At 51.6% G+C, this 121,896-nt stretch overlaps 5 protein-coding genes, 1 long non-coding RNA gene and 1 pseudogene across 11 annotated transcripts in view; 4 read left to right on the forward strand and 3 right to left on the reverse strand.

The window, feature by feature from the left end:
* Positions 1 to 5,735, reverse strand: part of PTGES (prostaglandin E synthase) — an 11,004-nt gene extending 5,269 nt beyond the window's left edge. Inside the window, exons 1-2 of the mRNA XM_012772207.3 lie at positions 5,379 to 5,735; positions 2,037 to 2,119 (exon numbers count right to left, since the gene is read on the reverse strand). Of these exons, the coding sequence (XP_012627661.3) occupies positions 2,037 to 2,119; positions 5,379 to 5,504 (209 nt within the window). The 5' untranslated portion in view covers positions 5,505 to 5,735. The remainder of the gene's footprint in view (positions 1 to 2,036; positions 2,120 to 5,378) is intronic.
* An 18,890-nt stretch (positions 5,736 to 24,625) lies between these two features.
* On the forward strand, positions 24,626 to 26,314 carry LOC142874387 (uncharacterized). Its single transcript, XR_012922205.1, has 2 exons — positions 24,626 to 25,296; positions 25,796 to 26,314. It is a non-coding gene; the product is annotated as an uncharacterized LOC142874387 (long non-coding RNA).
* Positions 26,315 to 31,060: 4,746 nt separating this feature from the next.
* LOC105875322 (prohibitin 1 pseudogene) lies at positions 31,061 to 31,986 on the forward strand (annotated as a pseudogene).
* A 21,784-nt stretch (positions 31,987 to 53,770) lies between these two features.
* On the forward strand, positions 53,771 to 61,412 carry TOR1B (torsin family 1 member B). Of its 3 annotated transcripts, none has more exons than XM_012772223.3 (5): positions 53,771 to 54,056; positions 54,516 to 54,781; positions 56,212 to 56,387; positions 57,870 to 57,997; positions 59,893 to 61,412. In XM_012772223.3, the coding sequence occupies exons 1-5, from the start codon at positions 53,858 to 53,860 to the stop codon at positions 60,618 to 60,620; spliced, it is 1,497 nt and encodes a 498-aa protein (XP_012627677.1). In that variant the 5' UTR covers positions 53,771 to 53,857; the 3' UTR covers positions 60,621 to 61,412. The 3 variants fall into 3 exon arrangements, with proteins under 3 accessions (XP_012627677.1, XP_012627678.1, XP_012627680.1); XM_012772224.3 differs by having other exon boundaries at positions 58,632 to 60,029; XM_012772226.2 differs by lacking the exons at positions 53,771 to 54,056; positions 54,516 to 54,781 and adding an exon at positions 54,796 to 55,156.
* A 1,322-nt stretch (positions 61,413 to 62,734) lies between these two features.
* On the reverse strand, positions 62,735 to 70,597 carry TOR1A (torsin family 1 member A). Its single transcript, XM_012772228.3, has 5 exons — positions 70,356 to 70,597; positions 69,422 to 69,687; positions 67,340 to 67,515; positions 67,123 to 67,250; positions 62,735 to 63,932 (listed from the first exon to the last, which is right to left on the reverse strand). The coding sequence occupies exons 1-5, from the start codon at positions 70,537 to 70,539 to the stop codon at positions 63,682 to 63,684; spliced, it is 1,005 nt and encodes a 334-aa protein (XP_012627682.2). The 5' UTR covers positions 70,540 to 70,597; the 3' UTR covers positions 62,735 to 63,681.
* A 2,855-nt stretch (positions 70,598 to 73,452) lies between these two features.
* On the reverse strand, positions 73,453 to 80,888 carry C12H9orf78 (chromosome 12 C9orf78 homolog). Its single transcript, XM_012772229.2, has 9 exons — positions 80,726 to 80,888; positions 80,302 to 80,361; positions 78,551 to 78,602; positions 78,347 to 78,417; positions 77,471 to 77,548; positions 75,619 to 75,816; positions 74,464 to 74,600; positions 74,259 to 74,357; positions 73,453 to 73,788 (listed from the first exon to the last, which is right to left on the reverse strand). The coding sequence occupies exons 1-9, from the start codon at positions 80,806 to 80,808 to the stop codon at positions 73,697 to 73,699; spliced, it is 870 nt and encodes a 289-aa protein (XP_012627683.1). The 5' UTR covers positions 80,809 to 80,888; the 3' UTR covers positions 73,453 to 73,696.
* Positions 80,889 to 81,014: 126 nt separating this feature from the next.
* USP20 (ubiquitin specific peptidase 20) lies at positions 81,015 to 121,377 on the forward strand. Of its 4 annotated transcripts, XR_012922149.1 has the most exons (26): positions 81,028 to 81,109; positions 93,809 to 93,891; positions 96,463 to 96,559; positions 101,123 to 101,176; positions 102,090 to 102,152; positions 102,519 to 102,650; positions 103,727 to 103,823; positions 104,328 to 104,397; positions 105,894 to 106,007; positions 107,312 to 107,390; positions 109,647 to 110,091; positions 110,499 to 110,636; positions 110,873 to 110,988; positions 111,229 to 111,401; positions 111,939 to 112,033; positions 114,679 to 114,712; positions 114,860 to 114,905; positions 115,388 to 115,568; positions 115,640 to 115,766; positions 116,094 to 116,263; positions 116,346 to 116,427; positions 117,389 to 117,497; positions 118,586 to 118,688; positions 119,608 to 119,679; positions 120,042 to 121,094; positions 121,206 to 121,377. XR_012922149.1 is itself a non-coding variant. In XM_076009118.1 (25 exons), exons 3-25 carry the CDS (start codon positions 96,479 to 96,481, stop codon positions 120,200 to 120,202), a joined length of 2,742 nt encoding a protein of 913 aa, XP_075865233.1. In that variant the 5' UTR covers positions 81,028 to 81,109; positions 93,809 to 93,891; positions 96,463 to 96,478; the 3' UTR covers positions 120,203 to 121,377. The 4 variants fall into 4 exon arrangements, 3 of the variants coding, with proteins under 3 accessions (XP_075865235.1, XP_075865233.1, XP_075865234.1); XM_076009118.1 differs by having other exon boundaries at positions 120,042 to 121,377; XM_076009119.1 differs by lacking the exon at positions 81,028 to 81,109 and adding an exon at positions 82,716 to 87,236 and having other exon boundaries at positions 120,042 to 121,377.
* The last annotated feature ends 519 nt before the right edge of the window (positions 121,378 to 121,896 follow it).

A 121,896-nucleotide genomic window follows, 5' to 3' on the forward strand; every position in this document is an offset into this window, starting at 1 on the left:
CCCCTTAAGCACCCGTACTGTGGAGGACGGGTCATCTGCTGAGAAGAAACAACTTGGGCGGGTGGGCGGCAAGGTCTCTCCCTGGCCTGGTCACAGCGAGTAAAGGTAAACCCAGAGTTCGAGAGCCGCGTGGCCACCCTGTGCCTCCGGAAAGCCGCTACATCAAACCCGGCAGCCTGGGAGGAGCCGAAACACGTTCTCCCGCCGGCTGCCGAGAGCTGGCGGTCCCGCGGCCCGGGCAGCTCATCGCGCCCTTCTCTGCTGTCCAGAGGAGCCGAGACCACCAGGGACACGGGGCACGGACGCGGGGCACGAACACGGGGCACGAGTGGGGAAGGCCTTTGTTCAGGAAAGCACAGCCGGTGCTCAGCACAGGGTCCTGCACAGAATAGACGCTCATCAAAGGACACGCGGACGGATGGAGGACTCCATAGGAAGGGCGCGAAAGGGCAGGATGGCAGGAAATGTCATTACACACAATTACATTACACATCTCTGTAACTGTTCACAACCACAAGTGTGTATATTATTGTCAATGGCCAAGAAAAACATAAGAAAAAAACCCCACAGGCTTTCTTTCAATAAAAGGATTTCTATTATTTAAATGACAGCGCCCCACCCATTACCGGCTGTGACGCATGGGAGTGTGCTGACGGTTTGTCTCCCGTCTCACCCTGTCTGGCTCCCCTGTCCCCACTTCCCCATCACTGTCCTGGGACGACCCCCACCCCCTGGGTGTCACCTCCTCGCCCTCCAGCCTGCCGGTGAAAAACGGCAGAGCATAAACCGCCGAAATTCCAACATCGGCACCCGTGATGGGAAATTAACATCTAGTCTCTGATGGAATTTTATGCAGCCGTTTTCAAAGAAGTATTTACCGACATGAAAAGCACTCATGAAATAATGTTGACAAAAAAAAAAAAAAATCGGAACTCCGAGTTGGGTATACCTAATGCATGCCTTAATTTCATGAAAAAATATTTAGGCATAGAAGAAAAAGGAGAGAGGTGAAAATGGGGAGAGTGATGAGAATGCTGAGTGCCTTTCCTTTTCGTCTGTGTGTTTTCAGTATCATCCAAATGGTCTGCAATGAGTAGTTCTGATTCTTATAGTAAGAAAAATTGACTTTAATTGCCCGGGGGATGCTAAGCCTATGAAAAGATGTTTAACTTCACTCGGAAGGAAAGAAGTGCAAAGTAAAACCCAAACGTGGTGTGAATGTTCACGTATCCTGCTGGCAGGGACCCACCCAGAAGGATGACAGTGGACTGAGCTGTCCGGGGCGGGGAGGAGCAGCCCGCGGGCCAGCTGGGGGCGAGACGTGCACATGTGGCCGGACGTCTTTCCACATGGCTGCGTCCCGCTCACGCACGCGCACGCGCAAAGGCAAAAACGAGATGTGCCGATGCGCGCTGTTCGTAACAGAGAAAGACCCAGAACAGTCCCCGTGCCCATGGGCGGGGAACCGGTTGCACAAGGTGCGGGCCGTCCACCCAGCGAGGTCGTGGCGTGATGGCATGAGCGCTGCGCACAGACCCGCGAGCAGGGCTCCTCCGTGCTGAGACGACCTCTGCCGCCACGTGGAAACGGCACAGCGCAGGCCAGCACAGGGTAAAGGGTGACTCCTAAGGGGCCAAAAACGAAAGCATGGCCTGCGCGTTTGCAAGTGCAGAAGATCTCTCTGGAGAGATGCACAGGGCACTGCGCACAGCATCTGCCCCTGGAGAGTGGCCCCAGGTAACACCCGGAGGTCAGAGGTAGGAGGGAGATTGAATTTTTACAGAATGTCCTTTTCTAACTTTGTCATTCTGAGTCGTGGCCTTGTATTAATTTTCCAACGTCAATTAGAGATTAAATCAATGAATAAAACAGTCTAAGGGGATGAGGAACGCAGGAAACCTCGGCTCCTGGGAATCCTCCACGCGCTCAGCCAGCAGAAGGTCGGACAGAACGGGCCGCGGCCAGGTGTGTGGCCAGGTGTGTGGCCAGGTGTGCGGCCAGGTGTGCGGCCAGGTGTGCGGCCCGGTGGCACCCACCTGAGGCAGCGCTCCACGTCCGGGTCGGTGCGGCAGTACTGCGGGCCCCCGTGTCTCACGGCGTCCTCTGGGTTGGCAAAAGCCTGCAATACATCGGCTGAGAATTACTGCTCAGGAGACGGGTGGCCAGCTGCCTGGGTCTGTGTTTCGCCCACGGACAGAGTTCACAGGGCAGTGGTGCTATCACGGCGGTGGCCATTCCCCTAGCAGCCACCAGCTCCTCCTCTGTGCCATGGGGCCTCACTGCAAGAAAAGCTCCTTGTCCCTGCCCTTGTGAAGCTCACAGTCTGATGAGGGAATCACCTGTGGACCAGGGAAAACCAGGTGGTCTCACCTGGTAAGAAAGAAGACAGGGTTGGCCTTGAGAATGTTCATGGAGACCTGACTGAGTCTGGGGTCACAGGAGGCTTCTCTGAGGCAGTGACATTAAAACTGAGGTTTGAAGGATGCGTCGACCCTAACCAGAGGAAGGGAGGGCTGGGACATCAACATTCCAGGCAGAGGGAGCACGTGCAAAGGCCCTGGGGCCTGAAGCTGGATATGTTTGAAGAACAGAAAACCAGCATGACTGGAGCATGGAGAGCAAGGGAGGGAGCCCAAGATGAAGTTATGGGGGTCACGGAGGTCCTGGAGGTGCCTTAAGAATTTGAACTGGGCATGGTGGCACACGCCTATAGTCCTAGCTACTTAGGAGGGTGAGAGAGGGGGATCACTTGAGCCCAGGAGTTTGAGACCAGTTTGGGCAACACAGTGAGACCCCATTTCTAAAAAGTATTTTAAACTAAAAATGAACAAAATTTTTAAGTAAAAAAAGAACAAAACATATTATCCAGGAGTGGTGGGGTGCACCTGTGATCCCAGCTACTTGGGGAGGCTGAGGTGGGAGGATCGCTTGAGCCCAGGAGTTTGAGGCTGCAGTGAGCTATGACAGCACCACTGCATGCCAGCCTGGACAACAGAGAGATGCCCTGTCTTTTAAAAAAATTTTTGTGTTAGAAGCAAAGAAAGGCTCTTGAGAGCCCCAGGCTGGAAACCCAGCTCTGCTCTGACTGCAAGTTCCTGGACTTCCTGTGCCTCAACTTCCTCATCTGTAAACTTGGGATAAAACGCAGCTCACGGACCACACAAAGAGCGAGGGAGAGCCCTGGAGGAGCCTCTGACACAACACCCGTGAGGACGGCACTCGGTGAATTGTCACTTTCTCTCGTTGGAAAGCGGAGACGTAAGGTCGCACACCAGTCGCCGAAGGCCCACACCCTCGGCTCCTGCCCCTCCGTCTCCCGCGGGGATCCAGGCAAAGGCAACCAGCCCACGGCGGAATCCGAGGGTCAGCAGCAGGTTTCCAAACGGCCTGTCCAGTGCAAGCCCTGTGCGTCTGACTCACGACTGTCCCCCACGCTGGTTTGTCCTGCCTGGTGGGCCTGCCCTGCCCTGCCCGGCCCTGCCCAGAGGTGAAGGCAGCCTGTGCCTGGCGCCAGTCACCGGTGGGATTGGAATCAGGATTCCTCTCGACTGGCCCTTAAGTCAGCAAATCTCCGACTCTGATGGCCCTGCACCCTGTCCCCGGATCCCTGACACCTTTCAGAGCACCTCAGCATCCAGCCGGCGCCCGCTTTGAGGTCCACGGTCCACGCATCGCTCACGCCTGCAGACAGAACTCGGAGGCACATGTCAGCTGCAGGAGCCCGCTGCAGCCAAGCCCAGAAGAGCCCCTGGTGGCAGAGGCTGAGGGGCCACCCCCAGCTGGGGTGCGGGGCCAGGCCTAACGCCCTCCCGGGAAGCGAGCTATGGCTGCTGCTGTTCGTGTTCGTTTCAGCTACTGTAAGTCAAGGATCGATGTTGGCAGAGCGTTTGCTGTGTGCCGGGTGTTGGATTCTCCTGGCCCTGCTCTCACCATCCCCCGTGCAGAGAGGACACTGAGCGCCCAGGCCTGCCAGGTCCCAAGGCTGGCGGGTGGAGGAGCCATGGCCTATGCCTGTCACCTCCACGCTGCGTGCTCCCCTAGGTCCTTCCTGGGTGGCACCATGTGCCCAGAACAGAGACGAAAGGGAGCCAGGTGGTCGCAAGGAGCACCTCGGAGCAGCCCGGCCACAGAAGGTCTCCTGCCAATTCCAGGCTGATGGGGCAGATGGCCACTCAGGGAGCCTGCTCCCTTCCCTGGACTCATGTTAAAAGGGAGTCACATTCCCTGCTAAGCACCCCAGGCCCCTAGGCAGCACGTGGGCTCTGGAGCCGGACACCTGAGCTCAAACCGGGCTGGCAACCTGCACAGGTGATGCCGCCTCTCTGATCCCAGGCTGCAAACCTAGAAAACCAGGTGCATGTGGCTCCCCCTCCCGCTCCCCCCGGGGGCTGCGGTGGGGACTGAGTGCTCAGCTCTGGGCCACACAGGGGAAGGAGTCAAGAGTGGATGCAGCTGCCTGGTTAGCCTCGGTTCCCACATCCCAGGGCCGGCTAGGTGGGGAGAAGTCAGAAGCAATCAGTATGCTGTAGCCTCTGGGCACAGTCCTGTCACCTGAGCAGTTGCCCTGCCTTTAATCCTGCCTGTACCTGCACCAGGGCCTGGGCCTCACTCCTGGGCAAGGTCCTCGCTGCCCGGGATCCACCCGCACGCAATGCCAGAGCCAGCCTTGCCGGGCCTTCCAACTGTTCAGATACCTGGGAAGATGATCAGCAGGTGACCCTGGCCCTTTCTGCGCTCTGGCAGGGCGGCTGTGAGCTTGGCCCGCAAGCTTGCGGACTCACAGGGCCGACCGTGCAGCCGAGCCCCCTGGAACGGGTCATCCCGCCCGCTGGCTCGCCCTGGCCCAGATCTCCGTCTCTTTATTGTTGTTTGGTTCAGGGACTTGCGGTGGGGGACATTCCTCCCTGAACTGCCCGCTGGGGCCTGGCTGAGTCCTGGCCTCTGGGGGCTGCAGTGGCTTTGTAGGTGACACTGGCCGGGGAATGGGAATTTCCACTCAAACGTTTCTCGAGCTCCTATTTCACTGGTTCCCACTCCACCCAAGCCTCGGCTCTCCCGTGCCAGGAAGCCACCAGGTCAGACAGTGGCGTTGTGCTGTCACACTCCCATGCTCCACCCTCCAGGACCTGCTTCCCCGGGACACCTGGCGCCAAGAGCCCAGCCTGGTGGCCCAGCGCACGAGTAAATGCTCTTAAACCAGAAGACAAGAAAGTGCGGCCCGAGCCCCGGGCCCAGCGGGGAGCCCCTCGGAAGGGCTGGGGGGGACGCCCGGCTCGGAGCCCTGCACACACCTTGGCCACGCTTTCCGGACTTTCCGGGCAGGGCAGTGAGAAAAGCGAGCACGCCTGGGCTGGGGGACGGGAGGGTGGAGCACGTACCTTCTTCCGCAGCCTCACTTGGCCCGTGATCACGGCCAGCACGTACATCTTGATGACCAGCAGCGTGCTGCAGAGCAGGAAGGCCGGGAGCACCTGGCTGTCCATGGCCAGGCGGTGCGGAGGCATCTCTGGCTCAGCCGGCCGACTGCGACTGCGGGTGTGATCAGCGGAGCGGGAGGAGGCGGGAGAGCCCGCAGTCAGCGCCCGCCCACTCCCCGCCCCTTCGCCAGGCCGGCCCCTTCTCCTAGGAAGAGGAAGAGGAGCAACTGCTGCCCCGATGCTGTGAGAAACAGACAGCTGGGAGCTGTCCCTGCCCTGGCCCTGGCCCTGGACCAGCCCTCCCTGGCAAATCCTCAGTACTCTCAAATCTGTTTCAGATTTGTTTCCTCCGCTGTGGTATGAACTGTGCTGTGGGACCCGCCTTCTGGGGGTGTGGCAAGGCTGGGCACCTCTACACGCAATGGATGTCACTGATTTCGTGTCCCTTCCGGGGGGGCTGAGCACAGGAGGGGCTGAGAACCAGGCCATCTGCCCCCCACTCAGCCCGGGCGCCGGAGCCACACCACGCCTGCACCAGCGTGGCTTTGCTGTCCGCGTGGGCTGGACGACGCCCCACCCGCAAGGGCGTCCACGCTCCAATCCCTAGAACCTGCACATATGTGACTTAGAGTGGCAAAAGGGACGTTGCAGAAGGGACCTAGGATGGACCTCAAGATGGGAGAGATTGTCCTGGGTCAGCTGGCCGAGCCCAGGCAGGAGACTGGGGGAAACACATGAAAACAGAGACAGCATAGGGGCGATGCCAGGACTGGGCAGAGGGCAGAGAGGAGAGACATGCGTGGCTGACTTTGAAGATGAGGGAGGTTCACGGGCGAAGGAACGCGGCGAAGGTTCTAGAAGGGGGAGAAAGTGAGGAAACAAGTCTCCCCGAGAGCCCCAGGAGGGCCGCAGCCCTGCCGGCACTCTGACGTTAGCCGGGGAGACCCGCCTCGCCTCCCAGCCTCCAGAACTGCAAGATAATAAATTGTGTCACTGTAAGCCACTACTTTGCGGTAAATTGCCACCTCAGTGATAGGAAACCAACACGCCGTCTTCCTTAGCACCACTCTGCTTTTCTCAGAGACCTGCCGGGCCGGTGGTTGGATGGCCCCCCGCAAGACCTCCCCGCAAGACCCTTCAACTCTTCGACAGAGAGCGCCTTTGAATCCCGCACCTGAAAGTCCTCCCCTGCCTCGTCCTGCCCCTTCCCGGGATTCCGGGCAGGACTTGGCCAAGGCAGGTTCTGGCTTGTTTCATTTTGCCGGCACTTTGGCTTTTCGGGAGGGGCTCCAGGGCGGTGGGGAAGAGGGAAAACTCAGCCTCCCGTGCCTGCCTGCTCCGCGCTCTCGCTCTGGGCCTGACCCGGTCCTTAGGGACAGCACCTGGCCGGGGGCAGCAGTGTCAGAGATCAAAGGGAGGGCTGGCCCGGGATCCCAAAGCCGGACCTCGGCAGCAGCCGTGTGGCCTTGGGCAAGCAGCTGTCCTCTCTGAACCGCCTCAGCCGCAAAACGCAGCTGTGGGTCACTCCCCGAGGCAGTCGTGGTGACCAAAAGGAGTCTTGGCTACCGGTCGCAATGACCAAGCACCTGGCCTGCAGCAGGTCCCCTGAGCCTCAGCTTCCTCCTCCTCCAAATGGGCGTAATGACCTTGCCTTGTCGGGAGGGACACGCTCAGAAAACCCTGCCCTGCTGCTAGGGGCAGCGGGCGGGTGGCTTCTGGCCCATCTGCCACGTGCCGAGCATTCCTTCGTCCGGACAAAACACTGATAAACTGCCTCCATGTTTCTAGGGCATGGGGCACCGGCAGGCCGAGCCGTCCCAGCCCCACAAGGTGAGTGGCAGGTCACCATACACACCGCCAGGGACGGCACGCGGCAAGTATGAGACGTCGCGAAACATGTTTACCTCTGGCCGTGTGTTGGGGGGCTGTGAGAGCCTGCCCCGGGCAGGGCTTTCTGTCCGAGAACAGGACGCCCCAGCTCAGGGGAACCCCAGGAGGCAGCCCCTTTCCGCCTTCCACGTCGGAAAGCTCGGTTGTGAGGACGGGGTCTGGTGGCCGTACCACGCCCAGAACCGGGGACCACGCACGGCCCGGGAGGGCCCGCTCGTCCTTCTGGGCGAGGGGCGTGCTCTGCCCTGCTTGGTCCCCTGCAGCCGCAGGAGGGAAGCCTGCCCGCGGTGGGGCTGGGCGAGGCGCGTGCTATCGCCTGCTGTTACCCTGAGCTGAAAATGAAAGAGACTTTGTAGGGAAACTCTGATGACTGATGTACGTGACTTCGAGGTAGGAATCTTTTCCTCATCGTCTACAGAAATGAACCAGTTAAGCCAGAGCCTGACAAGCAGGACAAAACCTTCTCTGATCTTCGGCCAGGAATTTCCCCAAAGCTGCCCTCGGTCCACGGGAGCCGCTGCTGCTGCTGCTGCTGCGGTTTGGGGGGTGGTGTTACTTCTCTCTGGGCTTCGGTTTCATTTTTTTATTTTGTTTCATTCATTTTGGTTTTTCCTATGTTTGTCTTTTTTGGTTGTTGAGACACCCTCTGTCACCCAGGCTGGAGTGAAGTGGCCCGATCACAGCTCACTGCAGCCTTGACCTCCCGGGCTGAAGCGATCCTCCCACCTCAGCCTTCCGAGTAGCTGGGACTACAGGAGTTCACTACCATGCCTGGCTAATTTTTGTGGGGTTTTTTTTGTAGAGATGGGGGTCTTGCTATGTTGCCCAGGCTGGTGTCAGACTCCTGGGCTCAAGCAGTCCTCCTGCCTTAGCCTTCCAAAGTGCTGGGACTATAGACAGGAGCCACCTTGCCCAGCCTAGTTCAATTTCTTTGCCTGTGAGATGGGACTGGTGCTCCCTGCTTTTTTTTGGGGGGGGGGACCCTGGGGATGTTGTGTGCACAGCGCTGGGGAGTGGCAGCCCCTGGGGACGACAGCAGTGTGTGCACAAAAATGAGGGCGAGAGAAGCCCCTAGAAATATTTTCTATCTTGACCTGGGGGGTGGGTACATATGTGAAAGGTCACTGAGATGGCTCTTCAAACCTTGTTACTTTTCCATATTTTTTTTAAACCCACGAAAGTCCTCCCCGTCGCAATCCTACAGCCCTGAGCAGAGGCGCTGCCGTGTCCAAAGCTGCCATGGGCTTATTCCAGCCCCTCCGTGGCATTTCCTGACGGCGGGAACCCAGGTCCTCACGCGGCCGATCGTCTGTAACATCAGAGGAGGCTTGGAGAGGAGGAAGCGGCCCCACCTCGGCGGCTGGTTCCTGACCTCTGGGAATGTGCTTTCTGTAGCCAGCGATGGGGAAATCACGTGAAGGGATTTACAAAAATAAAGAAGGACTAGCAAAAGGGACTTTGAAGCCAGACTTGCCCAGTAGTCACCACTGCGGCATCAGCCTCGTTAGGAAGCAACGTTTGCAAAACGTGCTCTGGGGCCGACAAACACGGTGCCGTGCACACAGCTCAGTGGCGCTTTCTGCGGCTCTGCAGCCCCCGGGGACACAGGTGCACCAGGTGGGAGCAGTCCTTTCTGTCTGCCAGCTCACCTCTCCCTCCCAACTTCTGGGAAGCCAGAGCCTTTTCCCAGGACCTTACTCCTAGTGACTGTAATCCCAGTGGGATTGCCCCTAGGAGCACCCCATCCTGTTGGTGGCGGCAGCCATGTGACCCAGGCCAGCCAATCGGCGTCCCTGGCACCTTCCCTGGGAGGGCAGGACACTAACAGAGAGACCCTCTTGGCTCTGGGCTCCAGCCAGAGGACGGTGCTGGCCTGAGGCCGTGTGCAGCCGGCCCTCCCCACGTGAAGGGAGCCTGCAGCCAGGGGCAGAGGAGGAGGCCCCGCCTCTGACTCACCAGGGCCTAGAAATCTAGGAGTTTTCTTTTTTGCTTAAAAAAAAAATCAGTCAAATCACATCCTTCCGGTGGCTCACGCCTGTAATCCTAGCACTCTGGGAGGCCAAGGAGGGAGGATCGATTGAGGTCAGGAACTTGAAACCATCCTGAGCAAGAGTGAGACCCCGTCTCTACTAAAAATAGAAAGAAATTAATTGGCCAACTAAAAATATATAGAAAAAATGAGCCGGGCATGGTGGCGCATGCCTGTAGTCCCAGCTACTCGGGAGGCTGAGGCAGGAGGATCACTTGAGCCCAGGAGTTTGAGGTTGCTGTGAGCTAGGCTGACGCCACGACACTGTAGCCCAGGCAACAGAGAGAGACTCTGTCTCAAAAATAAATAAATAAATAAAAATCACATCCTTCCTTTTCTCCAAACGCTGCAGTGGCTCCCATCTCACTCACAGTAAAAGCCAAGGACGATGGCCCATGCCCCATTCCCCAGGTTTCCCCCGGGCTGATGTCTCAGCTCCTTCAAACCTTTGCTCTAATCTCACCTTCTCCGGAGGCTCATGCTCGCCACCTTGTCAGTCCCACCGTCTGCCCCACCTCCGGCACCCGAGGCCACCCCCTGCCTCTGCTTCTCTCCCCTCTCCATGGCACCCGGCACCCAACGCCACGCCAAGTGGCGTCTTACTCTCGCCGCCCCGCACCCAGCCTCCCAGGGCAGGGTCTTCGTTCACGGATGAACCGTGGGCACCAGCACCGTGCCTGACATACAGCGGCAACCACCACCTGTTGAACGGAACCAAGCTCATTTGATCTGGATCTCTGTCCCTTATCATTAAGCGGCTAGACCGAGACAAGTGAAAAACTCCACTTCTGTTCCAGGAGTTTGTTCCGGGTCCTGGCGCCGCCTGCCCACTGCCTGCAGTGCCGCGGAGCCCGGCTGCCGGTCCTCTGATGCAGAGAGACCCAGAAAAGAGGCCTGTGTGTCTGGAGAGGGACCGGCCGCCGAGCGCAGGCCCACTGAGGCATTGCCCCAGCGCGACTGCCTTGGGCAGCCATTCAGTTAGTTCTGGAAAAGGCCGTGCATTTTACCTTTAGCTGCACGGAGACGCCACAAACACCCATCTGCCATCTATTGACAAGTCTAAATAAATGGAAGGACTGGAAGCTGCCCGTCAGTGAGCCCAGCTGATTGGGGCTGCGTGCCAGGCTGCTTGTGGGGCGCCCCAGCCCAGCCTGGCCCCTCAGGCCCATTCCTGAGACAGCCAAGATGGCCTGTGAGGATGACGCCACCCCACTTAATGACGGCAGCTAGATTGCGTGATGGCCACAAGGTCACCAGGCATTGTCCTTTCATCTAACACTGGGCTAATCATAGACATTATCAGATTCAAGGGAGGTGTGACTAACAGACCCATTTTAGAGATATGGAGCCTGAGGCCCTGGCCGGTGGTTGTACTTGCCCTGATCCCACAGCTGGCCTTGGTAGAGGTGGACGTTCCTGTCCCAGAGGGAGCCGTGTTCTGGCTGTGGGGCTGCGAGCTTATGCCCAGAGCACCTGGTACGTCGTATGCTCTCAAGAGATGAGCGCCTTGGGTGTGCAGTGTCAGATCCCCTCACTAACTTCACGACGTCCTAGGTCAGGAAACGCCAAGGGAGCTCTCTCGTTCTCGTGGGAATGAGGAAAAGCGGAGATGCTCGGCTGGAAAGTCCAGCAGCAAGAAAAGACTAGATGTCCATGCAACGGACTATGCCTTGGCCACCAAAAGCCATGAAGTCCCGGCCGCTGCGCACAACCAGCGGGAGGAACCCGGGACGCATCACACCGGGGGAGAGAAGCCAGACACGAAAGGCACTTGTCATATGATTCCTCTTCTATGAAATGTCCAGAAAGGGCAAATCCACGGGGAGAGAAAGCAGCCTGCCGGGGGGTGGGCAGAGCGGGGAGCGGGAGTGACGGCTCCATGCATGTAACGTTTCCTCTGGGACGATGACAAAGTTCTGGAGATGGATAGTGGTGACGGTTGCCAATACTGTGGCTGCACTAATGACACCAGATTGCATGCTTTAAAATGGTTAGTTTTATGTTAAAAAGAAAAGCCAGGCCCCTGTCTTGTTCACGGCTGGATTTGCAGCGCCTTGCGCGGTCCCAGCTTAGTGAACGTCTGCTGACAGGCAGCCCCCGACCGTGCGTGCGGAATGCGGGGTGGCCCTGGAGCCAACGTGGTGCGTCCTCCTCTCCGTCTCCGGGGGAGACCCACACGCTGGTGGCCGCCCTGGCGGAGCCCAGCAGCTGCTCCTTGCACTCTGCGCCTCCCGCCCGTTGCTGTGCGCGGGGCTTGGTGACACAGGGAGCATTTCCTGCGTGCAGCTCTGGGACAGGACCCAGCTGACAGGAGAGGCGGATGCGGGAGGGAGGAGAAATGTTTGTCTCAGCGCGAACCACCGCCAAGGCATTTCCAAGGAAGCTGCCGTCACCCTGCGTGTGGTGTGGCTCGTGTGGCTCCAGGCAGAGTTTCCAGGGTGGGGGGAGCCGAGACCCTCCCGTGCCCAGGCTGCCCGCGAGTGGACCAGACACACACGGTCTCCCGCTTGCACGCACACCGCTCCCGGCGTGCGGATGCTGCCCACCCCCACCCCCCCGGGCCACGGCGTAGACAGCGACCCTGGTGTGCAGCTCCCAGTCACATCAGGGACACATTTCCTAGGAGGCCCTGCGGGGGAGGTTTGCATTCCTCGGATGAGGTCAGCCAGAGCTGGCTCCGGGGACAGCTGGCTGGGGTTTCCAAATGCAGCAGCAGCAACAATGGGAACCCCTCCCACTTCAGCAGCCTCCAACCCCAAAACAACCTCGGCTCCACAAGAAGCACCACCCCATTCCCGCCGGGCCTTTGTCACGAGGCGGTATTTTAATAAGACTGTTTTTCACTCATCATCCAAATACACCAGATGCTGAGGTTGTCGAGGGGGCAAAATGTGTGCGTCCCCCTTTACTTTGGTGCCAGGGTCGTCTCTCCCCAGTGGTCCATCTCACCTTCGACTCACTCTGCCAGGCACGGGGAGCTCGCTACTTTACGGTAACAGTAATGACAGTAGCAGCAGCAGCTGTCACTTACGAGGCCCTTCCTGTGAGCCGGGCGCCCCTTGCACGCTGTATGATCTGTCAGCCAGCGTCACGGCGCTGTGTTGTAGGACACTAACGGGCACACTTTGCAGACGGAGAGGTGGGCTCAGGGCTGCGAATGACTTTACCCAAGGTCACAGATCTGGACAGACGTGTAGCTGTCTCCAGCTGGAGCCCGTGCTCTGTACCCCCAGGCAGAGCTGAGGTTTGTCCCCAAGCCAGCCATTCCCTTCTTGCACAACTCTCCTGGTTCAAAATTCCTTCCTTATGCTGAGCTGGATCTTTCCCTGAGGGCCAGAGAGCACACACACACCCTTCCCCTCCCCACCGCCCTTCAGAGATTGGAGGACACCATCGGGTCCACCCTGAATCTCGTCCTCCAGCAAAACAACTGCCGCCCCGCCAGCTCGCCCTTGGATCGCGTGTTTTCCAGCCCCTGTGACCCCCAGATTGTCTGTAAAGTTTGTAAAGGTCCCTCTCAGAGGGGCCATACTCCGGGTGCTACGGAGGGACCCCCATCCTTTGCCGGAGGTCCCCACCGCTATAAGCACGAGAAGAACTGTGACTCTGAGCAGGCCTGGCCACGGAATTTTCGGAGCCCAGCACAAAATGAAAATGCAAAGTCTCTTGTCTGAAAATTATTAAGAATTTCAAGATGGGGCAGTAAAACTTTAATCTGAGCTGCACGAAGCTGGCCCTGACTCCAAGCGCAGGGTGACTCAACACGGTGCAAGCGAGATAGGCACGTCCTAATCAAAACCTGCACAAGGGTAACGCCAGAGAGAGCTAAGGACACAATCAGAGCTTGACAGGGCCTTTCGTTATCTCTGTCTTATATAATGAACGCCAAACACCTCATTATGAATAGCAACATGAGCAATAACAGCAACTAGCGCTTTTCAGTACTTCCCCCGAGCCAAGCAACATGCAATATTTTTTTTAAAGCAACACTTATATAATGCGTACCATGTGCCTGGGAAATCTGAACTTATTTAAGTTTCATGTTAACTGGATGAGTTAGGTACAATTACTGCTCCCGTTTTATAGACGAGAAATCTGAGGTACAGGGCAGCTGAGTAACGTGCCCAGTCACATAGCTGATAGGTGGTCTCACAGCCACCACTTGGGGTCAAGGCTCACGCAGTGTCACCGCCAGCTCTGGGAGAGGACTCCCGAGGTCAGGAGGGAACTTGCGGCAGCAGGGCAGTGACCCAGGGTGGGACTCCAATCCGGAATCACGCACTCGCAGAGCCCGCTCTGAGCTCCTTTGCAGTCAGCCGTCGCCAAAGACCCAGGTAACGTGCTTGTAACAAGCTGTGTGTCCCCACAGAAGATGTGCCCAGGTTACAGCCCCTGGTACCTGTGATTGTGGCCTTATTGCAAATAGGGTCTGTGTTAGGCAGGGCTCTGCAGAGAAACAGAACCAGTATATATCCGACATTACTGCCATGCAACCATCACAGACCACACACACACAACCTCGATGGGACAGCCTCCTACACACCCGGGCTAGGCTAGACGGTGGGCCGGTCGCTCCTAGGCTACAGACCGGTGCAGCACGTTGCTGTACTGAACACTGCAGGCAACGGCAACACGATGGTCAGTACTTGTGTATCTAAACAGAGAAAAAGGGCAATAAAAATCAGTGTAAAAGATAAGAAATGGTGCACCTGTGCAGGGCACCTGCCGTGCATGGAGCTTGCAGGACTGGAAGCTGCTCCGGGCGGGTCAGGGAGCGAGCGGGGAGTGAATGCGCAGGCCCAGGACGTTACTCTAATGAAGACGTTATAACACTGTACGCTCAGGCGACACTACATTTGTTTAAAATCTTTTTATTTCTTTGATAGCAAATGAACCTTAGCTTACTGTAACTTTTTTACTTTATAAACTTCTTAATTTCTTTTTAACTTTGTGACCCTTTTGTAATAACACTCAGCTTAAAACACAAATACATTTTACGGCTGTGCAAAAATATTTTTTCTTTATATCCTTATTATATAAGCTTTATTATTATTATTACTATTATTTTTACTTTTTAAACTTTGTTGTTGAGAACTAAGACACAAACACACACAGTAGCCTTGGCCTGCTCAGGGTCAAGGTCATCAATGTCACCGTCCTCCACCTCCACATCTGTCCCACAGAAGGGCTTTGGGAACAATAACATGCATGGAGCTGTGGTCTCCTATGGTAATCACACAGCCTCCAGAATAGCTCCGGAAGGGCTATGGTATCATGGCTAAGACGTCATTAGGTGATAGGAATTTTTCAGGTCCGTTATAATCTTATGAGACCTCCATCATATATGTGGTCCATTGTTGAGCCAAATGTCATTATGTGGCACATGGCCATATATATATATATATATATATATATATATATATATATATACATATATATATATCCTTTTATATTAGAATACATAAAAGGAGATTTACTATGACTTATAATTGGCTCACATGACTATGGAGGCTGACAAGGGCCATCCTCTGCAAGCTGGAGACCCAGGAGAGCCGGTGGTGTAATTCAGCCGGAGTCCAAGGCTGCAAACCGGGGAGCCCTGGTGTCCATTCCAGTCCGCAGGCAGTAGATGGAATGGGATGAGATGTCGCAGCTCAAGGAAGAACACAGGGGCAAGTTCCTTCCTCCCCTGCCTTTTGCTCTAGGCAGGCCCGGCAGGTGGCACGGTGCCGCCACGCTGGGGGCTCCCGGCTGTGCCTGTGGATTCAGCATGACTCACTTGGAAGCGCTCTCACAGACACACAGAGACAGTGTCTCACCTGGGCACCCATGGCCCAAGGTGACAATCACACCAACCATCCCAAGTCCACCCGCGGCCCCTAAGCCACTTAATCTCCAAGCAGAGACAGCAGCAAAGCCGTAGTTCCGCCTACCACGACACAACGGGCCCGCAGACCACCAAAAGCACACGGACCCTTCCGCAGAAGAGGAGGGGAGTCCTCAAGTGGCTTTTGCGCTGTTCCTTGCTGTCCCACAGCTTAGACACTGTGACGTGGAGTCAGCACGTCTTGCGTTCCGTGACAAGGGAGTGAGACAGGACAGAAAGCAGATACACCCACATCTGTAGCACAATAAGGAGGAGACACGCATGACAGTCACAGTTCTCATGTTGCAATTGGTCACGTGGTCGTAGCTGGGGTTTACAACCACCCTCTGCTGCCCACTCTGCGTCCCCTCTGCCACCAGCAAGACCTCAGCTGCCCGCAGTCCCTTACCAGGCCGGGTGACCCAAACCTTCATTCCCGAAGTGTCTGGGCCATTCATGGTCCTGCCCAGATTGGGTTGCTGTTGTTTTCCAGTGACCTTAATCCCAGGGCCCTGGGGGACCTCCTGCATTCCAGACATACTCCTCCCTTCCTCCCCACGGGCAGCAGCCCGGCTCCCCTCCGTGGCGTGGATCAGTCGCCCCAGCGCACCGGCGCTCCGACCCCAGGCTGCTGACTCAGAGGCGTGAGGAGCCCAAGCGCGGCACTCAATGGAGTCATTGTCGTGTGTCCTGGTGGAAGCGCCCCTCCCTCTGCAGCCAAGACCGCTAGGCCAGCAGAGCAGACAGTCTGGGAACAGGAAGCGGAATTCTGCGCCTGGGTCACTAGAGGGGATGGTGACGGTGCCGCTCCCGTCCCCAGCCTTGCCTCCCGGACCTGCGACTCCTGGCCCTGGGGGACAGCACCCCGTGTGAGACGCCGCGCGCACACACGGCCTTCCGGAGAGGGTTGCCCCAGGCCTGCAAGGTGTCGCTACCGCGCCGGGGCTGCCGCAATGCCTTCAAAAGGCCCTTCCCCCGTTCCGCCACGCCAGCGGGTCTGGGACGGTGGGGAACGTGGGAACCAGCGAGGCCCGTGAGCACCGGCCGTTGCTGTGTGTCCTCTGCCGTGAGGCGGGTTCCCAGCTCAGAGGCGACTGCCGCGACGGTGGCGCCCTGCAAGCCCACGGGTGGGAGTTTGGCAGAGGCGCTGCGTGCGGGGAAGGGAAATCCATACCCAGAGTAAGCATCCGTCCCAGTAAGGACCAAACACCGCCTTCCGCAACGGACGCAGTCCAGTGCAATCGACCTGCCGCCAGGTAGCCGCCGGTCGCCCTGGGGAGTGGTGCCGCACCAGGGGCCAGCGTTGGGCCCCTTACTGTGAGATCGGCATTCGGCAGTGGCCACAATCGGGTTGGCCTTGGTGGGGTAGTCCACGTCGCTAGGCCCAAGCATAGCCTCCACCCCTGCCACCACAGCCACTCTGCTCATGAGTCCAGTGAACAGTGACAGGGTGGCTGGAAAAAAGGCTCACTGGTCCCCACAGGACAAGTTACCTTGTCACTTGATTATTAACACCCTCCTCTGCTGAGGTCGCCTGTGGGTGAGCATTCACACGGGACACAAATACCAGCCCCCCTTTTTCCCATCCGGAGAGATCTGTCCACACACCTCTGCCCGAATGGGGCCTTTTCTTTTCACCAATTTTCCAGCCATGTTCCCTCCAAGCCCCCAGCCATCCAGCCAAACCGCTGGCCGCAGCCAAGAATCAGGACACAGCTGCACCTCGGCCGTTCTCCCTCCAATCACCCAGGTGCCCGGCTCTAGCTCCCGCCCACTGGGAGGATTTCCTGTCAGCACTGTCCTCGGGGGTGTCCGGGACGGGGCCGTGGGGTCGCAGCTGTCCACTCTCAGATGGCGCCTAGCTATTGTGCAGAACCGCCAGTAAGCCAGGCCCGGATCTTCTCTTCCCCTGTCACCCGTGGCAGGGGACTCCCCAGGAGGCCATAGGTGCAGGCTGGAGGAGGGCAGGCAGCACAGAGGAAGCGGGGACCAGGGGCCTTTGGGCCACGGCATGTAACTTATTCGTGCCTTCAGGGCCTGCTTGGGCCCTGTCATGTCTACGCCACTTCTGCAGGATGACGCGGTGCTCGGCGGGCCAGACAACACCCAGTCTTGACGGGCCGCTCAGGCCACATGGTAATTTGGTGGCCCTTGGTTAAGTGCTCAGTCTCACTAAGGCCCTGCTCTGGACCCGACCCCAAACGAGCAGCTGTTTAGATCCCTTGGTGAACAGGCTGGAGGGACGCGCCCGGATGAGGAATATGTCCCCCCACCGTGCAAGAGGCCCACGAAGCACTGGGCCTGGCTGTAGGAGAGGTCAGGAGCAATCACTTGTCCTTCACCTTAGAAGGAGTATCTTGACACGCCCCACACTGCTGGACCCCTAGAAACGCGGCTGAGGCATAGGCCTCTGAATTGTAATCAGATTTATCTCCAACCTTGACACACACAGGTCTCACCAGGGAGTCGAGGGTAGTCGCTACGCCTTGCTCACCAGGTCAGCCAGCGTGGCGCAGCGGCCCAGGGCGGCTCCGTGCAGGCAGCAAGGCAGTCGAGAGCCTGCAGACCACGTCGTGACCAGGGCTGGAGAGCTGAGGCCGGGCAGCGGGGGAGCACCGCTGGCCTTGCCAGCTGAGAGCAAACTGCTTCTGGGTGCCTTATGGACAGGGATGGGGAAAAGGCACTTGCCAGATCAACAGCTGCATCCCAGGTACCGGGGATGTGGCCATTGGCTCCGGCAATGAAGCCACAGCTGGTGCAGCAGCTGCAGCTGGAGTCACCACCTGGTTAAATCTATGATAATCCACTGTCACGCCCAGGATCCATCTGCCTTCTGCACAGGACAAACTGGAAAGGTGACCGGGGATGTGGCGGGACTCTCCAGCACTGCATCTTTCCGGTTCTAGGCGGTGGCACTAATCTCTGCAGTCCCGTCAGAAATACAGGCTTGCTTTTGATTTACTGCTGTCCTAGGGAGAGGCGGTCCCAGGGGCTCCCACGTGGTCTTTCCCGCCATAACGGCCCTCACTCCACAGGTCAGGAGACCAGCGCGGGGACGGTGCCAGATGCCAAGCGTGTCTATCCCAACCGTGCATTCTGGAACCGGGGAAATAACCACAGATGGGCCCACCGCAAGTCAGACCTCAGCTAAACTCCATCAATCACCTGACCTTCATAAGCCCCTGCTCTGACGGGAGGGCCACGGTGATGTTTTTTTGTTTTTTTTTTTGTTTTTTTTTTGTCATTTCCTTTGAGACAGCCTCCCCAGTAGCTGGAACTACAGGCATACACCACCACGCCTGGCTAATTTTTCTATTTTTTTGTAGAGATGGGGTCTCACTCAGGCTGGTCTCAAACTCCTGTCCTCAAGCAATCCTCCCACCTCGACCTCCCAAAGTGCTAGGATTCCAGGTGTGAGCCACCGCGCCCGGCCCACAGTGACGTGAGGTCTCCTGGTGTCGCTGTCAGCTCAGAGCCAGCGTCCAGTCGCCCCCGCAAGGTCTGATTGTTTCCTTTCTCTAATGTGCAGTAGTTACCCAAGTTAAAGGCCTTTGGGGACAGCTGGGAGAGAGATGAGCGGTTTGAATTGTCAGTATCATATGGGGCTCCTTCCTCAAGGGGACCCAGCTTCCTGTTCATTTAAGGAGTTCTGGGTCTGTAAATGTCTCAAGTTCGAGAATCAATTGAGGGGCCATGACTCTGTTTCTATGATTCAGGTTGAACTTCTGTTCATTTGGTTTATGACTTGTCTGCCCGTATGGATAAAGTAAGAATTCGGTAGGCTTCCTGTCTGTTTTCACTTCTAGGAACTAGCGAGCGATTGACCAATGCCCCAGTCTGTGCAAGTCAGACCGTTCTGGTTGCAGCTCGACTCTGCTGTGCAGTGCAGTGGCCACACCCGCCTTGCTTTGGGCAGTGGAGGGCCACCAGCTGGCCTCTGGGGTCCAGCCGCTTCCATTGCATTTAGGTCTCCCAGTCAGTGACTGAGGTCCCCAGCGAGGTCTGGCCTACAGAGGAGCGTGCTCACAGAGTGACCGAGGGTGTCTGGGCTCCCCCCACGAATTTACTCCTCACAGTACCGGTAAAGGTGTGTTTCCTGGACCCTCCCAGTGTGGGTGAGCAGGTCTTTTTATTTTTTTATTTTTGAGACAAGGTCTCACTCTGTGGCCCAGGCTGGAGGGCAGTGGTGTGATCAGTTCGTGGGTCTTATACGACAAGTCCACTCTAACATTCTGATCTCCCTAAGCCTTCGAATTCCTTCCTCTACTTTATTTTGTTTATTTATTTTTGAGTCTCGGTCTGTCACCCTTGGGTAGAGTGCAGTGGTGTCATCATAGCTCACAGCAACCTCAAACTCCTGGGCTCAAGCGATCCTCCTGCCTCAGCCTCCCGAGTAGCTGGGATTACAGGCGCATACCATGACAACCAGCTAATTTTTCTATTTTTATTAGAGACGGGGGTCTCGCTCTTGCTTAGGCTGGTCTTGGACTCCTGGCCTCAAGCAATCCTCCTGCCTCTGCCACCCAGAGTGCTAGGATTACAGGCGTGAGCCACAGCGCCCAGCCTCCTTCCTCTCCATTTAACCAAGTCATGTCTGACATTTCCAGCTTGATCACAATGGGCCACCTCTAGGTCCATGTTTGAGCTACCCAGCCACCAAACTGTTAGAGCCTTTTCTAACTCCCTGAGCTAAATGCAGAATGCAGAATCTGTGCTGGTAAGTCCATATCAATAGATTTGGCTGGATCACTCCTAATGGTCCTTCCACCGTCACCCCACACCCTTGACATCCATCCCCACACACATCCCCCAGATTTCTCTCTGTATAAATCAGAAAACCCAAGTATTGATAGTCCTTCTGGAGCGTAACACACCTCCCCACTCCTAAATCTGAGGAGCGTGCTATAAGAACCTCTGGTTTATAGCCAGTTGGTCACAAGCACAGGTGACAATGTGGACTTGGGCTGACACCTGGCGTGGGGGACAGTCCTGTGGGTCTGCGCCCGTAGCCTGTAGGGTCTGTGCTGACTTCACAGTTAGTGTCAGCACAGGTGACACTGGGTGTGGAAAACCCACACGTTTGCTGTCGGAAGTGTTGTGAGTAGTAGAAGAAAAAAGAACTTCTTTCACCAACATCTGTATATTATCATTTTAACATTTAATCAATATTTTTAAATTATTAATGAGATACTTTACAGTTTTTCTACATCAGCTCTCGAAATCCAGTATGAACATTACACCCACAGAACATGTCAATTTGGACTCAATTCGTGTCGGGTGCTAGTCACTACATCTGGCGGCCGTACTGGACAGCACAGCCCTATACAAGGAGATGGGCTAATGTCACCTGCTTTTCATTGTGCAATAAATAGTGTTCTAGGATTTACTCATATGCCTGTCTGGTTTTCTATTTTAAGAAACATGGTACAAAGATTACAGATGTAACTGGAATCTCAAATGAAGCATGTTCCTGTTGGTTCAGACCCCAAGACCTGTGAACCAAGAAGTTTAAGCGGTGTCCAGGCGTGGTGTTGTTCACGTGTGGTCCCAGCTACTCGGGAGGCTGAGGCAGGAGATCCCGAGGGTGCACTCGCAGCTGCAGTGCACCATGACTGCACCTGTGAACAGCCACTGCACTCCAGCCTGGGCAATGTAGTGAGACCCCATCTCAAAAAAGCAAAACAAAACAAGATGTTGCACTGCCCTTGAGATAGGCAGCCAAATAGTGGGCCGATTTTGAACAAGCTGGTCTCAGAGGTCAACTCTGCAAACCCCAATTTAATGCTGAAGAACAGCTAACGTTCCCCTTCCCATCTGAGATGATGCCAAACTGGGGCTCGAGTTTTACAGTTTGAAAAGTACTTCTTTTCTGTGACCACTCGATGCATTAAACTTCTTATGGCACGTGTGAAGAAACTGAGACCTGGAGAGGCCAAATAACCGCCCTCGACGGCCCACCAGCCAAGGAGCAGACAGGAGACAAGCCCTGAGCCGGGGCCCGGTTACCATTGTCACTGCTGCCTCCTTCCCGAGCACCACCCGGAGCCGCACTTCCTCGGTCTCTGGAACGGGTGTGACAAGGGACCTTCCTGGGGTAATCCAGGCAGCACGGATTGTGCCCGGGATTAAATGCACACGACCACTGCTACTGCGATTGCCGCTGGTATCGTAGCAACTGAGATTCAACCAGGCCGGTGTCATTCCAGAGGCAAAGCTTTTACTGAGACCCCCCAGCTAGGAGGGGTAGGAAGTGAGTGCACCAACAGTGTTTACTAGGGACACTCAACACATACATAGCAGCCACTCAGGACGCGCTGGGAAGTTAACTCATCCACAGAATGACTCTGAGTCTCAAGTCAGGGCGGGCACCCTGGGGTCAGCCACAGCCCCGCCAGCACGGCCCGGCGGGGGAGGGGTTGAGTGGGATTGCACAAGCCCTGCCCTGAGCATGAGCACGCAGTGACTTCAGCGCCCCTTCCCCACAGCTGCTGGGCGGGCACACAGCCAGCAAGCCCTGACCGAGGCCGTGGCTGGGGACCGCTGCCCGCCCTCCACCAACCATCAGTCCAATGGCAGGAGAGCCTGGTAAGGAAGGGATTTCCCCACGACAGATGAGAACCGTCACAAAGACTGGGCGTGCGCCAGGGGAGGAGAGCAGCACAGTGGGGAAGGGGGTTTTGGTGAGTTCTCAGGAGCCTAGTGGCCGGTTGGAAGCCAGAGGGTGTATGGGACAAGGCCCGGCACGCGCCCCTGCCAGGGCCTCTGTGAGGGGTGCCCCACCCCACACGGGTGGACACATCTCCTCCAAAGAAGCAGCCCTCGGCGATTCCCCAGCATGGGCGACGAGTTCCTGGCCGGGGTCCCACCACCATGGCCACAGCTGATTGGGCAGCAGGGGCACCAGACCTCGGCAGCCACTGGCGAGGCTGCCCAACAGCCCATGACATCAGCAGCCCAAACAGGTCCTCCCCAGGTGTGAACTGCAGATGCCTGGGCGAGGGTGACAGGAACCATGCGGGAGCGGAGGAGGCTGAGCTGGGGCCGGGACATGGCCCGAACAACGCGTGCACACAGTGACCACAAAAAGCCCCCCGGGAAATCTGCTTTGGCTCCTGACCGGCCCTGGGGTCCCCACCTGGCTCCCATGGGCCCCGGCGTCCTCACTGCAAACGGCTTCATCCGGGGTCCTGCGTGTGCCTCTGCCCCAGCCACAGCCACTAAACCACCCAACTGCCACAATCCGGACCCAGCTTGCACGGCTCTGCCACCTGCTCTGTCAGACGCTCGGGTCCACTAGACGCCAAGTCCCCAGCCCACCCCTGCCAAGGCCATTTCAGGTCTCGCATGTCCTCTGGGGACCCAGGGAAAGAGGACATTTTCGGTGCAAGCCTCTTGCTGCTCCCCTGTCTCCTGCACACCCAAACTGCACCATGGTGACGGCCCTGCTCTCGCCTGGCCCGAGACCCTGGTCCTCCAGCACAGAGAGCACAGGATCGACCCCGAGTAGTTCCTGGCCGCCAGCGCGCCCTTCCCACTGCCTGTTTCCCGCCAGGTAGTTTCCAGGAACCTTTCTGGCCACGTGGACCCTCAGCGGCCCTGGGGCTGCAGGTGTGTCACTGTTAGGCATGTCGCTGGCAGCAGCTGTGAGAAGAGTCCCCGGCACTCTGGGGAGGGCCAGGCCCGGAGGCTGAGCAGGCACAGAGTGGCTTCAGGCCAAGCGCAAGACCCGGCCAAAGAAAAAAGGCTCTGACCTCCGGGACAGGTGGCCGGGAGACAGAGCTTCAGCCTGGGCTGGGGACATGATCTGGGCCATAAAACTAATGGTGATAATCATTATATAACACCAGCCAACTCCACCTGCAGACACTGCCCTGTGCTGGAGATGGGTTTTCTCATTGTCTGGTAGCCATCCTGGAGGTGGGTCTACTATTATCCCATCTTAGAGACTGAGGACTAAACTCTGATCTTTTTCTTTTGCTAAAAACTCCTTCCTAAGGAGGCCCCCTGGGTCAGGCTGACAAACGCTAAATTCCCACTAAGCGGCTTTTGTTAACCAAATAAAGCGGTGGTTTACTTCCCAACCTGATTCTGGTATGGCATTAACATCACCTAAAAGATAAGAAGCCCTATCAAGTAACTCAAGCATGCTAGCAGATGCCTATCACAAATTTAAAATATCTTAACTCAAGCATCCTAGTAGATGCCTATTCGTAAATTTAAAGCATCTTAAGGCATCCTAGCAGGCACCTATGGTAAATTTAAAATGTCCTCCTGTCTGGACCTCCCAGAGTGTTCACACCCTTATCTTAAAATAAATATATCCTTTCTGGTCTTCTAGATAAAGTCTAACTCTCTCAGCCAATTGCCAGCCAAGAAATCTTTAAACCCACCTATAACCTGTAAGCCCCCCCCCCCACCTCCCTCGCTTGGAGATGTCCCACCCTTTTTGGGCCAAACTAATGCATGCCTCTCATGTATTGATTTGTGACTTTGCCTGTAACCCCTGTCTCTCTGAAAATGTATAAAACCAAACTGTAACCCAGCCATGGCGAGTCCACTTGCCCAAGGCCTCTTGGCAGTGGCTCCGGGTCATGGTCCTCAAATTTGGCTCAGAATAAATCTCTTTAAAATTATTTTGCAGAGTTTGGCTCTTTTTCATTGACAAGATGAAGAATTGAAGTTCAAAGGAGTGACATGACTCAACCAATGTCCGTACTGAACCACAGTGAGATAGAGATACAGGAAGATACATGGATGGACAGACAGTCATGGAGTTACACTAGCTGGCTGATCCCCCAGGCTGGGCCCAGCGTGGGTGCTCCGACCTCCCCCAGGGCCTCAGTTTCCAATCTAAGCTATCTCAGAGCCACGATAGAGGAGCACGTGCCTGTAATTGACTGCTGAGACCAGAGCACAGGGCTGGGGAAAGTTCTCCCTGAAGAGTTCTGAGGTTAGAGCCTGGAATGGACCCGATACGCCTCCCCACCCCAGCCCCAGGCACAAGCTGCAGCCCGGGACCAAGGCAGCCAAGCTTGACAGTCCTGGAGGGCCCTGACGCTCCCATGTCATCATCCTCAACCCACCCAGCCCCCGGGGACACCATGGGTTTTGCCTCTGAATTGCACAACATGATCCTAGCAGGAGAAAATGCTTCCTCCTGGCTGACAGCCACTTCGTGCCCAGTCATCGGTACCTCCCCGGCTGTGCACAGATTGAGCTCCACACCTGGAATAGGTGACAGTAGTGGGGCTGCGACCAGAAAGCCAGGGGACGTCCCCGGAAGAACAGCCATGAGAGTGGGAGGCTGCAGAGCCCCACAGAGGGAGCCCGGGAGGGGCTGGCGTGGACCTCTCTCCCGGACAGTCTCCAATGAGGCCTGGAGTCCTCTGTGCCAGCCTCACCCCACCCCCACCTCTTATCCTGTCCCCGGGCACCTCCGCCTGAGCTCATCGGGCAATGACCTCAGTGACGTCACCCGGGAGGCCTCGGCCAGCCTGAAATCCAAGGGGCTTCGGGCTCTTACCTGCTCCTCCCCCTCCCAGACGTGACTCAGGCAGGGACTGCAGCTAGGCACTCCACTTTTATGCAATTGCTTTCCTCACCCAAACCGCAGGCCTTGGGGGCCCCCTCCTCTGCCTGGGTCACGACTGTCTTCAGGAAATTGCCACAGTGAAGGAGCGCTCTGTCCAGAGACACCCCTGCCCCGCGCTGCTGGCCCGCGGGGCTCCTTTCTCCCCTCTGCTCTTTCCGTCCCGGCCCCTCCCTTTTCCTCTCCTCTGACCAGAAAGCGACCTCATAACCAAATTAATTCAATCGGTTGGTGATGGGATGTATGGTTTTTCCAAAGATGAGCCGTATTTCTGAAAAAGAAAGCCTGGCACTAGATCACGTGTTCCTTCCTTCCTTCATTCATTCATGAAGGGGCGGTGGAGCGGTTAAAAGCTGGGTTCAGATGTCAGACAGCCCGTGGGTGTGTCCCAGCCTCACCGCTCACTGCCTTTGCCACCATGGTCCGGTGGCTCCCGCACTGGCCCGTCCCCTCATCTGCACTGCGTCCGGACCCCGCAGGATGATGCTCACAGGTGCTCAGCGAGGTAAGGACCCGCCAGGGCAAGGGGGTGATTAGCCGAGCACCGGGGGAGGTGGCACTTTCCTGAGGGCACCAGCGGGCAGGGCAGTGACGGGATCAGGCCCCCGGCTGCTGCAGGGAGGGGGACACAGGGGAGCCGGAGAAGGAGAGGGGACGGGTGGAGGTGGGTGCTGTCACCCAGATGAATGGTGACGGGGAGAGAAAGATACGCAACAGGGGACCGACAGGCCGTGGGACAGACTGGCCGGCAGGTGTTAGAGAAGAGAAGGGAGAAAACATAACGTGGGCAGAAGCGTGGTGACCTCCAGGCTGAGGAAGGGCATTGGCTGGGGTAGGACGTGAGGGAACTTCCTGGGTGCACAGAAATGACTGTCTCCCTCTGGGCGGCAGTTTCAAATTTGTCTACATGGGTAAAAAACTCATTGAGCTGTGGACCTAAGACTTGTGCATTTTACTGTAGGTAAACGATACCTCAATAAAAAAAAAATAAAACAAAATCTCAGTGCCTAGGTCTGTGCCTGTTGACCAGCTGAGGTGCCGCAGTGGGAAGCCTGCAAGAAACACTGACTTGGGAGAAAAGATCAAGAATTCCTGGCCACGCGTCGTGGTGGCTGCACCTGTGGTCCCAGCTACCCGGGAGGCTGAGGTAGGAGGACCACTGGAGCCCAGGAGTTGGAGGCTGCAGTGAGCTGTGAGGACACTACTGTACTCTAGCCTGGGTGACAGAGCAAGACCCTGTCTCAAAAAAAGGAAAAAAAATCAGTTTTGTGTTTAACCAATTTTTTGGACATTTAAGTTGCTCCCATGGCATTCCCCAGGATAAACAATGCTGAGATGAACATCTTGTGCATTCCTAAATGGAATTTCTGGATTATAGCCGGTCTCCCTCCGAGACAGTCTGGGGCGGGTCTGCCGTCCCGCCCTGGCTGCTGACCTGGGCTGCGGGGCGGGGTTCCATCTCCAGGTAGCGACATGGGCAGGTGGCCAACAGACGTGGTTAAATTTATTAAAAGAACAATAGCCTTTGTATGGATCCCTTTTTTGTGAAAACAAAAGCACACACCCACACACAGAGAAAGTTGCACACCTGTCCAAGCAGAGAGGAGGTCTGGCGGGAGGCTCTCTTGGTCAGCAAGTGCTCCTCATCTCCGGGGGCGAGGCCGGGAAAGGGGGTCGGACACGACCCTTCCTTACCTGATGCAGGTCGGTATCGCTGGGAATTCTAATCACAGGCACCAGGCAGCCTTGCTTTGTGTAGGGCTTGGGGTTCCCCAGAGAAACAAAACCAGTAGGAAATACACACAGTCGCCTATATATGTTGTATGTACTTATACATAAAATGTAAACAGAGCCAATAGGTTCATACATACCATGTTTCTCCGAAAATAAGACCTACCCATAAAATAAGCCCTAGCAGGATTTCTAAGCATTTGCGCAACATAAGCCCTTCCCGGAAAGTAAGCCCTAGTGACGGGCGTGGCTGCGCAGCGCATCTGCACAGCCCGTGCATTTTGTCTCGGAGCGGTAAAGAAGATGAGCAGCCCTTCTCATCCGCCCCATGAGAGCTCTAGTGCTCGACATGAGAGATCGGGGCCGATGGTTCTAAAGGAGGAAATAGAGTCGCAAGAAATTCAGGATGGAATTCAGGGTCTGGAGAGTTATGATGATGTTCCAGAAGAAGACAATTTAACTATATTTGAATAAATGTAGATTGTTGCACTGTACTTCAAAAAAATAACACATCCCCTGAAAATAAGTCCTAGGGTGTCCTCTTGAGGGAAAATAAACATAAGACCCTGTCTTATTTTCAGGGCAACACGGTACACACACAAACATATGTATCAGAGAGACAGAGAGAGACATTTATTATAAGAAATTGGCTAGACCGGGCGCGGTGGCTCACACCTGTAATCCTAGCACTCTGGGAGGCCGAGGCGGGCAGATTGTTCGAGGTCAGGAGTTCGAAACCAGCCTGAGCAAAAGCAAGACCCCGTCTCTACTATAAATAGAAAGAAATTAATTAGCCAACTAATATATAGAGAAAAAATTAGCCGGGCATGGTGGTACATGCCTGTAGTCCCAGCTACTTGGGAGGCTGAGGCAGCAGGATTGCTTGAGCCCAGGAGATTGAGGTTGCTGTGAGCTAGGCTGACATCATGGCACTCACTCTAGCCTGGGCAACAAAGCAAGACTCTGTCTCAAAAAAAAAAGAAAAGAAAAGAAATTGACTCACACGGTTACAGAGGCTGAGAAGGGCCAAGGTCTCAGTGGGCAAGCGGGAGGCCTGGGGACTGGTGGCATAGTTCCCGTCTGGGTCCGCAGGCCTGAGAACGAGGAGAGCGACGGTCAAGCTCCTGCCCAAGGACGGGAGGAAGGCGTCCGTCCCAGCCCCTGCAGGCAGCGGCCACCTTCCCTTTTGCTCAGCCTTTGTGTCCCTTCCAGTCTTGGATTGGCGGGTGCTCGCCCACGGCAGGACGGCAGCCTGCACACGTGGATCCCACCCAGGCCGCTCTCACGGACCCACCAGAGTGTCCGACCAGATTCCTGGGCACCCCACGGCCCAGGCAGGTGGACACGTGAGGTCCACCCCACACTGCCATTTCCAGTTTGGAGGAAATACAGGGACTGAGGGAATCAGTTGAAGGACATCAAGAGGCTGCAAGAGGCTGGGCGCGGTGGCTCACGCCTGTAATCCTAGCACTCTGGGAGGCCGAGGCGGGAGGATTGCTCGAGGTCAGGAGTTCAAAACCAGCCTAAGCAAGACCTGTCTCTACTAAAAATAGAAATTAATTGGACAACTAAAAACATATATAGAAAAAATTAGCCGGGCATGGTGGTGCATGCCTGTAGTCCCAGCTACTCGGGAGGCTGAGACAGGAGGATCGCCTGAGCCCAGGAGTTTGAGGTTGCTGTGAGCTAGGCTGATGCCACGGCACTCACTCTAACCTGGGTAACAAAGCAAGACTTTGTCTCAAAAAAAAAAAGAGGCCGCAAGAGACAAGTCCAGAGGGCAGGACTTTCCGAGGGACATCCTCCCAGTCTGGCTGTCACAAAGGGACACACCAGAACCTCCAGGCCGTAACGGTCAGACATGATGCACGGCCCCGGATTGAACACCGGCGTGCACAACCAGCCGTGGAGGGTGAGTCCAGGGTCACTGAGAAAATAAAACCTTGCTTTGGGTCAGATGGAGACTTTCTGTAATGGAAATTATAAATCACCAAATGACTCAAAGGGGTTTAAAACAGTACATTTTGTTTTGTTGTCGGAATGAAATCACATTAAGGGCATCTAATGTGCATCTCCTAAGAACAATGACATTCTCCTGTGAAACCTCGGCACCCCGGCACCCGGTGACATGTCCACGTAAGATCTCAGTGGGGAAAACTGGGCCGAACAAGCCCCCGCCTGCTGGGCGAGCCTGGAGAGAGACTCCGAAGGCGAGAGTGGATATTCGAAGGGAAACAAGGTGCTGGCGGCAGGAGGCGAGGTTTCCGCTTAAGTTTTCATGCTTGTGTTTTTTTCTGATTTTCTTCAAGCACAAGTCCTGTCCTGTCATTTTATTTATTTTTTTTTTTTTTGAGACAGAGTCTCGCTTTGTTGTCCAGGCTAGAGTGAGTGCCGTGGCGTCAGCCTAGCTCACAGCAACCTCAGACTCCTGGGCTTGAGTGATCCTTCTGTCTCAGCCTCCCGAGTAGCTGGGACTACAGGCATGCGCCACCATGCCTGGCTAATTTTTTCTATATATATCAGTTGGCCAATTAATTTCTTTCTATTTATAGTAGAGACGGGGTCTCGCTCTTGCTCAGGCTGGTTTTGAACTCCTGACCTTGAGCAATCCGCCCGCCTCGGCCTCCCAAGAGCTAGGATTACAGGCGTGAGCCACAGCGCCTGGCCTGTCATTTTATTTATTTTAATTTATTTTTGAGACAGAGTCTCGCTCTGTCACCCAGGCTAGAGTGCCGTGGCATTAGCCCGGCTCACAGCAACCTCAAACTCCTGGGCTCAAGCAATCCTCCTGCCTCAGCCTCCCGAGTAGCTGGGACTACAGGCATGCGCCGCCACGCCCGGCTCATTTTTATATTTTTAGTAGAAGACGGACGGGGTCTTGCTCTTGCTCAGGCTAGTCTTGAATTCCTGAGCTCAAGCGATTCTCCCGCCTCGGCCTCCCAGAGTGCTGGGATCACAGGCAAGAACCACCATGCCTGTGTAATCTTACAAACATATCTTAAAATCTACACACCCACTGGGGCGCTTCTTTTCAAAGCTGAGGCGCGTGGCAGCCCCAAGGCTCCCTTCCCGCCCCGACAGACGGTTCACTGCACTCAGGGCTGCCCGGCCGTTCACACAGACGTGGGGGCTGCAGCGGAGGGGAGACCGGCCGGGAGAGCAGGAACACCAGGTGCGGCTCGTGTGCCCGCCAGTGTCCCGTGCTGTTCACTCGCGGCTCTGGCGCCCGCGTCCCCCTCGGCACCTCCCGCACTCAGACCGCTTGGCACAGCCCGAGTCCCTCCATGCCAAGGTGCTGGTGCTGACAACCCCGGAGCCTCTGCCCAACGGGCGTGCCGCCCCCCGCCCCCCAGCGGCAGGGCTGGAGCTGCACGGCTAACGCAGCAGCGCGGGTTGGAGCATGTTGAGCGGCAGGACTGGGCCCCAGGTGGGACAGGAGGCTCAGGGTCAGCAGAGCGATCCGATCCCCAAAGCAGGTGCCTCAGCGCCTGGGTGCTCAGAATCAGCCGGGCTTGGGTTCAAATCCCAGCTCTGCCTCTCCCAAAGTGAGTACCCAGGCAAGACGGTGCAGGTCTGCTAACTGGCTTTTCTTACCTACCAAAGCCCGGCGATGGCAGCGCAGCTCTCTGGCGAGGACGCCACCAATCTCTCTCAAATGTGGGCAGTGGCGCCCACGGACTGTTCTGAGGATTGAAGCAGGGGCCGCGTGCGTGGCTGGTGCAAGTTCTAGCCGTGTTCCTTAACCTTGGTTCCATGCAGTTTGACTCCTCAGGACAACAAAATGCAAGACCTGATCTTTGAGTAGATCTTGGATTTAAAAGAAAAGCCGATTGCTGTGAGCTAAGCTGACGCAGGGGCACTCTAGCCCAGGTGCCGTGAGCCCAGCAGCAAGACTCCGTCAACAAACAACAGCAACAAAAAAGCTTTAAAGGACATTGTTGGGATAATTGGAGAGATTTGAATGTGGACTGCATAGTATGTAAAATTATTGTATTTAGGCCGGGCGAGGTGGCTCACGCCTGTAATCCTAGCACTCCGGGAGGCCAGGCGGGTGGATTGCTCAAGGTCAGGAGTTCGAAACCAGCCTGAGCAAGAGCGAGACCCCGTCTCTACTATAAATAGAAAGAAATTAATTGGCCACCTAATATATATATAGAAAAAATTAGCCGGGCATGGTGGCGCATGCCTGTAATCCCCGATACTCAGGAGGCTGAGGCAGGAGGATCGCTTGAGCCCAGGAGTTTGAGGTTGCTGTGAGCTAGGCTGATGTCACGGCACTCACTCTAGCCTGGGCAACAAAGCAAGACTCTGTCTCAAATAAAAAAGTTATTGTATTTAAATTAAAGTGGGTAAGATAGTGGTATTGTGGTTTTGCAGGACTTAATCTTAAGGAGACATGATGGAGGGTTTAGGGATGAAATTTTGAAATGTTTGCAGAGTGCTTTCAAATGGGTCAGTTAAAAAAAAAAGAGGCGGCTGGGGAATGCATGTGGGGGTCAGAGCGGAAGCAGGTGCGAGTGGGTCCAACAGAAGGACACATGGCTGCCGGAGCGTTCGAGTCCATTGGCAAGTTCGGCCTGGCCCTGGCCGTAGCGGGGGGCGTGGTGGACTCTGCCTTGTACGGTGTGGGTGCTGGGCACAGGGCTGTCATCTCTGACCGACTCGGTGGAGTGCAGGACATTGCGGTAGGGGGAGGGACTCACTTTCTCATCCCATGGGTACAGAAACCAATTATCTTTGCCGCTCTCGGCCGCGTAACGTGCCAGTCCTCACTGGCAGCAAAGATTCACAGAATGCCAACATCACGCCGCGCATCATCCTCTTCCGGCCTGTCGCTAGCCAGCCCCGCGCATCTTCACCAGCATGGGAGAGGACCGAGGCGGGCGCGTGCTGCCGTCCGTCTCTACAGAGACCCTCAAGCCAGTGGCGCTGGCTTGGATGCAGGGGAACGAACCACTCAGAGAGAGCGGGTCTCCAGGCCGGCGAGCCACGCCCTTACGGAGCTGGCAGCCACCTCTGGGCTCGTCCTGGACGGCGTGTCCTTGGCGCATCGGCCTTTGGGAAGGAGTTCACGGAAGCGGCGGTGGAAGCCAAGCAGGCGGCTCAGCGGGAAGCAGAGAGGGCCAGATCCGTGGTGGCAAAGGCTGAGTAGCAGCAAGCGGCGGCCACCATCTCTGCGGGGGGCGACTCGAGCTGATCGTCAACTCGCCGGCCACCGCGGGACGGTCTCACGGAGCTGCGCACGCTGGAGGCCGCAGAGGAGGCTGCGTGCCAGCTGCCACGCGCTCGGAACACCGTCTAACTGCCGGCGGGCGGCCCGAGCTCCCGCGGCTGCCCCGAGAGGGAGGACCCGCCCTGCCTGCACCTCCTCAGGCCGGCGGGGCCACCGCCCTCTTCCGCCCCCACCCAGAGACCTCTGTGAAATCCCATGCTTGCCTGACCGTGAAGGAAATAAAAGTAAAATCACTTCAGATCTCTAAAAAAAAAAAAAAAAAAAAAAAAAGAGAGCGACAGAGGGGTCCAGGTGGGAAAGCATTGGCTTCCGTGAATCCAGGGGAAAGACGCGCGGCTGTCCGCCACAGCACTCCTCCTACTTTCAGATAAATTCAATGTTTCCCCCCAAATAAAATGCTATCGATTTTCTAGAAAGGAGCTTCTTTCTTCGTCGCTGCATTGGGAGCAGGGTTGGGGACTTCTCCCCCTGCTGCCTCTTGCCCCCGTGTCACTCGCAGGGTCCCCACGACAGGCGTGCTGCCGCGTGTGACACGGGTGCGTGGGCCAGCCTGGGAGCCCGGCAGCGCTGGCGCCGTCCTGGGGAGAGCCACTCCACGCTGACTTCCAGGGTCTGGCGCAGCCCGGATGCGCGCAGGAGCGAGCACGGTCGCCATGGTCACTGCGCCACCACTCTGGTCGCGGCCTCAACCCGGACACCCTCTGAGCAACGTCCACAGGCAAATGCCCACACTCTCCGACTAGAATGGTAGATGACTCCACCCAATCAGACTGGCTTCGCCCAACCAACTTAGTTTAGAGCAGGCGTCCTCAAACTACGGCCCGCGGGCCACGTGCGGGTGTTTTTGCCCATTTGTTTTTTTTTTTTAACTTCAAAATAAGATATGTGCAGTGTGCATAGGAATTCGCTCATAGTTTTTTTAAACTATAGTCCGGCCCTCCAATGGTCTGAGGGACAGTGAACTGGCCCCCTGTTTAAAAAGGTTGAGGACCCCTGGTTTAGAGTCATGCTCCTCAACATTTGGGGGAGATGGACACAGCACCCTTTGAGACTCTGTTAAAGCTGCAGAACTGGCCGGGGGCGGTGGCTCACGCTTGTAATCCTAGCACTCTGGGAGGCTGAGGCGGGAGGATCGCTCAAGGTCAGGGGTTCGAGACTGGCCTGAGCAAGAGTGAGACCCTGTCTCTACTAAAAATAGAAAGACATTAATTGGCCAACTAAAAATATATGGAAGAGGCCGGGCGCGGTGGCTCACGCCTGTAATCCTAGCACTCTGGGAGGCCGAGGCGGGCGGATCCTTTGAGTTCAGGAGTTCGAAACCAACCTGAGCAAGAGCGAGACCCCGTCTCTACTATAAATAGAAACAAATTAATTGGCCAACTAATATATATACAAAAAAATTAGCCGGGCATGGTGGTGCATGCCTGTAGTCCCAGCTACTCGGGAGGCTGAGGCAGAAGGATCGCTTGAGCCCAGGAGTTTGAGGTTGCTGTGAGCTAGGCTGACGCCACGGCACTCACTCTAGCCTGGGCAACAAAGTGAGACTCTGTCTCAAAAAAAAAAAAAAAAAAAAATATATGGAAGAAATTAGCTGGGCATGGTGGTGCGTGCCTATAGTCCCAGCTACTCTGGAGGCTGAGGCAGGAGGATTGCTTGAGCCAGGAGTTTGAGGTTGCTGTGAGCTAGGCTGATGCCATGGCACTCACTCTAGCCTGGGCAACAGAGTGAGACTCTGTCTCAAAAAAAAAAAAAAAAAAAAAAAAAAGCTGCAGAATTCCTCCCACAAAACATACACAGGCATACACACACGTTTTTGCACATCATGTCAGGGGGCTAGCAAAAGTTGTGAAATCCATCCACAGGCCCTAAAATTTGCTGGGCTAGATAGAAATTGGAAACAATCAAAGGTCCATCACCTGGTGAAGGGCTAGACAAAGTGGGACAGTCTTACAGAGGAATACTACTCAGCATTGAAAAGGAGCTGTCTACAGATCAATGCTGCAACATGGGTGAACCCCAAACACACTATGCTTTGGAAAAGAGCACGAACACAAGACACCACATAGTATGTGTGCATAATATTGGGGTGATCATATTGGGGTGATGAAAATGTTTTAAAACTGATTTATAGGCCAGGCGCAGTGGCTCACGCCTGTAATCCTAGCTCCCTGGGAGGCCGAGGCGGGCGGATTGCTTGAGGTCAGGAGTTCAAAACCAGCCTGAGCAAGAGTGAGACCCCGTCTCTACTATAAATACAAAGAAATTAATTGGCCAACTGATATATATATAAAAAATTAGCCGGGCATGGTGGCGCATGCCTGTAGTCCCAGCTACTCGGGAGGCTGAGGCAGGAGGATCGCTTGAGCCCAGGAGTTTGAGGTTGCTGTGAGCTAGGCTGACGCCACGGCACTCACTCTAGCCTGGACAACAACGCGAGACTCTGTCTCAAAAAAAAAACAAAAAAAAACTGATTTATATTTATGGTGGTTGCACCATGGTAAGTTGATAAATTTATTTAAAATTGCTAAATTACACACTTGAAAAAGGTGAATTGTATGATATGCAAAATATGCCTCAATAATGTTATAAGTTAAAATTGGGATAGAACAGGTTGACTGATGTTTTTTTAGTTTCAAAGAACTTGTGTTTGAAGGGCCCAGCTCGTTCCGGCAGGCACGTTCACGCTCGCGTGATCTCATCCCGCCTCATCGTTGCCTTGTAACCCTCACCACGCATTTGCTCCACCCTGCTGAGCTGTCGGCCCCTCTGGGGAGAGGTGGTGTCTGTCCTGCTCGTATCCCAGGGCCGGGACAGGGTAGCTGCTCTCTAAATATTTGTCTGAGTGACAGAAGTGATGAATGCTGTCACCTCCCCCTGTGGGAAGCGGCGTGGTTTCTAGCTGTTCCTTTTACAGTGTCTCAAACATCTAACCACTGTCCTTTCCCACCACTGGGGACCTGAGGGAAATCCTTACCCCTCCTGAGAGCATTAAACTTTGTTCACTGCGTTGCTGGTTCAAAACCTCGTTCTTGCTCCCTGGAATTCCTTACTTTAGAACAGCGTGGGCTTTAGGATCTACTGTTTCTACCATCTGTCAAAGCCCTACTATGTGCCAAGGGCTCCGTGTATGTAATCTCATTTCATCCTTGCAACATTCCGTGCACTAGGTACTGCTATGATCCCTAGTTTACAGATCAGAAAAGTAAGGCCCAGAGAGGTTAAAACAGTCACCCAGGGCCATATAGCTGGTCAGCAGCAGAGGCAGAACGTGAACTCAGGGCCTTTGTGCCAAAGCCCAGGCACCTGGGACTAACACGGATCATTCCAGCCTCCAGAAGATGCAAACAGTGCTCAGGTGTGGTAAGATGTCAATCAGACGATACGTGGGTAACGTGGCTCACGCCTGTAATCCTAGCACTCTGGGAGGCCAGGGGGAAGGATTGCTTGAGCTCAGGAGTTCGAGACCAGCCTGAGCAAGAGTGAGAGCCGTCTCTACTAAAAATAGAAAAATTAGCTGGTTGTCATGGTATGCGCCTGTAGTCTCAGCTACTTGGGAGGCTGAGGCAGGAGGATCGCTTGAGCCCAGGAGTTGGAGGCTGCAGTGAGCTATGATCACGCCACTGCACTCTAGCCTGGGTGACAGAGCAAGACCCTGTCTCAAAAAAAAAAAAAAAATCAATTGATCACATGATGGTGTTGGAACTGGAATTTCTCTGAACCCCTGTTGGAATCTGCTTTAATGATTAATAACTACGGCTTGTATAATTTTGAAGACCAGAAAATAGGTACATTATCAACACCTGTGAATGGTAGTTCTACTTCTACCTGACGTCCTTTTGCTACCTGCACACTGTTTTTCTACCTCTGCCTCCCTCTCATGTCCTCAAATTCTCTGTCTCTGCTTCTCTCTTGCAAAAACTGATTCCTCCTCCCATGTCCCTCCGTCAGTTTCCCCGCTGCTAACCCTGAGTTCTGGCCCCATCTAGAGGTCACCCTTGGGAAGTACACCAGCGCCCCCCCCCCCCCCCAAATCCCCAGGAAGGCTGGGCTTGGGGGAAATGAATGCTTTCTAGCCCTTTCCTGGCGGACAAAATTAGCAACACTCTTCAGGTTACCAGAGACCAGATTCTCTAGATGTGTCTAAATAACAAACTCTCCATTTACTCTTCACTCAGATTTAACAGATGTTGTATTTGCTGTATTTGCTTTCAGATCTCTGTGTCTTTCACAAAACTAAAGCTTCAAGCCCCATCGCTTCAGCCTTCCTCCTCAAAGGTCATCTCCCGGCCTAAGTTGAAGTATATCAGTTCCTTTTTGTGTTTCCTTCTTACGTTACCTACGCAGGTGTGCGTTCATAAAATGTGTAGCATGCCGTGCAAACAACCGAGGCGCTGTGCACATCCTCTTGCTACTCTAGCGTTTTCCTGATTCCTGAGAGTTACAGATATTGATACAATAGGTCATGTGCATCCATTTTCAGCTGCCATATAATATTCCATTGTAGGACTAAACAGTGGTTTGTTTATCCATTCCCCTAGTGTTGGAAAATTGGGTTTGATCCCAATGTTCAATGTTATAAACAGCACTGCAATGAGGTTCCTTGTACCTGTCTCCTTGTGCACAAGGACGGGCTCCTAGAGGGCAGGGCAGGGTGGGCTCTGCACCCTCATTCCATGAAGGTTACTGGATTGTTGGGGGGATGGGGAGGAGATGGCGAGTGAGCGGTCTCTGTCCAGATTTCATGCTGTTGCTCAGCTTCCTGGCAGAAGCAGCACTGGCTACCGTGCAGAGGGGCTGGAGCAGGTCCGCAGAGAGAGGCATTGAGAGAGGAGGAGGGAGGGGAGGGGAGGGGACGGGAGGGGAGGGGGCCTCTGGTCCTGGCTCAAGTCCTTCCAGGGCCCCCGGCACCCCAGCACTTGGGTACTATGAGACTCCCGTGGGCCTGAGAATCCAGCTCTTCCTCTGGAAACCTAAAGTCCCTATGGCGACAACCCACTAACCTCCTTCTCCAACCTTGGATTTGGACTTTGGTGGTACGCGATCAGTTTGGGCAGCAGATTTCCTTCCCCCATTATGTTCTGCTTGTTAGGTGGGTTGACAGCCCTTGAGTCTGTAACCACTGGGAGGTCAAAGGGGGTGGGCAGGTCCCAAAAGGAGAAGCCAGCTTTGGGCCAACCATGTTCTGCAGAGAATTCACAAGTGAACAACTGAAAACGAACGGTGGCCAAAGTCACCGTAGCCTGTAGTGGTGTGGCCGGGTTTCAGATCAGTCGTCCCCAAGCCCAGCTCTTGGCCGTCCAGTTTGGGGGCTGGAGGTGGCGCTTGGTTAGGGAACAACACTGGGAGACGGGAGAGGCAGAACTCGTTTGGGAGGCTGTTGGACAGCAGCAGTGGCAATCTCCCTGGGCTGCATTTCAACAATATTGGATTCATACAGAATTCCCCGTGGGGCAGGGGGCAGTCTCAGATGGAGTTGGTAGGACTTGGAGGAAGGAAGCTGGGAGAGATTGTAAAGTACCGGTACCCCCTCGCCCCCCTACCACAGCACTGACCTCCCTGGGGACTTGCCCCTCTTCCCCTGCCCCTGACCAGAGGGGCTCCCTGCTGGGTGGCACCAAGTCCTTTTTATTCACCCTGGAATCCCAGTGCTGACGCAGAGGAAGCTCTCTGCCATTCGTAGATGGGTGAGTGCATTTACAACATGAGTACAACAGGCAATAGTGGTCCAGAGCTCAAGGAGAGAACTTTCTGGAAGTCTTGCCTCCCACACCAACCGTCCCCCCCCATTACCTCCAGGAGCCTCCACACTCGTCACCCCAGTGACCCTCAGGCAACCTACAGGGCGGGAACTACTGTTGCAACCATGCTACGGATGGGGAAACTGAGGCGTAGAGAGGTTGGTTCAGGGTATAGACACGTCAAAACTTACCAAATCGCACAGGTTAAATATGTGCAGTTTGTTCTATTATAATTATACCTCAATAAAACTGCCTGAAAGCACATGTGATATTTTATAACCATTATGATTGCATAGGCCAGGCGTGGTGGCTCATGGCTGTAGTCCCAGCACTCTGGGAGGCCAAGGCAGGAAGATCACTTGAGGTCAGGGGCTTGAGACCAGCCTAAGCAATATAGTGAGACCCCATCTCTACTGAAAAATAGAAAAATTAGCCAGGTGTGGTGACCCATGCCTGTAGTCCCAGCTACTTGGGAGGCTGAGGCAGGAGGATCACATGAGCCCAGGAGTTGGAGGTTGCTGTGAGCTATGATGACACTACGGCACTCTAGCTGAGGGGTAACAGAGTGAGACTCTGTCTAAAACAACAACTATAGAAATAAACTGTGTATTACTGATACACAGCACACAAGAGGAGAACACTAAATACCATGTAACCCACAAGAGCCCCTGTGTATAATATGGACACTAAAATGTGGATGAGGACGGGCTTAATGTAACCAGTTGGCATTTTAAATAACCTAGGCTTTTGAGATTTTTCTTAGTCATTATTATTATTATTATTATTATTATTTTTTAAGACAGAGTCTCGCTTTGTTGCCCAGGCTAGAGTGAGTGCCATGGTGTCAGCCTAGCTCACAGCAACCTCAAACTCCTGGGCTCAAGTGATCCTCCGGCTTTAGTCTCTCGAGTAGCTGGGACTACAGGCATGTGCCACCATTCCCGGCTAATTGTTTTCTATATAATTAGTTGGCCAATTAATTTCTTTCTATTCATAGTAGAGACGGGGTCTCGCTCTTGCTCAGGCTGGTTTCGAACTCCTGACCTCGAGCAATCCGCCCACCTCGGACTCCCAGAGTGCTAGGATTACAGGCGTGAGCCGCCGTGCCCGGCCAGTCATTATTTTTTGATAAGCACCCAAAGGTTACAGATAGTGACAGATTTGGGATTTGAACCGCCTGAGTCCTCAAACCAGCAGCTCTCCAGCACCCCCTGGAGTCTCCTTGGTGTAACCACATGAGGTCTCCCGCCCAGGCAGTTTCCCAGCCCATCAGCGCGGTGACACCTGTCCTTGCAATTCCCAAGTCTCCTTGGGATACAGGTGCGACCAGGGGCGCTGTCTCTGGTCCTGAAAGTCTGAGCTGCGAAAGCCAAGAGCAGAGCCCTAACCGCAGCGGATCACCGTTCCACACCTGTCCTGGCTCCTCCTCCAGTTTATCGGCCCGGAGGAGTCCAGCTGGTAGTTGTGAAAGTTCTGGTACCGTCAGTTAAACGATGTAGGCTGAGCTCCAGGACCGCAATGACAGAGACAGTAAAGGAGGGTGGGAAGGGGCAGTGCGAGGGAGGTGCTGGCCTTCCAGCCCCAGTGACAGGACGGCAGCCACCATGGGCTGGGACAATTTATGAAAACCAAATGCACAGTCTTAAAATACAATGTTAGGCCGGGCGCGGTGACTCACGCCTGTAATCCTAGCACTCTGGGAGGCCGAGGCGGGTAGATTGCTTGAGGTCAGGAGTTCGAAACCAGCCTGAGCAAGAGTGAGACCCCGTCTCTACTATAAATAGAAATAAATTAATTGGCCAACTAATTATATATAGAAAAAATTAGTCGGGTGTGGTGACGCATGCCTGTAGTCCCAGCTACTCGGGAGACTGAGGCAGAAGGATCGCTTGAGCCCAGGAGTTTGAGGTTGCTGTGAGCTAGGCTGACGCCACGGCACTCACTCTAGCCTGGGCAACAAAGCGAGACTCTGTCTCAAAAAAAAAAAAAAAATACAATGTGGACCTAAGTACCCAGAATCGCCACCCTCTCTGTTAGATTTGCACCGGAAATCAACATGCATGGAGTTAACTGTTCTCAGGTAGCAGTGAACCCAAGAGCCACGCTGGCACTAGGAGACAGTAGACTCACGTGACTCCAGAGTCGACCTGCGAGAGCTCCAGCACCTGACGATGCCCAGGAAGGTGCGAGACTCCCGCGCCGTCTGAAGGGCGGCGTCACAGCGGGTAACAGCAAGAACCACAGGCCCTTCCCTCCATTCCATCCAAGGGCGATTTATCTTAAGACACTACAAATGATACCAATTTTTGTCAATTTGAAATATATGTTGTTTTATCTTAAAATTATAACTATTTTTAAAGAGGGGGAAGGGGCCACGAGACGGTGTCAGGATCACTGTACAGCGGGGGCAGGGGCAGTTGTGGGGGTTCAGGTGTGTCCAGGGCGCCCAGAGAGCCCTTTGCGAGGGTTTTGGGGGCCTTTGCGCTTGCTGCTGTCTTCTCACCCTCTGTGGATTTCAGCGGCAAATTTGGGATAAATGATCAAATGACAAGTCAGGAAACATTCATGCTTTCAAGGAAACAAAATGTTATACAAGTATGTAGAGTGGCACAAGCTGGGGACAGGGGCTCCCCAGTCACGACTATCCCCCAGCGCATGATCCAAGGTCCCCTGAACCAGGTTGGGCCAGTTGGATCCTCTCTCCACCGAGTTGAAAGTGGACGCAGGCACACAGGCGTGGGAAGCTGCCAAACCTGCTCCACCCATGGGCAGCGCCCCAGCAACAAGGCCCCCGGCCTCTGTCACTGAGTCCTGCACACCCACCCCTGGCACCCTGCCCTCCCAAGGTGGGGTCAGTCAGCATCTCTTCCATTTTCATGAGCCACCTGTATTCCTCTAACAAGTCCTGGAAAAATCCAAGCCAGGGTCAGCTCCTGTTGCTTGGAAACAAAGAACCTGGACTGGTACCGCAACTGGTACGAGACAAGACAGACAGGTGGGGGTGCTTGGGGAAGTGCGGGGATTTGGAATTGATCTCGGAGCTTAGGGGGAGACAAATGCAGGAGGGCCCTCCTCCTCCACTGCCCCTCCTCCAGGACAGGAGAAGCAGCTAAGCAAACACCACCTGGACTCCCCGGGGGACATGTGGCCCCTGAGGAGCTCCAGGGCCCAGGGAAGCTGCCCCGAAGGCCAATCCAAGGGAGCCAGAGAGGCTGAGACCCCCTCCCCCCAACTAGGGTAGGGCAGTGGCTCCCAGCAAGGGAAGCTGAAAGCCATCGGAAGGTACCTGCGAATGTCTACATCTTGCCTAAGAGTCTCCCAGGCCTTTCTGTGAAGAATTGTCTGGAAAAGTCTCCAACGTCATCCCAAAGGCCGAGGTCTCAGGCAAACAAGTTCATGGGCTGATCCTGTGGACGCTGAACCACGTCACGGTTTAATTCCACTTCCCAGGCCCTTGGTTGAGAAGAAGCGGGAGGGACGATTGGAGGAAGGATGCCCTGGGCACCTGGAGGGCGTGGCAGACCCAGGTGTCCAAGTGAGCTCAGAAACGCCCTCATGCTGTGCCTTCACAAAGAGCAAAATTCCAAACTGGCCTCCTACCCTGGCCCCGGCCCCAGCCCCTCGGGATCCCAGCCTGAGCCTGGGCGTCCCTGGCGGCAGGGAGATGTAGGGTCTGGGTGGGACGGAGGCGTCGGCTGCGGCAGGAACTGTGGGAGTCCACTGTTCCGCATACTCAGGCAATGGGGGGGGGTTCGGAAGGTTATTACCTGGCCATGGAGGGCAGGCGGGATGGGGATGGAGGGGAGTGGGGACACGCAGGAGACTGTATGCAGGGGCCAGCTCAGGGGACCAGCAGCCGGGGTTCAGGTAGGTTCCAGGTTGATTGCTGCACACCTGGGCCAAACACTGACCCTAGGGCCCTTGGCACAAGCAGGGCAGGGGCCTGGCACCACAGGATGCCAGGGTCCACACGGACTTCCCAGGTGCACAGCATGAGTATGGAAAGGGGACCCCACGTCCGGGTGCCCAGTCCTCACCAAATTCCTTCCTAGATCTGAACCGCCTCGCCTTTGCCCACGCACGTCTCACTTTGGGAAGCAAGCCAGCTCCCAGCACCCAGCGCTGACCCCGAGAGAGGGGACATCGCAGCTGAGGGCATCAGCGGGGCCTCCTTCTACCGAGGCCCTTACTCCCCCCCAGCCACCCCACCCAGAGACATACTGATCATTTATCAAAGTTTTTTTTTTTTTCTTTTTTTTTGCAGTTTGGGGCACAAGTGAGAAAGTTTAAAAAAAAACATATCAGTACAATTTAGCAAATTGTAATCATTGGAATGATGACTCAATCCAGAATTTTAATCACTCACAGGTTCATGGTCATAGGGATTTAAAAAAAAAGTTTTTTAAAATTTTTATTTGTGGTAAAATATATGTAACATAAATTTTGCCACCGTAACCATTTTTAACTGTTCGTAAGAGCACACAGTTCAGTGACATTAACATTCGCTTTGTTGTGCGACCATCACCACCAGAACTCTTTTCATCTTGCAAAACTGAAGCTCTGTCCCCATTAAACACTCACTCCCTATTTCCCCTCCCCTCAGCGCCTGGAAACCACCTTTCCACTTTCTTTTCTTTTCTTTTCTTTTCTTTTCTTTTCTTTTCTTTTCTTTTCTTTTCTTTTCTTTTCTTTTCTTTTTTTTTTTGAGACAGAGTCTCACTTTGTTGCCCAGGCTAGAGTGAGTGCCGTGGCGTCAGCCTAGCTCACAGCAACCTCAGACTCCTGGGCTCAAGCGATCCTTCTGCCTCAGCCTCCCGAGTAGCTGGGACTACAGGCATGCGCCACCATGCCCGGCTAATTTTTTCTATATATTTTAGTTGGCAAATTAATTTCTTCCTATTTATAGTAGAGATGGGGTCTCCCTCTTGCTCAGGCTGGTTTTGAACTCCTGACCTCGAGTGATCCGCCCGCCTCGGCCTCCCAGAGTGCTAGGATTCACCATTCTACTTTCTGCCTTTCGGTTTGACTGCTCTAGGGACCTCATGTAAGTGGAACCTTATAGGATTTGTTTTTTGTGACTGGCTTATTTCACTTGCATAGTGATCATAGGAACTTTTGATACACTCTCAGATTTCACTATATATTTCTACTTTTGTTGCAGAGACATTATAAAATAATGTTCATAATTATTATTGCCTTAAAATTATTGCTTTAAATATTTATTTTCATGGATATAGAGACATTTATCCATTTCACATGCAGTCATTTAAGCATTTCTGCCCATCAAGTGCAATTTACAAATTTTTTACAATTTTATTTTATTTTTTAATTTATAAATAATAATTATACATATTCATGGAGAACAGAGTGATGTTTCAATACATATAATTTATGGTGATCAGATCAGAGTAATTAGCATATCCATCCTCTCAAACATTTATCATTTCTTTGTGTTAGGAACATTCAATATCCTCCCTCTAGCTATTTGTAACTATATATTATTGTTAACATGGATCATCCCACAGTGATATAGAACACTAGAACTGATTCCTCCTATCTAGCTATAATTTTGTATCCTCTAACAAATCTCTCCCTATCCCTCCCTTCATCCTACCTCTCCCAGCCTCTGGTATCCTCTGTGCTACTCTTTATTAATACTTCTATGAAATCAACTGTTTTTAGCTTCCACAAATGAGTGAGAACATGCAGTGTTTAACTTTCTGTTCCCATCTAATTTCACTTAATGCCCTCCAGTTCCATCCATGTTACTAAGAATGGCAGGATTTCATTCTTTTTTATGGCTGAGTAGTATTATGTGGTGTATATAAACCACATTTTCTTTATCCATGCATCTGTTGTTGAACACCTAGGTTGATTCTATATCTGGGCTATTGCGAATAGTGCTGCAATAAACATGGGGGTGCAGATGTCTCTCCAATATAATGATTTCTTTTCCTTTGGATAAATATCCCAGTAGTGGGATTGCTGGATCATATGGTAGTTCTATTTGTATGAATAGTTTCTTGAGGGACCTTCATACTGTTCTCCATAGTGGCTATACTAGTTTGCATCCCAACCAACAGTGCATAAGAGTTCCCTTTTCTCCACATCCTTACAAGCCTCTGGGTTTTTTGTTTGTTTTGTTTTGTTTTATGTAGGGACAATCTCACTGTTGCCCAGGCCGGAGTGCAGTAGTGCAATAATAGTTCACTGCAACCTAAAACTCTTGAGCTCAAGGATCCTCCTGCCTCAGCCTCCTGAGAAGCTGGGCTACAGGTGTGCTCCACCACCACGCCCAGCTAGTTGAAAAAAATTTTTTGTGTGGCCGGGCGCGGTGGCTCACGCCTGTAATCCTAGCACTTTGGGAGGCCGAGGCGGGCGGATTGCTCAAGGTCAGGAGTTCGAAACCAGCCTGAGCGAGACCCCGTCTCTACCAAAAATAGAAAGAAATTAATTGACCAACTAAAAATATATATACAAAAAAAAATTAGCCGGGCATGGTGGCGCATGCTTGTAGTCCCAGCTACTCGGGAGGCTGAGGCAGTAGGATCGCTGAGCCCCGGAGATTGAGGTTGCTGTGAGCTAGGCTGACGCCACGGCACTCACTCTAGCCTGGGCAACAAAGTGAGACTCTGTCTCAAAAAAAAAAAAAAAAAAAAAAAAAAATGTTTGTGGATGGGGTCTTGCTCTGTTGCCCAGGCTTCTCTTAAACTCCTGGCCTCAAATGATTCTTCCACCTCAGGCTCCCAAAGTGCTGGGATTACAGGTGTGAGCCACTGTGCCCACTCATTTTTTGTCTTTTTGATATTAATAATAGCCATGCTGGCTGGGGTGAGATGATCCCTCATTGTGGTTTTGATTTGCCTTTTCCTGATGATTAATGATGTTGAGCATTTTTTTCATATATTTTTTGGCCATTTGTATGTCTTCTTTTGAGAAATGTCTGTTCAGATTATTTGTCTTTTTTTTTTTTTTTTTTGAGACAGAGTCTTGCTCTGTCACCCTGGGAAGAGTGCCATGGCATCATCATAGCTTACCCCAACCTACAACTCCTGGGCTCGAGGGATGCTCCTCCCTCAGCCTCCTGAGTAGCTGGGACTATAGGTAAGCACCACCATGCCCAGCTAATTTTTCTATTTTTAGTATAGATAGGGTCTCCCTCTTCTCAGGCTGGTCTCGAACTCATGACCTCAAAGGATCTGCCTGCCTCGGCCTCCCAGAGTGCTAGGATTACAGGCGTGAGCCACCGAGCCTGGCCATAAATTGATTTTTATATAGGTTGAGAGGTGGGGCTCTAGTTTCATTCTTCTGCATGTGGATATCCAGTTTTCCAAGTACTAATATTGAAGAGACTGTCCTCAGCCACCCAGCAAAGGCATTTTGTTCTTTCTTTTTCTCCCTGTAGGATCCTCACCCAGTATCTTCATGTTCCTGGAACTGCTGATACAAAGAACAATGTATAGCCAATCAATAGCTTATGTTATTTTAATGTATTGTTAAGTTCTCGGTGGCTGGTTCAGTGGCTCACCCCTGTAATCCTAACACTTTGGGAGGCCAAGGCGGGAGGATGGTTTGAGGCCAGAAGTTCAAGACCAGGGCAGGCAACATAACAACACCCCATATCTCTACAAAAAATTTAAAAATTAGCTGGGTGGGCCAGGCACAGTGGCTCATGCCCGTAATCCTGTCATTCTGGGAGGCTGAGGCGGGAGGATAGCTCAAGGTCAGGAGTTTGAGACCAGCCTGAGCAAGAGTGAGACCCTGTCTCTACTAAAATTAGAAAGAAATTAATTGGACAACTAAAAATATATAGAAAAAATTAGCCAGACATGGTGGCGCATGCTTGTAGTCCCAGCTACTCAGGAGGCTAAGGCAGGAGGATCGCTTGAGCACATGAGTTTGAGGTTGCTGCTAGGCTGACACCACAGCACTCTAGCCCGGGCAACAGAAGTGAGACTCTGTCTCAAAAAAAAAAAAAAAAAAAAAATTAGCTGGGTGTGATGGAACATGCCTATAATCTCAGCTACTGGGGAGGCTGAGGTAGGAGGATGGCTTGAGCCTAGGACTTTGAGACTGCAGTCAACTATGATGGTGCCGCTGCTCTCCATCCTGGGCTACAGAGCGAGGCCCTATCTCAAAAAAAAAAAAAAAAAAAAAAAGTCTTGGTAATCAACTTAGGAACTGCCTCCACCTGTCACCTCCAACTGCTGCCAATCAAAGAATACATTCAGGGCGAGTTGAATCTATGTTCCCCAATTATAATCCTCAAACTTGGCCCAAATAACCTCAGTTCTTTCCTTTAGGTTGACATTTCTGGTATAAATTGGCAGGCTTCAGGGTGACACCCCCTCCGGCCGCCTGTTGTTCCCTCCCAGACTTGGGGACTTGGGGCCTGGTACCAGCACGACCCCACCGTGTTCCTCCCACTCCAGAGATTTCACTGGGTGCACAAGCGTCCTCCCGAATAGGGACCTCCCCTCCCTTTTCTGTTGAGGTCCGGATTTCATTGGGACTATTTTTCAAGCCCTCTCTTTCCTTTAAGATCGAGGGCTTTGGTCTCTGACTCTGGGCAGGAGACCTGGGTAAAAAGCTCTGCAGAGAACCACCTTCTCACCTCTGCCTTGGGCGAAGGTTCAGGCGAGGGATGGGGCCGTTTGGTGCCCGTGTTTTCACTCTTGTTGGCCTACAATTGCATTCATGCTTTTAAAGTTGCACCTGCTTTTCATTGTTTGTAATTCGGGCTTTTTTTTTTTTTTCATTTGTGACCAATTCCTGCTAGTTCCAAACCAAAAGGTGCATGATGAGGTGAGTTCTCCGACCCATTTGGGTGCTGCAGATGACTAGCCTTTGCAGAGGTGTCAGGACTGCTGTCCAGGACACGAAGTGGCCTCACAGGGCATTCCTCACCACTGCATCTTAGGGACTCTTGCTCGGCTGGAAAGGTATTGAGAGACAGGTCACCCCATACCTTGAATATCTGCTGCCACCTGGTGGTTGGAAGCGGTCTGAGCCGCGTAACGGGTGATTCACGGCTCTCGGGTGACACCTTGTGGTGTGGCACTCATAAGCGGCATATTTCCACCCAAAACACATTTCCAGCCTTGGTTACGTTTGGGAAGTCCCTAAATTATGGGAAATCAAGTTCCAAATTCTGAGCGCTCTTTTAAGGGTCCACCTCCTTTGGAAACACCAGCTGGTTTCACGTCAACACTTTGGAATGTCCTCTTACAAAAATCCAGGAAAATGGACCCACATGAACCAAGATGGTCACAAGCAGCAGTGTCCCAAATGGGGGTCCTTTGAAATGCTTAAAATAATTCATTTACACACACAACTGGAAAAAGCCAGTTTTAGAACCAGACGAATTGAATGGAAGACACAGTTTCTGTTTTTCCTGGCTGAAATCTGATAATAAGAGATTTGAAAGTGTAACAGAGTAATCACCCCCCTCCCATAGATATAGAAGAGAAATTATTATTATTATCATTTTTTTTTTTGAGACAGAGTCTCACTCTGTTGCCTGGGCTAGAGTGCTGTGGTGTCAGCCTAGCTCACAGCAACCTCAAACTCCTGGGCTCAAGCAATCCTCCTGTTTCAGCCTCCCAAGTAGCTGGGACTACAGGCATGCGCCACCATGCCCAGCTAATTTTTTCTATATATATTTAGTTGGCCAATTAATTTCTTTCTATTCTTTTTTTTTTTTTTTTTTTTTTTTTGAGATAGAGTCTCACTTTGTTGCCCAGGCTAGAGTGAGTGCCATGGCATCAGCCTAGCTCACAGCAACCTTAAACTCCTGGGCTCAAGCAATCCTGCTGCCTCAGCCTCCCAAGCAGCTGGGACTACAGGCATGCGCCACCATGCCCAGCTAATTTTTCTATGTATATATTTTAGTTGGTCAATTAATTTCTATGTTTAGTAGAGACAAGGTCTCGCTCAGGCTGGTTTCGAACTTCTAACCTCGAGCAATCTGCCTGCCTCAGCCTCCCAGAGTGCTAGGATTACAGGTGTGAGCCACCACGCCCGGCCTCTATTCTTTTTAGTAGAGATGGGGTCTCGCTCTTGCTCAGGCTGGTTTCGAACTCCTGACCTCGAGTGATCCGCCTGCCTTGGCCTCCCGGAGTGCTAGGATTACAGGTGTGAGCCACCGTGCCCGGCCTAGAAGAGAAATTTTGACAGTAGGGGGTATGTAACAGAGAGAATAGCCTAGGAAAAGAAAACAGCAAAAATATTTTCTATCTAAAACACCCTCCATCCCTTTCTGAGAACTAAAGTCTGTATCCCTCTCCTAGGCCGGTGGCTAGGGGGGAGGGGAGGGTAAGTCTTTTGTTATCTGTGCAACAGGAGATGGCCCAGCCAACCTGGTAAAGGGAGGTCCTGAGCAGAGGTCATGAGATTGTCTTCAGCAGAGATGGATGATTAGAATCATCAACTGTAGTTGAACAGCAATTGCCGGAAGCTGAGAGCCCATGCTTCAGAAGCTCTGTATTTCTGCTGGTTAGTAGGACACGGCATTTCAGACAGGAGTGTCCATCCTCCTCCTTTGCTGGCAAAGTAATAAAACTTCTTTTACCTTCTCCTCAAACCACTTGTTCTTGTTCTTCTGATGCAGCCTGAGGGACAAGTGGCTGAGCTTTTGGTAACAAAAGTATTTGTTGAAAAAGGAGCTCTGGCAGGGCGCGGTGACTCTCGCCTGTAGTCCTAGCTACTCAGGAGGCTGAAGCAGGAGGCTCGCTTGAGCCCAGGAGTTTGAGGTTGCTGTGAGCTGTTAACGGAAAAAAATCCAAACTCTGTAAAATACTTTTAAAGAGATTTATTCTGAGCCAAATTTGAGGACCATGACCCGGAGCCACTGCCAAGAGGCCTTGGGCAAGTGGACTCGCTGTGGCTGGGTTAGTTTGGTTTTTATACATTTTAGAGACAAGGGTTATGGGTAAAGCCATCAATCAATGTGTGGGAGGTATACATTGGTTTGGCCCAAAAAGGAGGGCCATCTCGAAGCGGGGGCTTACAGGTTATAGGTGGGTTTAAAGATTCTTTAGATTGTAATTGGCTAAAGACGTGAAGCTTTGTCTAAAGAGGTGGAATGTTTTAACATAAACTGTTTACCAGAGGTAAGCCACCATTTGTTGCAAATAGAAGGCCTGCAGGTTTGTCATGCATACCCTCAGGCCTATTAATGGGTTACAAAGGAAGTCTCCAAGAAGGGAGGGGGGCATGTTAAGGCCTGTCTGACCTCCCTCCTCCTGGCAGGCAACTTTGCCCTTGAATATTCCTCTGGCCACGAGGGGGTCCATTCAGTCAGCCGGTAGGGGTTGAGGATTTTAGTTCACAGAGCTATGCACCGAACTCTAGCCTCAGATGACAGACCAAGACCCTATCTCAAAAATAAATAAAAAGGAGCTCTATGGTCAGAAGCCAGCCTAATTAAAAGCTGATATTTAAGCTCTCTGTATATATTTTTAAAAGCTTTTCTGGTTTTTCTCTTTTGGATCCTGTTTCTGGGACTTTTTTTCAATCAATTGAAACCCCTTTTTATTTTATAATTTTATTCTTTTGTATTTTCAATCCATTTACTTTTTAAGCTATCAAATTTTCTCATACAAGCCTCCTTTTCTGTGTATGTACATGCAGAGAGCCTTCTGAAAATGAACACAAAGTCTTTGCCTTCTGTGACCTATGGACAGACTCTTGAGAACACTGGTATATCTCCAGACAACCACTTTCTTCTGGGATCAGGCTTCAGAACCTTCTCATAGGGACCAGTGTTTTTCAGATATAACAAAATCCAACTCATTTGACCTAAGGTGAGATTTATATTTAATAGGTCTCATGTTCCATTGCAAATATTTATCTAACGGAAGGCATTCTGTTGCCAGCTTCAGCCGTTCCGCCTTGGCTAGGGGTGTGCCTGGCTGCAGATTCCTCCCAACAGAAGACACAACTGCCTACATTTTGTCACGCTTGAAGGCAGTCGTGATGTTAGGAGAATCCACAGTTAAATATATGATACTGTTCTTTGGTGAAACCCCTTTTTTAAAAAAAAATGTATGGTCCCTCTGCTTGCTTCCCATCTTGTTGGCATGATTTTTGCTGAGAAAAATGTAAAACTTTATTGACTTTTTTTTTTTTTGAGACAGAGTCTCACTCTGTTGCCCAGGCTAGAGTGAGTGCTGTGGCGTCAGCCTAGCTCACAGCAACCTCAAACTCCTGGGCTCAAGCGATCCTCCTGCCTCAGCCTCCCAAGTAGCTGGGACTACAGGCATGCGCCACCATGCCTGGCTAATTTTTTCTATATATGTATTAGTTGGCCAATTAATTTATTTCTATTTATAGTAGAGACGGGGTCTCGCTCTTGCTCAGGCTGCTCCTGACTTGGAGCAATCCGCCCGCCTCAGCCTCCCAGAGTGCTAGGATTACAGGCGTGAGCCACCGCGCCCGGCCTTTATTGACGTTTTAAAAGCTTAAAATCTCCCCAAATTGGCTGCAGTAAGGCTTTTCCTTCTATTTCCTTCCACTTCTGCTCCTCCTTCCTTTTGCCATGCTGATGCGCGTAGAAATACGTAGAAATCTAAAGGGGACTTCCGGTGGCCTTGAGGGCCCCTGAGGAACACACAAAAAGCTGCCACAGATGCACACTCACTTTGTGGGGTCTTCTGTCTCCCTCACAGAGTCCCAAGAGTTGTGTGCAGACTTCTGTCAGGTTTACAGCTCTGCTCAGTTTTGCACTGAGTTTCCTTTCTCTTTGGCTTCTCAGGAACCAGCAATGACTTGTAGGCAGCAGACAACTTGATCTTTGTGTGTGTGGTGCCTGGCTAGTCGCATGGTCAGATCAGAGCTCACTCTGGCTGCTGGATTCACAAAGGATAGGCAGAGGGCAGGGAACCAGTGAGGAGGAGGTCGTAGTGGTGTTACCGAAAGTTTGGTATTTGTCCCCAAGGCCGAATAAGTGAGCACCAAGAAGGAGGACAAGTCATTTGAGGAAAAGGAAAGAGAAGTTTATTAATTTACCAGCAAATGAGGGCAGCAGACTATCGTCTCAGCAGAACCACCATCCTGTTTTAAAGCAGAAAAACGGGGCTTTTTAAAGGGGGGATTGCAGTGGAGGTTGGGTTCAGGTCTCTGTGACCAGCATCACATGTCATGGCTTTGGGCTATTGTTGTTTAACTATAGTTGGTGGTTTCCACAGACCTTGACTATGATCTTGTGACAATTCCATTGAGCCATCTCTTGTGGTTTAAGATACTAGGAAACAAACAGCAAAGAACATTTTTCTGCCCCTTTGATTAGTGGCTTTGGGAAGGAATGCAGGTTTTAATTCCCCAAGTAGAGGGAGGGGTGGATAAAGAGACAACTTGTAAAACATTTCATTGCCCTTTTTCTGACCTTTACCTCTGTTATAGTGGTCCAGGTAACCTTGGCCCAGGCTTTGCCCAAATTGGTTGAGTTCATCCGTCAGCCAATCTGTCAACAAACATTTAATGAACCCTGGCTCTGTGTCAGCCCCAGTGCTGCATGCTGGAAGCACAGCAAGGAATGGGACAGACATGGTCCCTGCCCACACAGAGTTCTCAGCCTGGTCAGGGACAGAGCCACGAGCAGGCAGCTCATGTCCAGGGAAGTCGGGCTGTGATGCAGAAAGCACGAGGCCTGTAGAAGGGGAAAGATCTCCTCCTCCATATCTCAGCAGTGTCCTAAAGAATGAATAAAAGTCACCCAAGTGGTGGCTCCTGCCTGTAATACCAGCACTCTAGGAGGTTGGGAGGATCATTTGAGGGCAGGAGTTCAAGACCAGTCTGGCCAAGATAGTTGAGACTTCATCTTGTGAACTAAAATCCTCAACCCCTACCGGCTGACTGAATGGACCCCCTCGTGGCCAGAGGAATATTCAAGGGCAAAGTTGCCTGCCAGAAGGAGGGAGGTCAGACAGGCCTTATCATGCCCCCCTCCCTTCTTGGAGACTTCCTTTGTAACCCATTAATAGGCCTGAGGGTATGCATGACAAACCTGCAGGCCTTCTATTTGCAACAAATGGTGGCTTACCTCTGGTAAACAGTTTATGTTAAAACATTCCACCTCTTTAGACAAAGCTTCATGTCTTTAGCCAATTACAATCTAAAGAATCTTTAAACCCACCTATAACCTGTAAGCCCCCGCTTCGAGATGGCCCTCCTTTTTGGGCCAAACCAATGTATACCTCCCACACATTGATTGATGGCTTTACCCATAACCCTTGTCTCTAAAATGTATAAAAACCAAACTGTAACCCAGCCACAGCGAGTCCACTTGCCCAAGGCCTCTTGGCAGTGGCTCTGGGTCATGGTCCTCAAATTTGGCTCAGAATAAATCTCTTTAAAATTATTTTACAGAGTTTGCCGAGGCGGGCGGATTGCTCAAGGTCAGGAGTTCAAAACCAGCCTGAGCAAGAGCGAGACCCCGTCTCTACTATAAATAGAAAGAAATTAATTGGCCAACTGATATATATAGAAAAAATTAGCCGGGCATGGTGGCGCATGCCTGTAGTCCCAGCTACTCGGGAGGCTGAGGCAGAAGGATCACTCAAGCCCAGGAGTCTGAGGTTGCTGTGAGCTAGGCTGACGCCACGGCACTCACTCTAGCCTGGACAACAAAGCGAGACTCTGTCTCAAAAAAAAAAAAAAAAAAATTATTTTACAGAGTTTGGATTTTTTTCCGTTAACAATCTCTACAAAAAATAGAAAAATTAGTTGGTTCCCTGTCCTCTGCCTATCCCTTGTGAACCCAGCAGCCAGAATGATCTCTGATCTGACCATGTCACTCCCTGTGTAAAACTTTCTGTGGCTCCCTATTATCCCCCAGAACAGAAGCCAAACTCCTTACTGCACCAGCATGGCCCTCACCTTCCAGTCTCTGCCTCGTTCCCCATCCCCATCTCTCAGCATCCTCCACCATGTGAAATACTTTCAGTTCTTCAAACTGGCTGATGTGTTCTCTATGTAGACCACTCTACTCCTCACTTTTTGCCTGGCTAAACCCTTAGTTCCCAGCTTAGACAAAAGCCTTCCCTGCCCCACTGTTATGGAAACCAAAAGGAGGTTTCTGTCTAGGTCCAGTTGCTCATCACACAAACATCCAGTTACTGAGATTAGAAGGAAGAAGAGAATTTTTAATATGAAAGCTGTCTTGTTGGGAGAACAGGAGAAGCTGCATCAAAGGAGAAGCCATGTGCCTTGGGGGATGGTGAGTCTCGGCTCAGGAAGTCTGCCCCAGGGCCTTCAGAATCTCAACTCCCCTGTCTTGCAGAAAATCCATCAGTTCTAGGAAACAACTCAAAAAGTCAAGTAGTTAGTTATGGTAGAGGATTATAAAAAAATCATATATAAGGGTCATCAAAATTTGTTCATGGAGCGGAACACTCCACCTTCCCTGCACTTCCTACACTCTCACAGTACCTGTCCTTGCTCCTTTCTCTGCCCCCTCTCCCCCATAACCCACAAGCTCTGAGAAGGAGACTGGGTCCCTCCTGCTGTCTTGCTGGCATCCAGCTAGGGGGAGCATCCAGCTAGGGGCTTGCCATGTCACATGCTGAGTGCAGGAACTTCTGGGTTTGAGTGTGGATGCCCTGGCAGGGCTGTCTTGGGGCTGATGTGTCTGCAATGCTCAGTCTAGGCCCAGCACCCAGATCGCTCATTAATTCATTGTTTCAGGAAAAGGGCAGGCGGGTGGGCAGACCTGAGAAACGCTCATGTAGCTCTGGGGGAGTGGAGGGAGAGAGAAGACAAAGCAAAGTCTAGGGGCTCTGGGAAGCTCTTAATAAAACAAACCCCGTAAAATACTGGCGCGGTGGCTCACTCCTGTAATCCTAGCACTCTGGGAGGCCAAGGCGGGAGGATCCCTTGAGCACTAGGAGTTCAAGACCAGCCTCAGCAAGAATGAGACCCTGTCTCTACTAAAAATAGAAATTAGCCAGGCAACTAAAAAAAATATATATATATTAAACAAAATTAGCCGGGCGTGGTGGCGCGCGCCTATAGTCCCAGCTACTGGGGAGACTGAGGCAGGAGGATCGCTTGACCCCAGCAGTTGGACGCTGCTGTGAGCTGGGCTGATGCCACGGCACTCCAGCCCGAGCAACACAGCGAGACTCTGTCTCAAAAAAAAAACAAAATCCCGGGGTGGAGTTCCACTGAAGCTGAGTCACCAGACACGACCTGGCCACTCACAAACATGGCGTCGCAGGGCCCCGTCTCCCAGGTCCTCACTGACATGGCTGCCCCAAGGGTGGGTGGGCGTGCGGGGCGGAAGTGACGCAAACAGGAAGTCCGGCCGGCCGCTCGGCCGCCCGGGCGCGCAGCGCAGCGGCCGCGGCGGGTTCTGAGGCGAGGGGATGAGGCGGACGGAGCGGCTCTGGGGCGCGGCGGTGCTGCAGCTGCTGCTGACTGCCCGAGTGGTGTCGGCGTTAGAGCCCATCAGCGTGGGCATCGCCATCGGGGCCGCGTCGCTCCTCACCGGCTACCTGTCCTACAAGGACATCTACTGCCGCTTCTCCGAGTGCTGCCGCGAGGAGCAGCCGTTCAACGCCTCGGGTATGGCGGGGGCGCGGGCTCAAGGTCCGGCCCGGGGCGCGGGGGTCTCTGCGCTCCAGGCCCGGCGCTAGCGCGCGGCATCCTGCCGGCGGTCATCCGGATCGGGTGGGCGGGAGAACGGACGGGGCAGGCTGGGAGTCGTTCGTGGGAACTCTGCCCGGACTCCAGCCCTGGCAGCAGTCTTGGGAAAGTCTCCGGGCCGTGGGGCTCTGCCCAAGTCACCGACTCTGCCTCAGTGTCAGCCCTGGGGTCTGGCTGCATCTGTCGCTAATCTGTGCCTCTCACTTTGGCCAGTTGGGAAAGTGCTGCTTTTCCGGTGCATTTTTATTATTATTATTTTTTATTTCAGCGTATTATGGGGGTACAATGTTAAGGTTATGTATATTGCCCATGCCCCCCCCCCCTCCAGTGCATTTTTAATGTGTGTTTCTTTCTCTGTTCTGGGGCTGGCTCCTGCAGCCCTGAAGCTGGATTTGGAGGAGAAACTGTTTGGACAGCATGTGGCCACAGAAGTGATTGTCAAGGCACTGACTGGCTTCAGGAGCAACAAAAATCCCAAGAAACCACTGACCCTTTCCTTACACGGCTGGGCTGGCACAGGCAAGAATTTTGTCAGCCAAATTGTGGCTGAAAATCTTCACCCAAAGGGCCTGAAGAGTAACTTTGTCCACCTGTTTGTATCGACTCTGCACTTCCCTCATGAGCAGAAGATAAAACTGTACCAGGCAAGAACCCACTATTACCTAGTCCACGGGGCTGCTCCGACTGGCCTGGGCGACCTGCTCACTAACTCTGGCTTCTGCTTCTCTTTCCTTTGCATTGCAATTGCCCCAGGCTCCTGGAGTTAAGGCACACTTAGTCCAGGGTGCTTACGAAGCTCTCCTACAACTTTTTTCTTACTCGGTTCCAAAATAATCCAGTGGGATAGAGGATATTATTTCTATTAAAAAATGGAGCCAAGAGAGGCAAGGTGATTTACTCCTTATAATCTTTGTGACTTTGTGGCAGAGCAAGAACTTGAACCCAAATCTCCCAGCTGCGTGGTAGCCACCTTCTCCAGTGAATGAAAGCACTCAGCATTCCCAGCCAGCTTGTGTGAGGTGGGGCAGTCTCAGGGATGTGTTTGGGTGCGGCTTCATTTAATGCTCCCCACCTATGGTACAGAGTGTCGCCTCTGCATTTTGCAATATAGATCGGAGGATTTTTTTTTTCTCCTGAACAGTTTTATTCCCTTTGTTTATCCTATCTTTCTTTCAAGTCCTTGGCACTACTTTCTTCAAAGAAAGACTCAGAGAACTTAAACCTTCAGACTTTTCTCTTTTTGAAATATTCTTTCCACATTTAATTTCTATAAAGCTGTCTAGGAAGGTTAATTCTCATTTAAGTGAATGTCATCCTTGTTGAGGTTAATAGTCCTACTGTTAAGTGGGGACTGAAAAAAGAAACAGAAACTTAACTGAGCAAGGAAGTGGAAGCGGGTGTTTGTCATACAAACTGTCTAAGCAGGGCAGATTACCAAAAGGAAGGAGTAATTTTCTTGTTTTCCACATTCTTTCATAAATCTCTAGGAATACAATAAGGTAGATGAGGGGGAGTCTAGGGGAGGTTCATGGTCATGGCCTTTCACATTTTAGGTTTAAGGGCTTGTTGTGTGTTTTTGTGTTTGTTTCAAGAAAGCATTGGAACAAATGCTTTTCATGAAATGCCATCTATGTCAGTTCCTTTGTTCATTGCACCAGTACAAAGCGTTGGTCTTGGGCACTGTGCGGGTCTTAGTCTAGTTCCTTATTCCTCAGTATGTCTGGTAATATTTGAGATTGAAGTCCACAGTGAGATAAAAACTATGGGTTGGTAAACAGTGAATGATCGTGGATCTTGGACCTTTTATACCTTTAAAAAGTCACATTTAGCATGTCATTTGAGTTAAAAAAAACTTCTCTGCATTTTAGCACCCATCTCTCTGCCAATTTCTACTTTTTATAGATAAGGTTTTGGAAAAGCTAATGAAAGGAGGTAGGGTACAGTTTGTAAAAATTCTTCATTAAACCCTTGAGATCTCTGATCTTGCCTTTAGTGCACAAGCAGCAGTGTAGTGCTTCTCCTCTTAGAGCATCCTTTGAGCCTGTACATCCTATTTCTTTTACGGTGAGTTTAGGACCAGTTGCAGAAGTGGATTCGTGGTAATGTGAGTGCGTGTGCGAGGTCTGTTTTCATCTTTGACGAGATGGATAAATTGCACCCTGGGATCATTGATGCAATCAAGCCATTTCTAGACTACTATGAGCAAGTGGATGGAGTGTCTTACCGCAAAGCCATCTTTATCTTTCTCAGGTGAGCAGGCGACGGTTTCTTGGGGACACATAAGCCCTCATTCTCCCAATGCTAGTATGAAGTTTTGGCAAGCACCTTGTTTACCAGGACAAAAGTGCCAGCTTGGCAAAAGTCACTTGCCCACTTCTTTATTTTTTGGTTGCCAGTTTCAGCGTGGCATGGAATATGGGCAAAAGAAATGAGCTAAAGAAATAATTGCTGATAAAAAGCAATTTTATTCACTGAGCCTGGGTTTCTGAGGGTTATAAAAAGCCAGAGCTTTACCCCAGCAAGTTTGGAAGAAACAGATTTTAAATTCCTTCGGGGCAGACACTTTTTTTTTTTTTTTTGTATATTAGTACATAGTAAATATTACTTAAGAATTGGCCGGGGCCGGGTGCGGTAGCTCACGCCTATAATCCTAGCACTCTGGGAGGCCAAGGCGGGCGGATTGCTCGAGGTCAGGAGTTCGAAACCAGCCTGAGCAAGAGAGAGACCCCGTCTCTACTATAAATAGAAAGAAATAAATTGGCCAACTAATATATATATAGAAAACATTAGCCAGGCATGGTCGTACACGCTTGTAGGCCCAGCTATTTGGGAGACTGAGGCAGGAGGATTGCTTCAGCCCAGGAGTTTCAGGTTGCTGTGAGCTAGGCTGACGCCACGACACTCACTCTAGCCTGGGAAACAAAGCTAGACTCTGTCTCAAAAAAAAAAAAAAAAAAAAAAAAAAGAATTTGCTGGGGCTGGGCATGGTGGCTTACACCTATAATTCTAACACTCTGGAAGGCTGAGGCAGGAGGGTCGTTCAAGGTCAGGAGTTCGAAACCAGCCTGAGCAAGAGCAAGACCCTAGTCTCTACTAAAAATAGAAAGAAATTAATTGGGCAACTAAAAATATATAGAAAAAATTAGCCAGGCATGGTGGTGCATACCTGTAGTCCCAGCTACTCAGGAGGCTAAGGCAGGAGGATCGCTTGAGCCCAGGAGTTTGGGGTTGCTGTGAGCTAGGCTGACGCCATGGCACTCTAGCCTGGGCAACAGAGTGAGACTCTGTCTCAAAAAAAACAAACAAAAAGGCCGGGCACGGTGGCTCACGCCTGTAATCCTAGCTCTCTGGGAGGCCGAGGCGGGCGGATTGTTCGAGGTCAGGAGTTCGAAACCAGCCTGAGCAAGAGCGAGACCCCGTCTCTACTATAAATACAAAGAAATTAATTGGCCAACTAATATATATACAAAAAATTAGCCGGGCATGGTGGTGAATGCCTGTAGTCCCAGCTACTTGGGAGGCTGAGGCAGGAGGATTGCTTGAGCCAGGAGTTTGAGGTTGCTGTGAGCTAGGCTGACGCCATGGCACTCACTCTAGCCTGGGCAACAAAGTGAGACTCTGTCTCAAAAAAAAAAAAAACAAAAAGAATAAACCTTAGAGCAGGTTCATTTCCTGGTAAGATACAGAAGTCTTAATATGTGATTTTAATTTTTGTTTCTCTCGCAAATTCAGCAATGCAGGTGGGGACCTCATAACTAAGACGGCGCTTGACTTTTGGCTGGCAGGAAGAAAGAGGGAAGACATTCAGCTGAAGGACCTGGAACCTGTGCTGTCTGTCGGAGTCTTCAATAATAAACACAGTGAGTCCACAAGAGTTAAGAGCCGCCTAACTCAGCCAGCAGAGAGCTGTCTCCTCGCTCATCGAGTGTTTCCCAAAGCCAGAGAATCCCACTTGCCTCAGTGGCTTTGCTAAAATAAAGTAGGGAATTTTCTTAGGGCAATTTTATTCTAGAAGCCAGTTAGCAGGGTGTTTAGCCAAGTCTTATGTCAGCTTTTTGCACACTGACAAAAAGAATCTCTGGGCCAGGCGAGGTGGCTCACACCTGTAATCCTAGCACTTTGGGATGCCAAGGTGGGAGGATTGCTTGAGACCAGGAGTTTGAGACCAGCCTAAGCAAGATCAAGACCCCATCTCTATTAAAAATAGAAAAATTAGCTGGATGTGGTGGCATGCACCTGTAATCCCAGCTACTTGAGAGGTTGAGGCAGGAGGATTCCTTAAGCCCAGTAGGTTGCTGTGAGCTAGGCTGATGCCATGGCACTCTACCCTGGGTGACAGAGCAAGACTCTGTCTCAATAAAAAAAAAAGAAAAAAAGAATTTGAAGGGCTAAGGACATGAAGAATGTACTGTGGATCAAGATCAGAGCGGCCCCGTGAGAGCGTGGCCAACTGGCAGTGATGGGCAGGAAACGTAGCTGTGTCTTGTTTCGCAGGTGGCCTGTGGCGCAGTGGACTGATTGATAGGAACCTCATCGATTACTTTATCCCCTTCCTGCCCCTGGAGTACAGACACGTGAAAATGTGTGTGCGGGCCGAGATGAGGGCCCGAGGTTCTGCCATAGATGAAGACATTGTCACAAAAGTGGCAGAGGAAATGACATTTTTCCCCAAAGACGAGAAAATCTACTCAGACAAGGGCTGCAAGACCGTGCAGTCGCGGCTCGATTTCCACTGAGCTCTTACCCAGATGGGTTAAGAGGCAACGGGGAGGCTGAGCACAGCAGGGCCCTGCCTTCCAGAAGCACTTTGAAGACCTCTTCAGGGTTTTGCACATTTGCACCTGCGGACTTTCAGGATAGAGAAACTTCTAAGAGTTGAAATATGAAAATGTGCTAATCTGTCCCATCCACTTGTCCTTTTGCAACATGAAAGAAGTCCAACTATTCTTCGAATTTGAAGATGAACTTTTAAAATCCCCTTCACACTGATCGTTACCCAACAAAAGTGCCTGACGACAGCTGTGCGAGGCAGGCCCATGGATCCTTTGTGACCCACGGGACCAACACCTCAGCAGCTCCTGGTAGGGTGGCCTCTGAGGAGTGTTGGGTCTTCTCCTGTAGAAGACACTCTTCGGCTGTTGGTTTTCTTTACACAGGGAACCTTCCCTGACTTGAAGCATTTTCAGTTGGAATTGGTGCGGGTGGTCAGCACTCTTTTTTTTGATCAGATAGCATTCTTATTCAAATTGCCATTTTTAACATCAGTGGTTTTAAGATTGCCTCAAAGCTTTTAGCATTTGGCCAGTTTTAACTCACACCCACACTAGTCTTTCCCCCAACACGCTAGGCACAAATTCTTCCTCGATTGAATTAGTTTTGAAAGGTAAAGTTTGTTTAGCTGTGAACAAACTTTACATTTCATAACTGAGGTAAAAGTTATGAAATTGTCAAATCCATGCCAATTCGTTATCAAGGAGTCAACATTTTGCCTGTTAAAGGGACAGGTAAGGTGATTGCATAGACAGCCCAAGGTGGCATGCCATCTGCTGAATTTACCCAGTCCCACTCCTGCTCCTTACTGAATCACATGTTGAGGGGTGGAGCTGGGGGAGACATCTGAACACAGACATGCTCCCTGGAAATTCTGAACCACGGCCCCGAAATCTCCCAAACCACCTGACCTTGGAAAGCAAAATTGGCTGCTTTGTTTTTTTTTAATTTTTTTTTTTTTTTTTGGCTGCTTTGTTTTTGACAGAATGTTTTGGTAAAGGCTTCTTCAGACTGAGGGGGAAATTCTACATTTCTCCAGTCTATGCTATCCAGCGAAGGGAGCGCAGAGGCGAGCGCAAGATGAGCGCCCCAAGGCTTCCCAGGAAACACGAACAGGCCCTTTCTTCTGAGGGTAAAGAACTTCAGGATCAGGGCCCAGTGGGCACTGGGCAGACTTACTCAGCCCTAATTGTGCAAAGAACCACACTATCTGACCCCCTCCTGGGCCTCTTCCAGGGCTACGGGCAGCGCCCCTGCTCAGAGCCTTTTGTGGGGCTGGCAGCCTCTGGACGAGGACAGCAGGGCCCACTGGACGATCACAGACGTCACAGTGTGTGTGCAGCGTCTGTGCTGAACTGTCCCCATGTGGGCTGGGGGTTCAACCTGAGGCCTTTGCAGCAGACGGGACAGACAGGTCCCTTCCTCCTGTCCATTCTCTGGCTGCTGATTCCAGCCCTGGTCGTGGGATTCCTCGCCCATCCATCTTACAGCGTCAGCCCCAGCCTGCCTTGGACCACACCTTGTCCTGAACTTCACTCGCTGCTGGATTTCCCCAGCCATATCATAGAGGGAATCGGTGAGACCGCTGGCTTTGAGTTTGAGTCCTTGGTTCCCATGGTGAGCATTTGTATGTTACACTTTATATGTGGGTCAGTCTCTCACTGGACTCCACAGAACCGTGGGAAATCTGTACAATGTGCTCATTCTCCATGACTGGCACGTGCCCACACTGAGCGGTCAGCTGCAGATTCTGTATTGCCAAAGAAGTAGGAGTACTGTACGCTGGAAATGCTAGAGTTTGCAAGGATATGTATGTTTTTTATAATGTCTTCTGAACCACAGATAATAGAAATATAGGAAATTGCTTATTTTATAATAAAACATGGGTAGGACTTAAAATGAAATAACTGTTTATTCCTTTCTCAGGTATTCTTAAATGGCATGAATGTTGTTGAATGTGTGGCAGTGTACCGTCCCAGCCATAGATCAAACAGGGTCATCTGATAAGGACACCTTATGTGGCAGCACCAGGCTGGAACTGCCCTGATCACTGGGAGGTAACACTCAGGTTCCACCCAGTGTGACTCATTCTGTGTCCCTCCTGTGGTTCCAATGCAGCTGCAGACATGCCCTTAGAACAGCACAGCATTTTCACGTATGAAGTGTGGTAAGAGCGAATTTTTGACATGGAACTGCCTTATAGGGTATCACAGTCTTTGAAAAATGCCAAGGTAAGGCTTAAAATTTTTAGTACATATTCTCAAATTGGAGCTAAGTTACATTTCTTTTATAACTTTTTGGGTATCTGGTCAAGCAGAGACAAGATTTCTGTTTATAGTGGTGTAATAAACTCAACACATGTTGGCCACCTTTGGACTGCTGTTACTAACTATAGCTTGAAAAGGCCACACACAGCCCAGCCTCCCCCACCCCTCATAAAATATGGACAAGAGTTTGAATTGACCTGGATATAGAATCTTATAATAAAGGCTAAATTTTATGATATGTGATGTCCCTTGCTAACTTTCCTCCCCTAGTTTATTTGGTAACAGTTTGGAATAAAGACTTCAACACCTCAGGTGGTGTCAGACTTACCGTACCCTGGACGTGCAGGTTGGTAGCCTTTGCATCGTACAGAAGCAGTATTTACCTTAAAGGCCGTTATCCCCAAATAGGAAGTTTAATTGGATTAGGTGATAGATATTTTCATGAAAGTGATGGATTTCTTTCTAAAAAATATACTCTAAAATTAATGTAGGAAGGAAATTGAGGCACTGGGAAAACAACTCACCTGACACTCTCCCATCCAAGTTCTAATTAGGCCTGACGATGCTTAGCTTCTGAGATCAGAAGACGTCAGGCATGTTCAACCATAGACACTCAGACTTGCTGAACTGATCTCAGATAAGGAAACCTAACTGCCTCGTCTTCTCGCCCCAAATTATGGTAAATAGTGGAGTCCTAGTCATGTTAATCCAGTTTCAGCTCAATCACCCCTAACCTGATCTCCTGTCTCGGCAGTGAATTGCTAACACCAACTTTCTTCGCAGGACTGAGGATTAGCTGATTTATCTTAAACAGGAAGTTCAAACCCTTCTCACCAACACCCCTGATTTCTCATCTGAAGGTTCTTGAGCCCCATGAGGCCACCTTCTAGCTCTGGCTCTCAGCCTAATGCAGCTTCTACTCCACCCCATACTGCCTCATCTCTGAAGACTGAACTTAACAAAATTGTCAGGGGAACCCTGTGTTCCCTAATTAGGGGTTCCCAGGTGCTGAGGCTGCAATTTTCAAATGAGTGATTGATTAAACCTAATCTGCCCCCTGGGGACACAGCAGGCCAGCTTTAGCTCAACACCAAGAGCTTTCTAAGACTTGGACCTGGGCTGCCCTAGCAGAACCCTGTCCAGGCTGGGGAGCCGAGAGGCTGAGGGGTCCTGCGTTAGACCTGCAGCTGGGCTGCCCACTAGTCTGTGCTTGCAAAGTTGTCCCTGCCAGCACTCTGCACAGCAGCCACGCCACAGAGCTCTGTTTGTAGGCACACACGCATGTTGCATAAAACAAGGTAGGTTTAGTCTCCTACAGCTCCATGCTCCTGGCATCTCAGCTGGACTTGAACGCCACAGCAGGCATCCCCATGAGCCCTGGTAACAAGAGTGCCATTCCCGTGCAGCTGGGCGAGGGGCCAGAGCTATGCTAGGGTCCTCAGAGTCCTGCAAGAGACTTTGTTTCATTCCGACCTGAACACCTGCTCGGGCCTCATCACAGCTTGAGCTCACAGGGCGTGCGTGGGGGGATCTCTCCCCCTTAAAAAGTGCATTCACAAGTTTCGCACACAAAATTTTATTGCAAAATGGTATCTGTTTGCATTTGTAAATGAAAACACTGTTCTCAGAAGGGTCAGCTAAGCTTTCCTAGGTTTGGGAGGGGGTCCTGATTCAACGTAACAAAAACCAGTGATAAATGAAGAAAAATGTTTTAATACAGCAAAATCACCTCGTGATGATTTGAATCCAGCAGAGGAGGTACACAGTTCATGGCTCACCTGGGAAGGGAAAGTGGAGACGGGCCTGCTCTTGCAAAGCTGAGCACTGGCAAGTGACAAGCTGGAAATACTTTTCTGCCAAGACTCTGGTTCTAACAAACACTCACAGCATTGCCGAGACCAGTCCCTTGGAAAGGACATTGCAGGTTCATCTGTGGTGCTGAACATGTCCTCTTGTCCCTTTGTCCAAACACCGTGCTGCCCCTGGTCACCCTGTGGCAGGTATGGCCAGTGCTCCAGCCTTGTCCCCAGGAATGCTGTCCTACAGAATCCACGCTGGCGACTCGTGCTTGGGCTTTTTTGCAGTAAAGGTATCACAGTGTGTGTTATAATGACAGGAACACAAAAAACACCCAAAGCCAATTACTTAGAATCTGAGAAGTTTCTCATGTTAAAAACCATTTTAAATAAAGGTATCACATTTTCAATAAAACTTACTTGTCCCTCCTTGAAACAGAAACACCTGAAATTAAAACATAATTTTTTAAAAATCACAAGCCCTGGAATGGGTCTGCCGGGATCCAGCTCTGTCCAGCTCTGGAGGCTTCGTGTCCTGCCCGTGGTCCCAAGGTGGGATGGCCTGTGGGCTCCAGGTGAAAACAACGGCCAGGAGTAGCTCTGCCACGTAATGCAGGGCACACCCCTCTTATTCCTCTCCCAGGGACAGGAGCCGGGGAGGCGTCGGGAAGGACTGAGTGTTGTCTCTTCAACTCGAAGCAGTGACTCCTGTCAGTCATCGTAATAATAATCTAACTTGGTGAACACAGTTTTGCAGCCTTTATCAGAGAAAACTCTCTCCTCTTTGGGGAAAAATGTCATCTCCTCAGCCACTCTGCTTACAATGTCCTCGTCAATTTCATAGCCGCGGGACTGCATTTCAACGCGGATGCACATCTTCAGGTGCTTGTATTCCAGCGGGAGGAAGGGGACAAAATAATCGATGAGGTTCCGGTCAATTAAGCTGCTGTGCCAGAAGCCACCTGGGGAGAGAGAAAAGGTGCTGGTCAGGCACGTCCATCCACACATCTGCAGGGTCACCTACTGGGCACCACCCCACCCACCACACATCTGGGTGTCACCCACCCAGTAGTCTACTAGGTGTGCGCTCTGCCCCAGGCTGGGCTGGGGCCCTGGAGGTAGAGCAGTGCACCTGGCCCAGGGGGGCACCTGGGGAAGGCAATGTTGCCAGGGGACCTCACTAACAAACATCTACATGTTTTGACACCCCTGTGACGGCAAAGGGCAGGGTGACTCAACAGAGTGGAAAGGGACACCTTTACACTGTGGGCTCGGGAGAGCCTCCCAAGGTGTGCCTTAGCGATGGCAGGTGGGGAGGGTCACAGCAGAGGCGGGGTGGGGAAGGACACAGATTCACGAGCTGGCAGAGCCTCAAGAGAGTGAAAAGTGAGAAAAGCTCCCAGGGAGGGCCTCTGCCAGCCACGCCCCTTCGTGCTAGAAACTCCCCTGCAGGGCATCTGTGGGACCCACAGCAGACCTGAGAGTGAGGTGTGTGAAGATGACACCACGGCTCAGCACAGGGTGTGCACTCTGCCATGTATCCCCACTCCAGGTGAGGCCTGGCTTTGCACCTGCCCGGCCCACAATTCCTGGTTTCTGGAACTCTTGAGCCAGGACCTGCTCCTCCCTGAGACAACATGGCACCCAATGGGTCACCTCTGAGCCCACAATGTGTCTTCACGTGACACGTTTCCCTTCCACTTTGCCATTTAATTCTGCAACTCAGGTCTCTAACGCGAGCTCCTTGATGCCTGGGGTTTATGCTTGTCATCTGCTACGGTGCTTTGCTCACAACTGGTGCTCAAAGGCCTACTCTGTGCTAGGTGGCCTTGGGCCTGGACACTGCCCTCGTGGGCTTACCATTCTAGGTGAGGAGACGCTCGCAGGCAGTGAACGCCGTGAAGCGGACAGGCAAGGACAGAAGAACAAGGGCTGGGAGGTCGGGCCAGCGCTGGCTGAGGGGCTGCCTCTGAGCAGAGCCTGAATGAGGAGGGCCCGGCCATGGGGTGGCTGGGCCGGAGTGTTCCAGCAAGACAAGGGACCTCAGACTTGAGGCTTTAAAAACCATCTGCTGCTGACTCCCAAATTTGTCCCCTCAGCCTGAATTGCTCCCTGAAGGTCCAATCACCTGCTCCACATCCCTGCTTAGATGCCCCCAACACGTCATCCTCACTGAACACGCCTGTCCCCAAACATGCCCATCCTGCCCTCCGTTTCCTGAAGTGGCAGTGCCCCTCCTGGTTGCTCAAGCCTTGTTCCTCTGTCTCGTTCCCACACACGATCCTGCAGGAAATCCTCTCGTTTCTACATTTAAAACACAGCCAGAATCCACTTTCTCAACACCCACCAATGCCACGCCGGGCTCCCTTCAGTCTACTCTCCACCCGGCAGCCAGCAAGGCCCCCCCGTCAGACCGTGTCGCTGCCTGCTCAGAACCCTCCAGGGCTCGCTCTCCCACCTGAATACAACCCCTGGCTCACCACAGCCCCCAGGCTCTCCACGACCTGCACCCACCCCAAGTCTGGCCTCTTATCTCACCTCCCGTTCCTCTCCTGTTCATCCTGGACCAGCCACAGGGACCCCCAGCACATGCCCACCTCAGGGCCCTTGTACCAGGACGTAAGCTCTACAAGGGCAAGAATTTCTGTTTTTGTGCACTGCTGTGTCCCCAGCCCTGACACCCCATCGATGCTCAATAGATATTTGTTGCACGAATGTTCAGCCATTGAGGCCTGAGGCCTCAGTCAGGGAGCTGCTGAGCCAGGCCTGCCCAGTTCGCAAGCTTGTGCTCTTCAGTCACTTTGCAACCTCCCACAATGTGAGTTACAGGCACCTGGCCTCACCTGCCACAGTATTGGGCTAAGGTTTCTGTTTCATGTTTGTATTTTTGGCTTGCTGAGAAACTATTCAACATATTGCACAAGGTTACATAAAATACCCCACACTGTTCACTTGACTCTAGCATGAATTTCTTGGTGAGTCTGTTTTAAATGAGACCTTTTGTTTTGCCACCTCAGGAACCTGAGCAAAGGTGTGCACAAGCCAGCCTGCCCGACCCCCAGGTTTTGGCCAGTGAGAGTCAGCCTCCCTCACAATGGCTTTCCACCTCCCAGGGTTCAAGGTCAAAAGCCTGTGACCTTCACTGGAGAAGCGGTGAGCTAAAAGTTTAAAAGCTCAGGTTCTAGAATCAGAGACAACTACCAACTGAATGGCCCTGGGCCGGCTGCTACATCTCCCATATCAGTTTCTCCCCTGCCAGGTTACCGTAACGGTTACAAGACACACGCAGGGAGAGTGCTTCACACGGCGTCCAGCCTCGTTTGGCTATTGTTCTTGGGCAATGCAAGAAAGGGAGGGACCTAACAGGATATCTCCTCCAATGAGCTGTCCACAGCAGCCTTCCTTGTTCAACTACCTACTTTTCTTCTACAAAGAAAGTCATTTAGCTGAAGAAAATGGAGGAACTAATTTTCAAGATCTTGATGATGAACAATTTTCCTCTATTTACGTTTTTTTGTTTTGAGACAGGTTCTCATTTTGTGGCTCAGGCATGAGGGCACTGGTGTGACCATAGCTCACTGCAACCTCAAACTCCTGGGCTCAAGTGATCCTCCTACCTCAGCCTCCCAATTAACTTTGAGACTATAGGTGTGTATTACCATGCCTAACTAATTTTTAAATTTTTTGTAGAGACAGGGTCTTGCTATCTTGCTCAGGCTAGTCTTGAACTTCTGACTCAGGTGATCCTTAACCTCCCAAAATGCTAGGATTACAGGTGTGAGCCACCATGGCCAGATTAAATTTTTTTATTATGGAGCCAGGGTCTTGCTATTTTGCCCAGGCTAGCCTTAAACTCCCAGCCTCAAGAAATCCTCCTGCCTTGGCCTCCCAAAGTACTGGGATTACAGGCATAAGCCACCGTGATCTCCTTCTATTTAAACCAGTGCTTCTGAAACTTTAGTGTTCATAAAACCACCTGGAGTTTGTTAGCATAGAATCCCTTCAGGAATTCTGACTCAGAAAGAGACTGAGAACTTGCATTTCTACTCAGCTGCCAGGTGATGGTGACGGTGACAGTGACACTGACGTGTTAACACTTAGGGCGCAGGATTATGAACAAGATGGGGTTGAGTAGCAGGTGGCCCTACTTACTGTTCTTATTATTGAAGACCGACACAGACAAGGCATGCTCAATGTCCTTGAGCTTGATTTCTTCCCTCTGCTTGCCACTCCTCCAGAAATCCAAAGCCACGTCTGTGATCCTTTCTGCTCCAGCATTGCTGCAAGACAGTTCCCGGGAGTAAGGACTGGGTTTTCTCCTGGAGCCTCAGCCTCAGAGCCCTTCAATCATGTCCTACCCTGAGCTTACCTGAGAAATATGAAGATGGCTTTCTGGTAGGAGACCCCATCCACCAGGTCGTAATAGTCTAGGAAAGGCTTGATGGCATCTATGAGGCCTGCATGCATCTTATCCATTTCATCAAATATGAAGATGGACCTCGCACAGCCACTCACGTTGCCTCGAATCCACAACTGTAACTGATCCTGAATTATAAGGGGAAAGCCAACACAAAAGTTCTCAGCAGGGGCCGTCGAAACAACTCTTGCTACCACTAAATACGATGGCTGCACTTAGAGTGCTGGGTGCTCAGTGCTCAAAACTTCACATGCACAAGCTCTTCTGTCTCTAATAACTATATGTGGGCATTAGGATGCTGTTTTACAGATGGGGAAAATGAGGCAGAGAGAGCTTACTCGACTTTCCCAGGATTATAAAATTAGTATGTGGCAGAGCTGGGATCTGAATCCAGCCCTGCCTGATTCCAAAGCCCCACACTTAGATTATAATTCCTGTGCTGGGAGATACCACATAGATGCTATGCCAGAGCTGCTGGCCTTTTTCATCAAAATGGCAATGTTAACACATATCCTGTGTACACCGGTCTTCTTGGAAGAGGCAGGGCCAAGTGACCCACTCTCATTCAATCCACAGAACAGCCTGGAACAGGTGCTCCACCTCTCAGCTGGGAAAAGTAGTGAACGAAGGCTCACTCAAGCTCAGATGCTTTGGGATGAGCCTGGTGAGGTGACACTTGAGTACCTGGAAAATGCCTGGAGGTTTCTGAAATAAATTTGTCTAACCAGAAATATTCCCCACGAACAGATATGTTTTTCTTTTCCTGTCCTTGGGCATAAGAACATATTTAGGTATTTCTTATAATACTAAGCAGTCAAGGTAAGGAGAAAAGACTTTTGGAAGCCTTTTAATCAGAAAATGGAAAATCTATTTAATCTATATATATTTTTTTACCTTCACAGTGAAGTAGGGAAATCAGCTATTTGTTTTCTAAGACTGTGGAAGTTACATCGTAGGTCTTGACCTACTATTATTTTGGTTTTTACTTGGCTACTACAGCACATGGTTACAATGTTCTTGGTGTGTATCTAATATAAGCAGTAATTTTGCTCTGTAGGTACGGACTAGCCTGGATTTACAGAGGAACCTCAGGAGAGCTGAAGTGGTTGCTGAGGCCATGAGGTGAGTCATTGTTTACACAAGGATTCACTCACACCAACTGGGCTCCAACAGCCAAAGTTTTCCAACTCTGCTACCCTGCTTTACATGCAATAGCAGAGAACATGTCATCTAAGCACTGTTCATATAACATTTTACTGTGACCTCCCCAAACCCATCAAGTTAGTTACTATTGTGTACCCTCTTTTATAGATGAGGAAATTGAGGCACAGAGAGGTTAAGTAACTTGCCCAAAGTCACACAGTTATTAAATTAGTGGAGCCACAATCCTAACTAGGACAACCAACTCATCTTGATCTGTTACACAGATCCTAAAAGGCAACAATTAATGTATTTGAACATTTATGTGCCAGGCACCATGTTACATGCTTGACTGACAGAGCTCACTGAATTCTCACAAGCAACAATTTGTAATGAAGAATGGGAGTCTCAGATCAGGCAACTTTCCCATGACTATAAAGCTGCTAGGTGGGAGTTAGGACTCAAATCCAGGTGTGTCCGCCACCAAAGCCCAGGCTATTAACCCGTGAGTTAAACTGTCAAAGCAGTTTGCAACAGTTACAATAAACGAATTTAGGCCTCTATAGAAGTGTTTTCTCTTTCACAAAATGAGTAAGATTTGATGATCTTTAATCTGGATTATGTCCATATCTAAAATTCTATGACCCCACTAACTCAACTGAGTATCACTGGGCCTATTTTCAGAAGCCTCCACAGAGTTTTGATGGTGTGATTGCTCTGTGCATCTAAACCCTCTGTAACTTCACCTCCCCACCTTTCAAAGAGGAACTGACACGTGGAGCCATTTCCAGGGTTCACTCATTTCAACATGGAATTCCCAGATCCCATCATCCCACAGCAAAGGAACCTCAAACCTGGCGTCGTCCAGGAAGGATTCCAAATGTCTGCCCTTGCCTTGTACAGGGTGATGTTCGAAGCATGTGGAAAGTGCAGCGTGGCCACAAACAGGTGGACATAGTCACTCTTCAGACCACCCTCATAAATATTCTCTGCGATGATCTTGCTGACAAAATTTTTGCCAGTGCCTGTCCACCCATGTAGGGAGAGGGTGAGAGGTTTCTTGGGCTTCGGGTTGTTTATGAAACCAGACACAGCATTTAAGATGATTTTCTTTGCAAGATGCTGTCCAAAGAGCTTCCTGTCCAGATCCTTCTGCAGCGCTGGGAAAGACAAAGCCAGTCAGGAGAGAAAAGAAACAGCTGGCAAAACTTAGCCACATTTACAGGCCCTTGGGAAAACCAGCAAAACCAAGTAAGCCCTCTTCATGCACCTTGTGAAATGCTGGGGTGTGGTGGGCTGTAAGCACTTGGCCCAAAGGGGAACCCTGGTCCAGGGAGGCCTCCCTTTGCTGGTCCCGCCTGTTCTAAAACCCTGCCCCTTGCCCGGATCCTGAAAAGGTCCCAGGCTCCACCGCAGCAGCCTGCAGTTTGCACCCCGAACCCCTGCGTGGCTCCTCCCACCCCAAGGCAGGGCAGGGACAGGGCGCATCTTGACCACCTCCGCTCTGCTCCGGAAGGGTCCCCACCATCCTTCCTGTCTCCAGCTAGGAAGGTGCCTGAGCTGTCTCCAGAGGAAGTTTAGAACCGGCCCCCTCCCCCTTCTGCGTGGAGAAGCCCAACCTGCAGCTCGTCTCCCCAGGCCTCCGACCAAAGTCCGGCCTGTGTGCGCTCGTGGCCAAGAAGCCAGGCCTCATCCAGCAGCCCCAGCCGCTCGGCTTCCTGGGTCCGGCTCCCTCCGGGCGGGGCTCTGCCCAGCCCGGCGCTCCTGGGACCTCGCTCCCCACCCCAGCCCGGCCCTCCTGCCAGCCCCTGCCCCAGCCCCAACCTACCCTCCCGGCTGAGGCTCGGCTTCTGGCTGCAGCACTCGGTGAAGAGGCAGAAGAGGCGCGGGTAGATGTAGCCGTAGCCGGTGAGGACGCCGGCCAGGGCCAGGCCCAGGCTGATGGGCTCCACCGCCCGCACCACCAAAGGCGCCAGCAGCAGCAGGCCCAGCACGGCCCGGCCCAGCTTCATGCCCGGAACCGCGCCACCCTGCGCGCTCTCGCGCTCACCGCGCACCCGCGCTATCCCCAGGCTCGCGCTTCCGGTTCCTTCCGTCACGGAGGCCATCTTTGTTTAGGGCCGGTCATTGTTAAACGTCAGAGGCCGCCATCTTTGTTCCTGGCAGAGCCCTTTCCAGATTGTCAGTTCTCAGAAGCCCTGTTGGCCACGGGTTTTTGTTTTTTTTTTTTAATAATAGTTTTTTTAAAGAAGAGTTTTGGATTTACAGAAAATTTGAGAATAGTACAGACAGTTCCTGTATACCACCCCCCCCTCCGCACGGTTTCCCCATTACTAAAATCTTATTATACATTAGTATGCTACATTTGTTAAAATTAATGGAACACTGTTGCTATATCATTATTAACTAAAGTGCATAGTTTATTCAGATTTCCTTACTTAATGTCATTTTCTGCTCCAGGTTTCCATCCAGGATACCGCATTACATTTAGTTGTCATGTCTCTTTAGACGACTCTAGATTGTGACAGGTTCTCAGACTTTTTTTATTTTTCATGACTTGGATAGTTTGAGGAGTACTGGTCAAATCTTTTACAGGATGCCCCTCTATTGGATCTGGTTTGGCATTTTTCTCAGGATTAGACTAGGACTATGGGTTTTTGGAGAGACGATCACAGAGGGAAAGTGCTGTTTTACCAAGTGTAGGCATTATCAACATGACTTAGCACTGCCAATGTTTACCTTGGTCACTGGACTGAAGTAGTATTTGTCACCTTTCTCCACTGTAAAGTTACTCTTTTCCCCACCCCTCTTTTCCATACTGTACTCTTATTTGTCTCTTCTCCTCCATTTATATTTATTTATTAAACCATTTATATCAGTATGGATCCATGGTTATTTACTTTATACTTTGGGTAATAATCCAATACTACTATTTTTTTAAAAAAATTCATCGCGGTTACCCTTGCATGTTGTGGGGGGGGAACCTAATAAATATGTGTTGAAATATTCTGGAAACATTTTTAACGCTCTACTTTTTCACACTGTGTATTAAAAGAGCTTTACACAGCTATTACAAGCCAAATGCTGCATATAGGGACATCCATTCATCCGCAGCTTTGAGGGTCGCATATGTGTCGTTCCGTGCTATGGCCTGGGGACTCAAAGAAAAATCGAGGTGCACCTGGTTCTTGCCTTCACTGAGCTTACATTCTAGTAAAATGTAAGCTTACACTCTGCGCATCTAGAAACAAAGATATTTCATTTTACAGATGAGAAAACTGAGGTTAAGAAGAAAAGGGATTCGTCCAAGTATACAGTTGTGAGCAAGACTCAGACGTGACTTCAGAGCCAATCCTCTCTAACCACAATACCTGCTGTAAGTCAGCCCAGAAGTGAAACGACCTGCTCTTTCCTCATCCCAGCCCATGTGAATGCCTCAGGAAAAATGAATTGGACTTGACAGCCAGCAGGTTGGAGCATGTCTATGACTTTTGAACTTAATGAGAAAAGCTCTTTCAGTAATTCAGTTTTACATTTGAGCTAACCAAACTCTGGGCTTTGAAAACATCATCTGATGTTGGTATAAGGAAACACAATACAAACACTAAGGTTCGATTCATCTCATATTTAATAATTAAATTCTACAGGTGGTAAGAAATATAGCGTTTGCTTACTTTTTTAAACAGGTAACTTCGCCAGGCATAGTGGCTCACGCCTGTAATCCTAGCACTCTGGGAGGCCAAGGCAGGTGGATCGTTTGAACTCAGGAGTTTGAGACCAGCCTGAGCAAGAGTGAGACCCTGTCTCTACCAAAAATAGAAAAAATTAGCCGGGCATGGTGGTGCATGCCTGTAGTCCCAGCTACTCGGGAGGCTGAGGCAGAAGCATTGCTTGAGCCCAGGAGTCTGAGGTTGCTGTGAGCTAGGCTGACGCCATGGCAGTCTAGCTGGGGCAACAAAGTGAGACTGTCTCAAAAAAATAAAAAGAAAAAAAAAGAAACAGGTAATTGTGTAAAAATCAGAAAAAAACAGTATCCCATTGATCCCATCCTAGATGTGTTTTTGGCATCAGCTGGACCCACCCTAAATAATCAAGGATGCATTTTTTTTTTCAAATGCCTGTCTGAAATTTTTTTTTTTGAGACAGAGTCTTACTCTGTTGTCCAGGCTAGAGTGCTGTGGCATCAGCCTAGCTCATGGCAACCTCAAACTCCTGAGCTCAAACAATCCTTCTGCCTCAGCCTCCTGAGTACCTGGGACTACAGGCATGCACCATCATGCCCGGCTAATTTTTTCTATATATTTTTAGTTGGCCAATTAATTTCTTTCTATTTTAGGCCGGGCGCAGTGGCTCATGCCTATAATTCTAGCACTCTGGGAGGCCGAGGCGGGAGGATTACTCGAGGTCAGGAGTTCGAAACCAGCCTGAGCAAGAGCGAGACCCCCATCTCTACTATAAATAGAAAGAAATATAGAAAAAAAAATTAGCCGGGCATGGTGGTGCATGCCTGTAGTCCCAGCTACTCAGGAGGCTGAGGCAGCAGGATCGCTTGAGCCCAGGAGTTTGAGGTCGCTGTGAGTTAGGCTGACGCCATGGCACTCACTCTAGCCTGGGCAACAAAACAAGACTCTGTCTCAAAAAAAAAATTCTTCCTATTTTTAGTAGAGATGGGGTCTCGCTCTTGCTCAGGCTGGTTTCGAACTCCCGACCTTGAGTGATCCGCCTGCCTAGGCCTCCCAGAATGCTAGGATTACAGGTGTGAGCCACCATGCCTGGCCAACGATGCATTTTTGACCCCCATTTCAAATATGCGAAAGTGAAAGACATGATTGTATATATAATAAGAAAAGCACTATCTAAAGGGTATTATCACACTATGTACACATAGTTGTTTCCTCCTAACTCAGAATATTAAGAGAAAAATCAACATATTTACAAACAAGTTTTAATAATTCTCGCCATACACTTTGCCCCCAAATAGGAAAACTACACACTGTTTTGTTTAAAAGTTACAAATTTAGTGCTTGGGAAATCCAGCAGGTAAGCAGCCAGACCAATTAGAGTCTGTTTTTGGAACTGCCTGGTAGCAAATGAGCAGGCTTCTGTCCAGGAAGCCTTTCCTGAAAGGGAGGGAGACAAAGGCGCTATTTACATCCCAGTCTGCATGTCTCAGTACCGCCTGTTCATCTTCTTGAACTTTTCATAGTGATAGTCGTCAGTGGCCTTCTCATTAGCAGGGCGCTTGCGGTTAGGAGGGGACCCTGAGAAAGAAAAGAACAGCAAAGGCTGTTGGCCTGCTGGAACCCACCGCTAGCCTCTACTGCACTCAGGCAAGGACCATCCCTATCTTGTTTCCCATAGGACCCCTGTGCCCAACCCAGTGCACAAGAACACAGTACGGCCTCAGTAAATACCTCTTATTTATGAGTAACTTTAAATTTATTTCTGTTTATTGAAAACTTTTAACTTCTTGGGTCTCTGCTGTGTTTGATAGCCCAGTGGATCCTCAGGGCAACCCCAAGAGGTAGGTTCTATTACTATCCCCCATTTTATAGATGAAGAAACTAAGGCTTGGAAAGGGAAGGCACACGGTCAGGGTCTAGAGCTTGGCCTAGAACCCAGATGTCCTGACTTCAAAGCTCAAGCTCCACCCTGCCCAGCCCGAGCCTGCCTCCATGGGCCCCAGAGCACTGACCACTCTGGGCAGCCCGGAAGCCTCAGGCATACTCACGCTCAGGCTCTGGCTTCTCTGTGTCACCCACTCGCAAAGGTCGGGCTTTGGGCTCTTCTTTGTTTCTCCGTATGGGAGCGTTGAGCTCCTCATGATAAACTAGATCAAGAGAGACCAGAGGACACATCAGACAGAATATGGGGTTCCTGGGGACCTCAATCCAAACAGGGGAAGAAGGGTGGGGCTGCATTCCTGAGACACTTACAGCGGTTGTGCTGCACGTAGTTCACTGCCATGTTGGTGGGCACAAAGGATGTCTCGCTGTCTTTCTTCTTGTTTTGCTGCTCCGCCAGCAGACGGGCCTTGGCATCCTCCGTGGAAATGATATTTTTTATTTTAGCACTATGAGGAGAAAGAAACCACACCACATATTAGGTCACAGCATCTTTAGTACTCACATGGAACTGAGTGGTGAGGCTGACAGCCCACCGCTGCATAAGGAAAGCATCTGTCCTAAGGCACAGCTCTCTGCAATTTACCAAGCACCCTTGGAGTTGCATTCTTAAGGCACTCTCATAGCCATTTAAGAACTGGAGTTTTTTTCCTCTCCTGATCAAGAGGAAATGAAGCCTCAGAGAAGTAAAGGGAACTGTCTAAGGCTTTTTTTTTTTTGAGACAGAGTCTTACTCTGCTGCCTGGGCTAGCGTCAGCCTAGCTTACAGCAACCTCAAACTCCTGGGCTCAAACGATCCTTCTGCCTCCCAAGTAGCTGGGACTACAGCATGCACCACCATGTCTGGCTAATTTTTTTCTATATATCTTTAGTTGGCCAATTCATTTCTTTCTATTTTTAGTAGAGACAGGGTCTCGCTCTTGGTCAGGCTGGCCTCGAACTCCTGACCTTGAGCAATCCACCTGCTGGGTCTCCTAGAGTGCTAGGATTACAGGCGTGAGCCACCACACCCGGCCGTAAAGCTTAAAGCTAGTGAGAAAAGAGGGAACCCAGAAGTCTCCCAACTTTCTACTGTACCCAAAGATGATTCTAACCATAGTATTTCTCACATGACAACCCCCTTTACAGATGTTTTGTAGTTAAATGAAAGGAAGATCATGCGGGGAGGGATGGGTGAGCCTTTAACATGACTCCTGCTAGAAGAAAACAGAATAAAGGGCCTGATTAGAATAACTAAACACCTGTGAACAAAGGCTAAAGAGACAGTTTTGCTTTCAGTGGTCAGGGTCCCCTAAGTCTCTTCAACTCCTCTGACCGAGCTTTCAGAGTAACTCCTGGCGACAGTCTGCCAGAGAGTCTAGTTTTTATTTGTAGGTTCCCAAGGACACAGGTAAGAAACCATGTCTCCATAGCTTTTAACTGGAAAGCAGAGAGCTCTTCCTTCTTCCTGGGGGGTCTGAAACATACTCAATGCCGAGGTCCACCTCAGGGATGCCACTCAGCATCTGGTTGGAAAGCATCTCCTCAGTCTTCTTTGCCGAGGAAACACGAATGTTTTCTGGAAGTTCATAAAGACAGTCCTCTGCATTCTTCGGCTTGACTTTCTGCTCCTCATGTTCCACGATCCCTTTCCTCTTCTTTAGCTCTGTCTCGATGTACTTCATCCTGAAATAAGAAACCCGCAGGTCTCAGAGAGGAACAGGAAGCTCACAAATTAGCTCTTCTAAATTAGTGGTCCCCACACTAGCCCATAGACAGGTGACAGTCCATGGAGAAATGAGAAAAATAAAAACAACTTAAGTTTTTTCATTAAGTCAGAAATTTTCAATTTAAAACACCAACATACATTATAAGATTATGTCCTACTAATCTATTGGTGTTATCACATATAAGCTTCTTTGAAAACAGAAAGATGGTAGGTTTTTTTTTTTGAGACAGAGTCTTGCTTTGTTGCCTAGACTAGAGTGAATGCCGTGGCGTCAGCTTGGCTCACAGCAACCTCAAACTCCTGGGCTGAAGCAATCCTGCTGTCTCAGCCTCCCGAGTAGCTGGGACTACAGACATGCGCCACCATGCCCGGCTAAATTTTTCTATATCTATCAGTTGGCCAATTAATTTCTTTCTATTTATAGTAGAGATGGGGTCTTGCTCTTGCTGAGGCTGGTTTCGAACTCCTGACCTCAAGCAATCCTCCCTCCTCGGACTCCCAGAGTGCTAGGATTCTAGGTGTGAGCCACTGCGCCCGGCCGGTTTTTTGGTTTTTTTTTTTTTTTTTGAGACAGAGTCTCACTTTGTTGCCCGAGCTAGAGTACTGTAGCATCAGCCTAGCTCACAGCAACCTCAAACTCCTGGGCTCAAACAATCCTTCTGCCTCAGCCTCTTGAGTAGCTGGGACTACAGGCATGTGCCACCATGCCTGGCTAAATTTTTCTATTTTTGGTAGAGACGGGGTCTCGCTCTTGCTCAGGCTAGTCTTGAACTCCTGAGCTCAAACTATCTGCCTGCCTCAGCCTCCCGGAGTGCTAGGATTATAGGCGTAAGCCACTAAGCGATGGTAGTTGTTTAACAGCCTTGTTGGCACAATAACAAGTGGGCAAGTCCATGTTTACTCCTGCAATGTTTGGGGAAATATTACTAGCCATGGAATCTAAAATCCCAAGAACTACTCTTTTAAAAAACTTAAAAAATGGCCGGGCGCTGTGGCTCACGCCTGTAATCCTAGCTCTTGGGAGGCCGAGGCGGGCGGATTGCTCAAGGTCAGGAGTTCAAAACCAGCCTGAGCAAGAGCGAGACCCCGTCTCTACTATAAATAGAAAGAAATTAATTGGCCAACTAATATATATAGAAAAAATTAGCCGGGCATGGTGGCGCATGCCTGTAGTCCCAACTACCCGGGAGGCTGAGGCAGAAGGATCGCTCGAGCCCAGGAGTTTGAGGTTGCTGTGAGCTAGGCTGACGCCACGGCACTCACTCTAGCCTGGGCAACAAAGCGAGACTCTGTCTCAAAAAAAAAAAAAAAAAAAAAAAAAAAAAAACTTAAAAAATGTTGCCCAGGCTGGTCTTGGACTCCTGGGCTCAGGCAATCCTCCCACCTCAGCCTCCTAAAGGGCTGGGATTATAGGTGTGAACCACCATGCTTGGCCCCTTTTTAAGAACTTTTAGGAGGTTTTCAAAGTTCTCAGGTGTGGGAGGAATGGAGAGAGGGACCAACTTTGACACCTTTTAGAAAATTCTAGAAATGTCATCTGTGACTAAATATCTTAGACCTATCTGATGAGCCCAGCTCCAATCACTCACAAACAGACAGACTGACACTTACATGTCTGCATCCTCATCCCTTCGGTTGGTTTCTGCAGAAAATGAAGTCCCCAGGTGAAGGTCTTCCTCTTCGCTGATCCTGAAGGGAGAGAATGAGGCAGAGCTTTCAATTCACAACTCAATGAGGCTGAGTTTTATTTTCTAAGGAAAAAACAAGGACACAACCAAAAATTATAATATGCTGTTTATGGCTGGGAGAAAATATATGATATGTAAATAGAAGCAGCTCTAGTAATGTATGCAAGCAAACTGTTGGCCTCCCCTGATACTTCTGAGGAATGAGTGGACACAGCTGTCTCTTGGTATCTGTTCTAGAACTCCTAGAGGAAGCCAAAATCTGTGGATAGTCAAGTTCCTTTTATAAACTGGTGCAATATTTGCATATAACCTATGTAAACATTTAAATCATCTCCAGGTTACCTATAATACCTAATAAAATGTAAATGTTATGTAAGTAACTGTTACACAGTACTCTTTAATTTGTATTATTTTTTTACTGTTGTATTGTTGTTTTTATTTTTTCTGAATATTTTCAATTTTCATTTGGTTGAATCCACAAATGAAGTACCAGTGGAGATGGAGGACTGACTGTACTTTTATTTGTTAAACTTTGTAATTGTGTTTTTATACAAAACTTACACGTGGGGTTGTAAGACAATAAACAATGTACTTTTACAGACAGAGTCTTTCTACTCAGCTCTAAGCTAAATTTTAAAGAGTTTTTGTCGTTTGTTTTTCAGTAAGATGCTCTTTGCAAAACACAAAGGCTACTTCAAGATGGCCCATGAACGCTGCTGCTGCAGGCCCAGCTCTCGGAGGGCAAACAGACCCAGGCAGGGACAAGGTGAGTATTCGTCTCACCCTGTTCTGCACTTACTTATCTTTGCCCCTTTCCTTCAGTTTCTTCATATCCACCATACCACCTGTCTTCATTTGAAAGGGATCATCCTGCAGAAAACAAACACAGCTTAGAGGAAGTATCTATATAAATGGCAGTGGAATTTTTTTAGCACAATCACCCAACTGAAAAGTAGCCACAGGAAGGACTTCCATAATTGCCAGAGAAGACTTCGTCACTTACCACTAGCGTGGTCTCTTCTTGTACCTTCTCTCCCACCAGCAGGGCCACAGCACTAAGCAAAACCGAACAAAAAGGAGTGAGAGAGAAAAATGGCACAACTCAGAGAGGTGGGGAACACTCAGGAGGTTTGTAGGTTGCATCATTTGTGCAAGGTGGGACATTAGAGGTAAGCAAGAAGCCAGCTGGAAAAGCCCAGAAGAATAAAATGGGGCTCAACAAGCACTGCAGATGTTGGGGTGGGGGACACAATGGCAGTGAGTGAAGTGCTACATTTTCCTGCAAAGCCATTTGGCATTATCTTAGCCTAGAAATCTTTTTTTTTTTTTTTTTTTTTTGAGACAGAGTCTCACTTTGTTGCCCAGGCTAGAGTGAGTGTCATGGTGTCAGCCTAGCTCACAGCAACCTCAAACTCCTGGGCTCAAGTCATCCTACTGCCTCAGCCTCCTGAATAGCTGGGACTACAGGCATGCACCACTATGCCCAGCTAATTTTTTCTATATGTATTAGTTGGCCAATTAATTTCTTTCTATTTATAGTAGAGACAGGGTCTTGCTCTCGCTTAGGCTGGTTTTGAACTCCTGACCTCGAGCAATCCCGCCCGTCTCGGCCTCCCAGAGTGCTAAGATTACAGGCGTGAGCCACCACGCCCAGCCTAGAAATCTCATTTCTAAGAGTTTACCATCAGGGAAAATGCGGCTAAAGACAAATGTAAGAGAATACCTACTGTAGCCTTATTTGATGGTGAAAATTTACAAACTGACCTACATGTCCCCAAATGGGGAATTTGTTAACAAATTATGGTGTATACATCTAGTGGAATAGTATTAAAAAGGCCATATGGCTGGGCACAGGGGCTCACGCCTGTAATCCTAGCACTCTGGGAGGCTGAGATGGGCTGATTGCTCGAGGTCAGGAGTTTGAAACCAGCCTGAGCAAGAGCAAGACCCCGACTCTACTATAAATAAAAATAAATTAATTGGCCAACTAATATATATAGAAAAAAATTAGCTGGGCATGGTGGCACATGCCTGTAGTCCCAGCTACTCGGGAGGCTGAGGCAGCAGGATTGCTTGAGCCCAGGAGTTGAGGTTGCTGTGAGCTAGACTGACACCACGGCACTCACTCTAGCCTGGGCAACAAAGCGAGACTCTCTCTCAAAAAAAAAAAAAAAAAAAAAAAAAGGCCATCATTATTCTGTCATCCTTGTGAGATAGAAAAAAGGGGAAATTTTTGAAAAATATTTCACAATCTGGGTGAATGCCCACAATATCATAATGAGTTGAGAATAGCAGGGAATATAAGTATATATAAAGTTTCTCACAATACAAAGTTGCTACAACAAAGAATGAGAGAGAGGGGAAACAAATTGGAAAGAATATTAAATGTTAGCACTGGTTATCTCGGGGATGACAGAATTATGGGTGCTGTTTATTTTCTTGATTATACCTTTCTAAAATTTTCAAACTCTTAAAGATCAACGTGCATTTCACAATCGGATGCAATAACAACATGAGATAGTGACCTGTTTCTGTACCCTTGGAGCACACCCACCCCAAAACCACACAGCTCAGGGCATGTCCTGGTTAAACATCCGTAAAGAACGCTGGTTCCCTCTTCAGGCAGTAGAAGGTGTATGGTGTGTCAACAGAAGAGGCTATGTCTGTGGAAGTATGTGTGACAGCTACCCGGGCGGGGGTGTGTCCGTCATCCCCGCTTCCTCCTCCCCCTTCCCCTGTCCCCGCAGTACCCACCTCACCCCGTTGGGCCTTTTCCTCAAGTTTTGCACCTCTCTGGTCTCTTCTAGTTTTAATCTAAAAAGAAAATGGCAATGCACAAGCTAAGAGACCCTCCGCGGAACCCAGAGCCAAAAGGCAGCTTTGAGGGCATCCCTGCCCCTCACGCTGCTGAGCTGCCAGAACAGTGGTCCAGAGGGCGAGCCTTCGCCTAGACCCACCGGGAGTCAGATCCACTGCGCATCCCGGGGGCATCTCTACCAACCCTGCGGCCTCGGGGCGGCGGCCTCATCCCCCAGAAGTCTCAATTTCTTTGTCCGCAGAAGGGACAACAACCCTGGCTCACACTTAATAATAATGTCAGCAAGGGACCTGGGGGCTAGTGAGTGCCCCAACCCAGTCTCTCTCTTCGTGGCCTCTGGAAACCCTGCCCCAAACGCACCGAACCTCCTCTGAGTCCTGCTCATCTTCCTCCGACTCCGAGTCGGCTCGGCGCCGACGGAAAGTCTTCCCGGTGACCGGCATGGTGGCGCAGGTCCCGCAGCCCCGGCCGCCACTCCGCCGCGCTGTGGCCAGGATTGCTTCCGGCGCGCCGCAGTGCTGTCAGAGCGCCAGTCCCGCCTTGCCCCGCCCCACGCCCGCCCAGTCCCTCCCCTCAAACGAACTGCCCGCGTGGCCACGCCCTCCGCTCCCATGACGTAGGCGTCTCCTGATTGGACGGCCGAGGGGAGGAGGCGGGGCGCGATGGCCAGATCCCACAGTCCTGCGCTGCGCAGCGGAGGGTGCGATTGAATGACTGGCGGCGGAGGCGCGGCTGCGACGGCAGGTGAGTTCGGGGCCGCAGCCGGCTGCTTCTGGGGGCCGGGCCTTTCAGGGCAGGGATGACCCCAGCCCAACTGCGAGCTGGCGGGGCCTGGCTCTGCTAGGTGCTCTGAACGTCGCGGCCAGGTGAGCGGAGCTGGGGACCCCCTGGCCGCCGCCCGTATCCCCTCCTCCAGTCGGCGCCCAAGGGGCCTCTGGGGCCCCGGAACCCCACTTCGAGCTTCTTGGGGCCTTGCGGTTTCTCCGGAACAGAGGCCGCCCATCGTTTTCATTTCTGCCGGGCCTGTCCCAGCGTGGGAAGCATGCGTGTGGCGTCTCCCGGCGCTGACTTTTATCTCCTCAAGCTTCTCAGCCGTGACGTGCATTTTTCCTTCAGGAACAAAAGATGACCACTTCTTTACGGTGGCGAATTAAAGTCGCAACGCCGACTGCCCCGCAAATAATGGCTTCCAGCTTCTTCCCTAGGAGAGGCCTCCTCTGATGTTTTGAAGCCACTCAGGAGGGTTTGAGGCCGGAGGGCTCCTCCTCGGTGCTTGCCGGCCGCCTCCCTGGACCTTCACGGGTCTTGTTTTCCTCTGTCAGGAGCACCGTCGCTCTGCCCTCCGCACCTTCCACCCCAAAGATGCTGTGAGCATAAAGTTTATTTGAAAAACCGGTATCATCAAACGTTTAGGAAATAATTAAATGCATAAATAGTGGCTCATAGGACTTTTAGGAACCCCTTAAATAATAGCAGTTTTCCTTTTCTTAATATGGGCCGGCCCTTTACTTTCAAAATAACTACCTCTTATTAAGAACTGACTATGTAGCAGGCACTGGGCTAAGCATTATTTCATTGGATTCTCCCAACAATCCTAGGAGGCAGATTTAGTTTCTCATTTTACAAATGAGGATGCGGAGGCTCAGAGGGGCATATGCGTCTCCAGTTTCACAGCTAGAAGTGGGAGCAGGGATCAGTCACAGCTCTGTCTGTGCTGCATGGTTAGCACAGGACCTGGCACAGTAGGAGTTCAGTAAATGTTTGCTGCTGCAGCCACTATTATAGCTCTTTGGCCTGGGGGAGTGGCTGATGGAAGACAGTTTTTGGTTTCCTCTTCTGGAAGACCATTCTGAAGCAGGGCAGCATTTCTGGAATGCCTCTCTGGAACAGTCACCTCTGAGATTGTTGTTCTCTCAGAACAGCCTTTTGTCTTTGGTCAAAAGCCATATATTAAAAGTCTCAGGCCAGGTGTGGTGGTGGCCTGTAATCCTAGCACTCTGGGAGGCCAAAGTGGATCCTTTGAGCTCAGGAGTTCCAGACCAGCCTGAGCAAGAGTGAAACCCTGTCTCTATTAAAATTAGAAAAAATTAGGCCAGACGCGGTGGCTAACGCCTGTAATCCCAGCACTCAGGGAGGCCGAGGCATGCGGATTGCTCAAGGTCAGGAGTTTGAAACAAGCCTGAGCAAGAGTGAGACTTCATCTCTACTATAAATAGAAAAGAAATTAATTGGCCAACTAATATATATAGAAAAAATTACCCGGGCATGGTGGTGTGTGCCTGTAGTGCCCGAGACTCAGGAGGCTGAGGCAGCAGGATTGCTTGAGCCCAGGAGTTTGAGGTTGCTGTGAGCTAGGCTGATGCCACAGCACTCACTCTAGCCTGGACAACAGAGTGAGACTCTGTCTCAAAAAAAAAAAAAATTAGCTGGGTGCAGTGGTGTGTACCTGTAGTTCCAGCTACTGAGTTAGCCCGAGCAACAGAGTGAGACTGTCTCAAAAAAAAAAGTCTCTAAGTCTTGCTCTCGGCAGACTGGTTCAGCCAAACCCAGATGCACGGGGCACTCATTGGACACCATGTCCCTGTCAACTAATGTTGGAGTTGCTCAGGAACCCAGGGAGTCAGTGTTTGCAGCTTTCACACTCTGAGGTGGCTCTGGTTTGCCCACCCAGTAGCTCTCCCACCAGAAAGTATTGGACACCACTAAGAAAAGGGCCAGAAGGCCAGTGACATTTCTGGACTCTTCTCTTCCTCATTCGAAGTCCCAAGGAGGAACATCCAGTACAAATGAGCTGCCCCAGCCCCACTCTGTGAGGCCAGAATGCCCACTGATAACTCACCACCTGTGCTGTGGCATGCCCAACTGCATTGTTTAGAAGAGTAATGCTGAAAACATGGCAGTGGTGAATCTGGCAGTGGTTGGCTGTGTTGAGAGACTGCAGCCCCTCTAAGTCTTGCCTTTTAGGTGTGGGATGAGACTGTTTTAGTTTTGTTAGGGACTTTAGTTGTTTTAAGGAAATGTATAGGTTTGGGTTGGTTTGCTAGCTCCTTTTTGAAGCCAGATGAAATGCTGGCTTATTTCAGGGTGTCTGGGTGTATTAATGCAAAGTGATACGGTTCATAGGCCAGCCATAGATAGTATTTCATAAATGCTTGTTGGACCAATTTATTTATTCAACAGATATTTACTGAGCATTTCCTATATGAAGCAGGCACTGTTGTAGGTGCTTGAAATGCATCAGTGAGCAAAAGGGACAAAAGATTTAGTGGAGTTTATGTTCTAATAACTTAAAGTGTGTTATGTGATAAGTGCTATGGTAAAGAGAGAAAATAGAGCAAGACAAAGGAATCAGCAGTGGGAGGGAGGATTGGGTCACAAATATTTTTTAAGCATTTTCTTTTTTTTGAGACAGAGTCTCACTTTGTTGCCCGGGCTAGAGTGAGTGCCGTGGCATCAGCCTAGCTCACAGCAACCTCAAACTCCTGGGCTCAAGCGATCCTTCTGCCTCAGACTCCCGAGTAGCTGGGACTACAGGCATGCACCACTATGCCTGGCTAATGTTTTCTCTATATATTAGTTGGCCAATTAATTTCTTTCTATTTATAGTAGAGACAGGGTCTCACTCTTGCTCAGGTTGGTTTCGAACTCCTGAGCTCTAACGATCCGCCCGCCTCGGCCTCCCAGAGAGCTAGGATTACAGGCGTGAGCCACCACGCCCGGCCTGGGTCACAAATTTAAATTAGCATATTTTGGTTTGTGATTTGGTTGGTAACATGACAGATGAAGCAGTGGACTGAATTATAGGTTCTGGGTCCCAGTTCTGCCAGCTTGCCATGTGACTTTGGGCAAGAGCCTTCCCTTCTCTGAGCCTCCTTCTCCATCACAATCCCTGTTCTACCATTTACTGGCTATATGACACTTGATGTTAAGCTATCTCACCCTCAGCTGCCGGTGTTTTGGGGGTATTTGATCTGAACTTTTTAATTACTACTTTACAAAAGCATGTATGTGTTGTTTATACTGAGCTCAAGTCCTGATAATGGAACATATTACAGTGATGAAAAAAGCTAAGCTCTTGGTGTTTTTGTTTTTGTTTTGTTTTTGAGACAGGGTCTTACTCTCTTGCCCAGGCTGAAGTGCAGTGGTGCAGTTATAACTCACTGTCACCTCAAACTCTTGGGCTCAAGTGATCCTCCTGTCTCAGCCTCCCAGAGTGCTAGGATTACAGGCATGAGCCACTGTGCCTGGCCAAGACATGAATATTGACAACAAATATTGAAAGACATAGAAAAATTGACAATTCTCTTTGATTCCAGTGAGCAGTAATGGATCAACACATAGAAATTTCAGGAAAGACAATTTCCATTTATTATAAAGACTGGCTTGAAACAACCAGAGCTACCCTCTGGGAAAAGTGTGATTTTTATCATCAATTACTGTGCTCAAAACTGGATTTGGACAACTGATAGGACTTTTACAGAGCAGAGTCATTCCTCATGAGGAAGATGAATTATTGAAGATTGCATTGTAGGAGTTGCAGATCATGATACTTGAAAAGGGAGTATCTGATTTCAGGCCGTAGAACTTATGATTTTCCTGGCCCTTAGTTTCCGTATCTGTGAGTTTAGATTATTCCCGTTTCTAGGTCTGAACATCAATTTCTGCTTCTACTTACATCCCACAGAGTGTGAGGCTTCTTGTGACCTGAGCTAGTCACTGCTGCCAGCCTAGGGTAGCCCCAAATCCATGTCCTCCCCAATTAAGTGGCTCTTGTGGAGCCCAGAGCAGAGGCAGTATCAGGCTTTGGGCTCACATAGATACTATCCTAAACTAAAGGAATTTAAGTTGAGCAGAAAAATGCTGTGTGAAGAATGACTCAGAAGAGGCTTTTGTGAGCAGGTGTCCCTTGGAGTGTGGGTGTTTGGATCTGGGAGGTGAAGATCGTCCCCATGCCAGGCTGACTGGGGCTGTTTGGGACGTTGTAGAGCTGACAGGTCTGAGCACTGACTTTAGGGCATGGAGTCGTGGGTTTGAGTTCTAGTTTGTAGCTCAGTAGCTGGGTGACCTCAGCAAGTTATTTCACTTCTGAGCCTCAGTTTCTCCATCTTTAGTGATGGAGATGGATTTGGCTTGGGATGTTGCTGCCTTCCAGGGTGGTTGTAGGGCTCCAGTGAGGTCACAAGTGAGAGCTCAAGACTGAGCTGTTGGTGTCAGTTCCAGTACTCGGGCCATTGAAGCAGGTGGCAAGTGGGTAAGGCCTGGGCAGATGAGACTTGGAGTATGTGGGAAGCAAGGCTTGGCCAAGCTTGGAGGAGGCCTGAGGGTTCTGCCTTGGGAGTCAGAAGGATGGTGGACTCTTAGAGAGTTGAGACTGGGTGAAGCGAAGGGGTGAGGTATGCTTGTGACTTAGAGAGAATGGAGAGAAAGGGCATGTGTTCTCAGGGGCACTGGGGAGCATGCAGGGGTGTAGGGACGTGTGTGTGGAGAGCAGGATGGCTGATGTGGTGAGGATCTGCATGGGCAGGGCTGGTGGGCATCCTTGTGTGGGTGGAAGGCTCAGCAGCGTCCCCTTCACTATCCTGAGGGACTGGTCCTCCCTGGGAGGAGGAGGATGTAGCCAGAACCTCCTGGAAAGTGATGAGTAATGGCACGTGCAGCAGCCAGGCGAAGGTGCCTGCAGGCCTGCCCCTTCTCAGGTCCTGCCCTCAGCTTTGCCCCTGTGGGGTGGCCCAGGGAGAGAAGAGTGCCTGCCCTCATTCAGGGTGACGCATCCTGGAAGTCTCACCCAGGGCCAGGACGGGTGGGCTCTTTGCCAGGGGCACCAGCCTTCTGCCTCCCATCCTCCAGCAGGGTCTGGTGGGCCAGGGGAGAGGTGTCCCCGGCTGTGGGACAGGCGCCTCACTGACTTGTCAGCACAGCCGGTCTGGCTGCTCTCAAGGGCTTGTACCTGGGACCTTGTCCTCCCTGCAGTGCAGGTGTCGTTCCCTTTCAGCCTTTATTCAGTGCCTGCTGTGCACACTCCGTTTCTCTGCTCAGAGGCACAGGTGGGAAAGGCGTGAAGGCAGACACGACCTGTTCACTTCCAGCCTTGTCACTTCCTCGCCATGTGATCTCAGGCAGTGGCTTCTGTGTCGGTGCCTCATTGTTCCTCTGTGACATGAGAAACAGCCATCCTTGCCTGAGACAGATGGGTGAGCGTTTGACAAGAAGTGTGGACGAAGCGCTGGGCACCGCGCCCGGCTCAGCTAGGTCCTGGATCCTGTGATTATGTTGCATTTTCCAGAAGACCGCCCCACCTTAAATGAGAGAAAGGGAATCTTTTAAAAACTTTCTATTTTGAAAAAGAATTTACAGAATAGTTATAAGAATAATACAATAGCTGGTGGTGTACTATGTGCCTACTGTGTAGTCCCAGCTACTCAAGAGGCTGAGGTGGGAGGATCGCTTTAGCCCAGGAGTTTGAGTCTATCCTGGGTAACATATCCCTGTCTCTTAAAAAAATAAAAAATAAAAGAATAATGCAATGAACTGTCATTTGTCCCTCACTTAGATTCAATAATAAGGCAATTATTAACATGTTTGCCTTATTTACTGTCACTCTGTATTTAGAGACTTATTGCTGCTGATGCAGGTGAGAGTCAGCTGTAGGCATCACGGCCCTTCACTCCTAAATATTTCAGGGAAGTCATCCAAGAATGAGGATGTTACCGCACATAACCAGAGAATGACTTTCATCTTCAGAAACTTTAACATCTATGTGATATCGTATTTGTTTTCCAGGGCTGGCGTGACAAAATACCGCAGACGTGGTGGCTTCAACAGCAGATTTGTTTTCTCACAGTGCTGGAGGCCGGACGTCTAAGGTCAAGGGGTCAGTGGGTTTGGCTTCCTCTGAGGCCTCTGTCCTTGGCCTGCAGATGGCCGCCTTCCCAGCGCTGTCCTTGCGTGGTCTTTCATCTGTGTGTGCATGCACCCAGCCTCCGTGTGTGTGCAGATCTCCTCCTCTAGTAAAGATGACCATAAGATTAGATTAGCGCCTATACCAAAGATCTTGTTTTAACTTGATTACCTCTTTAGAGACGCATCTCCAAGTATGTTGCATTCTGAGGCACTGGTGGTTAGGACATCAACATACAAATTGGAGCTGGGGCACAATTCAGTCTGTAACAAATACTGTTATCTAATATGTAGTCCTTACTCAGATTTGCCAGTTGTCCTAATAATATTCTTTGTGGCATTTCCCCCTCCCATCCATGATCCAATTTTTTTTTTTTTTTTTGAGACAAAGTCTTGCTTTGTCTCCCCAGGTAGAGTACAGTGGTGTCATCATAGCTCACTACAACCTCAAACCCCTGGGCTCAATAAATCCTCCTGCCTCAGCCCCCTGAGTAGCTGGGACTACAGGTGTGTACCATGACGCCCGCCCAGCTAACTCTTCTATTTTTAATAGAGATAGGGTCTCGCTTTTGCTCAGTCCGGTCTCAAAACTCCTGAGCTCAAACAATCCTCTCACCTTGACCTCCCAGAGTGCCAGGATTATAGGTGAGAGCCACCGCACCTGGCGGAAAGGTGTGCTTTTAAGATGTCCAGGTAGCAGCCTTCAGGCTCTGGGACCACTCAGGTACTGCTGCCCCTTCTCTGAAAACCACACTGTGTAGGCCCAGGGCAGTGCCTGGTACAGGGGACTAGGGAGCTCCAGGGCACAGAGGCTCTGTCCCCAGAGTGCCCTCCGGGGGGCCTGGGGAAGAGGAGCCTACCAAGGAGGCCAGATGCACACTCTTCTTAATTCTTATTTTAGAAATTTAAAAATAATTAAAAGTAACCTATTAGGTTACTTATTACAAAAGCAATACAAGTTCACTATAGAAAATGCAGACAAGCAAAAAGAGGAAATAAACATCACCTGACTCTATCCTTATAGGAATGATAATAATATCCTTTCTCTAGATGTGAAACACATTATTTCACAAAAATGGGATTTTACTATAATATTGTTTTATAACATTTTACTTTTGATTCATTTAGCAAGTGTCCCCCCCCCCCCCAGACAGAGTCTCACTCTGTTGCCTGGGCTAGAGTGCCACTGTGACGTCAGCCTAGCTCACAGCAACCTCAAACTCCTGGGCTCAAGCGATCCTTCTGCCTCAGCCTCCCAAGTGGCTGGGACTACAGGCATGTGCCACCATGCCCAGCTAATTTTTTCTATATGTTTTTAGTTGGCCAATTAATTTCTTTCTATCTTTAGTAGAGAGGGGGTCTTGCTCTTGCTCAGGCTGGTTTCAGAGCTCCTGACCTTGACCAATCTGCCTGCCTCGGCCTCCCAGAGTGCTGGAATTACAGGTGTGAGCAGTGGCACCCGGGCGCCAGCAAGTGTTTTTTGAGAAGTTACTGTGTTCCAGGTGCTGTTTCAGGTACTTGGGATACAGCAATGAGCAAAACAGATACCTGCCCTCAGGGAGCTTATGCTTTTGAGATGAAATAGACATTAGACAAGAAAACAGATAAATGGGCCAGGCACGGTGGCTCACGCCTATAATCCTAGCAGTCTGGGAGGCCAAGGTGGGCGGATTGCTCGAGGTCAGGAGTTCGAAACCAGCCTGAGCAAGAGTGAGACCCCGTCTCTACTAAAAAATAGAAAGAAATTAATTGGCCAACTAATATATATAGAAAAAATTAGCCGGGCATGGTGGCGCATGCCTGTAGTCCCAGCTACTTGGGAGGCTGAGGCAGCAGGATCGCTTGAGCCCAGGAGTTTGAGGTTGCTGTGAGCTAGGCTGACGCCACAGCACTCACTCTAGCCTGGGCAACAGAGTGAGACTCTGTCTCAAAAAAAAAAGGAAAACAGATAAATGACCAAAATGATGACAGAGTATGCCAACTATGGGCCAGGGTGGACAGAGGGCCTTCCTTGGGAGAGAGAGTAGTGGTATAAGGTGTGGCTGGGTTCCATGGGGTGGCCAGCCTGGTTAGGGGACAATGAAGCTAACACCTACAGAATAAGAAAGGACAGAGATACAGTGACCAGCATCTTCTCTGGTCATTGAGTATTTCACTTGATAATAATCCCCCCTTTTTCAAATCTTTTCGATGTTATCATCCTATATCCTTCAACTCTTTTTGTCAAATGTTGCCTTTTGGCAGCTGATCTCCCTCTCTCCATCCTAGCTCCAGGCAACCCCTAAGCTGCTTTCTGTCACTATAGATTAGTTTGCATTTTCTGGAATTTTAAAAAATTGATATGTAATTGTGCATGTTTATAGGGTACCTGTGAAATTTTGATACATGCATACACTGTGTAGAATTTCAGATAAATGGAGTAATACACTGTATTATTTTTGGCCAGGAGTGCTGGTTTTTTTCACTTAGCATTACTGTTCTGAAATTCACCCGTCTTGCTTATCAGCAGCTGGCCTTTGATGGACGAGTCATATTCCATTGTATGGATATAATGCCGTTTGTCCATTCACCAGTTAGGACTTTTGGGTTGTTTTTAGTTTTTATCTATTTTGATTTAAAATCCTTTTAATCAACTCTATTGAGATACAATTTACATACAATAAAATGCATATACTTCAAAAATAAGGTTCATAAGATTTGATAGATATACAGACCTGATTAAACCCCACCCCAATCAAGATCTAGAACATTCCAGCACCACAGTACAGTCCCTCTTGCCTCTTTGCAGTGTAGCCCCACCGTTTCCCCCAGGCAATCACTGATCCAATTTCTATCACCATAGATTACTTCTGTCTGTTTTGAAATTTTATATGAATGGAATCATGTAGTATATATTCGTTTTGGTTATTTTGGGGTTTTTTTGAGACAGAGTCTCTCTTTGTTGCCCGGACTAGAGTGCTGTGGCGTCAGCCTAGCTCACAGCAACCTCAAACTCCTGGGCTTAAGTGATCCTCCTGCCTCAGCCTCCCGAGTAGCTAGGACTACAGGCATGCACCACCATGCCTGGCTAATTTTTTCTATATCTATATTAGTTGGCCAATTAATGTCTTTCTATTTTTAGAAGAGATGGAGTGTCACTCTTGCTCAGGCTGGTTTCAGAACTCCTGACCTTGAGCAATCTACCTGCCTCGGCCTCCCTGAGTACTAGGATTACAGGCGTGAGCCACCGCGCCTAACCAGTATGGGGGTACAGATTTTAAGGTTTCAATAAATGCCCTCTCCCCCCTCCCCCCCAAGTCTGAGTCTCCAGCATGACCATCCCCCAGATACACTCTTTTATATCTGATTTTTTTTGCTCAGTTTAATGTTTCTGAGATTTATCCATGTTGCTTATATAGTAGTTCTTTTTTTTTTATTATCATGTACTATTTCATGATATAGCAATAATTTACTTCATTCCCCTGTTGGACATTTGGGTTGATTCCAGGTTTTAGCTTTTATGTCTAAAACTGCTGTGAATATGTACAAGTGTGTATGTGTAGACATATGCTTTCATTTCTCCTCAGCAAATATCTAAGAGTAGTATTGCAGGGTCACATACTTAAGTGTATGTTTAACTTTGTCGGAAACTGCCAAACAATTTCCCAAAGCTTTTCATACCCTTTTAACTCCCATCAGAATATGTCAGAATTTGTCACATCTTCTGCAGCACTTGGTATAGTAGATCCTTCTAGTTTTAGATCTAGGGGATGTGAGATGTTACCTCATTGTTTTAACTTGCATTTCCCTGACTAATGATGTATAGCATATTTTCATGAGCTTATTGGCCATTCCTAATAGGTGAAGTAGCTGTTCAACCATTTGCCCATTTTAAAAAATCGGATTGTTCTTTTTTGGGATATAAGAGTTCTTATACATTTATAGTTTGAATATAAGCTCTTTGTCAGATATAAGTATTGTGAACATTTTCTCCCTGCCTTTTCATTTTCTTTTTCTTTTTTTTTTTTTGAGACAGAGTCTCACTCTGTTGCCCAGGCTAGAGTGCCGTGGCATCTGCCTAGCTCACAGCAACCTCAAACTCCTGGGCTCAAGCAATCCTGCTGCCTCAGCCTCCCGAGTAGCTGGGACTACAGGCATGAGCCACCATGTCCGGCTAATTTTTTCTGTATATTTTTAGTTGGCCAATTAATCTCTTTCTATTTTTAGTAGAGACAGAGTCTCGATCTTGCTCAGGTGAACTCCTGACCTTGAGCGATCCTCCCACTTCGGCCTCCCAGAGTGCTAGGATTATAGGCGTGAGCCACCGCTCCTGGCCGCCTTTTCATTTTCTTAAGTGTTTTTTGAAAAGAAAACAGTTTTAATTTTGATGAAGTCCAATTTATCAATATTTCCCTTTATAATTAATGCCTTTTATATCCTTACTCCAAAGTTGCAAAGATTTTTTTCGTATATTTTTCTTGTGAAGTTTTAAAGTCTGTGATCCTTTTCTAATTAATTTTTAATGTATAATATGAAGGGTTAAAGTTAATTTTTTCCAGTATGGATATCCTATCACAAATGTTCCGGTACCATTTGTTGAAAAGATCATCTTTTGCCCATTGAATTTGCATTCTTGAAAATCAGCCATCTGTGTGCAAGTCTAATTCTAGACTCTATATTCTGTTGCATTGAACTGCATGTTCGTGATTGATCTGATGCCACACCATGTTGACTGTTGTAGCTTTATAGAAAGTCTTGAAGTCAGGTGATGTTAGTCTTCCAACTTTGTTCTTTTTCAAAATTGTTTTGGCTATTCTAGGTTTTCGTGTTTCCATATACATTTTAGACTCAGCTTGACAATTTCTATAAAAATGCCTGCCAGGGTTTTGATTGAGATTGCCTTGAATCTGTAGATTAATTTGTGGAGAATGGACATCTTAACAATATTGGGTCTGCTATCTCTCCATTTATTTAGATCTAATTTAATTTCATGGATAGGAATATTCAATATTAATCATCATTTTTAGTGACTGTTTAGCACAATAGTATATTGTGTTGTCATTTATTCAATTGCCTGTTATTCATTTAGGTTACATCCAGTTTCCCCCCATTACAAACAGTACTATAGTGAATATCTTTGTGCTGTTTTTGCACACAGCCTTGATTATTTACTTAGAATAAATCTGTAGCCAAGTTAACCCTCTTGACTGTTCTTTGCTATTTACCTTAAACCGTGGGTAATTTGTTGTAGTTGGATGTGGAGTACCAATGACCTAGGCGTGCTTTCAGGAGGCCCATCAGCATGGTGATTTAGAACGGCTTGGCAAACTATGGCAGCTGGCTAGCCTTGTTTTATATGGCCCTCGAATTAAGAATTTTTAAGGAAGGATTTGGAAAAAAAAAAAAGACTGTGTGACAAAGGTTGATGTGACCCATAAAGCTTAAGATATTTACTATCTGGTCCTTTGAAAATTGCCGATCCCAGATTTAGAGCCAGGCTCTACAGGGGACAGATCTGATCAGGGCCCCATCCATTGCTAACTGGCTAAGTGATTGATCTTGGCCTGGTTCCTTCATTACTTAAAACTCCAGGCCTGTTTCTTCATCTGTAAAATGGGGATAGTGAGAGTGCATTGAGGGTTGATAGCCACAAGGGTTTTTTTCCTCCTCTTGGGTGTTGCAGGAACTTAAATTGATTATTCATGTGAATCAAGATTGAGCTTGTTACTGTCATTCTGGACTGGGCCCCAGGGTCACCACCTGGCTCCTGCCCTCCCCAGCCAGCCTGCTGAAGAGGTGGGGCACATACCAAAGACACCAAACAAACCCACACACTGCAACTTAAAATAGTACAGGACTAGTGCCAACCCAGGGCACTTGGCCTCAGCAGAAATGAGGAAAAAAAATGTAAAAGCCCAGGTTTAGGGGAGGAGGTTTGGACTTTAGAATCTCGAACCCATCATTGTCATGTGCCTACTTTAAATGTTAGCTTCTAACTGCCTCTCCTCCTTTGGACTGCCCATATCTGGGATACTGTGGCCCATCAAGGATGGGGGGGGTAGTGGTGACATGTGGATAAACCTGGTTGGGCCTGTAGCTTGGGGTTGCTTAAGACTTGGGGGTTCTGAGCAGCCTGGGGTCCTTGAGAGGCTTGAAGGGCCCAGTGTCATGCAAGGAGGGGGCCAGGCCTTCCTGTTCAGAGGGTTGACAGGCTATGGCAGCCTGAGGAGGCAATAGGAGAGGCCCTGAGTCCCCTGCTACAGACCCTTGAAGGTTTCCTCTCGGGGGATCACAAAGGTAATGTCCTGGCAGTGACTAGGAGGGGTCCGGTGCCCCCTAGGAGGGGCTGACCCTGTTTGCCAGCTCTGCCCAAGCCTTCCGTAGCTGTCCCGGCAGGGGTGTGGTTTTACTGTCCCTGTGGATGTGCTGGGGACTGTGTCTCGCACATAGACATCCCACACAGAGTCATTTGCCCTCCTAGGAGGGGTTCTGGGCTATTTTTAGCCTCTAGTTGGTGCTGAGAGTGATTTTGAAATAACTGTGTGGTACGCGCTGGCTCATCCCCAGGTTCCTTGCAGAGGCTTCCACTCGCTGCAGCTGTCCCTGCCAGCTATCGAGGGGGATGCGAGTGCTGGCTGCTTTACCCAGAGGTAAGCCCACCCTCCCCTCAGCTGGACCCCTAAACACGGACTGAGGAGGAAGTGTGGGTTTTTCTCTTTAGGTAAAATGATGGAATTGTGGTTATGGAATGGGTTTTTTTTCTTTAAGTTATTATTTCTTAGAAAAATATATATGAATGGAATATAATTTTACACATCTGGGGATTGCTACAAAAGCAAGAGGAAGTAGGAGGCTGGGATGAAGTAAGATTGGTTGTTAATTGATGAATCCAGGTACAGGAGAGTGCGTCATACACTTCTGCCTGCTTTTGCACGTTTACATTTTCTACAAGTTAAAAAGAGCAAGTGAGTGAGGCCTTAAGAACCTGACAAGCTTGGGTTTGGGCCTTAGCTTTGACATTCCTATCTATGAGACCTTAAACGAGGAGCCCCTGTTTCTTGGTCTGTGAAGTTGGGCTAGTCACAGCTGCCTCAGAGATAGCTGGGAGGGTAGTTAATGAAATAAGGCATGAAGGCACTGAGCTCGGTGTCTGGCACCGTCAGCCCAATAACTCGTGTTCTGGCCGGGAGTCTGGCCAGTTGACCCCTAACTCTTTGGGGGTTGAGAGGGGGATTATAGGAGGATCAGGTGGGCACAGTGTGGCTTCTTTGATTAAGCCACTCTTGGTTCCATTTACATTTTTAGTTGGTTTGGAACTTACTTGGCAGCAGTTTGGAACTTTAATCAGTCAGATTTCTGGATATGATTCTGCTAAAATATCAAATAGCTGAAGCATTTGTTAGTTATTTATTTTTAAATGTTTTTTAAAAAAATAATTATAGATTCATAGGAAGTTGCAAAAAATTTACCAGAAGGTCCTATGTACCCTTCACCTCGCTTCCCTAATGGTAACACATCTTTGATATGTCTGTAGCACAGTTGACGTTGGCATAATCTGCAGAATGTATTCGCATTTGACCAGTTCTGCAGGCTGGTGTGTGAGTTGTGCATGTGTTCAGTTCTGTGCACTTTAGCACACATGTAGATCCACGTAGCCACTGTGACAATCAAGATATAGAACTGTCCTCCACTGAGGAGCTCCCTTGAGTGAAACATTATTTTTCAAGATAGAAATCATTTTTTTTCTGATTTAAAAGAGAAAGAAATTATATGCAGTAGAATGTCAAGAAAGATACTTGCACTGTCATCAGTGATTTATTTTACATTAATTTGTTCTTTCTTATATTATCTTAGTTTTTATCATGAACATGTATCTTTTTTTTGAGACAGAGTCTCACTCTGTCACCAGGGCTAGAGTGTTGAGGCGTCAGCCTAGCTCACAGCAACCTCAAACTCCTGGGCTCAAGCAATCCTCCTGCCTCAGCCTCCCGAGTAGCTGGGACTGCAGGCATGTGCCACAACGCCCAGCTAGCTTTTCTGTTTTTGGTAGGGACGGGGTCTTGCTCTTGTTCAGGCTGGTCTCAAACTCCTGACCTCAACTAATCTTCTCACCTCAGCCTCCCAGAGTGCTAGGACTACAGGTGTGAGCCACTGTGCATGGCCTGTGTACCATTTAAACAACAGCAACCAAGCTATTTTTTCCATCACTTGAAGCCCTTCACCCTCCTGCACTCCTGCTGATGTTTTGGCGAACACGTTTCCAGACCACTCCAGGTTGCTTGCCCGGCTTCTCTCTGACTTCATCTTTGCTCCGAAAGACATGCTCTGTAGGCAGCACCACGTCTCCTGCTTCCCTGCTGCTCCAGTGTTCAACTGCTATGCAGAAGGGGGGGGGGGCACCCTCAGAAAGCCAGATAGTGGCCTGCTGGGCATTGGCCTACAGCAGCTCTGGAGAAGACCTCGGTCGACACTGGCTGCCTTTCCACACCGCCCCTCCTCTGCCTGCCTCTGTGGATGGAGTGGGCTACCAGACATGGGGGGGGGGGTTGGCTTCCTTCTAACAAAGTATCTGCAGTTCTGGATTCTCTGGCCTGCAGCTCCATGAATGCAGGCTGGACTCTTGAGTCTTTCCTCCCAATAATTCTGATCATTGCACCTGATGCTTGCTGGGTATCTCCCTGTGCCAGGCATCTGGTTTTTTTTTTGAGACAAAATGTTGCTCTGTCACCCTGGGTAGAGTGCAGTGGTGTCGTCATAACCCACTGCAACTTCCAACTCCTGGGCTCAAGTGATCCTCCTGCCTCAACCTCCCAGGTAGCTGGGACTATAGGTGCAAGCTACCACGCCCAGCTAACTTTTCTATTTTTAGTACAGACAGAGTCTCGCTCTTGCTCAGGCTGGTCTCAAACTCCTGAGCCCAAGCGGTCCTCCCGCCTCAGCCTCCCAAAATGCTGGGATTACAGGCGTGAGCCACTGTGCCCAGCCACTGTGCCCAGCCCTGACATACATTGTCTCTGTGAATTCTTGGAGCAACTCACTAGGGTAGCTATTGTCTTCTCAGACAAGGGGAGTGAGGCTCAGAGAGGTTAAGCCATTTCCCTGGATTGCTGGTTGGTTTGTGGCAGATCCACACTCAAGACCAAAATTGTGCACTTCACCCCTGCCCTCCACCTCTCACCAACAGTGGCTGTTAACGCAGGACTGCTTGTGTCTTCCCACAGGTGAGGCCAGGCCAGAATGGGGGACTCCAGGGACCTTTGCCCTCACCTTGACTCCATAGGGGAGGTGACCAAAGAGGACTTGCTGCTCAAATCTAAGGTAAGAGGTCAGACCCTCTGGGGCGGAGGCCCACACCCAGGGCCACTGCTTTCCTAGGGTATGAATGTTTCTGACACAGCGGAACTGGCTCCCTGACAGTCTCTGCTCAGGCTTTTGTGCAAATGGAAACACTGGTGTCTGTCTGGGAAGCCTTATTCCGGGGGCTGTGTCTTCACAGCCATTAATTATAGTTAGACCAGGTCATTTGGGAGCCGCTAGTGGTCTCTGTCCATTAGCTGTTGGGGCGGGTGCCCAGAGCCTCTCCAAAGCAGGGAATCAATGCTGCTTTCAGATCCAGGGGCATGTTGGCAAATGTGACCTGAAGAGGGCTCAAGGAGGCCAGAGTGGGAGGCTGGGCCTCTTCTCTGAGTAGGAGGATGTTTTGTCATTGTCTCTTTTTGTTGTTAAATTAAATTTTTTTGAAAAGGTAACATTATGAAGTGGTAGAAAAATGAAACAATTTAAGAACATGAATGTCAAGAAATTCCTCCCCACTCCAGCCCCCACCTTCCTTGTCCCACCCTTAGGTAATCACGTTCATTAGCTTCTTTTGTATCTTTTCTGTTTCTTTATGTGAATACAAGCAGATAAACCTATTTTAAATTTGCCCTTTCTTACATAAAAGATGGTGTACTATAGTTGCTGTTTTGTAACTTGCATTATTGCAACCTAGTGTTGTCTTGGAGCTCTTTTGACATCAGTACAGAGACAGCCTTCTTGTTCTTTGTCTAGAAGTTGCGTCGTATTTCATTGTGTGGACACGATAGCTGCTCCCCTATGGGTTGATGCCTGGACTCTTTGCAGCCTCTTGCCAGTACAAATGATGCTGCAGTGAATGGCCTTGTAGAAATGGCATCGTGTCCACGAGAGCTGTGTGCAGGCACATTCCCAGGAGTGGGCTAATTGGGTCAGATTCCTAGACATATTGCTGAGTTGTCTTTTTTTTTTTTTTGAGACAGAGTCTCACTTTATTGCCCAGGCTAGAGTGAGTGCTGTGGCATCAGCCTAGCTCACAGCAACCTCAATCTCCTGGGCTCAAGCAATCCTGCTGCCTCAGCCTCCCGAGCAGCTGGGACTACAGGCATGAGCCACCATGCCTGGCTAATTTTTTCTATATATTAGTTGGCCGATTAATTTCTTTCTGTTTATGGTAGAGACGGGGTCTTGCTCTTGCTCAGGCTGGTCTCGAACTCCTGACCTCGAGCAATCCACCCGCCTCAGCCTCCCAGAGTGCTAGGATTACAGGCGTGAGCCACCACACCCGGCCTGCTGAGTTGTCTTTATAGACATCTAATGCTGGTCATTTGGCCTCACTGCACCTGTGGGTTCTTGGTGGCCTTTGGCCTGAGCTGGTTAGTCATGGGCCTGGGCGTGGGAGTGGTTCTTTCAAGTATACATGGCTACTTTTGAAGTGATTTTGCTTCTCTCGGGGTGTGGACCAGCAGCAGAGTGAGGCTCAGGTGCAGTCACTGATGCTGGATTTCTTTCTGAGTCTAGAGGAGTCTGAGAGCAGAGGGGAAGTGAGGAGGGTGGGAGGCGGGAGGTAGAATGTGACAGGGTTTGGGCTGGGATTGGCACCCTTTTGGAAGCACATTAGTGCCTCTGGAGCAGAGACTGAATGTATCTGGGGTGCTCTGGGCCTGTGTCAGAAAGCACATCTTGGCTGGGCACGGTGGCTCCCGCCTGTAATCCTAGCACTCTGGGAGGCCGAGGCGGGCAGATTGCTTGAGGCCAGGAGTTCGAAACCAGCCTGAGCAAGAGCGAGACCCTGTCTCTACTATAAATAGAAAGAAATTAATTGGCCAACTACCATATATAGAAAAAATTAGCCGGGCATGGTGGTGCATGCCTGTAGTCCCAGCTACTCAGGAGGCTGAGGCAGTAGGATTGCTTGAGCCCAGGAGTTTAGGTTGCTGTGAGTTAGGCTGACGCCATGGCACTTACTTACTCTAGCCTGGGCAACAAAGCGAGACTCTGTTTCAAAAAAAAAAAAAAGAAAGAAAGCACATCTTTGGCGTGTCTCTGAGAATCTGGAAAGTTACAAAACAAAACCACTGTTTAAAAATGCTCAGAAGGGGAAGGATATGAGCTGGTAGCTCACAGTGATATGCAAGTGGACAAGAAACTTTCAGAAAGGGATGCTTAACTTTACCAGTGGTCAAGGATATTGCTAATGGAAACAGGATGATACCATTTTTCAAATAGGCAAAAATAGACTGAGCACATTCACAGCTGGAGAAAATGGACCACTCCTGTTGCGATGGGAATTACTGTAACCTTTAGGGAAACAGTTCTGCTGCTGGGAATGTATCCAGTAGAAATGTAAGTACCAGTTATAAAGAGATGGATACAGCAGGATTTATTGAACATTATTTGTAGAAGGGAAAGACTGGTGGCAGCCGGATACTCATCAAGAAGGGAATGGGTGGATACATTCTGGTGTGTCCACAGTGTCCATAGGGACACTGTTCATTTATTGCAAAGACTGAGATGTGGCCTCTGTGTACAGGCTTAGAAAAGTGACCATAAGTAGGTGACAAACGCATGCTACAAAGAAGTGTATATTGTGTGATCTTATTTTTACTAAAAATCACCCCCCAAGATCCATGCATATATGTTTGTATTAGAATGAATGGAGGGATGTACTTTATATACTATACTTCAAATCATATATAGCATACAATTTGAATTGCTACAGCAAGCATGTAATACTTTCATAAATCAAATGACTGAAATGAAAATAAAAAGCTGGGAAGATGGGAGTGAAATGTGAAGTTAAAAACTCATGGCCAGGCACAGTGGCTCACGCCTGTAATCCTAGCACTCTGGGAGGCTGAGGTGGGCAGACCACTCAAGGTCAGGAGTTTGAAACCAGCCTGAGCAAGAGCAAGACCCCGTCTCTACTATAAATAGAAAGAAATTAACTGGCCAACTTGCCTGTAGTCCCTGTTACCCTGGAGGCTGAGGCAGGAGGATCACTTGAGCCCAGGAGTTTGAGGTTGCTGTAAGGTAGGCTAACACCATGACACTCTAGCCCAGGCAACAGAGTGAGACTCTGTCTCAAAAAAAAAAAAACAACTCATAAGAAATTACAATTCAGAAGGTCAGGGGCGGTTCCGAGTCTGCTCAGCAGACAGGCTGATCTCCTACCGCCCTGCAGCATCCCCAGTGAGACCCTAAATCACAGATTGCAGATCTCAGGCCTGTTGTATGGGGTGAGCTGCTGCTTCTCAGCCCTACTGAGGGTTCTGTTTTCAGGTGCTTCACAAACACAGCCAGAATCTGCGTTTAGTGAGGAGAAGGAGGAGTTCCCCTGGAGGCTTGGGGGCCAGCATGGCTACCCACAGGAGGAAACCGACCTTTCCTGGTGGGAGCTTTGGGGACTCACTGCTCAGAGGCCCAGGCTCCTGGGCTTCACCTTCTGAGCCAGTTTCTTATCTGTGCACAGGGAATCTTGGTGGGACCTCTGGACAGACTATGGTGGGCATCACGTGAGCAATGTGTAAAGAGCTTGGCTGGAGACTCGGCTCGTTGCAATTCCTCACCAGGCGTCTGTCCTCACTCTGATAGAGTCTAGCACTGTAACGGCAGCAGAGACCGTCATGTAGAGTTCATCTCACAACTGATGGGAGCACGGCAGCTGCCGTAGGATCTCAGTTGGGAACTGCTGTTCCAGACATGCACAGACAAAATTAGTTAGGGCACAGTTTAAGTTGCTGTAACAAAGAGACCCTGAAAAAGAGTAGCTTAAATGAGATAGAAGTTTATTTCTCTCTCATAGAACAGACCAGATGTAGGTAGGGCTGGTAGGGTGGCATTGCCATTCTTAGCATGTGGCTTTCATCTCTGAGTCCAAAGTGGTTGCTTCAGCTCCTGCCATCACATCCACATTCCAGTCAATGGAAAGAGGAGAAAAGGCAAGGGTGGCACACAGCTCAGAAATGGCGCACATGACTTTTGCTGTCATCTCATTAACTAACAGCCACACAATCACAGTGGAGGCTGGGAAACAGTCTGTAGCTGGCTGGCTGTATGCTTAGCTAAAATTCATTGTGTTCTATTATTAAAGCAGGAAGGGGAGAAAGGATCTTGGTAGGCAAGGAGCAGGCTCTATCAGCCAGACCACCAGAAACCTGAATGTTTTCAGTGGTTGACAAGTATATCCATCTCTTAATTTGTACCAGGCCCTGTAAATTCACAGGGGTAGGTCAAGCAGACCATCCCTCTCGTGTACAGCCCAGAGTTTAAGTGGGGAGAAAGGCTTAAATAAATAAGCTCTATGAAGGCAGAGTAGAAGGGGTGATGAGAGAGTATATTAAGGGGTCTGTATAAGTTTTAAATGAAAATGTTTCCATACGCACATAATAAAAATTCAAACAGTGAGATATAAAGTGCCCCCATGGGGATCCCGACATAGATGGGTAAACTGGCAAAGGCCTTTCTGAGGCAGGGCCTTGAGGCTTTAGGGTGTGTCAGCCAGGTGGAGCCAGGTGTGGCACCCTCCAGGCAGGGTGCACTCAGCCCCCACGGGCTGCTCACACGTGTTCTTTCTCTCTCACGCAGGGCACCTGTCAGTCCTGTGGTGTCACTGGACCAAACCTGTGGGCCTGTCTCCAGGTAAAGGATCCTTGCAGCTGTTGCGGGCATGGAGCTCACTCTGGACTCTGGGTTGGGAACGTCTGTCCCTCATGGGCGCTGCCAGAATCCTTGGGCAGGGACACAGGGCTCCAGAGCTAGCAAGTCCCTGGGCTGGACACTCTGAAAGCCATTACAAATGACAGGATAAAAGCAAGTTGGAGAAGACTCTGGATGAATGGGCGCATCTTCACAAGAGGCAGGATTCTGTACTGGCACATGTATGAGAGGCGACGTGGGCGTCTTGTCTTTGAGGCTTAGCAGTCTCTCCCTGGGCCAGCCGGGTCTCTTCCCTGGGCCTTCGTGTCCCCATGTCCCCATGCTGGCACACCGACAGCTGTCCCTGCCTCCTGGGTTGGGATGCGACTCACAGGACAGATGCCTGTGTTGGACAGAGCATGGCGCGTGGCCCAGAGACAGTGTCCAGGAGAATCCGGAAATGCTTTGATTCCTTTTACTCTTTTTAATAAGCAGTAGATGTGGCAGAACGTGACAGTTTTTTCTGGGAGGTAGAATTATAGGTAATTTCCTTTTTTTCTTTCTAGTATCTTAAAATTTTTCTATACTTATGTATTTTTATAGTCATACTAAAAATAACTTAAAATTTCTTTTTTACCGAACCTCACAAATAGAAGCAAAGAAGAGCTAGGGGGTAAAGACATCCAGTCAGTCTTTGCGGAAGACACTGGGGCAACGTTTACAGTGGCCATCCCTGCCCGGTGTGAACTTCAGGTGTAGGGACCTGTGTTCCTTTGCCGTGGTAGAGCCTCAGTCCCTTGTGGGTCCTTTTTGGTAAGAGTTGGGGGACACTGACTGACGTTGGGGTGGAGTCAGAGACATTGCGTTGGCAGTGTGCTCTTGGCCAATACCAGTGCCTCTCCTTCCCTTTCCCCAGGTGGCCTGCCCCTACGTTGGCTGCGGAGAGTTCTTTGCTGACCACAGCACCATCCACGCACAGGTGAGTGTGGTGGCCGAGAGGTGGGCTCTGCAGCCAGACCCCTGGGGCTCAAAGCCCAGCTCCCGCCACCTCCCAGCTGCATCCGCCTGCTCTGGGCCTCAGCGGCTGGGCTGCAGGATGGGGTGATCGTAGCAGGGGTGCTGCAAAGAAGCAGGGCAGTGAGCGTGAAAGCATTTTGCATGTGCACCTGTCTGATAAATGGCCGCCTTTGGTTTCCTGGCTGGAAGGTGAGCAAAAGCCGAGCGCCCACCCTCGGTCCTGACAGGGCCTCTTGCTGAGGCTGGGGAGCAGAGGCAGCCCCAGTGCACGCTGGGGCACCTAGTAGGCCAGTGTAACCCTGCCCTTATTTAGGTTCCTTCCCTCTAGGCAAAAAAGCACAACTTGACAGTGAACCTGACCACGTTCCGCGTGTGGTGTTACGCATGTGAGAAGGAGGTGTTCCTAAAGCAGCGGCTGGCAGCCCCCGCTCCGGGCTGCTCACCCAAGTTCTCAGAGCAGGTAACAGATGCAGTGGGGGCCCTTTGGTTGTTGGCAACACTGTCAAGGACCAGGGCAGTGTGACCGGTGCATCGGTGAGCCTGGGTCCGTGGGTCTCAGACGTAGCCTGTTCCTGGGCTGGTGTATGTGCAGGTGACTTTGAGGAGCTTGTGCCAGCAGATGCTCACCGAGCCTGACTGTGTGCCAGAGGCTTCGAGGTGCAGAGGTGACTAAGGGTGGCACCTCCCTCGAGGAGCGCAGAGGTTGTGGGGCAGCCATGTGGAAGTGCAGGATTGGGGTGGGCTCAGGGCCGCAGCATGAGTGTAGATCCTTCCAGACCTTGTGGAGAGGGCTAACAAGGTCACAGCCCTGGCAATCCCGGATCCAAAACGTTTCTTCAGAGAATCCTGAGTAACGACTGCAGGGTCTTTCTCTGTGGGAAACACTGGAAAACACCTGGGTGGCGTGTTGGCCACAGAGCAGCAGGCTGCTGTGCAGCCCCTGGGGGTGGCAGCCAGCAAGCCACACCCTGCAGGGCCCCGCCCGGCTGGCCCTGGGTAGCGGGCAGTCAGCCCAGTGGTCACACGGCCCCCGGAGTGGTGGAGGCTGGGATGCCGGGACGGTACGCACGTGCGTTGCTGTCTCCTCCCCATTTGGACAGTCTGAGTTGTGCTCGATGAGTGCTTACTGAATACATTTGTGAACTTGGTGGATATTTATGAGTTTTTATAAAAGCTATGAAATAATACAATATCCTGTTTTTATGTATATATGGCTGCATTAACAGCTAACTCTACAGATATCCATATAGACTATTAACAGTGATTCTCAGGAAAATGGGGTTGCATGCTTTTTCTGTTTCTATTTTTTTCCCAAATTATAATGAATTATTATTTTCATTATTACAAATAAAAAAATACAAATCAGGGAGTTCCCAGGGTGAGGCCACCAACCCCACAGAGTCCTCTGCTCGGATGAACTGACCTAGCCCAGCGTGGGGCTGTGGGGCTGCCCTCCCTCGGGGCAGGGCCACATGGGCCTCTGACTCCAGCCCCTCTCCTCCTCCCTCCCGTTTTTCCTCTGGGTCTTTAACACAGGACTCTCCGCCACCCTCCCATCCCCTGAAAGCTGTTCCCATCGCCGTGGCTGACGAAGGAGAGTCCGAGTCAGAGGACGATGACCTGAAACCTCGAGGTAACGGCCCCCAGAAGAGGGGAGGCTGTGGGGCCAGGCTGGGGCCTCGGCCAGAGGCTGGAAAGCACCAGGGTCTTGTCCCCGTCTCTGCTCGCACCGTGCTGCTGGCAGGGAGGGGCAGGGTGGCGGGTGCGCTGTACAGTGTGGTGGCTTCCCTCGGAGAGCCGGCCTAGCTGAGGTCCTGAAGACCTGGCCTTTGTTCCTCTCAGCCATGTGACCCTGGGCAGGTGGCCCCTTTGCCCCCAGGCCTCCTTGTATGTGTGGCATGGACAGTGGGCCTGGCGGGGTTGGGGGGACAGAGAAGCCTGTCTGTTAAATACACTCAGGTGACTGTAGCCGTGTGGGCAGGAACCACGTGGACGTACTTGGAAGGTTTTTGGGGGGGACACATGTACCCATGTCCTCTGCCTGTATCCTGGGGTGCTGAGAGCCATAGCTGAGTGTGACTTGTGGGGTCTCCTCCAGGGCACTCACCTTCCCTCCCTTGTCACATTTGTTCCCCAGGCCTCACAGGCATGAAGAACCTTGGGAACTCTTGCTACATGAACGCTGCCCTGCAGGCCCTGTCCAATTGGTAGGTGTCAGTCGTCCAGGGGTGGGGGCCGGGGGCTGACCCTGGCAGAGCCGTGGGAGCAACGGCAGCCCCTTAGCCGTGTCACACATGTTGCTCACAGATGCATCAGTCCCTAAAATCAGGCATGCCCTTTGACCCAGCAGTTCCTCTTGTCAGAATTTATCCTAAGAGATGCCAAGAGAGTTGTTTATTCCAAGATACTCGTTGCTCTGTTGTTTATTGGAAACAATTTAAAGGCCCAACTGCAAGGGATATACATTCATTGTAGCCCCGCCTTGCAGTGAATCAGGGAAGACGGTGCAGGACGGCAGTCACTGCAGCAGGAAGGGGTTCAGAAGCTGGCGAGTGTGGGACAAAGGCTGTAAGCTTAGCGTGGCACAGTCTCATCGTGGGGGAAGTGTCATTCTCCTCCGAGATGAGCCATCAGCTGTGAGGCCAGGGACGTCCCCTGTGTCTGTAAGCACAGCGCACAATGGCCTCGAGCTCCTGGTCTCCTACCCAGCGGGGATCCAGTGTGTATGTTAAGGGAAAGAGGGAGGGAATGGATACATATGTGTAGAAAAGTCTGGAAGGATAAAGGTGAATTATTGTTGTTTGCTTATTTATATCTTCTAATTTTCTTACAAGAAATGTATTTTTCTTATGTAATAAGATAACTTTTAAAAAACATAAGGGCTGGGTGGAGTGGCGCACCTGTAGTCCCAGCTACTTGGGAGGGTGAAGTGGGATAGCTTGAGCCCAGGAGTTCAAGGCCACTGTGTGCTATGGTGACACCTAGGAACGGCCACTGCACTCCAGCCCGGGCAACAGAGTGAGACTCTGTTTCTTAAATAAATAAATGCATAATAAGGAAAAAAGGAGTGGGGGGATGCTGCCTTCTGAAGAATGGACCGTTGGGAGGAGGAAGAGCTGGTTCTTCTCTTGTTCATGCAACAACCGTCCCTAGGCCCATGGGCTGCTGTCAGGAAATTTGCAGCTAACCCAGGAAAGACTGGGTGGCTTCAACAACAGAAACTTACTGGCTCTGGAGGCTGGAAGTCTGCTGTCAGTGTGTCATCGGTTCTTTCTGAGGCCTCTTTCCCTGGCTTATAGACGTCCACCTCCCTCACCTGGTCCTCACCTGGTCTTTCCTCTGTGTGCACGTGTGTCTGGTGTCTCCCTTGTGTGTGTCCAAGTTCCCTCTTCTTAGAAGAATGATCATGTTGGATTAGGATCTGCCCTAACAGCCTCATTTTAACTTAGTCACCTCCTTAAAGTCTGTCTCCGAAGATGCTGAGATGCTGGGGGTTAGGACTTCAACCAAGGGATTTTAGGGGGACACAAGCCAGCCCATACAGGTGGGATCCTTCTAGTCACCCGCAGGCATTTCTGGGTCCAGAGGGCCATGTGTGTCCCTGCACAAGTGCTCGGGCTCTTGCTTCTGTACCCAGCTCTACATAAACAATGCCACACGCCTGTCTCCCCTCCTGACCCGGCTCCCTCTCTGCTGCCCCCAGCCCGCCGCTGACCCAGTTCTTCCTGGAGTGTGGAGGCCTGGTGCGCACAGACAAGAAGCCAGCCCTGTGCAAGAGTTACCAGAAGCTGGTCTCTGAGGTCTGGCACAAGAAACGGTGAGCAGCCAAGGCCCCGACCTTGGGCAGTGTGTGGGGACCGCTTTTCTGTCGGCGCCCTTGACTGAGCACTTCCTGTGGATTTGGCCCCGAGTCCAGCACTTGCCTCACTTTGCCCCATCCAGGTGATGCTTTGGCAAATGCTCGCCCCAGCAAGCCTGTGGGGTACGTCTCACACCCAACCCTGTTTTACAAATGGGGAAACCAAGTACAGAGAGCTTTAAGTATCTTGCTCAAGGTCACTCGGCCTGTGAAAGGGAAGCTAGAGTTTGAACCTGGTGTTGACCCTGGCTGGCGGCCACAGAGCACTTCTCTGTGGCAAGAGAAGTGCATGACCAGTGCTGGGCCTCCACCCTGCCTCTGCGTGTGGGGGCTGGGCTGGGACTTCTGGCATGGTAGGGAAATGAATTTGAAGACCAGAAACTTGGACTGGATCTGTTTGTCCAGGAAATGTCAAAGTCGGGCATAATTTAAAATGAGTGCATAGAAATATATTAAGTATAGAAGCCGATTAAAAAATATATGATACAATGTAATTCCAATTGTGTCAGAAGCCAAGTTTAAGTGTTCCCCTATATATACTTTTGTTTATATTTTCACAGAAAAATCCAGAAATCTTAATGGTAGTTATCTTGGTATGGTGCCATTAGTGGTAGTGTTTCTTTGTTGTGCTTTTCTGAAGTTTTAGATTTTTAAATAAGAACATAAGACTTTTCCGACCTGGGCCAGTTCACCCCTCCTTAGGCAATCTTGTGGTCCCCCGCTCTCAGGAGGTCACCATATTAATGCCGAACAAAGGGCAGATACCTGATCGGCATAGCGCACTACAGCCCAGAATTCCTGGGCTCAAGCGATCCTCCCGCCTCAGCCTCCTGAGCAGTCGGGACTATAAGTGCACACCACCTTGTCCAGCGAACATAAGACTTTTTTTTTTTTATTTTATTTTATTTTTTTTCCTTTTTTTAGCAAGTGGCATACAAGGGAATCCATAAGACTTTTGAAATGAGAAAAACCACAATAAATATTTTAGAATGAAACAGTGTTCACAGTGGGCTTGTTGCGGACTAGTGGGAAATGATGCCATCCCAGTCAGGAGCTCCCTGCTTGGGCAAGGCTGCCGTGACTTGATGCTTTCCTTCTTGTCGGTGGAGTTGTGTGAGCCCGTTGGGGTCCCTGGCCGGGGAGGCCCCTCCCAAAACCTAAGGAGACACCTCTGAGTCTGTCCAGCTTCCTGGCTGCCTGCTTCTCTCAGGGCGGGATGGCCCTGCGAGGCCACCTGCACTGACGGTGTGGTCTTCCCTCAGGCCGAGCTACGTGGTCCCCACCAGCCTGTCTCACGGGATCAAGTTGGTCAACCCAATGTTTCGAGGCTATGCCCAGCAGGTAAGGGGACACCCAGGCCGTTTCCAGGCCTGGCTGTGAAGCCAAAGCCAGAGTGGAAAGTGGCAGCAGGAGGTGAGCAGCCAGCCTTGCAGGTGGGGAGACTGAAGCCCAGGTGACACCGCTGGTACATGACAGCAGGGAAGTTTGAACTCAGGCAGGCAGCCCGGTCTGAGTCCATGTCCCTCAGCACCGCACTCAGAACGGCACATGGTTTCTTATTCCCCGAAACACAGGCAAAATTTCACTTTTATTAATGTAAAAACTTTGATTTAAAAAAGTTTTTAATCTGGTTAACACCTTTGACACCAACTAAAAATATTTTTCTATTGAATAAAATTACGAGACCAAGACATAGCAGATCGCAGCTGCGCCTCAGCCTCGGCCCCGGGCTGGGAGTCCCTGCGGCGCGGTGCCCACCCGAGGCTGCTCCACGGCGGGGCCGCGGCTGCTGGGCCTGCGAGCAGAGCTGGCCCTGTCTGGGTCGCCTCTGCTGCTGCCTGATGTGGGACCACGTGGAGAGGTGGTCACTCGGGGGTACCTGCGGCCTCTCCTTCTGCCCCCATCCCCCTGCCTGCTGTCCGTCCCAGGGTGAGATCTGCTGGGCATTTGACTCCTGCCCGAGAAGCCTGGGGCTGCCAGAAACGCCTTTTGAGAAATAACATCTACAGTGGTGCAAATGTACTGTGGTCCGTTTGTTAAGTGGTCATGTCGTACCATGTAGATGCGGACCTTTTAATCCTCACAGAACTCTCATGAAGTGGGTCCTGTTGTCACCCACATGTGTGTTACAGGTAAGGAGCTGAGGCTCAGAAACTTCTACACCTCACTCAGGTCACACAGCACATGGTAGCAAGGACGGGATTCAGGCCTGGCTGAGCCTGTCCCTCACCACAGCGCGGCCCCGAGTCTGCACGAGGCACCCTGCGGGGCTTCGGCTCTGGATGAGGACGCTGTTAGGTAGGGCTGCGTGGTACCCGTCTGGACTCCGGCAGAAGTACCTTTCGGTGGTTCTCGGGCATGATGCAGGGGGCTTTTCTGAGTCTGAAAAGTAGATGCAGCTGTGGGCCTCTCTTAATGGCTGGAGGATGGTTTCCTGCTTCTGCATGGATTAAAATGTTGGCAACGAACACAGTACTTTTGTTGAAAGGAAGAAAGAAAGAGAAGTAGATGGCATATGAAAGCCTGTTCTCAAAAGGGCTTTTCGGTGTGCCTGCCACAGGACACGCGTGCCTCTCCTGCTGCAGCACAGCTGGTGCTCAGTTCCTCTGATCTTGGCACCTGATACTTTGCCCCTGGAAACGCATCCTGAGCCTGCCGTTCCGCCACGAGGACTGGGCTGCGCTCCAGCCCTGACTCGAGGCTGGCTCTGGGGGCTGCTTGCCTCCCCCGTCAGGACTTGGGCTGGGGCCTGCTTCTGACAGGCGGAGCTGGCCTTGGAACCCAGATCCTCCTTTGTGGCCTGCCACCACCACAGGTGCCTCCAGATGTCCGGGTTGGCACCATCGCCACGTTCTGACCTTGCAGAAGGTGCCTGCTGGCCTGGCTTCCTGCTGGCCTGGTGGCCCAGTCACAGAGTGGTCAGAATAACACTGTCACCACTGTGATTTGACACCCAGCCAAGCCCGCAGAGGCAGCTTAGTCCAAGTCATACTCAGGTCTGGGGAGGTGAGAGCCGCCTCCAGGCCTGTACTCAGGTCATAGTGTCGCAGGGAAGATTCAGGCACACAGGCTGAGGGGGACAAGAGAGGTACATGGGGGCTGATAGACGGACTGGGAGAGAAGCGGGAGGCAGAGGAAGGGTGGATCATGGAGGTGGCCTGGCCTGTGGGTGGCGTCCCTTGGCGTGGGACTTGGCTGAGCCTTCCTGGTTAGTGTCACGCTCCCTCATCCTTCCCTTTAGGGAGCAGGGTGACTCTCAGGCTGAATGTGAGACCTCCCTCTCTCCTACGCTCAGCTCACAGCAGTTGTAGGTGATTTCAGAGCACAGGCCAGGGAGTCAGATGGACCCAGGTGCACATCCGGTCCTCCCGCTTTATAGCTGTGTGCCCTGGGAGGAGTCCCTTAGCCTCTCTGAGCCCCAGTGTCCTCAGCAGAATGGTGTCAGGACAGACCGTCCTCGGAGGCTGCTATGGGAGCAGCCCGTCCCCACGTGCACCCACTGGGCAGAGGCTGGGTTTCCAGCAGGAGCAGTGGGCGCTTGAGGCTGGTTCCTCCCGCCCCCCGGGCAAGGCCTGCTGACGCAGCACCTGGTTCCAGGACACCCAGGAGTTCCTGCGCTGCCTGATGGACCAGCTGCATGAGGAGCTCAAAGAGCCAGTGGTGGCCGCGGCGACACTGACAGAGGCTCGGGACTCAGACTCGAGTGACACGGATGAGAAGCGGGAGGGCGACCGGAGCCCGTCAGAGGACGAGTTCCTGTCCTGTGACTCGAGCAGTGACCGGGGTGAGGGCGACGGGCAGGGGCGTGGCGGGGGCGGCTCGCAGGCCGAGGCGGAGCTGCTGATCCCAGACGAGGCGGGCCGCGCCATCTCCGAGAAGGAGCGGATGAAGGACCGCAAGTTCTCCTGGGGCCAGCAGCGCACCAGCTCGGAGCAAGTGGACGAGGACGCCGACGTGGACACGGCCATGGCTGCCCTTGACGATCAGCCCCCCGAGGCACAGCCACCGTCACCACCGTCCACGAGCCCCTGCCGAACGCCAGGTATCAGGTGGCCAAGGGCTGCTGGGAGAAATCACAGCCCGTCTGCCTAGTCCCTTCTGTGTGCCACGCACCGACACGCGGTAGCCCACCTGGGGGGTGGGTTCTTCCACCAGACCCTGCTCGCAGGTGGGGAGTCAGCCACGGAGCGGCCGGCATGACCAGGTTCACCTAGCTGACCGACAGCCCCGCCCTGGCACCCTGAGCCGTCAGTTGGAAACAGAAAGGACAGCTCTGTTCTGGAGTGTCTGTTGGGGCCAGGGGCGGGCACAGGAAGAGGAGACACGTTGGGTTCAGCCTTCATCCTGTTAGGAGGTGCTGGCAGGTCCTCTTCCTGCCAAGGTCATGGAGCTGTTTGGGGACCCCCGCCTGGATGCCCTGGCGCAGCAGAGTCCCCTCTCTGCCCCCAGAGCCGGACAACGATGCCCACCTGCGCAGCTCCTCCCGCCCCTGCAGCCCTGTCCACCACGAGGGCCACGCCAAGCTGTCCAGCAGCCCTCCTCGTGCCAGCCCCGTGAGGATGGGGCCGTCCTATGTTCTGAAGAAAGGTTCGGGGGCGGCGGGAGGGAAGGCCATCCAGGGCTGGGGGTGTGAGCCACACCTGTGGCTGCCGTCTTGGAGCACCTGTTGCCAGAGGCTGTGCCGTGTACTTACATGTCATCTCTGAACCCTGTAGCACTCTGGGACACGAGTGGGGGAACCCCGTTTATAGACACCCCAGTGCCTGTGCCTTACCCTAGCCAGGTGGCTGGAGGCTGGGCCTAGTCCTGTGCTGTGTCCCTAGCCCAGGTCATGAGCTCTGGCAGCCGGAGGCGGAAGGAGCAGCGCTACCGCAGCGTCATCTCAGACATCTTCGACGGCTCCATCCTCAGCCTTGTGCAGTGTCTCACCTGTGACCGGGTGGGTGCCCCAAGGATGGGGAGAGCCAGACCGGGCTGCCAGCGGCCCAGTGGCCCTTGCTCTGGTCGGGGTGGGCTGAGCTCTCAGTCATTTCTCCTGCCTTTCTCCAGAAAGGGCCTGGTGTGGGCTCCTGTGTCTGGGGACTGGGGAACAGGCCCTCCTGCCCCTCACCTGCCCGCTGGGGTTTGGGGCGCAGTTGCTGCCAGAAGGTGGGCACCAAGCTGACCTTCAACCTCACAGGTGTCCACCACAGTGGAGACATTCCAGGACCTGTCACTGCCCATTCCTGGCAAGGAGGACCTGGCCAAACTCCACTCTGCCATCTACCAGAATGTGCCGGCCAAGCCAGGAACCTGTGGGGACAGCTATGCTGCCCAGGGCTGGCTGGCCTTCATCATGGAGTACATCCGCCGGTACGCATGCCTTCCTGCCAGCTGGGGACATGAGCTGGCCCTCTCCTGGTTTTCCTGGGCTGGAGACAGACTACGCAGTGAAATCCCAGCGTTTTCAGGGTCCAGGAAGAGTCTGGAGGAGCTGGAGGCGAAGCTGGGGGGGGGGGAGTTTACTAGATGTCAGGGGTGGGGCTCCTTGGCCGTTTGGGGGAGGCCAGGATTAGATGGTCCCTCGGAGCTGAAGGGCAGTGACAGTGGGGAGGTGACCATGTGGCGGGCAGGAAGGCAGCAGCAAGATGCAGGCCTGGCCCGTGGAAGGGCAGCTGCAGCTTTCTAGGGGGTGCCTTGCCTGCCTGATGCCAGAGGTCTGCTGTCACAGGTGGCAAGTCCAGGGTCAGGGAAAGGGGACGTCACTCGCCCAAGGACACAGAGTTGTCTGGCTCCAAGCCTCTGCCCCCACCCGCCATGCCAGGCCACCTTTCTGGGCCTTCAGGGTCCTTTTGGGGCTCAGACCTGAACAGCCCTGGCAGCACCTGGCTCCCTTTTCTGTCTCTGTAGGTTTGTGGTATCCTGTACTCCCAGCTGGTTTTGGGGGCCTGTCGTCACTCTGGAAGACTGCCTCGCCGCCTTCTTTGCCGCTGATGAGCTGAAGGGTGAGTGGCCTGGTTGGTTTGGGGGGTGTGCTGGGGGGTCACGTGCAGGCAGGTGTGTAGCCCAGGGCTTGTAGGTCGCTCAGCTGGACTTTGCTTCCAGAGTTAGACTCTCACTCCTGCTGCCTGCCAGGCTGGGACTCTGTGTTCTCCCAGTCCCACCGCCTGGTGATTCTTGGGTGTTAAACTATTTTTTTTTTTTTTTAACCAATTTGGTGGATAAAAATTATGTGCTTAAATTTTGCGTTCCTTGATTATTGCTGAGTTTAACACTTTTTGTTAAGTGTAGTGACTGTTTGTATTTCTTTTCTTTTTTCTTTTTTTTTGAAACAGAGTCTCGCTCTGTCACCCAGGCTAGAGTGCTGTGGCATCAGCCTAGCTCACAGCAACCTCAAACTCCTGGGCTCAAGCAATCCTCCTGCCTCAGCCTCCCAAGTAGTGGGGACTACAGGCACCACCTCTGTGCCCGGCTAATTTTTTCTATTTTTGGTAGAGATGGGTCTCGCTCTTGCTTAGTCTGGTTTCAAACTCCTGACCTTGAGTGATCCTCCCGCCTCGGCCTCCCAGAGTGCTAGGATTACAGGCGTGAGCCACCGCGCCCAGTCAATTTTTCATGTTATTTTTAACATATAACGTGTATGGTTCAGTGACATCAAGTACATCCACATTGTTGTGCAACCATGAGTACCATCCATCTCCAGAACTTTTTCATCTTACAAAACTGAAACTTTGTATCTGTTAAACAGCTGCCTACTTTCCCCTCCCCTCCTCCCAGGCACCAGTCATTCTGCTATGTCTCTGTGACTTCGGCTACTCCAGATGCCCTGGGAGTGAGATGATGCAATACTTGTCTTTTTGTAACTTCTTTTACTGAGTATGATGTCCTCCCTCAAGGTTTATCCACATTGTAGCATGTGTCAGAATTTTGTTTTTTAAGCTGGATAATATTCTATTGTATGGCGGTACCACGTTTTGTCTGTACTTCCATCCATCAACCAACACCTTAGGTTGCTTGCACGTTTTAGCTGTTGTGAATGATGCTGCTGTGAACATGAGTGTGTAAATATCTCTTCTCTCAGCCCTTGTGGTTTGTACCAAGACCTGGAGTTTTAAGGTCCCATGGCAGTTCTGTCTTTAATTCTTGAGGAACCACCATACCGCCTTCCACAGCAGCCGCCCCACATTGCGATCCTGCTGACAGCGTACAGGGTTCCAGTTTACCCTGACCTCATCAACGGTTGCTGTGTGCTGGGAGTTACTGGGCAGTAGCCATGCTGATGGGCGCGAGGGGGCGTGTCACCGTGGCCTTGATTATCAGTTCCCTAACTCATAGTCATGTTGAACACCCTCCATGTGCATATTGGCCGTTCGTATACCTTCTTTGGAATAATGTCTATTTCAAATCCTTTGTGATCAGGTTATTTTGGTGTTTGGGTTGCAGGAGTTCTTTATATAGTCTAGATAGTGACACCTTATCAGATATATAATTTGTAAATATGCTCCCCCATTCTGTAGGTTGCTTTTCATTCTGTCAGTTGTGCCCTTTGAGTCACAGAGTTTTGGATTTTGATGTCATCCAGTTTATCTACTTTTGCTTTTGTTTATTTATTTATTTATTTTTTTTTTCAGGGCTTCTTCTTCTTGGTATACTTTTGCTTTTGTAGCCTGTGCTTGTGGTGTTTATATCCAAGAAATCATTGCTAAATCCAATGTCATGAAGCTTTTTTCTGATTTGTCCTAAGAATTTTATAGCTTTAACTCTTACATTTAGATCTTTGATCCATTTTGAGTTTAATTTTTGTAGCTAGAGGTAAGGGGAAACTCTTTATACAGTAAGATTTTGGTCACATGTGGCGGCCACACCTGTAATCTCAGCACTTTGGCAGGCCGGGGCAGGAGGATCACTTGAGCCCAGGAGTCTGAGGCTGCAGTGAGCTATGATCATACTATTGTGCTCTAGCCTGGGCAGCAGAGCAAAACCCTGTTTTTCAAAAAAAAAAAGGATATTAACCACTTCAGTATGGCGCTCACTGGCTGCAAAACCTTGCCCACAGCCGGCACTCACAGTCCGCACGATAGCTTGTGCTGTGCATTGACGACGAATCCGTTTTGCTCTTGTGTGATGAGGAAAGCTTTAAAGCTTGTTTTACTTTACAGGCAACTTTACTTGTCATGTAAATCAGAATAGGTAACATATACATATATGTTTTCATTACGTTATTTTTATATGTTCACAATTTTATTTTGATAAATGAAAAATTAGAAAAGTCCTATCATGAGGCTGTCGCCTAAAGTCGACATGGCCGTGCATGACTCGGCCGTGCCCATTCATCTGTGGCTGTCAACTATAGTCGACACTCGTACCGAAGTGGTTAATACTTTTTTATCTTTGATGTTGCATTTCCCTTCCATTTTTGCCTTTTGTCTTTTAGTTTTGTTTTGGTGATATCTGTACAGGCATTGAAGTGTTTGTAGGATCAAATATATTTATTTTTTTCTTTATGGATTATGTCTTTGGGGTTCCAGCCCAGGCCTTCCCTCCCATACCTCTTGGGTTTCATTCCTTAAGCATAGATCATTATATTTGCTTTTTCTGCCCCCCATTTCCCTTCCCTGCTAACTTTTGACCCTTTGTGTTACCGCCCCAGGTGACAACATGTACAGCTGTGAGCGGTGCAAGAAGTGAGTGTGCATTCGGGCTTTTCCCGTGTCTCCCCTGGGTTCCCCCAGAAAGCATGGTTGGACTCCTAGCAGTGCCCAGGCGGGAGGGCTGCTCCCCGCCCCGGCACCCCTCGCCGACGCTGAGCCTTGCCCGCCCTCCCTCCCCAGGCTGCGGAATGGGGTGAAGTACTGCAAAGTCCTGCGGCTGCCCGAGGTGAGTGGGGGCCCTTCCGGCTCCTCCATGCCAACGTCTCACGGCGCCACGCTGGCTGGCAGTGCCGCCCCCTCACCACTCCAGAGCTGCCGTGCTAAGGGGCCCAAGGAGGGTCTGTGGCTTTGGCTGAGAGACCTCTTGGGAAGGGTGGCAGAGGGTGTTTTTCAATTTGTACTTGGTGCCCTCTTTCGATGTGGGCTCAGCATGTTTTGTGGGGACCCACCGGGAGGCAGGCGTGGGGCTGCTGAGGTGCCGCCTCACATAAGACAGGCGCAGGTTCCCGCTGCTAGCAGGGGACGGTCCCTCTCAGCAGCGGAGCCCGAAAGTGATCCATGTGGTTTAGAGTGAGCCTGGCATGGCTCCCACATTGAATTCTTTTGTTCTCATGGGGTCAGCTGGCCTCTGTACCAGGCTTCAAGTGCCAGGGTTCGTTTCTACCAGGTGACCCTGGCGTGACCAGCACCCTCCCCTCCTCCCCGCAGATCCTGTGTGTCCACTTGAAGCGCTTTCGGCACGAGGTGACGTACTCGTTCAAGATCAACAGCCACGTCTCCTTCCCCCTCGAGGGGCTCGACCTGCGCCCCTTTCTGGCCAAGGAGTGCACGTCCCAGATCACCACCTACGACCTCTTCTCAGTCATCTGCCACCACGGCACAGCAGGCAGTTAGTGGCACCTCCTCCCCCGCCCTCCCCACCTCCCAGGGTCCCTGTAACACGCCTGCTCTGTGCTGCAGGTGGGCACTACATCGCCTACTGCCAGAACGTGATCAATGGGCAGTGGTACGAGTTCGACGACCAGTACGTCACCGAGGTCCACGAGACGGTGGTGCAGAACGTCGAGGGCTACGTGCTCTTCTACAGGTGGGTGCTGGGCAGGTCTGCGAGGGACAGCAGCCGCCCCAATCCCCTGGGACCTGTGGGCCTGGACGTCCTGCCATTGCTTTCAGGGCCTTCCCCTGCGTGTGGGGGGTGGAGGGGCCCGGAAGGGTTTGAGCTGAGGGTGGAGTATGGATTTGGGTTTTTAAGAAAGAGCCCTCTGGCTGCTGTGGGGAACCCAAGGAGGCAGGGTTGGGCCTTCTTCGGGGTCCCGGGGCACAGGGTGGGGACAATCACCAGGGGGTTCAAGAGGTGCTGGGCGGGTACACTGGGGTGGGCAGCAGCCTTGGCACAGCGGCTCCCCCCGCCCAGGAAGAGCAGCGAGGAGGCGGTGCGCGAGCGGCAGCAGGTGGTGTCCCTGGCCGCCATGCGGGAGCCCAGCCTGCTGCGGTTCTACGTGTCCCGAGAGTGGCTCAACAAGTTCAACACCTTCACTGAGCCGGGGCCCATCACCAACCAGACCTTCCTCTGCTCCCACGGAGGTGAGGCGGCCTTCCTGTGGGGGCGCATGGCAGGCGTGGGGGCATGCAAGCCCTAGCCCTCCCTGCTGTGCTCCCTTCCCAGGCATCCCACCCAACAAGTACCACTACATTGACGACCTGGTCGTCATCCTGCCGCAGAACGTCTGGGAGCACCTCTACAACAGGTAAGGTGCCCGCGAGGCCAGACTGCATCAGTCCTGGCTGGGGCCCAGCTGAGCGGGGAAGGAGCAGAGAGGAATGCCGCCAGGACCTCATGAGGTCTCCCCTCAGGCAGAAGCAGCCCCTGCCTCCAGGTGTCTCATGGAAGACATGTCACTTGTGGGAATCCAGTAGGACCCTTCCAGTCACAAGGGACAGGAAAGCACGCGTATGAGCCTATTGCATGGAAAGCCTGGGGCGCTGGCTGCAGGGCAGGGGCTGGCAGGGGCCAGGTCTCTCTCCTCTACCTCGTGCCTGGCTCAGGTGGCTGTTGGCTTGGGCTGCAGGATGGGGCAGCTACTCTAGCCTGGGGGCTTCCAGGTTGAAGTCTGTCAAGACCAAGGGCTCTCGCATCACGCACCAACCCAGGCCTGGGTCACTCTGCAACTGGGGGGTTGGGTCTGTCACAGCCCAGCATGTGGTCCTACAGGCTGAGGGGGGCCAACTGCATCTCCCCGGAGTGGCCCTGCTGCACCCAGTTGCAAGTCAGGAGCAGCCTTCTCCTGGCCCAGCTGCCAGTGAGTGGGTCAGACATTCTGGGAAATGCACCCCCAAATCCTGTGGGGGTCCTCCAGGCTTGGGACACTTACTCACCTACCTGCAGCCTCCCTGTGATGTTGTGCTCAGGGTCTGGTGGGGCAGCTCTCGGCCAGCGTGGCTCTGCCCAGTGGCCAGCAGATGTGGCGAGAGCACTTGTCTGCCCTCCAGCCATGCGGCATGTGCCCTGCTGGGCCCCGTGCAGCTCTGTGAGCTCACGGCCTCGGCCTCGTGAGGACGACAGGCAAGCAGCACACAGGCCCGAAGGGCGCCGATGGTGGGGCAGGAGCTGCTGCCAAGTGGAGGGTGGGGATCGCTCTCCGGTCCTGCCTCCTCCCCTTGAGGGCCTCCCTTCAGGGCTTGTTTCTCTCCCTCCCGCCCTGGGTGCAGGTTTGGGGGCGGCCCCGCCGTGAACCACCTGTACGTGTGCTCCATCTGCCAGGTGGAGATTGAGGCGCTGGCCAAGCGCAGGAGGACAGAGATCGACACCTTCATCAAGGTGCACACGGGAGGGCGGCTTTTGGGGACGTGTGGGGACTTGGGGACAAAAGAGCTCTGAGTAGTCAGACTGTGTTTGGAACACGTGTTGTAGGCGAGTAGACTCAGACGTTTAAGAGGACTTTTCCAGGGTTTGGCAAGTGAAGGCCATCACTTGGCACCTAGGGAAGGAACAGAGTAGATGTGTCCGGTCTTCAACCTTGGCTCCGTTATTCTAGGCTAGTAATTCCTTATTATGGGCTGTCCCGTGTTGTAGATTATTAGCAGTGTCCCTGGCCTCTACCCACTAGATGCCAGTGACGACCAAAATGATCTCTAGACATTGCCACGGGTCCCCTGGGGGGTAGAGTCGCCCTGGTTGAGAACCACCGGGCTCTACCGACGGGTGTGGGAAGGTGCCCAGGATAAGCTGTGAGTGAAGACAGCAAGTTACGCAACAGGGCTCGGTGCGACCCCGTTGGGAGGAGGATTTCTGCGGCAGAAGCCATGTTTGAGGATGAGGCCAGGCTTACGCCCTCCCTGCGGTGCTGCTCTCACGGGGGCCTGTCGCTACAGTGGAGGGGGGTGGGGCGGGCGGGTGGGCCGAGGGGCCTGTGGGGCCTTCGCAGAAGCCAGGCCCCCGGATTGTCTGCTCAGCCCCCGGACCTAGACTCTCGCCCAACCCCAAGCCTGTGTCTCCTGCCTGAGATGGGCGGGGCAGAGGGTGGAGCCCGCGTCTGCTGGGTGGAGGCCGGGATGCTGCTGGCAGGCGCCACGGACCCGCGCTCTGTGGGCGTCGGGAAACCCATGCAAATAGTCAGTGATGTGAGCAAATGGCGCGTTCTTGTAAGTGGGGGAGATCGCGTCCTTCATGTGGCCTCATTTGGGTTAAACATTGTCAGAAAGATTCAGAGTGTCTCCAGCAGTGCTGTAGCGGCGGGATCCTTCATTGCCCGTGAACGTGTCTGGGAGCGCTGTTTTCTACCTTGAGTGTCGGATGTTCTTGTGGGGGCCCGCGGTGAGGGATTGGGGTGAGGTCCTTGGGAAATGCATGCTGAGGGCAAGGGGGAGGCTGACCCAGCCCGTTCCCTTCCGCCTGGCCCTGCGCAGCTGAACAAGGCGTTCCAGGCCGAGGAGTCCCCCGGCGTCATCTACTGCATCAGCATGCAGTGGTTCCGCGAGTGGGAGGCCTTCGTCAAGGGCAAGGACAGCGGTGAGTTGGCTGGGCCTGGTGCCTGCCCCCGGGAGGCCACGTGCTGGAAGATGGGGGGTGGTGTGAGGGGCTCTTGGGTCCTCTTGGGGTGCCTGGGGCCTGCGCCCCCTGCAGGGCTGAGCAGAGCGCACCTGTGCTCCTCCAGCCCCGAGGTGGGACCACCCGGCACCGGGGAGCCTGTGCAGGGATGAGAGGCCATTCCTGCTCTGCCCCGTCCCTCCCGGCTCCGCTCCCTGCAGGTGCCCGGGGCGGCCTGCGGTCATCTCGGGGCCTTTCCTAGGGGATTCCTTGCCCTAGATTGTAGGTTCCAGTTGACACATGGTTTCAGACTCTCAGGAAGTGACTTGGGCTGTGTCGTCTGACCCCTTGGGTTGACAGAGGCGGAAACAGGCCCCATCACAAGGGACCCCCAGGGTCCCCGAAGTCCCCAGCCAAGAGCAGCAGAGCCGAGCCTTGGCCGCCCACGGCTACCCTCGAGCCCCAGACTCGGCCTACAGACTGGGGCTTGGGCGGCCGGCAGGGCGGGCAGAGCCGGCGGGTTCCGCTCGCAGGGCGTTGACGGATGCGCATGCACGAGCCGACCAGGGTGCAGTTGCTGAGGATTAAACAGGACAGTGGGGTGCCGGGAATGGGCTCAGTGAGGGCAGGTGTCAGATGAGGACATCGCCACTCGCCACTGGCTCCCACTGCAACACACCGGGGCCTGAAACTGTCGTGTGTGTCCTAGAAATTCCCTCTGGGGGGTCCAAGGGTGCCTTGAGCGTGTGGTGCCCAGGTGCCACCCTGTTAAAGAGTTCGTGCTGACCCAGGGCCTGGGGCAGCCTCAGGCCCACGGGTGCTGGCGTCTCACCTGAGAATGGCTCTGCCTTGGGAGGGGAGGAGGGCCAGAGGCGCTGAGCCTGAGCTGCGTTTGTTCCAGAGCCTCCCGGGCCCATTGACAACAGCAGGATCGCGCAGGTCAAAGGCAGCGGCCACGTCCAGCTGAAGCAAGGTGAGCCTCACGGCCCCAGCCCTGGCCCCTCGGGCTCCCTCTGCCCTCTGGCTGCCGGGGAGCGGCCTCGTCCCCAACCTGTCCTGGAGTCAGGCTGAGAGTCCAGGCCCCTCACCCCACCCCGCCTGTTCCACCAGCTGCTGGCTTTGCGTGCCCTACCCTTTGTCGACCCCACCCCTGGGAAACAAGGGACACAGCCAGAGTTGGGGCATCTAGGGCCTCTAAGGCAAAATGAATGTTTCTGGAAAGTTCTGAGACTTCCATTTGACAGCTTTGCATAGATGCCCTTGGTTGCCCTCCCACCCCTTTGGGGCCTGGCACTCTGGAGCCCCCTGCCCAGCTGCGCCACCTCTGCCCTGCAGGAGCTGACTACGGGCAGATTTCTGAGGAGACCTGGACCTACCTGAACAACCTGTATGGGGGTGGCCCCGAGATCGCCATCCGGCAGACTGTGGCCCAGCTGCAGGACCCGGAGAGCTTACACGGGGAGCAAAAGATCGAAGCCGAGACCCGCGCCATATGACTTGCGGGTCAGCCTGTACGTTGTCCTGCCCTCGCTCCTCCAGGGGACTCGGGTCCTCTCCTCCCTCTTCTGTCCCCTTAAGTGTCCAAAGAGCCTGTCCCGGAACACACCTTGCAGGAGGCTGGGAGGAAGCCTGGGCGTGGCAGCTGCGTGCGGGGTGCTCCCGCAGGCCCCGCGGCCCCTGCGCGGCGTGCACATGCACCGCAGACCCGGCCTCTCGAGGCCCGGTGCGGAGACGCGCGGGCAGTCGGCTTGGCGAGAGTGATGCTGTCGCTGGGAAACGTGCTCACTTCAGGCTTGTCTAAAGGACCAAGACCAATGACATTTATTTGGGTCTTTGTCCTGGCAGTGCCCACATCAGTCACTGTCACCACTGTGTCCCCCAAACCTGCCCTCTTGCAAGCTCGGGCCCAGCTTTTGATCCTGGAGCCCAATGCCACCCTCGGTCAGAGGCCGTGACTCGGGACAGAGTTGCCGCAGCTTTGCAGGCGTCGTCCCCAAAGAGGGACAGAGGGGCAGTCGGAGCTGGCACGGAGCACGAAAGCTGAAAGCTCCGGGCAGTGAGGGGCTTGCGCTTGTCCTTCCTGGTGGCCCCGCTTCACCCCTGCATCTCCTGCTCGTCACCAGAAAGGCACCTGACGTCCTGGTCACTCGCGCTTCCCTGCAGACTAAGACTCTGGACTCGGCGACTGGGACGCCAGTGGCTGGATTGTCAGTTTTGGAGGCAGTTCTGTCATCTGCCTCGCAGCTCAGCAGACCCCTCGCGTGGACTGTTTGCCAAGCCCCCACCAGGGCCCAGATGGCGACACAGAAATACCTCACACTGTTGGCGTTTGCTGCTAACGCAGCTTTCCCGGGGCATCGTGGTGAAGACGCTTCCCTTCCGCCCCACGTGGCCGCCCTGGGGGCTGAGCGCCACCAGCAGGTCCTTGGGAGCTCAGCTCTGGGACCTGCTGAGCACCCCAAGCCTGAGGCTTGTTCCCCGTGGCGTCCCAGCCCCCAGGGCGAGGTCCTCACCTTGTGGGTGGGGAAGGGGTCCTGGAGCCAAGCCCCCAGACTGCTGTGGCCTTTGTGCGGTGCCTGTTGCACTGTTGGCCCCGTGCAGGTTGCGCTGCCCCAGGTGTGCCAGGTCCAGCCTGTGCTCAGAATGTCATAATAAACACAGATGCGCCCTGCAGCCCGCACTGTTGCCTCCGCGCGCACTGCAGTCGACTGTCTCCGAGGGAAAAGTGAGGCTCCCCCACCGTGGGCGGGGGCAGGATAAGGGGCTTCTGTGCTCACAGGTCTGTGGGGCCGTGGTTGGCCATGTCGCAAATGACCTGTGTGGGATGGGCTCTGAGCAGGGCTTCCTGAAGCCAGGGCCAGTCTGGATGGAGGCCGCTGAGGCTGGGGCACGCGGAGGCCAGGCCACCTTTGACACTGTCGGCACCTTGGCTTTCCTGGAACCAGCTCCAGCCCAGAGGAGCAGGGCCAGCAGTGGCTGAAGCCAGCACATCCCCAGGCTGGCCCCCACTGGCCACCCAGACAGGTGGCTGTGTCCCTCCCAGGCCCCAGGCTCCTGGTGGGGGCGGCCCTTCCCACACCCCAGCGCTGGGGGCTCCCAGACGGCGGCGTCTCTAGTCCTGCCTTTTTCATTGGGTTTTTACTCCTCGAGCTTTTTTTGCAGGGTAGAAGAATTTGAGATTTTAGGCATT

This window comes from Microcebus murinus, chromosome 12, assembly GCF_040939455.1.
Source record: "Microcebus murinus isolate Inina chromosome 12, M.murinus_Inina_mat1.0, whole genome shotgun sequence".
Classification (NCBI taxonomy): Eukaryota; Metazoa; Chordata; class Mammalia; order Primates; family Cheirogaleidae; genus Microcebus; species Microcebus murinus.

Bases quoted from the DNA above. Each gene is read 5' to 3' on its own strand.
- TOR1B (XM_012772223.3), top strand. From the start codon at position 53,858: ATGAGGCGGACGGAGCGGCTCTGGGGCGCGGCGGTGCTGCAGCTGCTG. The intron at 54,057-54,515 runs GTATGGCGGGGG...TGGCTCCTGCAG, and splicing joins GCAGCCGTTCAACGCCTCGG to CCCTGAAGCTGGATTTGGAG. The intron at 57,998-59,892 runs GTGAGTCCACAA...TGTTTTTGACAG, and splicing joins AGTCTTCAATAATAAACACA to AATGTTTTGGTAAAGGCTTC.
- USP20 (XM_076009120.1), top strand. From the start codon at position 96,479: ATGGGGGACTCCAGGGACCTTTGCCCTCACCTTGACTCCATAGGGGAG. The intron at 101,177-102,089 runs GTAAAGGATCCT...CCCTTTCCCCAG, and splicing joins ACCTGTGGGCCTGTCTCCAG to GTGGCCTGCCCCTACGTTGG. The intron at 102,153-102,518 runs GTGAGTGTGGTG...CCTTCCCTCTAG, and splicing joins ACAGCACCATCCACGCACAG to GCAAAAAAGCACAACTTGAC.
- C12H9orf78 (XM_012772229.2), bottom strand. From the start codon at position 80,808: ATGCCGGTCACCGGGAAGACTTTCCGTCGGCGCCGAGCCGACTCGGAG. The intron at 80,362-80,725 runs GTGCGTTTGGGG...TTTTCTTTTTAG, and splicing joins CAGGACTCAGAGGAGGTTCG to ATTAAAACTAGAAGAGACCA. The intron at 74,601-75,618 runs GTATGTTTCAGA...TTCTCCTCATAG, and splicing joins GAGGTGGACCTCGGCATTGA to TGCTAAAATAAAAAATATCA.
- TOR1A (XM_012772228.3), bottom strand. From the start codon at position 70,539: ATGAAGCTGGGCCGGGCCGTGCTGGGCCTGCTGCTGCTGGCGCCTTTG. The intron at 69,688-70,355 runs GTAGGTTGGGGC...TGTCTTTCCCAG, and splicing joins GCCGAGCCTCAGCCGGGAGG to CGCTGCAGAAGGATCTGGAC. The intron at 67,516-69,421 runs GCAAGGGCAGAC...CTTATAATTCAG, and splicing joins CGAACATCACCCTGTACAAG to GATCAGTTACAGTTGTGGAT.